The 130,702-nt window shown below is 42.3% G+C and overlaps 1 long non-coding RNA gene across 1 annotated transcript; it reads right to left on the bottom strand.

Annotated features, from left to right (window-relative positions):
* Window positions 1-25,121: 25,121 nt before the first annotated feature.
* Window positions 25,122-107,568, bottom strand: LOC138756053 (uncharacterized). The gene is made up of 4 exons (XR_011352705.1): window positions 107,447-107,568; window positions 79,699-79,776; window positions 52,604-52,771; window positions 25,122-25,319 (listed from the first exon to the last, which is right to left on the bottom strand). It is a non-coding gene; the product is annotated as an uncharacterized lncRNA (long non-coding RNA).
* Window positions 107,569-130,702: the final 23,134 nt, after the last annotated feature.

The following is a 130,702-nucleotide window of genomic DNA, read 5'->3' as shown; positions in this document are numbered from 1 at the left end:
AGCTGAACACAAGGTGCAGGATAAACCGGGAGACATCTCGACTAAAGTTTTAGCAGCCACTGTTAGTAAAACCACAGATCAAACAGCAACACCGTGCCTGCGTAATTCAAAAATTCATTTAACCGGATTTTGGGGAGGAAAACAACCTTGCATTTATTTTGCACCTTTCGTGACCTCAGGATGTCCCAAAGCGCTTTATAGCCAATTAAGTGTAATCATCGTTGAAATGTAGTAAATCGAAAGTTAATCTTGAACAGGCAGAAATGTAATAAAACTCTAGATAATTTACATGTTGTCAAAGGAATAAACAGTGAACAGGAACCTGGAAAAGATTCTTTGGTTTTCTTTCTGAAAAAAACAATAAAGCAGTAGGTGTGGGAGGATGAAATTTATCGCAGGGTCCCTTCCATTAATATTTTAATTAAAAGAACCATTTAGACATAGGGTATTTCGGCCCATGAGTCTGTTTACACCCCATTAACCTACACCCTGGTGTGCTTTTTGATGGGTGGGAGGAAACCGGAGACCCCCGGAGAAAACCCACGCAGAACGTACAAACTCTTTACAGACACCGTGGGATTCGAACCCTGGCCCAGTCCCGATCGCCGACACTGTAAAGGCATTGTGCTAATCGATATTCCAACCGGGCTGCCCATTGTGCACCCACACTCCAGTTCCTGAAATTTGGTCACACTGAATCAAATATCTCTCAGAAATGAATACAAATCAATGCAGGTACAAGAAGTCCAAAATGGATAACGGAAAAACCTGGAAACAATCAGTACCTGCAGAGAACAAAAAAAGTGTTGATGATTCAGGCTAGACATTGAGTGCTTCCGGTTTTATCCAACTTTGATTTCAGAACTGAATTGTAATTCACATGTTTTTTTCTGTTTTATGCGTCTAGCGCAGACAACTAAGTGTGAATTTCCTCTCTTAAGTAGCCTTCATATTATGACCTTCCAAAATGCATCACCTTACACTTATCTGGATTGAATTCCATCTTCTACTTTTCTACCCAAATCTGTATCCTCTCTATATCCTTGTGTAAACTAGGACAATCTTCAGCTCTATCCACAACTTCTCCAACCTTTGGATATCTGCAAACATACTGACCCATCCTTCCACCCCTTCATCGAGGTCATTTATACAAATCGCAAAGAGAAGGCGTTCCCAGATCCCTGTAGAACTCCACTTGCCCCAGACTCCTTCCACTACTACTCTCTGCTTTCTACATGCAAGTCAAATTTTTATTCACGGATCCAAGGACTCATGACTTTTTGAACCAATCTCTCATATATATATATATATATATATATATAATAGACTCTTTCCCCTGAGGGCAGGAGAGGTTGGAACAAGAGGGCATAAGTTAAGGGTAAGGGAGCAAAACTTTAGGAGAAATGTTAGATGATGCTTCTTCACTCGGAGAGTGGTGGCAGAATGGAGTGAACTTCCAGAAGAGGTAGTTGCGGCAGGGTCCCTTCTGTCATTTAAGAGAAGGTTTGATGTGTACATGGATATGAGGGGGTTGGAGGGTTATGGGTGGAGAGCAGGAGGCGGGAACTAGTGGAGTTGTTCAAGTGAACCAACGCGGACTCGAAGGGCCGACCTGGCCTGTTTCCGTGCTGTAAATGGTTATATGGGACCTTGTCAATTTTCTAACTACCCATATAGGTCAACAGCTGAGGCACTAAGAATATGGTACATTGTTGTACCAGAGCATATTAAAATCCATTAATCCAAGGACTTGTATAGTTCATTCTCAAGAAAAGTTCAATGCTAATTTTGAACCTTGCACTTTATTGTTTATTGCTTCAGGCAGAGGTTCAGCCTTCCCAAGATCACCTCTCTCTTGGCAAAGGTTTCTGTTCCCTGATGCTGGGATAACATAGAACATAGAAAACCACAGCACAGTACAGGCCCTTTGGCCCTTGATATTGTGCTGACCTATATACTGCTACCAATAAAGAGCTAAACCCTCCTACGTCATAACTCTCTATTTTCCTTTCATCCATGTGCCTGACTGAGAGTCTATTAAATGCACCTAATGATTCAGCTTCCACAACCTCCCCTGGCAAGGCATTCCAGGCACCCACAACTCTGTGTGTGTAAAAAAAGATTACGTCCTGATGTCTCCCCTAAACTTTCCTCCCTTCACTTTCTATTGATGTATTCTGGTGTTGCTACTCATGCCCTAGGAAAAAGGCGCTAGCTTTTTACCTTATCTATGCCTCTCTGAAACTTGTCGACCTCTATTAAGTCATCTCTCTAACTTTTATGCTCCTAAGAGAAAAGTCACAGCTCTGTTAACCTTGCCTCATAAAACTTATTTTCCAGTCCAGGCAAAACCCTGGTAAAGCTCCTCTGCACCCTCTCCATAGCTTCCACAGCCTTCATATAATGGGGTGACCAGAACTGAACACAATACTCCCAAGTGGTCTCGCCAGACACTTATAAAGCTATAACATGACCTCTTATCTCTTGAACTCAATCCCCTGCCTAATGAAGGCAGCATCACATCGGCCTTCTTAACTATCCTATCAACCTGTGTGGCAAGCTTGTGAGATGTCCCTCTTTTCTTCCACACTGTTGAGTGTCCAACCATTAACCCTGTCCTCATCCTTCATGTTTGTCCTTCCAAAATGCATCACCTCACACTTATCTGGATTGAATTCCATCTGCCACTTTTCCATCCAACTCTGCATCCTGTCTATATCTTTTTGTATAGTGATCCACAACTTTTCCAACCTTCGTATCACTCGCAAACTTACTGATTCATCCTTCCTCTTCATCATCTGGGCCCTTTATAAAAATCACAAGGAGCAGGGATCCCAGAACAGATCCCTGTCGAACTGCCTCAGTTCTAATTTGTAGGTTCATTAACACTTGTTTTGCTAAGCTATAGATCTCCCTTGTTTCAGGATTTTGAGGAGCCAAGAGGACATCACATCTGCCTTGCCCACTCATCCCTTCGCACTAATCACCCACAATCTGCCAACTGTTGCTTGCAGTATGCAGGTAGGGGCCAAAGCAAATCCTCAAATGACATTGATTTGCAGAGGTCACCAGTAGTCTTCTGGCAGGCTGGCATGCTCGGACCAGAACTAGGGGACACAGCCTCAAGATTCAGGGGAGTAGATTTAAGACAGAGATGAGGAAAAACTATTTTTCCCAGAGAGTAGTGAATCTGTGGAATTCTCTGCCCAAGAAAGTGGTTGAGGTGACTTCATTAACTATATTTAAGGTTTATTTAGATAGATTTTTACATAAAAAAGGAATTAATAGATATGGGGGAAAAGGTGGAGTCAAGTCAATGATCAGATCAGCCATGATCTCATTAAATGGTGGAGCAGGCTCGATGGGCCAGATGGCTGACTCCTGCTCCTATTTCTTATGTTCTTGTGTTCTTATGTTGAGTGTGGGATGTTGTCAAAACAGGAGGAAGGCAGGGCCATCTGGCCCCTTGAAATGCTCCACAACAGGACCATGGCTGCTCAGAAATACAGGAGACTGCAGATGCTGGCATCTAGAGCAAGGAACAATTTTCTGGAGGAAGAGAAAGAGAATGGTGATAGAAAGAGAATGGACGTTTCTGGGTAGAACCCCTCATCAGGATGTTTTGACCATTCTTTATCTTCTACTGACGTTGAGTTCCTTCAGCAGGATGTTTGATGGCTGATCAGATGTTTGGCATGTCTGATATGCAGAACCTTTGAATCCATTGAAATCCAGAAATTCAATTCATGCTCAAGTATACTTAATGACAGACTATTTACAGAGCAAAATTTTGAGAATGTAGAGTTTCTGAAGGCAAAGATAACTGGCATAAGGAACCTTGATTTTCAAGGGATATTGGTGATCTGGTTAAGAAGAAGAGAGGTGTATAGCAGGTATAGGCAACAAGAGAGTTGTGGTCTATGTGTGAAGCCTCATGAGAAGGGGGAGATCTTAAACAGTTTTTTTTTGCATCAGTATTTACTCATGAAACTGGCATAAGGAAGGAAGGGAAACAAGCAGTAGTGGCATGGAACATATAGGGATTTAAAAGGAGGAGGAGGCGCTTGCTGCCTTACAGTGAATAAAGGTAGATAAATCCCCCAGGGCCTGACATGATATTCCCTCGGACCTTGAGGGAGACTAGTGTAGACATTGCAGGGGCCTTGGCAAAAGTATTTAAATGTCCTTAGCCATGGGTGAGGAGCCAGAGTATTGAAGGGTAGCTCACGTTGTTTCAATGTTTACTAAAGGCTCCGTAAGTAAACTAGAAAATTACAGGTCGATGAGCCTGACGTCAGTAGTGGGTAAATTATTGGAGGGTATTCTGAGAGATCGGGTATACATGTATTTGGACAGTCAAGGGCTGATTAAGAACAGTTAGCATGGCTTTGTGCGAGGTAGGTCGTGTTTAATAAATTTTATAGAGTTTTTCCAAGGAGGGTACCATGAAAATACATGAAAGAAAGGGTGTGGATGTTGTCTAAATGGACTTAAGTAAGGCCTAACCACATGAGAGGTTAGTTCAGAATGTTCAGGCACTAAGTATCCATAGACAGGTTGTAAAATGGATTTGAAATTGGCTGAATGGGAGAAGTCAGAGGGTAGTAGTGGGTGATTGCTTCTCAGACTAGAGGTCTGTGATTAGTGGTGTGCCTCAGGGATCGATTCTGGGACTATTGTTTTTTTGTTGTCTATAGCAATGATCTGGATGATAATGTGGGAAATTCGATCTGCAAGTTTACAGATGACACTAAGATTTGAGGCATTGTGGACTGCAAAGAAGATTTTCAAAGCTTGCAGAGGGATCTGGACCAACTGGAAAAATGGACCAGAAAATGGCAGATGGAATTTAATGCAGACAAATGTGAAGTGTTGTATTTTGGAAGGACAAACTAAGGTAGGACATACACAATAGGGCACTGAGGAGTGCAGAGGAACAAAAGGATCTAGGAATACTGATAAATAATTCCCTGAAAATGATGTTATAGGTAGACAGGGTTGTAAAGAAAGCTTTTTTGCATCTTGGGCTTTGTAAATCAAAGAGTTGAGGACAGGAGTTGAGATGTTATTGTGAGGTTGTATAAGACAAATTTGGAGTATTGTGTGCAGTTCTGGTTACCAAACTACAGGAAGGATATCAGCAAGACTGAAAGAGGGCAGAGAATATTTACTAGGATGTTGCTGGGTCTTCAGGAGTAGAGTTACAGGGAAAGAATAAACATGTTAGGATTTTATTCCTTGGAGCGTAGAAGAATGAGGAGAGATTTGATAGAGGCTTACAAAATTATGAGGGGTGTAGACAGAATTATTGCGAGTAGGCTCTTTCCACTTAGATTAGGAGAGATAAATATAAGAGAACATGGCTTCAGGGTGAAGGGGGAAAAGTTTAGGGGAAACATTAGGGGAACCTTTTCACTCATAGAGTGGTGGGAGTGTGGACAAGCTGCCTTCTGACGTGGTAAATGCAGGCTCTCTCAAGTTTGAAGAATAAGTTGGATAGATACATGGATAGGAGAGGTCTGGAGGGTTATGGAATGGGTGCAGGAAAGTGAGACTAGCAGAATGATGTTTTGGCACAGACTAGAAGAGCTGAATGGACTGTTTTCTGTGCTCTAGTGTTCTATGGTTCTACAGCTCTCTGAATAGAGAATTCCAAAGGTTTAAAAGCTTTCGAGGAAAGAAATTGCTCCTCATTTTAATCTTACCTGGGTAACTCCTTTACCTTGTTACTATGGACCCTTGTTCTGGATTTCCTCACCAGGGAAAATATCTTCTCAGCATCTACCCTGTCCAATTTCCATACTTAGATCATCTTTCTGATTATTTGGGCGACATTTGGGCAGTTGTTGAAGCTGTTGGGCAAGATGTGTGTATCCGGAATGGACCCCAGGCTCATCTGTGTCTGTCTGTTCAGATCAAGGGAAATCAGGAACAGGAGCAGGCCCACGAACCCCTCATGCTTACCCCTCCATTCAAGATGTCCACGGCTGATCCACACTGGCCTCCACTCCTCTGCTGGGCCAAGTTCCTATCACCTTCAATTCCTTGATCCTTGAACTATTTATCTTCCTCCACCTTAAAATATATTCACTTTTGAACAAGGGAATCATTTTGCTGTTTTACCAGATCATAGAAAGATGTAGCATGGAAATTGGCCCTTCACCCCATCGAGTCTGCACTGGCCATCAATTGTCCAGTTGCATGTTTAATTCCATTTTTATTCTCTCTACGTTCTCATCCACCACCCCACCCCTCCAAATTCTCACACTCACGTATATGCTAGGAGCAATTTACTGTAACCAACCCATCTTGGGGATGTGGCAAGTTTACGAGATCTTATTTGGATCCCCATTTGGAATATTGTGTTCAGTTCTGCTTACTTCATTACAGGGTGGATGTCGATGCGATAGAGAGCGGACAGAGGAGAGATAGAGGGATTATGCCTGGAATGAAAAGCATGCCTTATGAGGATAGGTTGAGTGAACTTGGTCTTTTCTCCTTAGAGTGACAGAAGATGAGGGGTCACCCTGATAGAGGTGTAAATGGCTAACATGAGGGGGGAAAGTTTTAAGGTGCTTGAGGGAAATATGGGGGGGTATGTAAGAGATAGATTTTTCTCACAGAGAGTGGTGGATGCATGGAATGTGCTATCAACCACGGTGGTGAATGCAGGTACAATAGGATCATTTAAGGGTCTATTCAATAGGAACATTAAACAGAAAAATGAAAGGTAATGCAGTAGAGAAATTCTAGACAGTTGTTGGCAGTTCTAGGCAGTTGTTGGTCACTCTCGGCACAACAGTGTGGGCCGAAGGGCCTGTACTGTGTTGCAGAATTTTGTCCTACATTCTATGAAACCAGGGCAGCCACAAGTGACCCATGCAGATGCAGGGGAAACATGAAAACTCCACTCAGCCTGCATTGGAGGTCAGGATTGAGCTTGTGTCTCTCCCTTTCACTCTTCTGCACCTTATCAGAATTTAGCTAGCTTTGAAAGTTTTCAACCAATGACTCCATAATCCATGCAGAATTTCCTTTAAAACTCTTCGGTGCAGGCCTTCGAATTGCCATAATTTATCCACCTGAGATCCTATCAGTTTCTCCAATACATTATTTCTTGTCATTGAGATTTTTATCAGTTCTTTCCTGTTCCTTGAACTCTAATGAGAAAAAAAAACTGCAGGACTAATGCACGTTATTGGTCTTCCTCAGTGTTAGACAAGTTAATGTTTATTGTCACGTGCTATCAAGATTTAAGTTTAAATTTAAATTTTGCCATACAGCACAGTAACAGGCCATTTTGGACCATGAGTTTGTGTTTCCCAATTTACACCCCTGGTACATTTTGAACGATGGGAGGAATCTGGAGCCCTCGTAGAAAACCCACAAGACATGGGGAGAACATACAAACATTTTACAAACAGCGCGGGATTCAAACCATGGTCCCGATCGCTGACACTGAAAAGGCATCGCGCTAATCACTACACCAACCGTGACACCCTGAGAGGCATGCATAAAGTTTGTTTGCGAGCAGTCCGACTGGACATGTCATACATAGCAAGTAAGACACAGAACAAGAGTGCAAAGTTACAGAGAAAGATCAGCCAATATGGAGCAAAGGAAGCATAAACTTAGCAGGTCGTGCAGCATCTATCGGAAGTAAATGAAAAGGTGAAGGGAGAAGAAGAGAGGAGGGGGGAAGGGGCAGGGAGAGGAGCACAAATTAAAAGGTAAAACATCATTTGTGGATATGAATGGGAGAGCAGAAGAGAAGGCAGAGGAGAGAGCAAAAGCTGAGATGAGAGGTGGAAGGGGCAAACTCATTGAATGGAGAAGGAAGTGGGCTGGAAAGTTGGAGGAATGGAGACAGAGGGATAGGGAAAGAGAGACTTGGGGGAAGGGTTTCATGGAAACTGGAGGTCGATGGTAATGCTCCCTGGGTTGGAAGGTGCCCAGACATATGAGGTGTTATTCCTCCAATTTGCGGGTAGCCTCGGTCTGGTCATGAGCTCAGAGTGGGAACATTGTCTGGAATTAAAATGGTTGGCCCATGGAATTTCCTGCTATTGCAACAGACAGAGCAAGGGTGCTCAACAAGGATTGCACAAGGGGAGCATCGGATGCAGGAGATGTCCCCTGCAGAATCAGAAGTGAAGTGCTGCTTCATTTGGAAATAGTGTTTGGCCCCAAATAGTAGTGATGGAGGAGATATGGGTGCAGGTGAGGCATTTCTTATGGTGACAGGGGTAGGCACCAAGACAGAGATTGGAAGAAAGGGGAAGGGAAAAGTGAATGAGCAAGTCACCGAGGGAGCAGTCCCTGTGGAAGACAGAGAAGGGAGGAGAGGGGAAGATGTATCTGGTAGTTGGATTACATTGTAGCTGGCAGAAATTGTGGAGGATAAAATATTGGATGCAGAAGCGTTGGGTTGGTAGTGAGGACAAAGGGGAATCATGTCCTTGTGTCTCAGAGTGGAGGGGGAAAGGACAGATAGGTGAGAAATAGAGTAAATGCGGGTCAGGGCTGAGTTGATGACACTTCAATCACAGTGTCTGCAGATGTTCCTGGATTCAACAATGGTTGGATGGGTGATGTCAGAGAGTAGTGGTGGAAAATAGATTGTTGAATTGGAGGCTGGTGACGAGTGGAGTGCCTCAGGGATTGGTACTGGGTCCACTGCTATTTGTCATATATATTAATGATCTAGATGATAGGGTGGTAAATTGGGTTAGTAAATTTGCAGATGATACAAAGGTTGGTGGTGTTGTGGACAGTAAGGAAGATCATCAAAGCTTACAGGGTAATATAGGACAGTTAGAAGAGTGGGCTAAAAGATGGCAGAGAGAGGAGTTTAATACTGATAAATGTGAGGTGCTACATTTTGATAGGACCAATCAAAATAGGTCATACTTTTTAAATGGTAGACAATTGAGGCGTGCAGTGGAACAAAGGGACTTAGGAGTCATGGTACATATTTCCCGGAAAGTTGAATCAGATGTGGTGAAGAAGGCATTTAGTATGTTGGCCTTCATAAATCAGAGTATTGAATGCAGGAGTTGGGATGTTATGTTGAAGTTGTATAATGCATTGGTGAGGCCAAATTTGGAATATGGTGTGCAGTTTTGGTCACCGAATTACAGTAAAGATTTAAACGGAATAGAGTGAGGGCAGAAGAGGTTTACAAGAATGTTGCTGGTGTTTCAGGGTTTGAGTTACAGGGAAAGGTTGACCAGCTGGGACTTTATTCCCTGGAGTGTAGACAATTGAGGGGTGATGTGATAGAGATATTTAAAATTGTAAGGGGGAAAGATGGAGTCAATGTGGATAGCCTTTTTCCATTGAGGTGGGGGGAGATTCAAACAAGAGGGCATGGATTGAGAGTAAAAGGGGAAAAGTTTAGGGGAAACCTGAGGGGGCATTTCTTCACGTAGAGGGTTCTTGGAGTGTGGAATGAACTTCTGGCCAGAGGTGGTGGAAGTGAGATTGATGTTAATATTTGAGGAAAAGTTGGATAGGTTTTTGGACGGGAGAGGTGTGGGGGGTTATGGGGTGAATGCGGGTCAGTGGAACTAGGTGGGAGAAATTGTTCGGCATGGACTAGAAGGGTCGAACTGGCCTGTTTCTGTGCTGTAAATGGTTATATGGTTAACTAGAAACATAATCTTTCTACTGTGAAGTTCATTTGTAAGTCTGATAACAGTGGGAATGAAACCATTCTTGAATCTGGTGGGGTGGTGATCTTACACTTGAGAATCTTCCTGACAGGAGGAGGAAGTGTGGCCAGAATGGAATGAGTCTTTAAATGTGTTGTCTACTTTTCCAAGGCAGTGGAAGGTTTAGGAGGAGGGGAGGGATATGAAATGGACTGAGATGAGATTTTTTTTGTACTTACCAAAATGATCTGCACCTCTGTGTTTTCTTCAAGATACTTCATTGTTCTTTCTCTTTTAATTGTGTTTTTCACCTGATTTCAGAGAGAGTGAGTCATCTGGGACAATTCTCGCTGGAATTTAGAAAAATGAGAGGGGATCATATAGAAGCATATAAAATTATGAAAGGCATAGATGAGATAGAGGTAGGCAAGGTTTTTCCATTGGTGGGTAAGACTGGAACGAGGGAGACATAGTTTCAAGATTCAGGGTAGTAGATTTAGGACGTAGATGAGAAGGAACTGCTTTTCTCAAAGGATGGTGAATGTGTGGAATTCGCTGCCCATTAAAACAGTGGAAGCCACCTCAGTAAATATATTTAAGACAAAGATTAGATTGATTTTTACATAATAGGAGAATTAAAGGATATGGGGAAAAGACAGGCCGGTGGAGATGAGCCTATCATCAGATCAGCCGCGATCACATGGGATAGCGGAGCAGGCTTATTTTCAATTACACCCACTCAAACAGTGAATGCTCAAGGAAGATTAAATTTGAGATGAGACTTTCTCTCCCCCAGTGGAATAAGGCCTGTTATCTTCTAAAGCTGGGTTTGGGAGAAACCATCATGTGGAACTGCATCAATTGCTGACTCCATAAAACCCTGTGAGCTTGATCTTAACAGCATTAGGAGTGAGGTGGCAGTGCAGCAATTAGTGCTGCTGTCACACAGCATCGGAGGCCTGGCTTCGACCCTGACCTTAGTGTTGGGTTTGCACAGTCCACGCCATGGTTTCTTCTGATTGTTCCAATTTCATCAAACGTCCTGAAAATCTGCTGATGGGTTAAAATGGAGACACAAATGATCCCTTTGTGCAGGTTAGAAGTAAAAGGGATCAAAGGAAGGTTTATGAGGATGCCTGTTATAGCATCCGTTGCAGGGGTACAGGGAAATAAGGGGAAATGGGACTAATTTGATCCCTTCCATATCGTTGAAGGTCGTCTTTTAATTTGTTCCTTAAAATCTACCTTTCTGCCCCAGCTTTTGGTCAACTGTCCCGTTCGCTCAGAAAATGATGTTCATCAAATTTCACTTCTCCTGTGAAACACCGTGTGTCTTTTTTTAGATTAGATTAGATTCAACGTTTTTTGTCATTATGCCAAGTAAAATACAAAGCCAATGGAATACAATTAGATCCAACCAGAAGTTAAAAAGTAGTGCTATGTACAAATAACTACGTGTGAATAAAGACAAGCACATCCAACAAATAAACAATTCTAATAGTACTGACAGTACAATGTGAGAGCAGAACCACTCAGCACCGTGATTTAAGGTTCAGGAAGGTCACAGCCTCGGGAAATAAGCTCTCCTTGAGTCAGCTGGTTATAGAGCGAAAGATCCTGTAGCATCTACCAGATCGGAGAAGAGTAAAAAGCCCATGGTTAGAGTGAGATGCATTCTTGATGATGCTCTTCAGACAGCGTTCCTGCTAGATGTTCTCAGTGGTGGGCATTGATGGTGTAGAATAAGCACTGAGCAATTGTGTTTCCAAACAAAAGAGCCAAAACCCATAATGTCCCTGTCCCACAAGAAGCAGAAATGCTGATATATCATTCTTTGATTGGAGGCAGTTTAAATGTTCAGAGATAGGCACTCACCTGGGTTACAGAGAGAAGGCAAGAGAATGGTGTTGAAAAGGCTCGTAAGTGACGGAATGGCGTAATTCTGCTCTTATTTCTTGTGGTCTTCTGGAATCTATTCTTAAGTAGAGATGCTGTACAAGTACAACCTGACAAAATAACGTTCTCCAGACAGGACGTACCTACAGACAAACGATATATACGCAGTATGACTGAACATATATCATAATAAATAAATATTGTTTAATAAAAAGTAGTCTCAGAGTGTTTACTATTTTGGCATCCAGGGTTATGCAATGATTTTGTGGGACACATTGGCTTCCCACCAAGGTTGCTTGTCCTATCTGTAGCTCTCACTAAAACAGCCAACTCATGGAAATGACGGAGAAGACCAGCCCTACATCAAATTTTTTCTTCATTTTTGAAAATCTACAGTATAATTCCATACACTGTGCCACAACCAGGTGACCGCCACCTGGACGTATTGCATCTGGGATGGGCCTCCAGTGTGCTGCCTTCGAAGCCAACTTCCTGTGCTGCTTGTGTGAAGTTCCCACAGTCTCCATGTGCTTGCAAAGATGCTCTGGTTTCAGACGAGGTACCAAAAATTTGTGCTGACAGATTGCTATCTTTGAGGAGGTAAAGCAGCTATTCTCAATGGGGACACTCCAGTCCCCTGGGGGCCACAGCACATTTAAGTAAAAGCCTTGTTTTCTTTTCACCTCACAATTTTTTTTGTTTTTTACGTAGTTGGGAGGAGAGAAGTACCGAAGAAACAAAAACTTAAAGGGGGCCGATAGACTTTGAGCAGGATCCCCAGGTTGAGATTGGCTGGTTTAGAAATTAATTGACTCTAGGGTCAGAGGGGGATTTTGTGAATGATCCTAGGAATGAGAGGGTTATTTTATGAGGAACATTTGATGGCTCTGAGCCTGTGCTCTCAGAAGTTTATGGAGAAATTGTAATGAAACCTACTGAGTATTGATAGAGCTAGATCAGTGGTTTTCAAACTGCCCCCCTATACCCACATTCCACCTTAAGTATTCCCTATTGCCATTGGTGCTCTGTGATTAGTAAGGGATTGCTTAAGGTGGTATGTGAGTGAAAAGAGAAAGTGTGAAAACCACTGTTTTAATCATACAATTTTTCTCAAGCAGAATATTTCAGTAACAATTGGGTCTAGAGCAGTGGTTTTCAACCTTCCTCAAGCAATTCCCTACTAATCACAGAGCACTTATGGCATAGGGATTGCTTAAGATGGAATATGAGTTTAGGGGGTGTAAGGTAAAACATCATGAGATGGGAATGTGTAAGGAGTTACCCTGTACAGGGCTGTAACAAGATGTGAATGCATCCTTGTACTTACAAGATAAGAGAGACATTGATGGATTGAGAGGCAGGAAGCTAGCAGGGAAAGGATAGCAACAGTTTTAGTCATTGGACAAGTAATGATATGATGATGTTCTAAGCACGTATCCAAGGGTATAAAAAATCACCATTTTGCTGATAACGGCAGAATGCATTCTCCGACTAACATGGTTAGTTGCAAGTGTTACAATCCAGTAATAAAGAACAAAGAACCCTGATTTCGACTCAGTCTGGTGTTTGTCTCACTCATTCATGAACAAAGCAGACCTAACAGGGGGCAGTTTGAAAACCACTGAGCTAGATAAAGTGGATGTGGAGAAGATGTTTTCTGTAGTAGGGAAATCTAAGACCAGAGGGCACGGCCTCAGAATAAAAGGATGTCTCTGAAGAACAGAGGAAAGGAGAAGTAGACTAACCTGACAGCTGACAATGCAGAAGTCCACTGCCAGACTGAGTCCACCCGCAAACTGGAGAAACAACACCTCATATTCTGTCTGAGTACCCTCCAACCAAATGGTGTTAACACTGACTTCTCCAGTTTCCTTTAAACATTCCCCCACCATCTTTGACCCCCTGTCTCCTTCCCTTTAGTTCTCTCTCTTTCTCTCTCTTCCTTTCTCCCCATCACCTTTCACGGAACCAAAATCGATCCTCACCTTTCCTCTTATCATATCCAACATACCTTTTGTCTGTTCATCTGGACTGCTCACCCTCCCATTCTCTTGATGGAATGCATCAAAGGGCGCTTCCCAGAGATGCTGGATCCATTTGAATTCACTTATAGAAGGAACTGTTCATGTTTCCATGTTGATTTGAAAATATAAATAAAATAATTTAAAAAGAGAAAATAATATAACCAGTTTATCCTGACTGAAGAATCTTAAAGCAGGGCTTTTAACTTCATGAAATTCTTTCCTTTTAAATAATTGTATTGATTTTAATAAAGAATTTGTACAAACAAAAAGGCTACAATTCAATAAGACAGTTCAGTCAGTTACATAAATTAAATAAGATATTCCATACATCAATAACATACATAAATTGTAAATATCCACAATTCATATTCTAAATAGTATTTAGCTTTTTTTTAGAAAAAGACTAATAATACAAAATAAAAGGAGGAAAGAAGAAAATAGTCGAGGTGAAAAACGAACCACGTTGCCGGATGCTGGATGCGACTGGTATGAAAAGAAAAATTAAGGTAAAAATATTTAAATCAGGAACGTAGAAAATATACAAATCAAACAATTTAATTTCATTGGATTAAAATTATAAAGTAAGATAGTGAGAGTCATAAAAAGAAGATGTAAAATTTATCAGCAAACTCCAAGACCTGGGAATCAACATCCCACTGTGTAATTGGATCCTGGATTTCCTCACCTCCAGACCACAATCAGAATTTATTATCATGAACAAATCATGAATTTCGGTGTTTTGCGGCAGCGTCACAGTGCAACTGTTCAAATGATAACCATCTTACACCACTAAACATAAGGCAGTTGTCTTTGGATCATTGATTATTCAGGAATCTGATGGCAGCGGGGAAGAAGCTGTCCTTGTGCCGCTGAGTGCACGTCTTTAGGCTCCTCCACCTTTTTTCCGATAGTAGCAGAGTGAAGAGGGCATGGCCCAGGTGGTGGGTGTCTTTGAGGATAGAGGCTGCATTTTGAAGACACCGCCTCATGTAGATGTCCTCGATGGAGTGAAATCTGATGCCAGTGATGTCGCAGTAAACCCTCTGGAGTTTATTCTTGACAAGAGAGTTGGTGTCTCCATACCAGGCAATGATGCAACCAGCCAGACTGCGCTCCATGGTGCACTTGTGGAGAGTCTTTGGTGAAATAATGAATCTCCTCAGAAACTCGCAAAATATAGCGGCTGGCGAGCCTTCTTTGTGATTGCCTCAAGGTGATGGCTTCAGGACAGATCATCGGAGATGTTAACACCCAGACATTTGAAGCTCTTAACCCTCTCAGCTACTGAGTCCTCGATGAGGGCTGGGTCCTGTTCCCCTGACTTCCTTTTGAAGTCCACAATTTGCCTTTGTTAACATTGAGAGTGAGGTTGATGTTACACCATTCAACGAGCTTACCTATTTCCCTCCTGTACACTTCCTCAATGTTGTTAGTGATTCTGCCAACAACTCTGGTGTCATAAGTAAACTTGTAGATGGCATTGGTATTGTGTCATGGGTGTATAATGAGTAGAGCAGCGAGATAAGCGCGCATCCATAGGGTGTGTCTGAGTTGATAATCAGTGAGGAGGAGATGTTGTTTCCAATTTGTATTGACTGGTCTTCCGATGAGAAAGTCAAAGATCCAGTTGCAGAAAGACTTAGAGTTTGCAGCTTCTTGACCATTACTGAGGGAATAATGGTATAGAAGGCCGAGCTGTAGTCTATGAAGACCAGCCGTATGTATGAATTGCTGTTTTCGAGATGATCCAGAACTGAGTGGAGAGCCAGCGATATTATGTCTGCTGTGGAGTGATTGTGACAATAGGTGAATTGCAGTGGGTCCACATCTTTACTTATGTACATGTTAACTTTGGCCATTATGCACTTCTCAATGTATTTCATCACAGTAGAAGATAGTGCTACTGGGCAGAAATCGTTGGTGGAGTTCACACAACTCTTCTTGTGTACCAGGATGATCATTGGCCTTTTGAAGCAGGTGGGAACTTCTGACTGTCAAAATGAGAGGTTGAAAATATATGTGAACACTCTGGCTAGTGGGTTGCAGACTTTCAGTACCCTGCCAAGAACGCCATCAGGGCCTAACAGTTTACGAGGGTTCATCTTCTTGAATGATGTCCTAACGCTGCCCTCAGAGACAGATATCATGCTGTCCTCAGCCTTTTCAGGGATTCTAGTAGGCACTGTTTGGTTCTTATTCTCAAAGTGGGCATAGAAGTTGTTCAGCTCTTCATCAGTGAGGATTGGTAAGAACATCTCCACAATCTCCATCAGTACCAGAGCACCACAGGACTGCATTCTTAATCCTCCGCTCTACACGTTTTACACCTATGACTTCGTGGCTCGGTACGACAACAACACCATTTAAAAATTTGTTGATGATACCACAGAGTACTTGTACAAAAAGGGGTGTTGTTTCAGCATTCAGGAGGGAGACCGAAAGCTTAGCTGAATGGTGGACCAACAGCCATCTCACACCTAATGCCACTATTTGGATTTCCACAAAACTGCTATACACTTCACGGCTACCGCCAAAGTGACATTCGCAGACATAATTTGGAATTTAGTCACTCTGAACTGCACTTCTCCAAAATCCCTCAAAGAGGAACAGCTCCGGATCCTGTGGAAAATTCACTCATAATTATTTTTTGGAATATTCCCTAGGTTTTTCCCAAAAAGGTCTCACCTTTGAGCACAGCCAGGTAGAGTGGACGAAAGTTCCACACCACACCACATCTAAAACATATTTCTGAAATCTCAGACTTTGATCTGTGTAGCTTCTGAGGAGGAAGAAACTACTGGAGCATGAAGTTATATTGCATCATCCTGCATCTGGTGCTGATAACCCCCGTCACACTGTTCAGACACAGGTCCTGCCACCATTCTTCATTAATTGTTGTACCCAAGTCCAACTCCCATCTCCCTCTCGACCTTTGACGGGCCAGTTTCACTTTGGAATATGTAATACATCTTGGAGATAAATTTCTCTTGCGAATTAGAATCTCCATGTCACTACATCAGGCAGGGTCATTGCTGGCCCCAATTTTTCACTCAAAAAAATCTTATTTGCAGATAGCAGAAGAATATTCTGTTGGACAAATTATGCTCAAATGACATCATCTGCCCCCTTTTGTAACAATCCTTGATACACCTGATCCCACACTCACACCAGGTGTCCAAGATTTTATTACCCAGAGTCAAGGGTATTATTCTGAGTCAGGGCATTTTGGGGGATATCCCCACCTTCCATGCAATGCTTTGTTTTATCCTTTTTCACATCTGAAGGACATGGTTTAGGATGAGGTTAACCGTTTGAGAGTAACTTTACATCCCATTTATAAATAAATTCTTCACCTATGTATGCAGCCCAATCTGCGTGCATGCTGGGGCTCCCTTTCCCTCAAAGTGTGAGGCGATAAATCTCACTTGGGATGCCGAATAAAACTTTTTAAAGTCAGGTAATTATAAACCCCTCAATTTATAATCCCATGTTAACTTTTCCATGGAGATTCTAGCCACGTTTCCATTCCACTGAAACTTCCTGACCCCATCAGCAGTAATTAGATGGAAAATTATTGCTGTATCTCAGTGAAATCTAGGAGTGGGTTGAGTGCATTTCTACTTTCCAGTAAAAAAATGTGAACTGCAGCATGTTTCTCATGTTTCAAGGAATTTTATTGAGCATTTTAAGTCTTCATCTTAAATCAAGCATGCTGCAGAAAATAAACCTGAATCACATTTTTTTTGCTCAGAAAAACAAAAAGGGAAAAGCAATCGACCTCAACATTCTTTTAGTCATGAGTCCATCTGTCCATGGTTGTGGAAAGCACATCCATCTCGGATGACTGTGATGTTGGAACGGGATGTGCCGTTAATGAGCTAACAAACCAGATCACCCTTCCTGATGCAGGGCCTTAACTCGAAAAGTTGACCACCTCTTTACGTCCACAAGTGTTGCTGGACCCACTGAGATCTTCTAGCCGTCTGTTTTTTTTTAACTCCAGATTCCAGCAGTCTCTTGTGTCTCCAACCTGAAAGGTGGTTTTGCCAGTTCTACGCTGTACCAGAGTTCATTTTGCCTCATCACAGAAAAAGTTAAGAGTCCGTAACTTGCTAAGGCCTTAAATCTTTTTCTAGGTATCCACGACTATCCTCATTTATGGGCGATTATACTGCATCAATTTCAAAGATTAATTTACCAAGCCACTTTAGTCTCTTTCCTGATGAGCTGTCAGTTGCCACTGTTCTGAGCAGTGGGTCTCTCCTTTCGACCAAGGAGGAACTACTTACAGAAAACAAAACAGATGAAGTATTATCTTAAATGAAGCAGGCTTTAGTCTGATGAGTAAATTCAAAGAGATTATAATTTTAAAACAGATTTGCACAATTCTTATAAAGCATGGTACATATCTTACTATGTATTTCTTACAAAGCACAATGCAATTTTTAAAAACTAGAAAAACTCACCAATTATTTGAAGAAGTTACTGACATGAGATCCATCTCAGATCTGGGCTGAGGAGCAGATTCTGAGTCTTCTCTAACGTCCAACAACCCTCACAGCCCATTTTACTGCTCCGCATCAACTGATATGACATTTTGCAATGATGGTGACCTTATTTCTTTTGATCAGGTCAAATGGATGGAGCATCTCAATGAGGTCAACATCAAGGGTATCGTTTCTCTTCTGATCAGGAGGATGGGCAAAAGGTACTGTTGGAAGTTTTAGGTAATTAACAAGAAGCATCTTGATACTTGGACCATTTCTTCTGCTCTGCTGTAAGAACCTTGGGTTAGCATTAAGCATCCTGGGCAGTGAATATCCATCATGTTTCTATTATAAGAACATAAGGAATAGAAATAGGCCATTCAGCCCATTTAGTCTGCCACCCATTTCATCATGAGCTGATCCATTTCCCCACTTAGCTCCAATAATTTTTGATGCCCTGGATAAATAAGAACCTATCCTTCTCTGCCTTAAATACACCTAATGGCCTGGCCTCCACAACTAACTGTAGCAACAAATTCCACAGATTTACCACCCTCAAGCTAAAGAAATTCCTCCTTCTCTTTGTTCTAAGTGGACACCCTTCAATCCTGAAGTTGTTTCCTCTTGTCCTAGACTCTCCCACCATGAGAAACAACCTTTCTACATCTACTCTGTCCATGCCTTTCAACATTCAAAATGCTTCAAAGAGATCCCCCCCCCCCACCCCCATTCTCCCAAATTCAAATGAGGACAGGCCAAGAGCTGCCCAAATGCTCCTCACTTCTGGTTGACTTCTGCTCCTATACCTTATGGTCTTATGTTTAGGTGAGAATGAGGGGAACTGAGAGGGGGTGGAGGGCTTGAGGTGGTTGCCAGAGGATTGAATGAAGAGATAGGGTGACTGACGGCTAAGGACATTGATCAGGTTGCGTGGCAGTTGGCTTGAAGGGGAGTGGGACTGAGGAAAAGGGTGGAGTTAAGATGATGCTCCTATGTCTGTGTGCACGTGGACAGATTTAACCTGTGTGTGTCCAAATATGCCTGCAGAACATAAAATACACTCCAGTTTCCAGCATCTGGAGTCTCTCTTGTTTCCTACATGGACACAACACAGGTTCTATCATGTCCCTGTGCCAGCTGTCCTGTATCAGGTTACTAATGGTGTGGGGGAACTGATTACATTGCTCTCAGCTAGAACGCAAGCCGGTCATCCTCATCCCTGAGAGACGCCATTAGAAGACCCCGACCCAGTTGGCGGAGGGTTGGTAAGACATTGGAAACCGTGGTAAATTTCAACAGGTGTGTGATGGAAAGTGCGATATTGAGCTTTGTCACGGTCTGAGCGTAAAGTCTGCTGCCGGAGAGGAGCAGCTATCATCAAGGATCCACACCACCTAGCACACGCTCTGTCTTCACTGCTACCATCAGGAAAGATGCCATAAGGCTCGCACCACCATAAAGTACAATCATAATTCTTGGCAAACTTCATCAGAAACAGGTGCTACCCCTCCACCATCAGACTCCTCCACAACAAATTCAATTGTAGACTCATTTAAGGACTCTTGCATTTTATTGATTTAAAAAATTTTCTATGTATTGCAGTTTGCTTACATTTCTTTGAGGATGCCGTCTACACTTTTTGTTTTGCACTACCAACAAGTGGAAATTCTGCCTTTCCCGCAGGAAAATGAATCTCAGGGTTGTATGTAATGCCGTGTATGTACTCTGACAATAAATCTGCTAATTGGCCATCTTGTGGCATCTATCCGTGAACCACTGGCCACGCTGACGTCTGCGTAGGGGTACTTGTACACCAGTCTCTGAAGGCGAGCATGCAGGTACAGCAGGCGGTTAAAAAGGCAAATGGTATGTTGGCCTTCATATCAAGAGGGTTTGAGTCTAGGAACAAGGATACCTTACTGCAGCTGTACAGGGCCTTGGTGAGACCCCATCTGGAGTATTGTGTGCAGTTTTGGTCACCTTATCTAAGGAAGGATGTTCTTGCAATGGAGGGAGTGCAGAGGCGATTCACCAGGCTGATACCTGGAATGGCAGGAATGACTTATGAGGAAAGATTGCGCAAATTGGGATTGTACTCGCTGGAGTTTAGAAGATTGAGAGGGGATCTCATAGAGACCTATAAAATTCTGGCAGGACTGGACAGAATGGATGCAGATGGGATGTTTCCAAGGATGGGAAAATCCAGAACCCGGGGCCATGGTTTGAGGATAATAGGCAAACCATTTAGGACCGAGAGGAGGAGGAATTTCTTGACCCAGAGGGTGGTGAATCTGTGGAATTCATTGCCACAGAGGGCAGTGGAGGCAGGTTCATTAAATATATTTAAGAGGGAATTAGATCTATTTCTTCAGTATAAGGGTATTAAAGGTTACAGAGAGAAGGCGGGGACGGGGTACTGAACTTTAAGATCAGCCATGATCCCGTTGAATGGCGGAGCAGGCTCGAAGGGTCGAATGACCTACTCCTGCTCCTATCTTCTATGTTTCTATCTTTCTATGAATGAATATATAAAAATGGCTTGAAAGTGATGTCCCGGTAATGTCTACGCTCATTCCAAACTTACAGGTCCTTGCTGAGCCTGGATCAGTTTAACCTTCCTCTGACGGATTTTCTTTAAAACAGCAAATCTAGACTGAAATCCACCTGCAGAACAATTGGAGGAAGTGATCCAAGTTTGAGTCTTCATGCTAGGCTGCTCTCTCACGCCTCATTAGACACAATCATAATCCTTGGCAATCTTCATTAGTTCATTCAAGAATTTTCTGACAGTTAACCAACTGCTTTACTCATGAGCTTTTAAGTTCCCTTACTTTATAAAGAAAAATCTTCTGTACCCTGCTTCCCTCTCCAAACAGTCCTTTCAAGTGAAGCAACACTTCAACTGTGTATCCGCAGGAGTTACCTACTGCATCCAGTCCTCACTTTGCGGCCTTCTCTACCTTAGAGAGACTGGCCGCAGACTGGGAGACCACGTCGCTGAGCACCTTCGCTCTGTCAGTGACAGGGATCTCTCTCCCAGTGGTCAACCACTTCAATTCTCCACGCCATTCCCATGCTGACATGGCATTACTTACTATTCCACTAAATCACAATGGGTGATTTTGTGTCTGGGCCTTCTCCAGGTGGCATTAACATCAACGTCTCCAGTTTCTGCTAGCCTACTCCCAGTTCTCCCTCCCTTCCCATTCCCTTTGTCTTCTTTCCTCCAACTCCCCACCTCCTTCCCTCTCTATTCATACCTCCTCCTGTTTGCTGGTGTGTCCTCCCTCCTTATCCACCTATTGCCTCCTGTCTATAGAACTGTGCTCCTCCCCACCATTTTGTTTGGGCACCTCCCCACATTTTTCATACCTTGATGAAGGGCTCAAGCCCGAAATATTGGTCATGTATCTTTCTCTTTCCTATATAAAGTACACTGTTTGATCAGCGGAGTTTCTCCAGCATTGTGTTTTTACTTCCCCCCCCCCCCCTCTCTCTCTGATGCTTTATGATACGTTCTTACCCTCACCTCTCCGTGGGCTGCTGGAGGCTGGTGGCTCCTGGGACTCAAGCTCGGTATTCAAGGTGAGGTGGTAAAAGGGATTAAACATTGGCTTTGTAGGAGACGCCATAGAGTGATAGTGGATGATTGCCTCTCTGGAGGACTGGGACTAGAGGTGTGCCCTAAGAATCAGTGCTTGGTCCATTGTTGTTTGACATCTACATCAATAATTTAAATGATAATTAGGCACATTTAAATGTTAAATTTAGACATATAGCACAGTAACAGGCCCTTTTGGCCCACAAGTCCGTACCACCCAATTGCCCCCAAATGACCTTCAACCCAAGGTACGTTTTTGAACAGTAGGAAAAAATAAATGGAGTCCACGGGGAAAACCCACGCAGTCAGGGGTGGAATGTATAAACTTCTTATAGATTTGATCCCCAGTCCCGATCGCTGAAGCTGAAACAGCGTTGCTCTAACCACTACATTAACTGGATTAACAAGTTTCTACATGACACAAGGATTGCAGTGGACAGCAAAGAAGACTTCCAAAGCTTGCAGCGGGATCTAGGCCAGCTGGAAAAATGGGCGAAAAATGGTCAAAAATATAGAATTGCTGGAGGAAATCTATTGGTCTCCCAGTATCCATAGGAGGTAAAGAAATATACAGATGAAGTTTCGTGGCTGAGCCCTTCTTCAAGGTATGAATAAAAATCAGGCAGGCAACTGAAGTAAAAAGCTGAGAGAAGAACAGAAAGGACAGGCGAGGAGCACAGGCCTTGGATAGGATGATAGGACAGGAAAGGTGAAAAGTAGCCAGGAAGGACACGTGGCTGTGGAAGCAAGCCTGAGTGAATACATGGTCAGAGAGCTTGAGATCAACAGGGAGTATAGAGGGAGAGCAGTGAGAGAGGTTGTCATAGCACTCTCTTTGAAGAGAGTGATTGGAATTTAATACAGACAAGTGTGAGGTGTTGCACTTTGGGAGGACCAACATAGGTCATGCACAGTAAAAATTAGGGCACTAAGGAGTGAAGCAAGACAGAGGGATCTGGCAATACAGTTATGTAATTCCCTGAAAGTGGTGTCACAGGTAGATAGGATCATAAAGAGAGCTTTTGGTACATTTGCTTTCATTAATCAAATTACTGAGTAGGAGTTTGGATGTTTGGTAAAGATGTAGAAGATATTCGTGAGGTCAATAGTGATTATTGGAAAAATGTCAGTACGACTGAAAAAGGGCAGAGAAGGATGTTGCCAGAACTGAGTTACAGGGAAAGGTCAAACAAGTTAGTGCAGTGGTTCTCAACCTTTTTCTTTCCACTCACATCCCACTTTAAGTATTCCCTATGCCATGGGTACTGTGTGATTAGTAAGGGATTGCTTAAGATGGGATGTGGGTGGAAAGAAAAAGTTTGAAAACCACTGTTTTAATCGCACCTAATTGACTCGTTATGTGCACGGTTTCATAACTCCAAAGGAAATGGGCCAATGACAATTTTTCTCAAGCAAAATATTTCAGTAACAATTGGGTCGAGAGCAGTGGTTCTTAACCTTCCATTCCCACTCACATCCCACCTTAAGCAATCCCTTACTGATCACAGAGCACTGATGGCATAGGGATTATCTAAAGTGGTATGTGAGTGGAAAGACTTTATTCCCTGGAACATTGGAGAAGGAGAGGAGAATAGATAGAAGTTATTAAGGGTACAGATAGGGAAAATTTCAAGCAGGCTTTCTCCACTGAGGTTAGGTGAGATGAGAACTAGAACATAGGAACATAGGAAGTAGGAACAGGAGTAGGCCAAAAATGGCCCATCAAGCCTGCTCCGCCATTCAATACTATCATGGCTGATCTAATTTATGACATAACTCCATCTACCTGCCTTCTCCCCATATCCCCTAATTCCTCTATCATGTAAAAATGTATCTAACCGAATTTTAAATATGTTTACTGAGGCAGCCTCAACCACTTCCCTGGTTAGAGAATTCCAAACATTCACTACTCTCTGGGAAAAACTATTTTTCCTCATCTCTGTCCTAAATCTACTCCCCCGAATCTTGAGACTGTGTCCTCTCATCTTATTTTCCCCGGCCAGCTCAAAAAACCTTCCTACATCTATCCTATCCATACCCTTCATAATCCTATATGTTTCTATAAGATCTCCTCTCATTCTTCTGAACTCGAGCGAATACAATCCTAGACGATTTAATCTTTCATCATAAGTCAACCCCTTCATCCCAGGGATCAACCTAGTAAACCTCCTCTGGACCGTCTCCAAAGCCAGTATACCCTTCCTCAAATATGGAGACCAGAACTGGACACAGTACTCCAGGTGCGGTCTCACCAGTACCTTATACAGTTGCAACATGACCTCCCTACTCCTGAATTCAATTCCTCTAGCGATGAAGGCCAACATTCCATTTGCCTTCTTAATAACCTGCTGCACCTGCAACCTAACTTTTTGCGATTCATTCACAAGCACTCCCAAGTCCCTCTGCACAACAGCATGCTGTAGTTTTTCACCCTTTAAATAATATTCAGCTCTTTTATTTTTCTTGCCAAAGTGGATCACCTCACACTTACTAACATTGTACTCCATCTGCCAGACCTTTGCCCACTCATCCAGCTTAACTATATCCCTCTGCAGACTCTCCACATCCTCATTGCAATTTGCTCTTCCATTCAATTTAGTGTCATCCGCAAACTTGGCTGCACCACATTTTTTCCCCTCCTCCAAGTCATCAATGTAAATGAAAAACAGTTGTGGGCCTAGCACCGACCCCTGCGGCACCCCACTTACCACTCTCTGCCAACCTGAAAAACTCCCACTTATCCCGACTCTCTGCCTCCTGTCAGACAACCAATTTTCAATCCATGCCAATAGACTTCGCCGGACTCCACTTTCCTGTAACTTACTGAGAAGTCTCTTGTGCGGCACCTTATCAAACGCTTTCTGGAAATCCAAATAGACAACATCAACCTGTTCCCCTCTATCCACCGCACCCATTATATCCTCAAAGAATCCTAGCAAGTTTGTCAAACAAGATCTTCCCTTTCTAAGACCATGCTGCGTCTGTCTGATTGAACCCTTACGTTCCAAAAGTTTCACTATTACATCTTTAATGACGGCTTCAAGCATTTTTCCAACTACAGACGTCAAGCTAATTGGCCGATAATTTCCAATCTTCTGCCTACATCCCTTCTTAAAAAGTGGCGTGACATTTGCTGTCTTCCAGTCTGCCGGGACCTCCCCAGAATCCAAGGAATTTTGGTCTATGACCACCAATGCATCAACTATAACTTTTGCCATTTCCTTCAGAACCTTTGGATGCATATCATCAGGACCAGGTGATTTGTCTGGCTTTAGTCCCATTAGTTTCTCCATCGCTACTTCCTTTGTAACAACTATTTTATTAATGCCCTCCCCAACATTCGCATCCTTAGCTCCGCACTTGGGCATGAATTAAGGGAGAAAGATGAAATGTTTAGAGTGAACATTTGGGGGAACTTCTTCACTCAGATAGTGGCGAGAATGTGGAATGAACTGCCAGCTGAAGTGTCAAAGGCATGCTTTATTTTGACATTTAAACAAAAAATATCACGTAGGTACATGGATGAGAGGAGAATGGAGGGCTATGGTCCAGATGCAGGTCACTGGAACTCAGCAGAATGGTAATTTGACAGACAGGATGAGTCAAAAGGTCTGTTTCTCTGCTGTTGTGTTCTATGTTTCTATAGATCCTTGATGATCTGTGAAAGAAAAAATGGGGTATCAAATATTTTGGAGGGTGAACGTGCAAATCTAAATCTTGGATTAGGATAGGTGTTACAAAGTAACTGACCACCACCCCCCCCCCCCCCCCAACCCCCATCATCCCATCCAGGAACAGTGGTAAATTCAAAATCATTGTTTTTATTAAACTATTAATAGTTCGCTTTTATTTATTGTCATTGTGTAAGAAAATACAACAATATTTAAAAACACAACTACTGTTTTCACAATACAACCTACCAGAGCATATAAAACAGTAAAAACAAAAATGAAAATAAAGCAACATTAAAACAATGCAGAATAGAAATTCACTAATTGGCGGAGTTTAATGCTCAAATAGCTCTGGGATAGAAACTGCTCTTGAGTCTGTTTGTCCGTGATTTAATGGACCTTAATTGTCTACCTGAGGGCAATAGGTCAAACAAATGATAGCCCAGGTGAGTAGAATCCTTAAGAATATTAGTTGCTTTCCCGATACAGCAAGATCGAAATAAATCCTCCAAAGGACACAAGGGAATTCAAATGATCTTCTGGGCCGTATTGATAACCCTCTGAAGATCCCTCTTATCTGCTACTGTACAGCTGGGAAACCAGATGGGGATGCAGTAAATCAGCATGCTTTCAACAGAGCAGTGATAGAAGGACACCAATAACATCTCCTGTAGAAAGATTGTCAGAAAATGGAGATGTTGATGTTCCTTCTTGACTTTTGCGATGGTATTAATAGCCCAAGAAAGATCCACAGCCAGATACATTCCCAGAAACTTGAAAGTCATAACCCTTTCCACACAGTCCCCATTAATATTCAATGGAGGTGGGGCCATAGAGTTCCTCCTGAAATCCATTACAAGCTCTTTCATCTTCAAGGAATTCAATACCAGATTGTTTTCCAAGCACTACACTGACAGTCCGTGACTCATCACCCCTTGAAATGAGCCCGACCACAGTTGTGTCATCCACAAATTTTATGATGGTATGAGAGGAAAACACAGAGACACAATCGTAGGTATAAAGAGAAAACAACATTCGGTTCAACATACAGCCCCGGGGGGAACCAGTGCTAAGTGTGAGAGCAGGGGAAAAATTAATGCCTATTTTTACAGTCTTGGAACGGTTTGTTAAAAAATCCTTGATCCATAGACAAATCGATCTGGAAAATCCTGTCAGTGCTTTTAACATCCAGTCTCCTGGAATAACAGTATTAAAAGTAGAACTAAAGTCTATAAAAACAACCTCACATAGTTGTTCTAAGTGGATCAGCGCTAAGTGAAGAACGGTGGCAATAGCTTCCACAGGTGACTTATTAGCCCTGTAAGCAAACTGGTGTGGATTGAAGGTGGGTGGGGGATTGGCTTTAATTTGCACTCACAGCACTTTGAAATAATCGGCATTAAAGCAGCTGCACGTTAGTCATTGAGACCCTTGATAACCTTCTTCTTAGGCAGTGGAATGATTGCAGCAGGCCTTTAAGTGCAGCGGGATGATAGATTTTGAAAATCTTCCTGAAGGCCTCAGAGAGAGAGATGGTTCGCACACTCCTTCAGCACCCTGCCTGATATGCCATCAGGGCTGGTGGATTTCCTTGGGTTCGCCGCTCTAAGCACCCATCTCATCTCATGTTCTTGCACAGTGAGGGGCCAGTGAGTGCGCTGTGTCCAACTCTTTCCCTTCCACCTCAAATTGAGCGAATAAATGATCAAGATCCTCAGACAGCAGAGCATCACCATCAACAGCCATGCCATTGTTGTTTTTATATCAAGTGCTGGATTCTCTACCACATTTGCTATGGTTCATTATTGTTGAAGTAGTCCTCAATCGTCCTCCCATAGGCCATTATAGCATCCCTGATTCCTCTCCTCAAGTTGGTTCTAGTCGCATTGTACAGTGCACTATCACCTGACCTGAAAGTGATATTATGGTCCCTGAAAAGAATTTTAACCTCCCTGGTCATCCAGGCCCCTGATTGTGATAGACCATGGTCCGTTTGTCAATGGTGACATGGTCAGCACAGTTCTTTACATATCCGACTACAGCAACTGTATACTCCTCCAGATCCTTAACTCTAAGCTTTGTGCAAATGTAATTGTATATTACATTTGTATTACAAATGTAATTGTATATTACATTACACACACTCTGTGTGTGTGTATTAAAGTCCAAATCATTTCAGTTTAAACTTGAATCTGAAAAGTTTGTTTTAAGGCCCAATCTTGTTGAACTTGAAGGTCTATTAAATTCTAGTTCAGAAGTGATTACGAAACATCAAGTTCTATTACATTGTGACTGAAAGCAGCAATGAAGTGTTTGTTAACACTGATTCAGTTATTAGACTGTTCAAATTCACAAATCTTGTTATTTTACTCCCAGGAAGAGATTTCTTCTCAAACTCTCACACTGGTTTTCTTCACTCCCTCTTATCCTTTTAAGAGTTCTGGAGCTTCTTTCCACAATGAGGCTGCCCTTTAAAACAAATAGAGACAGTCAGAAGTGGCCTTGCTTAATCTAAAGCCACTTAGAACAGCACCTCTTCTTTCTCCAGCAAATGTGTCAATCTTTTTCTTCCAGCTTCTGGTTTCTTCTTCTTCTGGTCTAAAGATTCCTCTGCATTCGGATATATATATATATATATATATATACCCTTAAAACAATATGAAATTACATCACCAATGAGGTCAATCTTAATTCCTGAAAAACATGTGATCAGTTATTGAAATTTTAAACACTTGTCAACCCCAATTTCTTGTAAACCATGTGATCATCTAACTCTGGCTTGCAGATGTCATGACTCCAAAAAATGACCTCACATCTGTTTCAAGAGGCTTAAGTGGATCACTGAAATGGCTCTGAGTTTCATTTCTCTTGTTCAAGAATCCTTAAATGGTTCCGGAAAGTCTAACCATATGTTCACTCGAAGAATATTGTGTCAACACAAAATATCTCAAAATATTTCTTGAGTTTCAATTGAGAACACATTTCTGTTCCATTATGGCTCTGTTCTTCTAGACCTGTCGACTCTGAGAATCAATTCTCTTCTCTGAATACAAGGGTTCTCTGTAAATGTACTGTGACTTGTGTGTGTAACCCTGTTCCAAACCCACTATGTTAGTTAAGACATAAGAAGTATAGCTTAAATTTAACCTAAATATACTAATAAGACAGATCAATTACACAGGAATCAAAGGAAATTAATCTCATCAAAGAGGATGTGCCAAAAGTGTCAGGTTTTTGTGACCCTTTAGAAGAAACCCAGATGCACTTTCATATTACCACATAAATCCCAGTCAAGACAATGGCATCTGTATTAAAGTCATGTCTCTTCATTAGAACAAATGTTTTAAATGGAATATTTAGTTCAAGTTCAAGTTTACTATCATCTGACGGTGCATCTGCAATCAGACAAAGCAGTGTTTCTCTGGACCACAGTTCACACACACTCACACAACATGCAGTGCATAATAATCACATATATACAAACAGATGGAATTTTAAATAAATATATGTACATATTTTGGAATTATTTCTTCTGTTACAGGATACTGTTCATCAGTCTCACAGCCTGCAGGAAGAAGCTATTTCCCAGCCTGGCAGTTCTGATTTTGATGCTCCTGTACAGCACAGTGCAGGCCCTTCAGCCCAGGCTGTGGTGCTGACCTAACAATCAAATTTTTCCCACCTCACACTCATAACCCTCTATTTTCCTTTTGTCACTCTGCCTACCTATTGTACCCATCTCCACAACCATCCACGATGGTGCATTTTCTTTTTTAAAAAAATATTTTATTTAAGAATTTTGAAACCATGCATATTGAACAAAGTTACAGAAATTATCCATATGGAATATATATAGTTACGGGTTATATTATATATTATATATAAATATGTTTTTAAAAGAGAGATTGTGGGGGGTTTGTTGTGTAGGTTATACTTCACAAACAGAGTAACACTTCACAAAAGACATCTCATTTAAAATGCAAGAGCTTTGCTGAAAGTGAGACATTGAGGCACCAGTGCCTTTGCAAGAACAATGAATCTACTTTGGAAGAATTTCAAAAGCAGGTGCAAATGGATTGAAGCCCAGGCTCAAGTGTTGATAAGATCTTTCAATGATTGGGTTTTGAAGCCTTGGGGAGGTGTTCTGGTTTTTACAAGCAGAGAGAGAAGAAAACATGTGTTTCTTTGGAGAGTGGGAGAGAGAACTGAGTTCTACAGTTCTACACTGGCTTTTGACGCTGCAACATGCAAGCTGGCAATCTTGTGAAAACCCCATTTTGAAGATGGGTTGCAAGTTCTGAGTTCAGCCTGTTGAAAAACCCTTGTGGTCCTTACAAGAGGAAATGACTGGCTAGAGTATTTCTCCTGAAATAAGGGAAACAAGAGGAACTCTGTGGTGACCTGGGTTATCATTTGGAAAATCCTTGAAATGGCTGATTGGAGGGAATCAGTTTGTGAGTGTCCAATGAGCAACAAATTTTTCTCTCTGAAACCAACTAGAACCTTCCTGAGCGGTAACCATTTACCCGTAAGCACCAGAGCCTGGTGAAGATTCATAAGTGTTAAATTCTGTGCACAGTATAAGAATTGCCTGATACCAGTGAACTTGGAGAAGTGAGAAGTGAGATTGGACTGTAAAGCAAAGAACTTTCCTGAACTTATATACACAGTACATACACGTGCACTTAGAATTAGAAGGGGGTTAATTTCATACATATGCACTTAGAATTAGAAGGGGGTTAAGTTAAGTTAATAGTAAGAAGTTAAAGTTTGATCCTGTTTTTATGTTTAAAGAAAATTAAAAGCGACTTTTGTTTAAGTAACTATTTGTCTTGGTGAATTTCTATTGCTGCTGGGTTTTGGGGTCCTCTAGACTCATAACTATATATATCCCTTCCACCCTCTACCCACCCTCCCCTTAAGAATATACCAATAGCAAAAAGGAAAACAGATAAGAAAGAATGGAGAATGTCAAGAAAACAAATCTTACATCATAAAGTCTCAATATTAATGGTGGAGCCAAGGATTGCCAACAGGATAAGGCCATTTTCCAAATTATAATGTCTATCTCTGATTTAATCACCCACTCTCGTTGAGGGACACTAGTGGGTTCACAGTGTAAAGATCCCCCATTTCTAGAAACTGCTAATAACATTTAAGCAATGTTGATAAATTTCCTCACAGAACAGACATTTTTCCTACTGCCTCTATTGGATATAAAATTCCACAGCAGAAACTGTGCCATATTCTGGGTGATGAATGCCCATCACCTTTTTACTGGAACTTAGTGTAGGTTCCAGGCAAAGACAAAATATTGCAGAAATGTGACACTACAGATGGTTGGAGAGTGCCCAAATGGAATATTTGGGTGTTGTTGTTCCTCCAATTTGTGGGTGGCCTCAGCTTGGCAGTGCAATAACGGGCATTGCAATGGCCAACCATTTTAATTCCAGACACTACTCCCACACTGACATGTCTATCCATAGCCTCACGCGCTGCCAAATTGGAGGAACATCAACTAATATTCTGTCTGGGCACTCTCCAACCAGAAGGCATTAACATCAACTTCTCCAGCTTCTGATAAACCCTTCTTTGAGTCCTTCTTTCCCTCTGTCTCTTTTCATTCAGCTCTCCACACCTTTCCCTTCTCTCTCCATTTAGAGAGATAACCCAACCTGTCACTTCTCAGATCTTTTTTCTCTTCTACCCTCCCATCTATGACCTTTTAACTGTTAGCCTGTATCTGTTCCTCCTGCCCCTTCTTCCCTCCTCTCCTCTCCTTCTCCCATCTTCATATTCAGGTGGCTGTCTGCTCTTTGCTCACATCTTGATGAAGGATTCAGGCCCGAAACATTGGTTAATCTGGATTAACCTCCTCTGGATCCTGTGTTACCTGCTGAGATTCTCCAGCGCCTTTGTGTATTACTTGTCTGTATGGCTGTGAGCTGTGAGACAGATTATGTTATATTTTATATTGTGAATAAATTATAGATATATTTTAAAAGGAGATAAATTATGGCACATTTTGTTTTAGTGTAGGTCACATGCAAACACTTCAAAATAGATCTCAGTTAAAATGCCAGAGCTCTGCTCAAGCCAGACAGTCCAAGCTCACTTCTCATTCCTCCAAGTTCACTGATTGAGGCAATTTTTATACTGTGCAAAGAATTTAACATTTATGGAGTTCGCCAGGCTTTGGTGCTTGAAAGGCAAATGGTTACTGCCCAGGAAGGTTCTTGTTGGTGTTCAGAGAGATATTTGTTGCTCCCACAACTGATCCCTTCTGATCAGCCACTTCAGTGTTTTTCTAAAGAAACTTTCCCCCTCAGGGTTCTCCAGATGATAACCTCTTTCTTTCAGGTCACCACAGAGTTCCTTTTTGCTTCTCTTATTTCAAGTGAAACATTATACAGTCAGTCTTCTCCGCTTGTACAGACCACAAGGGCTTTGACCAGGCTGAACTAAGAACTCACAAACCATCTTCAAAATATGGTTTTTCCACAAGCTTGTCAGCTTGTCCTGTTCCAGTCCCAGCTGCTGCTGCTGAACTGTAGAACTGTAGAACTGAATTCTCTCTCTCCCTCTCTCTCTCTCTCTCTCTCTCTCTATCTCTCTCTCAATCTCCCTCTCAATCTCTCTCTCTCTCTCTCTCTCTCTCTCTCTCTCTCTCTCTCTCTCTCTCTCTTTCTCTCTCTCTCTCTCTGTCTCTCACTCAGAGAAACCACATGACCCACTTAGAATAGCAAACTGCACTCAGACTGTGGCACTGGACCCAATCTTCTGAATTCGTTCATCTGTTGCTTTCCAAGACAATAATCCATTACTCCACAGCCTGTCCAATTAACACCTACATGTCAAGTTCTTATAGGCATTCTTCAAAGATTATGCAAAGGCACTCGGAGCCTGGACTGTCTGGCTTGAGCAGAGCTCTGGCATTTTAAATGAGATCTGTTTTGAAGTGTTTGCAAATGACCTTCACTAAAACAAAATGTGCCACATAACAGCTGTATGATGTTACTTATTCCTCTGTGGCGTCTGCCTTTTGGAAAAAAAAACATAAGGGTAAAATACTTTGGGAAGCACAGAAGTCCTGTTTTTCTTCAGGTCACACTCCATTCCAATGGCAGCACCTCTCCCCAACAACACCATTATTTGAGTCACATCAGCATGTTGATTGCACTCCTCAAAGAAGAAAGCAAGAAAAGTGCCTTGATCATTTGTCCAACCCCGCACTCCATCCTTCACAGGTAAGCTCCTCACTGATCACCAACAAAGGCGGACCCCAAGGATGCATTCTCTGTCCATTGTTCAACTCATTATACACCCATGACTGTGTGAACAGGCACAATTCCAATGCCATCTACAAGTTTGCCGATGACACCACAGTAGTCGGCAGAATCACAGATGGCAATGAGGAAGCGTTCAGAAGGGAGATGGATCAGCTCATTGAATGGTGTAACAACCTTGCGCTTAACATCAGTAAAACCAAAGAAATGATTGTGGAGCAGGAAGAAGTCAGGGGAACATGACCCAGCCCTCATTGAGGGCTCAGTAGCTGAGAGGTTTAAAATCTTCAAATTTCTGGGTGTTAACATCTCCAACGATCTGTTCTGGAGCCATCACGTTGATGCAATCACAAAGAAGGCTCGCCAGCGACTATACTTCATTAGGCATCTGAGGAGATTCGGCATGTCAACAGGGAGTCTTGTAAACTTCTACAGGTGTACTGTGGAGAACATTCTGACTGGTTGCATCGCAGCCTGGTATAGAAGTGCCAATTCTCAAGACAAGAATAAATTGCAGAGGGTTGTGGACTCGGCCTGCAGCGTCACAGGCACCAGAATTCAGTCCATCAAGGACATCTACATGAGGAAGAGCCTTAAGAAAGCAGCCTCTATCCTCAAAGACTCCCAACCTCCAGGCCATGCCCTCTTTACTCTGCTGCCATCAGGGAAAAGGTGCAGGAGCCTGAAGATGAGCACTCAGTGGCAGAAGGACAGTTTCTTCCCCGCTGCCATCAGATTCCTGAATAATCAATAATTTTTTGAATCAAAGAGACTTACTTACTTCTTGTGCACTATTAGTTTTGCTTTTTTCATACAGTGATGTAGTAAAAAATGAATGTACAAGTAAGATGCTGCCACAAAACACTGAAGTTTGTGACTTGTTCATGACTATAAATCCTGATTCTGAGTCGGAGAACATTCAAATCTTGGGAGAAAATGAAATATGGAACCCACCACCTAATAGCTCTTAATAGCCTATATACACCTGAGATTGTTTGATCTCGGAAGCTAAGCAGGCTCAGGCTTGGCCAGTACTTGGAAGGGAGACCATTCCAAGGAACACCAGGTGCTGTAGGTTTCTGTGAGGGGTGCTGGACAAAGTGGCGACTCTCTGTCTGCCTTACAATAGACAAAAGTTAAAGAATTTTGTGTGTGTTACATTCTAAATGTGGTATTATGTATTGGAACCCTTACCTTTACCTTTACAACCACTGGAAGAAGCTGAGACAGATGCAGCTATACAAACAAAGAAATCCCTGAGGAAAGGATGTTGCCATGGTTGAATGAGCAGAGGTGGTGATGGATTTGTAAGGAGTGCAGGGCTACAAAGCACAGGCTATTTGATCCAACCATTCCATGACAGGACACTCTTGTCTTTCCTTGTTTAAATCCATCAGCGTTTTGATCAATTCCTTTTCATATTTTGTCGAGAATCCCTATAAATGCAATTACAGTGCGTGCATCAATAATTTCCTGTGGCAGTGAGTTCCGCATCCATGAATTCACTGGGTGAGGAAGTTTTTTTGGAATTTCTTGAAGATAGGCATGGACAAGTTGAGTGGTGGTGTAAATGCCATGCCATCCCATGAAAATTAAAATGCAATATCCAGTCAAGTTTATTGTCATCTGATTGTACAAGTACAACCTGACGGAACAGTGGTGTCCGGTCCTCTCTATAAAAATAAATAAATACACATTGCTTTGTAGAAAGGAGAGTCTTTGATGAATAGTGTGAGCAGCTCCTTTGGTTGTTCAGCACTCTCACAGCCTGTGGGAAAAAGCTAGTGGTTCTGGCTCTGGTACCCCTATATCTCTTCCCTGATGGGAGCAGCTGAAAGATGCTGTGTGCAGGGTGGAAGGAGTCCTCAATGATTTTTCATGCCCTCTTCAGACCATGATCCCATAGATCACATCGATGGGGGGAGGGAGACTCCAGTGATCCTCTCTGCCACTCTTATGGTCCTGTGGATTGGCCACCGATCCATTTCTCCGCAGCAACAGTACCACACTGTGATTCAGCCGGCCAGGATGCTCTCAATAGAGCTCCTGTAGAAGGTTTACATAATGACAGCCACTGTTGTACCTTCCTGACAAACGAGGAGATAATGGGTGTCCACGATTAGTCACTAATTATTCTCATAGTAAGTACAAAATGTTGATTGCAACATGACACTTTGAAGAAAATGCCAATAGATCAAATATAGATCATACCCAAAACGGACAAAGGTGCCTCCTTTTGATGAAGGTTTTGTGAGGTTCTTTAGAACCCTAGAATTATAGAAAATTACAGCAAAGAAACAGGCCCCTTCCACCCTTCAAGTCTGTGCCAAACCATTTTTATGCCTAGTCCATAGCCCTTCATACCTTTCCCATCCAATTACCTGTCCAAATTCTTAAATGTTGAAATTGAGTGCGCATTCACCACTTTAGCTGTGTCTCTGCTCCCTGCTCTCCGCAGGTCTCCATCTATGTGAAAAGGTTTCCCCCAGGTTCCCTTTCAATCTTCCCCCTTCATTTTAAACCAATGCTCTTATTTTAGATTCTCTTAGGCTGGAGTGAAGACTGTGGCCATTGCACATTACTGCCTCTCATCATATTGTCCAGAGTCATGGATATTAAGTTGTTCTGGGACAAGGGCATTTTGGGAGATATCCCCACCTTTAATCCAATACAATGAATTATTCTTTTCCATGCCTGAAGTACATGCTTTCTTTGAAATTAATTTAGTGTCTGATTTAAATATAAACTCTCCTGCTATCTTTTCACCTACCACAATATGTGCGGGGGTTGGGGGGGATGTACCTCAAAGAGTGAGGTGATACATCTCGCCTGGGCTGCCCAATAATATTTTTTGAAATCTGGCAAGTTTTTAATCCCAAACAACTTTTCCTTGGAGATTTCAGCCACTTTATTATTCCACAGTAACTTTCTTACACATCTTCTGAGCATCTTAAAGAAGCCTCGGGGCAACGGAATGAGTAATGACTGAAATAGATAATGTAGCTTTGGCATCACCTTAATTTTAATACAATTAACACTGCCCATCAAAGTTGGGCAGAGTTCTCCATCTATCGAGGTCCTCCTCAATCTTCCGGAGCAGGAGGAGTCACGTGATGGAGTAGTGGCCGGACGGTGAACTCCAGCCCTCTCCAGAAAAGTCGGAAAAAACAAAGGAAAACACAAAGGCACAGAAATAAAAGTTAAAGAAAAGTGAGTATAAAGGTGGAAAGAAGATGGCGACAAAAAAATAAAAATCAAAATCAACGGTAAGAAGAGAGGAAGAGAAGACAACGGAGGAAGAAGGAGAAGGCCTTACCTGTTCGAAGAGGCCCGCTGTGGAGAGAGAAACCCGCTTCCTCAGGTCGGTAGAAATTGGACTACAAAAATGGCTCGCTGAGCCGAGTAAAAGTGCGCAACCGCGCATGCGCGAGGAGTCACGCATGCGCGATGCGCATGAAAGAAAACACACCGACGGGAGGGGGGACCAGCTGGGGAGTCGATCTCCACAGCCAGCAACGACAGCTGCAGAACACCTGCAGCAAGAAGAGAACACAGAAGACAATGGAAACAAGAAAGAAGAGAAGAAAAGGGCAACAAAGAAACAACAGATGGCCAACCCAGAGGAAGAAGAAGAGGAAGAATACAGTGAAATAGAAGAAAGGAAAGGCAAGATAAAGGATATACTTTCTCTTGTTAAAGGATACATGGAGTCATTTAAAGAATGGCAGACACAGGAATTTAATGATTTAAGAAGAAGAATAAACAACACAGAAGAGAAAATGAACAAAATAGATATGACCTTAACAGAAATGGGAAAGAAAATGGACAAGATGGAAGAGCGGGCAGTAGCAGCAGAAATGGAGGTAGAAGACTTAAAAAAGAAATTGGAGGAATCTAATAAAAAAGCTAAAGAGACACAAGAACTACTAGCTCAAAAAATAGATATAATGGAAAATTATAACAGAAGAAATAACATAAAGATAGTGGGCCTTAAGGAAGATGAAGAAGGCAAGAATATGAGGGAGTTTATAAAAGATTGGATCCCTAGGATCCTAGGATGTCCAGAACTACAGCAAGAAATGGAAATAGAAAGGGCACATAGAGCATTGGCCTTTAAACCACAACCACAACAAAAACCAAGATCTATTTTAGTAAAATTCCTAAGATATACGACAAGAGAAAAGATACTGGAGAAGACAATGGAAAAAGTAAGAGATGGCAACAAGCCACTGGAGTATAAAGGGCAAAAAATCTTCATTTATCCAGATATAAGTTTTGAACTCCTAAAGAAGAGAAAGGAGTTCAATACAGCAAAGGCGATTTTATGGAAGAAAGGGTATAAATTTATACTAAAGCATCCAGCGGTATTGAAAATATTTATTCCAGGAAAACAAAACAGACTATTCTCGGATCCAGAAGAAGCACGAAAATTTGCAGAACAACTACAAAATAGACGGAGAGATGAAGACGTGTAATGAGAGTAAAAATGATCACGATTGATATGTATGTGGGTAAAGAGGTATAAGAGTGTATAGGTATAATGTGCATACGTGAATGTATCGGTACTTAGAGGAAAATATAGATAGTATAGACAAGAATTAATAAGGGAAGGTAATGGAATAGAGAGAACAAGGAGGGAATTAAAAGAGTGACCTTTGTTACATATGAAAAGTGAAATCTTTTCGGGGGGGGCTGGGTGGGGGGGAATAGCGGTCACTGCAAAATCAGTTGACGCTTGCGAGTGAATTCGCAAACCCAAATGGAGAGGGGAGATGTGGTTGTCCGACAAGGGATAAAGGACAACTCAGGAGGGGAAGGGGAGATTGGGGCTAAAGAAGTTATAAATAGGAGAATAAGGAAAATGTTTGATGTTTTAGGAATGTTGTCTTATAAAGGGTTTAAAATAAGAAAACAGAAATGGAAAAGGAGGAAAGGCAATGATGGAAAAACGGAAAGGGAAGATAAACAAAGTATAAAATGGCTACGTTGAACTATATGACTTTAAATATTAATGGAATACATAACCAAATTAAAAGGAAGAAACTGCTAAATTTACTGAAAAAAGAAAAAATTGATATAGCATTTGTCCAAGAAACACACTTAACTGAATTGGAGCACAAGAAATTGAAGAGAGATTGGGTAGGTCATGTAACAGCAGCATCGTATAATTCAAAAGCAAGAGGAGTGGCTATATTAATTAGTAAAAATGTGCCATTTAAAATAGAAGAGGAAATAATAGATCCAGCAGGGAGATATGTAATGATAAAATGTCAGATATATTCGGAGTTTTGGAATCTACTTAATGTATATTCACCTAACGAAGAAGATCAAAAGTTTATGCAAGATATCTTTTTGAAGTAGCTAATACGCAAGGGAACATACTAATAGGAGGGGATTTCAACCTGAATTTGGATTCAAATATGGATAAAACTGGGAAAAAAATTAACAGAAAGAACCAAGTAACCAAATTTATAATTAAACCAATGCAAGAAATGCAACTTTTGGATATATGGAGGAAACAAAACCCAAAAGAAAAGGAATATTCATATTACTCGGCTAGACATAAAACATACTCAAGAATAGACCTATTTTTGTTATCAGCTCGTATGCAAGATAGAGTAAGAAAAACAGAATATAAAGCTAGAATACTATCGGACCATTCACCCTTAATATTGACAGTAAAGCTAGAGGACATCCCTCCAAGAATGTATAGATGGAGACTAAACCCCATGCTACTTAAAAGGCAGGATTTTAGAGAATTTATTGAAAAACAATTAAAAATGTATTTTGAAATAAATACGGAATCAGTGGAAGATAAGTTTATACTATGGGATGCAATGAAAGCATTCATTAGAGGACAAATAATAAGTAATGTAACCAAGATGAAGAAGGACTATAATCAGGAAACAGAGCAGTTGGAAAGGGAAATAGTAAATATAGAAAAAAAATTAGCAATGAAGGAAGATACAACTAAAATAAGAGAATTGGCGGATAAAAAAATAAAATATGAAACATTACAAACATATAAGGTAGAGAAGAATATAATGAAGACAAAACAGAAATATTATGAACTGGGTGAAAAAACGCACAAAATCCTAGCATGGCAGCTTAAGACAGAACAAGCTAAGAAAATGGTATTGGCATCAAGGAAAAAAGACAAACAAATTACATATAATCCAAAAGAAATTAAGGAAAACTTTAGAGAATTCTATGAACAATTATACCGAACTGAAAACGAAGGGAAAGAAGGGAAAATAGATGAATTTTTGACTAAAATTGAACTACCAAAACTACAAATAGAGGAACAAAATAAATTAACAGAACCATTTGGAACAGTAGAAATACAAGAGATAATAAAAAAATTACCAAATAATAAGACACCAGGAGAGGATGGACTCCCAATAGAATTCTACAAAACATTTAAAGACTTATTAATTCCGCCCCTCCTGGATGTAATCAACCAGATTGATGAAACACAAAGCTTACCAGATTCATGTAAAACAGCAATAATTACAGTAATACTAAAACAAGGGAAAGATCCACTCTCACCAGCGTCATATAGACCAATATCTTTACTAAACACAGATTATATTATAAGATAATAGCTAAACTATTAGCAAACAGATTAGCAGAGCAGGTACCGAAAATGGTAAATTTAGACCAAACTGGATTTATCAAAAAAAGACGCACAACAGACAATATTTGTAAATTTATTAACTTAATTCATGCAGTAGAAGGAAATAAAACACCTACAGTAGCAGTTGCTTTAGACGCAGAGAAGGCCTTCGACAGAGTAGAATGGAATTATTTGTTCAAAGTATTGCAAAAATTCAGTTTACCAGAGAAGTATATTAATTGGACTAAAGCATTATATAAGGGACCGTTAGCGAAAGTGACAGTAAATGGACATGTATCAAAACAATTTAACTTAAGCAGGTCAACGCAGCAGGGATGCCCACTATCACCTTTATTGTTTGCGTTAGCTATAGAACCACTAGCAAAATTGATAAGAATAGATAATAATATAAAAGGAATAAAAATAAAAGACAAGGAATATAAAATCAGTCTATTTGCGGACGATGTTATAGTGTACTTAACAGAACCAGAACTATCAATAAAAGAATTATATAAGAAATTGAAGGAATATGGAGAAGTGTCGGGTTACAAGATAAACGTAAATAAAAGTGAAGCAATGCCTATGAATAATGCGGATTTCTCAAAATTTAAGAAGGAATCTCCATTTAGATGGCAAATGCAGGCAATAAGATACCTAGGTGTACAAATAAACAAAAATCTCGGCCAATTATACAAACTCATTTATTACCCACTAATGAAAAAATTACAGGACGATTTAGAGCATTGGAAAGATCTACCACTAACACTAATAGGAAGGATAAACTGTATTAAAATGAGCATTTTTCCAAAGATATTATACTTATTTCAGGCATTGCCAATACAACTGACAGAAAAATTCTTCAAAGAGTTAAAGAAAATAATAAGGAAATTTTTATGGAGAGGGGGGAAACCGAGGATAGCACTGGATAAATTAACAGAAGGGTATAAACAAGGAGGCTTACAATTGCCAAACTTTAAAAATTATTATAGAGCCGCACAATTAAGATACCTATCAGATTTTTATCAAACAAGGGAAAAACCAGACTGGACGAGATTAGAATTAGATAAAATAGGGGAAAAGATACCTGAACACATATTATATAAATGGGATGAAAAATTGGTACAACATAGAACTTCTCCAGTATTACATCATCTCCTCAATATTTGGAAGAAGATTCATGTAGAAAGAAATAAAACAAATTATCAATTACCAAAACTAATATTGACGCAAAATAAGTTACTCCCTTTTACAATAGATAACCTTTCCTTTAGAGAATGGGAAAAAAAAGGGATTAAAAGAATAGAGAATTGTTTTTCAGGAAGTAGATTCTTATCCTTTGAACAAATGAGAGATAAGTACAATATAACTGGAGATACAGCGCTGGCATATTACCAACTGAGATCCTACTTGAAAGATAAATTAGGAAGCAATTTGAGTTTGCCAGAGGGAAGTAACCTTGTATATGTGATTACAGATACAATGTTAATCAAAAGATTTATAACAAATATGTATATTAAACTGCAAGAAAAAGAGAATGAGGAAACAAATGGTAAAACTAAACAAAAATGGGAACAAGATTTAAATATAAAGATAAAAAAGGAAACGTGGGAGAAATTATGTTCTGGAACAATAAATACAATAAATACGAGGCTACGTATGATACAATATAACTGGCTACACAGACTATACATTACACCTCAAAAGTTAAATAAATGGGACCCAACAGTATCTGATAGATGTTTTCGATGTAAAAAAGAAATGGGAACAACAATTCATGCAATCTGGACATGTGAGAAAGTAGAAAAATTTGGGGAAGATCTCAATCAGATATTAAATAAAATAACAGAAAACAATATACCAAAGAATCCAGAGATCTTTCTTCTAAGTAACATAAAAAACAAAGAATTTGGAATTGATTTGGAGGATGCACAAAAAAGATTTGTTAAGATAGCCCTAGCCGTAGCAAAAAAATGTATTATGTCAACCTGGAAATTGGAAGATAATCTGAAAATACAACAATGGTATATAGAAATGAATAAATGTATTCCATTAGAAAAAAATACATATAGTTTAAGAAATAATATTGAAATATTCTTACATTAAATACAATAGCGAAAACATACCGGGGACAATCATTACCTAAGTTGATGGAAGGAGAAGGAAAGAAAAGAATGGACTCAGTAGAATTTCTGGTGTATTTTTGTTGAATGACAACATTATCTGACTGGTTTAATGTAACCTAGATTGTATACCTAAAATGGATCGGGGGGGGGGGTGGGGGGGTGGCTTGGAAGGAGGGAGGGGGGGGGAGAAAAAGTCACTGTATATGTGTGAAAAAGAAAAAGTGTGTAGCATGGCTAATGTGATTTATGGTGTGAAAAATAAAAAAATTATATAAAAAAAAATCTTCCGGAGCAAAGGGGGATAATTGAGTTTGTATAAGTTGCGTAAATCCTTGTCTACTTTTATCCCCAGATATTTAATGCCTTCTTGCAGCCATTTGAATTGATGTCCCTGTTGGTATTGTCCAGAAGCCCCTTTTGTCAAAGGCATAATTTCACTATTGTCTAGATTTACTTTATACCCCAAGACCTTTCTGCAATCCTCCAGTGTGGTCCTCAGCCTGGCCAACAGCCCAGCTGGGTCTATCATATATACTAACACTGTTAGGATAAAAGGCAATGCCAAAAGTTCAAGAGAGCCATAGTTTTCAAGAGAGATTAGAAAGTTAGTTTGAATAAAAAGGGAGGCCTACATTAAATACAAGAAACAAGGTATATACGAGATGCTTAGAAAATGCATGGATTATAAAAAAAAGCTTAAGAAAGATATTAGGAAAGTGAAAAGAAGGTACGAGGTGGCAATAGTGAACAGGGTGAAAGTAAATCTGAAGGGTTTTTACAAATATGTAAATAGCAAAAGGAGAGTGAAGGATAGAATTGGCCCCTTAGAGAATCAGAGTAGAGCCGAATGAGATGGGGGAGATATTGAACAAGTTCTTCTCTTCGGTATTCACCAGGGAAAAAGATATGGAATCGTGTCGGATAAGAGAAGCAAAAGGGGTGATTATGTAAAATGTAGGGATTAGGAAAGAGGGGGTTTTGAAACTTCTGAGGCATATAAAGATGGTTAAGTCTCCGGGTCCAGACAGGATTTTCCCCAGGACCTTGAGGGAAGTCAGGGAGGAAATAGAGGAGGCTCTGACAGTGATTTTTCAAAAGTGGGGCATGGTGCCACAGGATAGGCGTATTGCAAACGCGGTTCCTCCATTTAAAAATGGCTCAAGGTGTAGGCCCAACAATTATAGGCCAGTAAGTTTGATGTCGGTGGTCGGTAAACTAATGGAAAGTATTCTTAGAGATAATATGTATAAGTATCTAGAGGGGTAGGGACTGATCAGGGACACTAAACATGGGTTTGTATGGGGAAGGTCACGTTTGACAAACCTTGTTGAATTTTTTGAGGAAGTGACTAGGAAGGTTGATGAAGGTAGAACAGTAGATGTAGTCTATATTGATTTCAGTAAGGCCTTCGATAAGGTTCCACATGGAAGGTTGGTAAAGATATTAATATTGAGATAGTCAGATGCGTTCAACAATGGCTAGAAGGTAGATGCCAGAGAATCATGGTGGATAACAGTCTGTCAGGATTGAGGCTGGTGACAAGCGGTGTACCTCAGGGATCGGTGTTGGGTCACTTGTTGTTTGTCATTTATATGAATGATTTGGATGATGGAGTGGTAAATTGGGTTAGTAAATATACGAATGATACAAAAATAGGGGGAGTCAATGGAAATATGGAATAAAAAAAAATGAAATTGTAGGTACCCAAGGTAAAATTTTGGCTAACACACCTTTGTTTCAAAAAAACTTTTTCATTTTATGGTTAATAATCAACTTTTGAAGTTATGGGAACAGGAAGGAATTAAATGGTAGAAGATTGCTATGAAGTGGGATATTTTATTTCTTTTCAAAGAATGAAAAAGGTATGAAATATCTTCGAGGACTCTTTTTTCTTATTATCAAGTTAAAGCATTATTATTGGACAATTTTGGATGTACTTAAGGCTGCCTAGACAGTCTAAATTTGAAATTTTACTTACTGATGGTGGCAAGAATGGATTTATATCTGAGATGTACGCTTTATTATAGAATAAAATGCTTAAATCAGATGTTCATAAATCTAGACTGAAGTGGTGAAAAAGATTTGGAAATATCTATTTCTCAGGATGATTGGATGACTATATATGAGGACAGTATGGCTAAAATTGTAAATGTAAGGTATCGAATGGTTCATTATAATTTTATCCATCAATTATACTGGACTCTGTAGAAATTAACAAAATATAAATGTATCTCTTCTGATTTATGCTTTAGATGCCATAAGGAATTGCATTCATTTTTACATTTGGTTTGGTTACGTGAGATGATTAAACCTTTTTGGAGTGAAAATTAAGGAATTTTTGGAAGTTATATTTGAATTTAAAATGTCACTTGATTCTATGATGGATTATATTAAAAAATTGAGTTTGGAGTTAAAATTAGATAAATTTCCAATTGCTTTTCTGAGATCGGCTTTAGCTGTGGCTAGAAAATATCTTCCAATTTCTTGAAAAAAATGAGACTAATTTGAGTAGTCAAAGATGCCATTTGGAAATGTTATCTTGTATTCCCTTGGAAAAGATAACACGTAATTTACAAAATAATAATTCTTTTTTCGTTAAAAATTGGAGCCCATATATGAAATACATGCAATTTAATGATTGATATCTTCTTTCCCATACATTGATGGTGTTGTCCCAATCCAGGGCAAATAATTGAATGGAATTACAGTAGTTGATCTTCTCTTCTTTTACTTTTTAAAATTTTTTTTTGGTAGTTTAGAGGGGGGTTGGTGGGGTGTGTGGGATAGGGTTGGATGTGGGGAGTTATATGGGATAAAATATTATGTATTGGGTTATATTCTGATTGTATGATTTATTATCATTCATAAATAAAATTTTCAAAAAAATAGAGGGAGTTGAGGATAGCGAAAATAGTTTTCAGGGACTACAGAAGGATTTGGACTGCATAGAAGAGTGGGCTGAAAGGTGGCAGATGGAGTTTAATGTAGATAAGTGTGAGGTATCTCATTTTGGGAAGAATAATCAAAACAGGACATATGCAGTGAAGGGGAGGGCATTGAGGAATGCAGAGGAACAGAGAGATCTTGGAATAATCATCATTTTTTTAAAGTGGAGGCTCATTTGGATAGGGGGGTGAAGAAGGCTTTTGGTATGATGGACTTTATAAATCAAAGCATAGAATATAGAAACTGGCAGGAGATGTTGAGACTGTTCAAGGCATTGGAGAGGCCAAGTTTGGAATATTGTGCGCAGTTCTGGTCCCCAAATTATAGGAAGGATATCAATAAGGTAGAGAGAGTGCAGCAAAGATTTACTAAAATGTTGCCTGGATTTCAGTTTCTAGAATACAAAGAAAGATTGATTCGGTTGGGTCTTTATTCATTGGAGCATAGAAGGATGAGGGGGGATTTGATAGAGGTATTTAAAATTATGAGGGGAATTGATAGAGTAGATGCATATAGGCTCTTCCCCTTGAGGGTAGGTGAGATTGGAATGAGGGTTATGAGTTAAGTGTTGGGGGAAAATGTTTAGAAGTAACATGAGAGGGAACTTCTTCACTCAGAGGGTGGTGGCTGAGTGGCATGACCTTCTGGAAGAGGTGGTTGCAGCAGGGTTAATTTTGACATTTAAGATAAAGTTGGATAGGTGCATGGATGTGAGGGGATTAGAGGGTTACGTGAAGGGAGCACGTAAGTGTGACTAGAGGAGACCACTTAAATCGGTATGGACTGGAGGGGCCTGTTTCTGTACTGTAATTGTTTTAAGGTTATATCAGTGAATAGGTTGTTCAAGGTAATGGAGAAATTTGGACTCCAACATCGAAGTACTCGAGATGGCAGAGGCCGGCAGCATCGAATCCACGCTGCTGAAGATCAAACTGCGCTGGGTAGGTCACGTCTCCAGAATGGAGGACCATCGCCTTCCCAAGATCGTGTTATATGACGAGCTCTCCACTGGCCACCGAGACAGAGGTGCACCAAAGAAGAGGTGCAAGGACTGCCTAAAGAAATCTCTTGGTGCCTGCCACATTGACCACCGCCAGTGGGCTGATATCGCCTCAAACCGTGCATCTTGGCGCTTCACAGTTCGGCGGGCAGCAACCTCCTTTGAAGAAGACCGCAGAGCCCACCTCACTGACAAAAGGCAAAGGAGTAAAAACCTAACACCCAACCCCAACCAACAAATTTTCCCTTGCAACCGCTGCAACCGTGTCTGCCTGTCCCGCATCAGACTTGTCAGCCATAAACGAGCCTGCAGCTGACGTGGACATTACCCCTCCATAAATCTTCGTCCGCGAAGCCAAGCCAAAGGAGAAGGTTGATTTTGTATTACACCTGGCTCACCTTAATCCTTTTATGTCTGGATCCCAATGAATGGTTTCCACCAGTGGCTCAATGGCCAGTATGAACAGTGCTGGGGACAATGGACATCCCTGCCTACTGGACATACTCAATGGAAACGCTAGAGAGAGCTGCCTGTTTGTAATAATTTTAACTTGGGGTGTATAGTATAGTGTCCTAAACCAATAAATAAATGTTTGTACTAGTCCAAATTTCTCTATTACCTTGAACAAAATGTCCCATTCCAATCTGCAGAAGGTCTTATCCACTTCCAGAGCTATGGACACTCCCCAAATGTACTCTATTAAGCAATCTAGCTACATTGTTTGCTGATTGCCTCTTTTCTACAAATCCAGCTTGATCTGGATTTATTAATTTTGGCAAATATACCTCCAATGCTTCTGCTATGGTTTTGTAATCTGCATTCAATAACGAGATGGGCCTATAAGAGAAGAGATTCAAAGGCTCACTGCCTTTTTTTAGGATCACTGTGATGGTCGTTGGTGAAAGAGAATCCGGGAGGGTATGCATCTCCACTGCCTGATCCACCAGCTTCTTAAGAAGGGACATTAAGATATCCTTGAACTCTTTTTGAAATTCCACAGGAAAACCATCCTCCCTCGGCAATTTATTAGCCTGCAATAAGCCCAAGGATTTTTTTCAATCTCTCTGGAGAAGGGGGCATAAAGCCCTTCTTGACCTTCCTGATCCAAATTTGACAGTTTCAATGTAAGCAAAAAAATCATCTATTTTAGTAGGATCCACACCCCCTCCCCCATGATTCTGGTTTCTACAGTTCTTTATAGGACATTCTAAATGTTTCATTTATTTCCTTTAGTTTATGTACAATCTTGCCTTCCCACATTTGAATCACGTTGATTGTTCTTGAGACCTCTTTCACCCTCACCTGCCAGGACAAGACTTTATGGACCCTCTCCCCCAGCCCGTAATACTGCTGTCTAGATCTTAAGATCAACTTTTCAGTATTATATTTTTGCAGTGTATTATATTTGAGCATTTTATTAATTAAGTTCTGGTATTTTTCTTCTGAACCCGCTCTTTGATAATCCTTTTCCAATTAGCCTATTTCCTGTTTCAAATTATTGATTTCGCTTATATGCCCCTTTTTGATACCTTTGATACCTTTGGTACATCCAATTTTCTAGCCCCTTATTAGGGACATTTGTCCCATATTAGGACATTGTCAGTAGAAAGGCAGTTCATCTCACAGGACAACACTCTCTGGGCTCTAAAAAAGCTACAAAATAAAGTTTTCTCAACAGAAATGTGTTCAAGCACCATCTATACACTGTAGCCTGCATATATGGTATGATAAACACAGTCAAGGGTGAATGGTCTAACAGCAATTGAGCCGTGTACTTGGTCTGCATTATCCTACTTTCCAACTGGGCTGATGGCAAAAAAAGATAAATGCTTGTGTAGGAATCATGTTGTCTCAAGTAAAATGAGTAATTCCATTCTCTCAAATTCTGCCTTCTCAAGACATATATCAAATTCAGCTCTTTCATAAAAATCAGAAAGGATTTAGCCACCTTGGCTCTTGTTACTTTCTTTGTTGACTTGTTCATGACTGGATTCAGACAAAAATTAAGTGTCCTCCAATCAAGAAATTTTCATTCCACACCACCCCCCCACCCCCCATCGCGCCACCTGTTACCTTCAAGAAGATATCTTGTATAGATTGTTCGTAATGAAAATTTGGGACATATATTATCATTAGTGTCCATGATTTGGAGTATATTTGACAATGCATCATCACAAATCTCCCAGCTGGGTCAGCGACAACACCCCAGACCACCATTGGAGCATTCTTCCTTATCAGGAGAGCTTCTCCCCTGGCTCTGGAATTGAAGAACATCACCACCTACCCCACCCACTCCCTTTTTAACTTTGTATGCTCCTGCTTTGTAAGGTGGGTCTCCTGCAGAAACATTATGTCTACCTCCATTTTTTTTAGGTGTGCCAAAACTCTTTTTCTCTTTATCGTTCCATTTATCCCATTCACATTAAAACTTACAAACTTAATTGTATTATCCATGATCCCAGAGCACTTCCACTGTCTTCTTCCCTTCATTCTTTTCCTCTGATACTAATCTCCTATCTCACTTGTCTTCCGCAGACATCTGACGTAGATGACCATGCTCCAAACAAAACCTAATCAACCTAGAATCAACAATTCAAAGAAATACAAAAAAAACCCCATCTAATCCTTTCCCCTTCTGTTCTCTCCCCTTCTCTACCCATACCCTTCCTGGCACCATGATCACCAACTTTCCCGCCATTTTGGGGCATGCCAAATGCACCCATCTGACTCTTATACTAGCCCCTCTCACTTTTCTTCAAGCTTCCTGTATTAATTTTTATTTTAACAACCAATCTTCTTTAGACAGTAACACAATAAAACATTTCCCTCATAATAAAAATATATACAATATTTACAATCAATAATTCCATCAATTCCCCTTATTTACATTTATACATGGGAGGGTGGCAAGGTTTCCACATACTCCATTTCCTACCCAGGTCTATTTGAAAAAAAACTTTTTCTCCCTCTTGCTCTTATTATCTTCAGTGTTGCAAGGTGAAGGAGGGTAAACTCAACACCTTTTTGCCTTAGATTTTTCTTCACTTGGTCAAATTCCCTCCTGAGCCTTAATAGTGCAGCACTAATGTCCGGGAAGAAGAGGACTCTCACTCCTCCATACTCTGCCGGAACCCATCTCTCCATAGCTCCCCTTGCCGCTGCTTGTAAAACTCTCTCTCTCTGTCATGGTAGTGAAGGAATCAAACCACAACGGAGTGGCGTCACTGATTTGGACCCAGGAAGGGTGCAAGAGACTGCTGGGTCCTTTCTATCTCCAAGTCATCCCCAATTCCTTCCCAACACCTCAGGGATCCACTTTTTGAAGAACCCCACTAGGTCTCTTCCCTCCATACCCGTTTTCACTCCCACGGTCTTACTTCTACTGAAGTATTCAGGAGCGTCCTTTTCCCCCATATTCTTTCTTGTTCCTTCCCCCACATGTCCATCTTCACAAGATTACGAGGAAAAGGAACAGAAGCAGGCCACTAGGCCCATCGAGTCTGTTCTGTAAATCTACACTAAGCTAATCTACACTAGTTCGCATTTCCGGCCTTTTCCCCATATTCTATGATGCCCTCATTAATGAGATACTTGTCTATTTCTTGTTTAAATACTCCCAGTGATCTGAATTCCACTGCTGTATATGGCAGTGAGTTCCACAGATCAACAACCCTCTGGCTAAAGAAGTTCTTCCTAATCTCTATTTTATAAAGATAACCTCTAATTTTCAGACTATGACTCCTTGTCCTCGATTCACCCACCAAGGAAAACATCTTGCCCACATCCACCCTATCTAAACCTTTCAAAATACGAAAAGCCTCTATGAGATCTCCTCTCATTTTCCTGTACTCCAATGAATACAACTCAAGAGCTGCCAAATGCTCCTCATACATTAACCTTTGCTTTCCGTGAATCATCCTAGTAAATCTCCTCTGCATCCTCTCCAGCAACATCACATCTTTTCTAAGATAGAGGGCCCAAAACTGCACACAGTACTCCAAATGAGGTCTCACCAGTGCCCCATAGAGCCTCATCAGTATCTCTCTACTCTTGTACACTATTCCTCTTGAAATGAAGGCCAACATAGCATTCACTTTCTTCAATACCAATTTCACCTGGTCATTAACGTTTAGGTTTCCCTGCACAAGGACACCCAGGTCCCTTTGCACATCCGAGGTCTGAATTTTCACCCCATCCAAATTGTATTCTGCCTGTTTGTTTCCACTGCCAAAATGTACAACTGTACATTTCTCTATGTTGAATCTCATCTGCCATAATTTTGTCCAGTCTCCTAATATGTCCATATCCTTCTGCAACTTTACAGTTTCTAATACACTTCCTACTCCACCAACTATCTTGGTGCCATCTACAAATTTGACCACAAAACCATTTATGCCACAATCCAAATCATTAATATAAATTGTATACAGCAGCGGCCCCAATACCGACCCCTGCGGAACACCACTAGTTACAGGCAGCCATCCAGAACGGGAACCCTTAATTTCAACCTTTTGCTTCCTGCCTATCAGCCACTTCTCTATCCAGTTTAATAACTTCCTTGTAATTCCATCTTATTTAGTAGCCTAATATGCGGCACCTTATCGAAAGCCTTTTGAAAATCTAAATAGATAACATCCATAGCCTCTTCTTTGTCTATCCTACTTGAGATTTCTTCAAAAAACTCTATTAGGTTGGTCAGGCAAGATCTACCCTTTAAAAGACCATGCTGACTTGGACCTAACCTGTCATGCATCTCTAGGTATTTCATCACCTCATCCTTGAGGATCAACTCGAATATCTTCCCAACCACCGATGTCGGACTAATCAGCCTATAGTTTCCTTTTTCCTGTCTCCCACCTTTCTTAAACAGCGGAACCACATTTGTGACCTTTCAATCCTCTAGAATCTCTCCAGAGTCTATCAATTTCTGGAAGATCATTGCCAATGAATCTACAATCTCCAAAGCCACCTCTTTCAAAACCATTTTTTCCACCTTTCTTCCACTCTTTCTATTCTTTCTTATGTCACTTCCACCTTATTGCTTACATTATCTAGCCTTTCCTTGATGGCATTCTGGCCTGCCACCAATATTTTAAAGGTATTATTCATTTGGTGGATAGCATCCATAATATTCCTGGCAGAGGGCACCGAGCCCTCTGCCTTCTTTTTCCCTTGACTTTCTTTCCTCCTGGTCTTTCTCTTTTGTTCATTTCTTTCCTCCTCCTCCCTTTCTGACTCTTCCTCTTCTTACTCCGAGATCTTCAGGCTGACATTGCGCATGCCTCTTATCCTCTCAGCTGTCCTCAACCTCCCAACTTCTCACTGAACCCACAGCCACCAATCCCGACGCCTCGCACCCCCATCATCGTTTCTTTTTTCCTGGCCCCCGCATGGGTTAGCCCGAGTCATTTCTGCTATCCGCTGGCCTCTGCTGACCCACTACGGTCACCCGATGGCACTCCCCCCTCCTCGTTTGCGGCCTTCTCTTGATCTCATTGCTCTCCCGCTCCAGCAAATCCGTCTTCACTCACCCTACCGGGTGAATTTCTGTTCCCCACAAGGCGGTCCAGGGCTCCACTCCCGCCACCATCATAGCTGAGGTTGGCCTCCTTCTCTCCATGAGGCAATCCTGTCCCATTCTCTCTTCTGTCCTGGTTCAACAATTTTTGCTTTCTTCCCATTTTCTTTTGTTTCTTTATCACTTCGATGATATCTTCTTTCTACCTATACATTTTTTCTTAAACGGGATCTTAATTTTTCTGTCTTGATTCTTTTTTTTATCCTGGGAAGTTCTGCCTTGCACCTACTAACTCTCCAACACCATCTTGGAACCTCAAGAATTTTATCTTCATCAGATGTGACAACCTAAATGTAACGGTCAGAGGTAAATTTGCAAAGAGAAGACCTCTCTGGTGTATGTGCCTGAAGAAACTTGAAGGAGCAGAAAAAAATTGGTGTGAGTTCATGGAGAGGATGGAGGAAGGTCTGGCTGGGGGCAAAAATGTTGGTGGGTGGGGAACTTATAACTAACATGGGATTCACGTGTGCAAAGGGGCTGCTACTCACAATGCAAATGGATCATCCATTATGATCCGGGAAGGAACTGAGAGTGTCGAGTGATTGCTAGGACATTATTCTCATTGCTGCATCTCCGGCAGATGCTGGGATCTGAGTAGGATCTGATTTGATATTTTCGTTCATTATCTGGCCACAACCTCACCCTCAATGGGTACTGGGTGCACGTCAGTGGGACGAGACTGAAAAATAGTTTGGCACACAGTCTATAAGGGCCAAAGGACCTGTTTCTGTGCTGCAATGTTCTATTATAGTTATATGGGTAGATTTCCATTTTGGTCCCTCATCAACTTCACCTCTCCTCTTACAACCCATTATTTCTTCACGTTTCTACACATGACCTAATGACTGATAATCTTCTGGAGGAAGGTCAGGGGGCATTAGAGGGATAAAAGAAATGGTCAATTTTAAAATAAATAATTTATAGATAGAGCGTGGTTTTGGCCTATGTGGTCCAAAAGTTCCAATTAACCTACAAACCCCATATGCTTTTCAAGGTTAGGAGAAAACCAGAGCACCCTGAAGAAACCCATGTAGGACATAGGGAGAACGTTCAAACTCCTTACAGATTGCGCTGGATTAGAACGTTAGTCACCGGCACTGCACTAGCGTTGTGGTGAATGTTACATTACCATGCCACCTGGTTAATGTTTTGGGCCAGAACTCTTTATTGCCTTGATGAATGATTCCGGCTTGCAACATCAATCATTCCTTTCTCCCAGTGATGCTGCTCGACCCCACTGAGTTGTTCCAGCAAATTGTTCGCTGCTTCATATTTGAGTGTCCTGTGTCTCTCCACAAAATTACTAACATTCATTAAGGTACAAAACTGATTTAGATACATTTTTAGATCACAGGCGAATCCCAGATAATGGGGAATCGACATGAATGTGGTGATCAGGCTAGAGATCGGACTGATCATAACCTTTATAAAATAAGGCTTCAGATCGAAGGGGCCATGTGATTGTCACAAGAAATAGGAGCAGGAGTAGGCCTTTTGACCCATTTAAGCTTGTCCGCCATTCACCGTATCCCCATATCCCTTAATTCCCCTACTGTGTAAAAATCTGTTTAAAATATACTGCTTCAATGGGCAGCGAATTCCACAGATCCACCACCCTCTGAGAAAAGCAGTTCCTCCTCATCTGCATCCTAAATCTACCACCCTGAAACTTGAAACTACATCCCCTAGTTTTGGTCTTCCGTACCAATGTAAACAACCTACCTTCCTCTAGTTGATCAATGATGTTTCTATAAGATCCCCTCTCATTCTTCTAAACGCCAGTGAGTACAGTCCCAGACGACTTGATCTCTCCTCTTGGGCTAACCCCTTCATCCTTGGATTCAGTCTGGTGAACCTCCTGTGCACCACCTCCAAAGCCAGGACATCTTTCTACAAGCAAGGAGACCAGAAATGCAAGCAGTATTCCCGATATGGTCTTACCAGTACTTTGCACAATTTCAGCATTATCTTCCTTCTCTTAAATTCAGTCCCTCTCCCTAATCCTTTGCATGGAGGTTGGAAACTCATGGTGTTCTGCAGAGATTTGTTCTGGGACTCCACCTCTTCATGATTTTTATAGATGTCCTGGATGAAGAAGTAGAAGGATGAGCTGATAGGTTTGTGGAGGACATGAAAGTGCACAGTGTTGTGGATAATCTGGAGGGTTGCCAGAGGTTACAAAGGGACATTGATAGAATTCAGAGCTGGGCTAAATGGCCGATGGAGTTTAACCCAGAAAAGTGCAAGGTGGTTCATTTTAACTCGGTCAAATTTGAAGGCAGAATACAATGTTTATGGGATGATTCTGAGCAGTGTAGATGAACTGAGAGATCTGGGGTCCATGACCATTGGACATTCAAAGCTGCTGCACAGGTTGATAGTGTAGTTAAAAATGTGGAAGGTGTGTTGACCTTTATTAACCATGGGATCAAGTTCAAAAGCCATGAGGTAATGTTACAATTGGTTGGACTCCACTTGGAATATTGTGGGTAAAACACAGGATTCTGTTGACACCATGATTAAGTGAAAAAATGCACAAATGCTGGAGAAACTCAGCAGATCAAACAGTGTCTTTATGTAGCAAAGGTGAAGATGTTTCAGGCTGGAGGCCTGAATCAAGGTGTGGAAGAACATGAGAGAGATGTCCGAACAAAAGGAATATTGTGTTCAGCTCTGGTCACGTCATTACAGGAAAGATGTGGATGCAACAGAGATGGAGCAGAGGAGATTTTCAAGGATGTTGCCTTGATTGGCGAGCATGACTTATGAGGATAGGTTGAGTGAATTTGGTCTTTTCTCCTTGGAGCGACAGAGGATGAGGGGGTGACCTGACTGAGGTGTCTAAGATGATGAGAGACATTGATCATGTGGATGGCCAGAGGCTTTATCCCAGGGCCGAAATGGCTTAAAGTGCTTAGGATTAGGTACAGTGGGGAGCTAAGGAGTAGGTTCTTCACACAGAGAGTGGTGGGTGCATGGAATGCACAGCTGCTGGTAATGGTAGTGGACGCAGGCACAAAGAATTGTTTAAGAGATGATTAGACAGGTGCATGGAACTGAGAAAAATGGAGGATTGCACAATAGTGAAATTCTAGGCAGTTGGTAGAATGAGTTATTAGGGGCACAACACTGTGGGAAGACCGGCCTGTACTGTGCTGTAGATTTCTCTGTTCTATGGTCCATGTTTCATGTTTTGAACACCTTCTAATACAACTATTGTTGAGGAACCTGTGCCCATTGCATTGTTACTAAGTTTGTCACAAGGAAAGATTAACCTGCAGTGGTGGTAGAAGTGAGATCGATGTTAATATTCAAGGAAAGGTTGGATAGGATGGGAGAGGTGTGGAGGATTATGGGTCAGATATGGGTCAATGGGACTAGGTGGGAGAAGATGTTCGGCACGGACTAGTAGGGCCAAACTTGCCTGTTTCTGTGCTGTAAGTAGTTATATGATTATATGCGAGGCAGCACGATTAGCATGGCAGTTACAGTGCCATCTTGTGATGCCTGTAAGGAGTTGGCACGTTCTCCCATGCCTGCCTGGGTTTTCCCTGGGGTATCTGGCTTCCTGCCAGTGTCCGAAACGTACCGGGGGTTGTAAGTCAAACGGCTATATTTGGGTAGCATGGACAAGTGGGCCAAAATGGCCTGTCTAAATTTAAATTTAAAAAAATATTAAACCTGGGTTAACAAATCCCTCAGAAACAGCTGCCGACGCCCTAGTCAGGGTTTGCTTGGAGGGAGGTAACATCGCGAGGTGTAGCTCAGAGAAAGAGAAAGGATAATACAGCTGCTGAGATCCCTCTCCTCGGGAGTTAGACTCCACCACTGGCAGTGGGGTGAATGAGCAGTTAACTTATTCTAAGCAGTGAAGGCATTTTGACAAGGGCATTGGGAAAACTCCCAGCTCTTCAAATAACTCCATGGAATCTTTAACATCGACGTGCTGAGACAAATATTTTTTATAAAGTCTATGTTTTCAATCATGGCAAAGATTTCAGTAAATTACAAGCAAGTAAATGACAAAACGTGGTAGCATCCCCCTAGACATCTCAATGCTCAGTACAGACAGAACCATAATGAAGCACTTGTTCTTTGCAAATTGAGAGAGACAGAATTTCTAGCAAAAAGAAACCTGCTGGAGGAATTCAGTAAGGCATATGCCTCCTTCACAGTGAGAAACAGATAGTCAACATTTTGGGTTCAAGCACTGCATTGCGACACAATTTCCATATTTCCTGATGATTTACAAGACCCATTGAGTCTGCACCAGCTCACAGAGCAATCCTCTTCTCCACTAAGTTTTCATTTACATTTTAAATTTAAATTTAAATTTTAGATTTCGACCCGTGCCGCCCAATTACACCCAGTTGACCTCCAACCCCGGTACATTTTGAAGGTTGGGAGGAAACCAGAGCCCCCGGGAAAAACCCATGCAGGCACAGTGAGAACACACAAACTCCTCACAGTTAGCATGGGGTTCGAATCCCTGTCCCGATCGCTGTAACGGCATTGTGCTAACTGCTTTGCTAACCGTGCCACCCTTTGTTCTTCAGATATTCCCATCAATTCAAATTTCCATTAACCCCTCACCCTCCTCCCCTGAGTTTCTCTCTTTCCCTCTAATGCGTGGGTGATGAATACAAATGCAGGTCACGCGGCATCCATAGAAAGGAAAGGGTAACCAACGTTTCGGACCTGAGCCCTTCGTCAGGAATAAACACATGCAGGTGCCTGAATAAAAATGGGATGGGTGAGAATAGGAGGAAGGAAGGGGCAGTAGGAGGACTACAGGCTAGAACGTCGTAGGTGGGAGGATAGAATTGATAAAAGCAGTGAAGTGATAGGGGGAGAGGGTAGAGCCTAACTCTTGGATGGGATGAGGAATGGTAGGAGGTGGGGAACTGGAAGAAATAGAGGGACAGGGAAAGAGAGCAACGCTGGGGAGGGGGTTAAAGGAGACCAGAGAAGCCAATGTTAATGCCAAATGATTGGAGAGCGCCCAGACAGTGTTATTCCTCCAATTTGCAGGTGGCCTCGGTTTGGTGGTGCATGAGGCCATGGACAGACATGCTGGTGTGGGATTAAATGGTGTGTGGAACTGAAGTGGTTGGCAGCTGGAAGGTTATTGCTCTTGCAGTGGATGGAGCAAAGGAGCTCTGGGCATACATACCCAAGTAAATGGATCTAAAATCCTATAATTTCACAAACAGCCGAGAGTGAAGGATCAAGTCAACTGGAAATGAAGTTTTAAGCCCATTCACGCTTCAAAGAACAAAGGGAAGATGCTCACAGGGACAGATTGTACAGGCAGTAGAGGCAGCACACACTGAATAATGTAACACCACACAACCTTGGCCAATGTCCTTGTGTTTTCGCTCCATTTGCAATCAACATCATGTAAACTTTTGTGACTAGCAACTTTGTCCAACCTTGTCATTGTGGCACAGGGTAATTTCATAACTACCCTCTGCGCCATCCTGCCTTTGGTTTGGGAAATTTTACATCTTATCAGCAAGAGGGAGTTACAAACAAGTTGAAGGCCTATGGTACACTGGGGTTCATTAGTCGGGGGATTGAGTTCAGGTCATGTTGCAGCTCTATAAATCTCTGGGGAGACTACACTGGGAATATTGTGTTAATTTCTGGTCACCTCATTACAGGAATGATATGGAAGCTATGGAGAGCCTGCAAAGGAGATTTACCAGGATGTTGCCTGGATTGGAGAGCATGCCTTATGAGGATATGCTAACCATATAACCATATAATAATTACAGCACAGAAACAGGCCATTTTGGCTCATCCAGTCCCTACCAAACTGTACTCTCCTCTAGACCCACCTACCTACATCCTGCCCATAACCCTCCATTCCACACCCATCCATATACCTATCCAAATTTTCCTTAAATGACAAAATAGACCCCGCTGCCACTACTTCTCCCGAAAGCTCATTCCACACAGACACCACTCTCTGAGTAAAGAAGTTCCCCCTCATGTTAATTCTAAACTTTTTCCCCTTAACTCTTAACTCATGACCTCTTGTTTCAATCTCTCCTTCCCTCAAGGGAAAAAAAAATGCATCAACTCTATCTATCCTCCTCATAATCTTAAATACCTCTATCAAATCCCCTCTCAACCTTCTACGCTCTAAAGAATAAAGACCTAATTTGTTCAATCTTTCTTTCTAATCTAGATGCTGAGTAAACTTGATCTTTGCTTCTCAAAGTGAAGGACAAGGGGTACAGAAGATGATGAGATGCAGGCAAAAGCCTGTAGTAGGTGCAATGGATGTAATGGAAGATGTAATGGAAGTTGTAAAGGAAGCTGGTTGTGATAGCCTACACAGCAGTCACTTTACACACCACTCTTTCTTTGGGGGAAACTGGAGCACCCAGAGGAAATCCATACGGTTATGGAAATAAGAATTTTTTTTAAAACATGGAATCACTGGAAGTCAGGGAAAGGCCATTTCAGCCCGCTCCACCATTCTATACCATCATGGCTGATCATGTGACAGGTACCCTATTCCAGCTTTCTCCATACCCGTTAATCCCTTTAGCCTTAAGGGAGCAAATTCCCATCTCAATGCATTTCATGAATTGGTCCCAACAACATTTTGTGATAGCGAGTTAACAACTCTGAATGAAAAAGTTTCTCTTCACCTCAGTCCCTTCTCCTGAGACTGCGGCTCCTTGTTCTGGACTTCCCCCAGATATCCCCCAGAACTGGGACTATTCTTCCTGCATCGAGCTCAAACTCCACCAAGATAGCACTGAATGTCCCTGGATCTGTGAGATGAGAGAACTCCCAGAGGCCTGGTACCACCGCACAGCCAGTAGCCTTTTTTCATTTGATCTTTCATACTCATTCATTATTTTGATTCCTTGCCAGTTTGCCAGAGGGATTAACAATCTATTCATATTAAATAAAAATGTGGCACAAAGTTTGTTCAAGTAGGCATCTTATTGGAAGCCTTTTTATTAAAAAATATTCTGAGGATTAATGAAATGCTCACGTCTCTGATGAACCTTCACTGAAATTTGTCAGAGTTTGTCTTCTTTCATGATGTCAATAAGTGTCTCATTCTCCCCGCCTGAAATAAAAATCTTTTATGATTTAAAAAAAAAAAAATCTATTAAGGTATGGGACGTGGAGGAGCGATCTTATACGATTATGTAAAGTATAGAGCATGGAACATTACAACACAGTACAGGCCCTTCAGCCCTCAAAGTTGTGTCTTCCTATATATTCCTTCCAAAAAAATCTAGATCTTCCCTATCATATAACTTCCATCTTTTCTTTAATTCATGAGCCTGTCTAAGAGTCTTTTAATGCCCTTATTGTTTCAGCTTCCACCACCACCCCTGGCAAGGCATTCCAGGAACCACAACTCTCTGTGTAAAAAACTTAATGCTGCTGGGTAAATGGTCAAATACTTAACAGCATGGAAGAACAGAGGTCCTTGGGGTCCAAATCCATGCATCTCTCAGGGCTGCCACGCAGGTTGATAGGATAGTTAAGAAGGCCTATGGAATGGTGGACTTCATTAATCGGGGAATTAAGTTCAAGAGTTGGGAGGTCATGTCGCAACTCTATAAATCTCTGGTGAGGTCTTAGAGAATTATGTTGAGTTCTGGTCACCTCATTATAGGAAAGATGTGGAAGCTATGGAGAAGATGCAGCAGAGATTTACCAGGATGTTGCCTGGATTGGAAAATGTCTAAAAACAAAAGGTGAGCAGAGCTGGGACTTTTCTCTGTGGAGCAAAGAAGGATGAGAGGACACTTAATAGAGGTCTACAAAGGGGGTGGCCAATCTTTTAATTTTTAATTTAGAAATACAGCACTGGTGTGTATTGGCGATGTATTGGCACCGACTTGTGGGCCAAAATGGCCTGTTACCATGCTGTCTGTCCAAATTAAAATTTTAAATTAAAAGATTAGCCACCCCTGCAAGATTATAAGAGGAATAGACAACTAGCACTTATTTCTGCCTTTCCAGTTCTTTTACCGACTCAGGGCAGGAATAGCAAACTGCAGAGGATATATGTACAAAGTGAAGGGAGGGAAGTTTAGGAGCGACATCAAGGGTAAATTTATTACACAGAGAGTTATGCGTGCCAGGAATGCCTTGCCTGGGATGGTGATTGTGTCTAAAATATTACGGATACTTAAGAGACTCTTGGAGAGGCACATGGATGGAAGAAGAATGGAGGGTTACAGAGTACGGAAGGTTAGTTCTATGCTCTATGTTTTATGTTCCTCTTCTCTGTTCTTTATCAACTTACCTGTATCTTGAGAAGTTTAAAGAAAAGTTTTTCACACAGGGATTGGTGCTCCATGGAAAAACCTGCCAGAGGGGATTAAAAGACACTTGGATAGGTAGTTAGATAAGAGGGCCTAATACAGTCAAGTGGAATGAGCATTAGGGGCAGTATGGACCAGACATACTGTGCTGAAGTGCTTGTTTCTCCCTTGTACGATTCTGAGATATGTAGGAATTTCTTCCTGCCAAGGGTGGGAAATTAGACGACTCTAGTGAAGAACATTCAAAGGGAGAGTGCAACAATCGACTGGAAAAAATGTTTGGATTGGAAGGCTAGAGCAATAAAAAAAATTAAAATGTAGGCCAAGTTCAGAAGTGTTGACCACTTGATGGACAACGTTACAACAGAAAAACAAAAGCCATAAATGATTGTGCGTCATTTATAGATAGAATGGGAAGAACCTGTCCAGGTCCCAGCTTTTGTGGGATGAAGAGGGTGGCAGGGTTAGCTCAGCAGTTAGCGTGACACTATTCTACCACTGGTAACAAATGTTCAAATCTGACGCTGGTCTGTAAAGGATTTTATACATTATCCCCATGTTTGCCAGGGTTTGCAGCAGTTTCCTCCCACCATTGAAAACGTAGAGATTAATTTGGGTGTCATTGGGTGGCACGGGTTTAAATGGTCAGAATCGGCTTCTACCGAACTGCAAATAATTTTAAAGAATTTTAACAGCCTGCACTCTGCTGCACTGTTCTCTGCTCCACTGTTCAATCAGGCAGAATAAACAATGGGCAAATACTACAAGGAAATATACTTCCTGATGAATTAATGCAAAATTGTAAAAGCAGCAAGTGCACGTCCGTGATTATTGTAAAACCAGAACCATAGGTTGCTCGAGGGTGTTCAAAGCTCTCTCTCGAGCAGACTCTCCGATGTACATTGTAGCTGGTCCAGAATAAGCTGAGTCGTTCTGAACCTCCCTGTTACTGTATGAGGTTTGCTGTGTTGGTCAGAGGAGTGATGAAGAGAACAAGGGGGCCCATGGGAAAGAATGAACTTGAGTATGGATGAGCACACAATATCACCACACAAGTGTTTCAAAATTTGCCCGCGCCTCCTTTAAACTTTCCCTCTCTCACTTTAAAAGAATGGCATCTAGTATGAGATACTTTTATCCTGGGAGAAAGATTCTGAATGTCTATTCTATGCCTCTCACAATTTTATATTAGGTGTCCCCTCCACCTCTGATATTCCATTTTTGAGTTTATCGAGTCTGGAAAAACAACCAACTGAAAAACCTCACAATGATTAGCGTATACAGAGCCATTGTCATACCCACACTCCTGTTCGGCTCCGTATCATGGGTCCTCTACGGCTCCTAGAACGCTTCCACCAGCGTTGTCTCCGCTCCATCCTCAACATTCATTGGAGCAACTTCATCCCTAACATCGAAGTACTCGAGATGGCAGAGGCCGACAGCAACGAGTCCACGCTGCTGAAGATCCAACTGCGCTAGGTAGGTCACGTCTCCAGAATGGAGGACCATCGCCTTCCCAAGATCGTGTTATATGGTGAGCTCTCCACTGGCCACCGTGACAGAGGTGCACCAAAGAAGAGGTACAAGGACTGCCTAAAGAAACCTCTTGGTGCCTGCCACATTGACCACCACCAGTGGGCTGATATCGCCTCAAACCGTGCATGTTGGCGCCTCACAGTTCGGCGGGCAGCAACAGCCTTTGAAGAAGACCGCAGAGCCCACCTCACTGACAAAGGACAAAGGAGGAAAAACCCAACACCCATCCCCAATCCACCAATTTTCCCTTGCAACCGCTGCAACCGTGTCTGCCTGTCCCGCATCGGACTTGTCAGCCACAAACGAGCCTGCAGCTGACGTGGACATTACCCCTCCATAAATCTTCATCCGTGAAGCCAAGCCAAAGAAAAAAAGAAATATATAATAGGTTCCTAAAGAACCAAATACAATATATATTAATATTTATTATCATATTGTATATTAATGATAGTACATGAAATCACAATCCACTCCATTTGCAACCACAGCGACCTCCCAATGGCCAACCACTTCAATTCTGGGTCACACTCCCGTGCTCGCATGTCTGTCCATGGCCTCATGTACTGTCCCACCCTGGCCACCTGCAGGCTGGAGGAACACCACCTTATTTTCCATCTGGGAACCCTCCAGCCACAGGGCATGAACATTGATTCCACTGCTTTCCACTAAACCTGCTTGCTTTTTCTTCCCCTCCCCTATTTTCTGCCTTTCCAGTTCTTTCACCTACACAGCCCTGCCTTTCATCCCTCCCCTCATTGATGCTGTCCCTCCCTCCTTTCTCCACCCATCATCTCCTGCCCTGCCACCCCCTTCCCCCTCCCACTCTTTTATTCTGACAATCACCAGCATTTTCTCATACTTTGATGAAGGGCTCAAGCCCAAATGTTCGGTTCTGTCTCTCTGCCTTTGCTACATAAAGGACACTGTTTGGCCTGCTGAGCTTCTCCAGCATTTTGTGTTTATCCTTAAATCAAACCCATAAGTATTTATTATCCCATTAAAAAAAAGAGAAAAAAAAAACTAACGATGAAAAAATCAGAAACAAAATGCTCTAACCAGATTGTTCTCAACCTTTTTCCTTCACTCACATCCCATTTTAAGTAATCCCTATGCCATTGGTGCTCTGTGATTAGTAAGGGATTGCTTAAGGTGGGATGTGAGGGGGAAGGGAAGGTTGAGAACCACTGCTCTAGACCCAATTGTTACTGAGATATTTTGCTTGAGAAAAATTGTCATTGGTCCATTTATTTTGGAGTTCTGAAACCATGCACATAACAAGTCAATTAGGGACGATTAAAACAGTGGTTTTCAAACTTTTTCTTTCCACCTCAAGCAATTCCTTACAGAGCACCTATGGCATAGGGAATACTTAAAAATGGTATGTGAGTGGAAAGAAAAGGTTGAGAACCACAGTGTGATGAATCTGTGTCATGCTGTCAGTCTTTCGCTGTACTTAGTCTGCTCTACTGATATTGGACGTGTATTATCTCTAGCACTAAAGACACTGCCCCGTGTACACACCCATTATCATTCATTATTGTACTACTGAATTTCTACTAATAAAAACCATGATTTCTGGTTAACTACACAGCCTTCGATTTCTTCATTAACTGGCACTTCACAATGCTCTAACCCCACCTACTAACCAAGGTTGAATTAATATTATTAGCAGGTTTGGAATCGAGCAGTTATCTCCTGTCAAAGCAAACCTATCAACCTCCTCCATGTACCTTAATTATTCAAATTGTGGTAATATACCATAAATAGACCCCAAGTCTTATCAAACGTGATCTTAAGTTTCCTGACATTATGTCTAATTTTCTCCAGACTCAAAAAGGACATGTTATTCTGCAACTATTGCAAGTGGTTAGGTGGAAAATCATCCTTCCATTTCAACAGGATTTCTTTTCTGGCCAGCAATGTAGAAAATGCTGAAACTGTTTGTCTTTGATTTGTCGTGAAATTTATATTCTCATCCATAGGGAAACCAAATATTGCTATTAATGGACAAGATTCAAGATTGATCCTGAAGGTTTTTAAAAATATCTGTCCTAAATTTTCCTGATTTGGGACATAACCAAAACATGTATCAAAGAGTCATCAAAAATTTTACATTTGTCACAGAATAGATTGGTATCAGGATAAATTCGAGACAGTTTAACTTTAGAAAGGTGTACTCTATGAAACACTTTAAAATGAATCAAACTGCGCTTAGCACACAGAGATAAATTAACGATAAGGCCTAGGATTGTGGACCAATCTTCCTCTGATAAGGATAAATTAAGGTTGTTCTCTCATTCAGTTTTAATCTTAATTAAGGAAACTGTCTTTATATTCAATATTTTATAATAGAAAGCAGATATAATATCTTGATGTACAACATGTAGTTCAAAAAAGTCCATCTAAAAAATTTGGATCAGGAAGATGTGGAAATTCTGGAAATTTAGATCGAATAAAATGCCTAATTTGGTAATACCTAAAAAAAAGGTCTATTTGGCAAATTACATTCCACCATCAATTGTGGTAAATATGCAAAATTTAGTTGAATAAAAAGATCATTAAAGCTTTTAATCCCAAGCTGATTCCATTCTTCATAGCCTGCATCTAAAATGGAGGGTTGGAAAAGGTGATTAGAGAGAACTGGACTAGTGAACAAAAAAAAAATTCCTGAATCGGACCTAAATTCGTAGTCTCTGTCTCAATATTAAATTCTATGTTAAATTTGGAATAGAAACAAGATAAGGATGAGCCTAAAACTGCCAACAAAGAAGTATTTTAAAAGATTTCAACTCCATTTCAACCCAGTTAGGGCGGTCATTAATTTTATCAAATTGTAACAACAAAAACATAATTCTCATCTTTATTGCTCAATAATAGTATCTAAAATTGGGTAATGAAAACTTCCGTCATTTCTTGTCTTCTGAAGATGAATTTTATTTAATCGAGCTTTCTTCCCTTGCTGTATATATGACATAATAAATGATTCCAATGTATCCAAAAAAAAAGATTTAGGAATAAATATTGGTAATGACAGAAATAAATATAAACATTTTGGTAAGATATTGATTTTGAAATGAATTAATACAATCGACTATAGTCAGAGAAAGTGTTGACCATCCGGATAATATTCTTAGCTGGATTAAATAAAACTGCAAAATTTTCTTTAAAGAGGTTTTTAATATTCTTAGTTATTGTAATACCTCAATATCTAAATTGTTCTTTCACTATCTTGAAGGGGAAATTAGTGTATAAAGTAAGAGAGCCCCTTCATGGTAACAATTCACTTTTATGTAAATTAAGTTTAGAGCCAGCAAGCTTACTAAAATGTGTAAGTTATGACATATGTTTGGAATAGAAGTCTCTGGGCTAGACACAAAAAGTAAGAGGTCATATAAAGATAGTCAATTGTTCCTCGAAATAACCCCTTAAAATCTTCATCTACACATAAAGCAACAGCTAGTGGTTCCACCACGAGATCAAAAAGGAGGGGGCTTAGAAGGTCTAGTGCCTTTGATTGTTGGGGATTAGTTTGAATTGAAGCTATTGGGCATGCATTTAAAAGTTTTATCCATTGAATAAAATCTGGGCCAAAATTAAATCTTGCCAAGTTAGCGGACAAATATTCCTATTTAGTGTCTAAAGAGAGAATGACATTCCAGAGAAAACAATCTAATCCTGGCAACATTCTAGTGAACCTCTTCTGCACCCTCTCCAAGACCTTCACATACTTCATAGAGCATAGAAACCCACAGCACCGCACCCTCTTCAGCCCTCCATGTTGTGCCAACCCATTTATTCCTTTTAAAAAATGCACTAGCTCTCTTTCTCTTTCATCCATGTGCCTGTCTAAGAGTCTCTTAAATGCCCCTAATGTTTCAGCCTTCACCACCGTCCTTGGAAAGACATTCCAGCCACCCACAACTTTCAGTGTAAAGAACATGCCCCTGATGTCTCCACCTAAACTTCCCTCCCTTCACCTTGTACACATGTCCCCTGGTGCTTGCTATTCCTGCCCTGGGAAACAGGTGCTGGTTGCCTCTCATAATCTTGTAGACCTCTATTAAATCTCCTCTCATCCTTCTACGTTCCAATGAGAAAAGTCCTCACTCTGCAAACCTTGCCTCATAAGACATCTTTTCCAATCCAGGCAACATCCTGGTAAATTTCCTCTGCGCTCTCTCCGTAGCTTCCACATTCTTCCTCTAATGAGGTGTCCAGAACTGAACACAATACTCTATGGGTGGTCTCACCACAAATTTGTAGTGACCAGAACAGCACACAGAACTTCAAAAGTGGTCTAATCACAATTTTATTCAGCTGCAGCATGACTTCCGAACCTTACTGGTAATCATCGTTCCAGCTTTTTACCCTCGACTAACGTTCTCCATCGTCACCCTTCCCTGACCCATCTTGTTCCATTAGCCCCTTTTCATTCCTTTTCTTTTTCTCCTTGTCAAGAACCTGCCTCGTCTTCCATCTCCATCCCTTGCTCTCCTTATCTGTTCATGGCTTTAACTCTTCACCTGTTCTTTACCAGCCCCTGCCTCACATCTCCCACCATCTCCTCCTTACACTGGGCACCTCACCTCTCCACACTCAGTCCTTATTAAGGGTTCTGACTAGAAATATCAACTACTCCTCTCCCCCTGGTCCTCGCCTGGTTGATTTCCTTCAGTTTGTGAGAGAAACCCTTGTATTTTCCAGCCTGTGCCCCAATCATTGAAGACAGGAATGTAGGTACAAAATTGGTGGAAGAGCTCAGCAGCTCCCAGAGTGTTCATTGGAGGTAAAGGTGCACATCCAACATTTTGAACCTGAGCCCTTCTTCAACGTCCGAGCAAATGGCAGGTAGGCACCTGAATAAAAAGGCTGGGAGTAAGGGAAGTAAGGGCACGGGGAGGAGCTCAGGCCAACAGGATATAATTGGACATGGCTGGGAGGGAAGGAGAGAAACAGTGGCAATTACAGCAGAGTGGAGGCCCTATGGGAGAGCAGCGAATCTATGAATTCAGAGCTGGAGCAAAAGGAGACAGAGGGAGAGGGACAGAGAGATGGACAGAGGTAGAGGGAGGGCGATAGGAGAAGGGGAGAGACCAAGGCCTAACAAAAACTGGAGAAGCCGATGTTATTGCCATCTGGTTGGAGGTTGCCCAGACGGAATAAGAGGTGGCATTCCTCCAGTCTGTGGTGATCTCAGTCTGGTGGTGTATGAGACTATGCAGGCATGGGAATGGGGTGGGGAATTGAAATGGGTTGAGACTGGGCGATCCCCTTTCCTTCGCTACCACCCTATTTATTTGTGAAGACCTATGGGCCAACCCCAAGATCACTCTGTCCTTTTGAACCTGCTATTCACTGTATGCTTTACTGTCACATTTTACCTCCCAAAGACCAACAGCTCACACGTGTCTGGATGAAGCTCCATCTGCCTTTTCTCATATTTTCAGCTGGTATGTAGCCTGTTCCTTCTTCCTCACAATCCACGTCATCCATGTTTGAGTTGTGTGCACACTTACCAATCAGCCCACCTGCATTTACCTCTAAATTGTTCAGGTATATATGTCAAATTATTCTCTCTCTCTCTCTCTCTCTCTCTCTCTCTCTCTCTCTCTCTCTCTCTCTCTCTCTCTCTCTCACTCTGCCAGTCACAAATTCCCCATCTTAATGAAAGGGCTGCTCTCCTACACCAAGGATGTCATACTATGAGTCATTGAAATAACTAAATAACCTAGAAGGAAAACATATCAAGGCTTTAGTTCTCAGAGAAATATCAGCGAACATGGTCTAAAACTTGAGATCTACTTTATACTTCATTATCGCTTCATATTTCCAATCCTGGATTAGTGAGTGTTTGTAGATTTGTGATTAACTCCACAGGTATTCATGAGATGTGTGCTGTTGCAGGAGTTTATTAAAACTGAAGGCATTTCAGACAGATTGGATTGCATCCTGTCCAATTGCCTCTGTGTTTCCCTCTGTAAGCTGAATATAGGATCAACAAAATGCCTGCAGGACTGCATTAACCTATAATTAAAGCTCAGCCTGATGTTTTCATCTAAGTGCAAGCAAGCAATACAATTTCACATTTATCTGTGGCTCAAGTAATACTTGTGTCAGTTACAGAGCAATGACATGAACTTTAGAAAGTAACCCACCCACAAACAAGCAACTGGCCACTGTTACCTCAGGGTCTGGAAATGCAAGGTGCAATAAATCCTCAGGGCTGATGGAGGGAGAAACAGAATTAGAGTTTCAAGTCAATGATCTTCCACAAGAGCCTATTGTTTCTCTATCTTCTTTACTTAGTTGATTGGGATCTATGCTCAATGACTAAAGGACCTGCTCACACTAGCCATCCAAGATTCTCATATTCATGAAACTATATTTATTTATTTGTATAGATGAAATACTTGTGCAACATATGCATTTTTTTGCCTGTATGTGGCTGTATGTCTGTGGGTTTTGCACGGAGGACTCCAGTTCACTGTTTCGATGGGTTGTACTTGTACACTTAGATGACAATAAACTTGACTTGAATGATTACATTGGATAATGAAGATTTTGCTTCATGAACACTTTGAGGTGTATTTTATGGATTTGGGGCTGTGGATCACAAAAAATCACATTTAATCGTTCCTATCACATACCTTTTTTTTAGATATAACCTATTTTGTGATTTCCTGTTATATTTAAAGTCGACTAGTATAGTGTCCACAAAGCAAGGTGTTTTGGTCTGTCCAAGCATTGCTGGGCATGCACTCAGTGCAGGTGCTATACAAATCCTGTCTTAGGCCTGGGCATACTCTGGTGATATGGTGGTGTGTACTGGCTGGCCCGCCCACCTGGTGACATCCTGTCCTTGACTCCTCCCTGGTCTCCCCCACGTGACCCAGGCCATAAATGTCAAGTCCCCTCTCTCCCTCTCCTCATTTTCCCTAACCTGGACCCGGGCCAGCAGTCTCTTGAAGAATGAAGCCTATCGTTTCCCCCCAGTCTTTGTCTGTGCATTATTGGGGGCAATTGGTAGCGCCCAACACATGCTTAGTCAGGATGGGTGCAGACAGGCTATAAAAGCATTGAGGTACATGTTCTTCAGGCAATAGCTTAGTGAGTGTACCTTTCAATAGAAATTATTGTCTTCAAGAATATTCAATAAAGTGGAAATGTCTCATCATTGTTTCAATAGCTGCAATACATTTTGTTGCATTTGTGGCTTGAAGACACCGCATGACTGCACTTCTTAAAAAAAGCCTGTGAACTCTACCTTGGATTTAAATTGGTGACCAAGACAAACCCTGGGCTCTTCACATTGTTGTCAACCTGAGAGCTTGGTTCAGCATAATTATGTGATTAAACATGCTAAATTCAATAAAAGTTAATTTAATGATTCTTGAACTTCCTACGTGATACAGCAAATCTGAAATGATCTTTGCCTTCATCTTGATGTTGTCTCTCATGATCCCCAATTTCTTTCAGGAAGCAAACCTTGTGAAAAGGATTTTGCTATGACAGATGCCAAGAACATAAATAAAATATATGTGGGCACAAGTAGATAAGATAAATGCAAAATATGTTCAGAATACTCAGCTGGTTGGGCAGTGTCTGCAGAGAATGAAACAATTCAGGAATCTCCAATTTAGATACTTCAGAGGTGAGACACCCGTATAGGCTGCAGGCTTTTGGTGTGTGGTAGTCAATGGAGCAACACCAGGCTGCCAGCTGCTGGACATTGGCTCATGGGATGCACGTATCAGAATCAAGAGCTGAGAGGGAGCTGAGGGCAAGAAGTGTTCACAAAGGACATCAGCGTTGAAGGCTTCCTGATGGTATTGGAGGCTTGGATCTGGATCTCGGGTTGTCATTTCAAGAGGAATAGAATATAAGAGCAGGGATGTGAGGCTGAGGCTATAATACTCGAAGTATTGTGTGCAGTTTTGGACTCCTCATTATAGAGAAGATGTGCTGACTTTGGAGAGGGTTCAAATGATGATTTTGGGAATGAAAGGGATATCATAATATAGGATAGGATGTACAGAGTAAACGATAAAGACCGAGGATTGCAAGCACATCGTTACCTAGACGTTGGGACAAAGTGGTGTAGGAGGCTCATGGGTAGGCTTGTCTCCATTGTTGGAATCTAGGGGCTAAAATATCACGGAATAGAGGACTATATAACAATTTTTATATTTACTTCATGGTTAAGGGAAAAGTATAAGGTAATTAAGTGGCAATCACAGCATGGAGCAAAGTTGGCTGAGTACAGGAGGGGCAGAATTGTTTGCTCCCAATAAACAAGGGAGAGGAAGTGGATGAAACGATTTAGGAGGAATGCTCAAACTGAAGGAGGTGTTGAGTAGCGCAGGAGACACAGGGCAGACCAGAACAAAGAATATCCTGTAAGAAACAAAGGGAATGGAAAGCCAGTCTAGGAAGAAGATTAAGGCATGAGGAGGTGTTAAGGAGAACAGAAGACATTGGCCAGACAGGAACAGAACGATGATTGGAAATATCTGGGGCAGGAATTGATTTCTGGTCAAAACAATAGGATGGTCTGATCTGGAAGATTTAAGATAAGAGGTCTACATCCGAGATAAACTGTAGAATAAGGAAATTGCTGGTGAAATACTTTATGTAAAAATCTAGCAAAGGAAGCCAACTTTTGTTCTGTATGGTAAATTGTAGCTATATAAACTGAGCAGACTGGACAATAGGGGTCAGTCTTGGGGAATAGCTCACTGTGCAGGTGACCTATGAACTAACAACTGACCCAGACCTCTGTTAAGTTTTATTCTTGTGCTGTATAATAAACTGATTGTTGAACCGAATACCTTCTTCTATCACTTCATTCAACGAGCACGCTGGACTCAGACGACACATAAACTAAATTGAGAAAAGGTAAAGCCAGAGTCCGACACCATCAGTCAGGACATAGAGTAAAAAGAGTTGGGACATCATCTTACTGCTAACCAAGGCTTTGGTGAGACTTCACCGGGAGCATTGAGGCCATTTTGGTCGCCATTCTATAAGAAGGATGAGATTATGCTCAAAAAAGTGCAGAAAAGATTCACCAGGATGCAACTGGATCTCGAGGGTTTGAGTACTGAGAGCTGTAAGGAGCTGGGACACTTTCTCCTGGAGCGAAGGATACTTGAGGTGCAACTTCTAGAGTTTGAGAAAACCGTGGGGAAGCATGGTTAGCTGTTACAATTGTCGTGGACATAAATGATACAATAATCAAAAGGACACACTCACTCATTCTTCAGTACAAAATGAAGTCGACCTTCTTTATTCTTTTCAGCCACTACAACTCTTTCTTCATCCCATAAAACATCACCCAGCCAAACCTCCCTGACCACGGGTGATCACAACACTCTTACTCTCCTACACCTGCATCCCCTTCTTTCATCACAATGTAAACAGCCCCCCACCCCCCCCCCCCATTCTGACACGCACATGTGCGCTACTGCTCTCACACGACACCCTGGATGCATCACCAGCAGAGATCAACACTTCTCCCGATGCACATAAGTCGGTGACAGTGGCAAACCCCACCCCCAGCTTCTGAGCCAAACGAAGAGGCGATTGACTGGAACTATCCCACGACGTAACGGTCTGAAGGGCTAACATTCCGGTCTGACTTTGTCCGGTACCGCAAGGTAGGCAGTGTATGTTCTGACTGGCAGCGATGAAGAAAATGGAACGTTGTAATACACCAGCTTCACTCTATGGAAACTATGTTGTTACGAAGTTGGTACGAAGATGAACTAATCAAGAGTTTCCGTCACTGGCAGATATAGATTGAGCATGGGTGATTTGTCACCAGTTATTCTCATTCATCCTGTGGCAATAAATTTCCTGATTGTCAAGTTATTTTATATTCAAACTAGTGACAGGTTTCCTGTATGATAATGATTTTTGCCATTTAATAATATACTAGGCTTTAGGCAGCTAATGTTAGCTGGCACCCTTTTAATTAATTGAATCCAAATCTGTTTTTTTTACTTTATCACTGAGTAAATTATTTTGAACTTAGGGCAATTATAGAAATATTATTCCATAATTTATGTCATTTTAACAGCACAGCTAATACTGCAGAGATAGTGAAAGCTAATTCTGGCAGCACTCAACAAGTCAGACAGCATCTGTGGCTGGAATATTTAAGGATGAATTGGTGAAATCATTTGCGAGATAATGCGGAAGCTAAATAGAATGACCGTGCTGTCCCGTGCAGACAGTGGTATTGACCTCAGGTAGAGAGATAGATTCACTGTCATGGAGAAGGGAAAGTGAGGTCATTTAGCCCTCTAAATCTGAGCCAGTCCTCCAGCAGGCATTTACACTTATCCCATTCAGTTCTCCCCACATTCCCATAATTGAGTCAAAGTGTCGTCAGGCTCCTAGAGCCATTCAGGACAGAACAGGGCCTTCAACCCAACATCCTTGCCACTCAATCTGGCATGCTGGGCCGGTCTCATTTGGTCTATATTCTTTTCAACTCTTTCTGTTCACATATCCACCCAGGGTCTTTGGAACACTGCAACTATTCTTGCTTCTGCTGGCAGCTCATTCCAGATATGGATTAGCATCTGAGTGAAGCACCCCTCTCAAATCTGTCCTCCAGCACATCTCATATTCATGTTCCGCTCTAGAAACCTCTTAAACACTGATGTTATACCTGTGGTGAGGTGTAATTACACCACTAGGTCACCAGGGGGCATCCCGGTGACCTTGTCTATAAAGCAGTCCAGAACTACAGTCTAGCCTTCCAGGTTGGTCTTGTCGAGAGACAAGGCCTCTTAGTGTACATATTAGTTTATTAAAGCTGTCTTATACTCGCTCTGCTGGTGTGGCTATTTTCAGTACAATACCTGCTTCCACCACTACCCCTGGCAGCCTGTTGCAGGCAACCCACTACACTTTGTGTACAAAAACTAGCCCTTTAAGCTTTGTCCCCCTCTCCATAAATAGTGTAGTAGCTGATAGCCATTCACAGTTTCAAAGTTCAGATTTACTGTCAGAGTACATTCCTGATATCACATCCAAACCTGAGATTCATTATCTTGAAGGCCAAGCAGAATTTCAAATTACTGTTAACTCTAAATTGTACTCAACAAAACAAACTGACTGCGCAAATACAAATATAAATATTCAGTTGTAGCGATCAGGCTCACAAAATGGCCGATGAATGCAGCGACCGCGCAGACCTGGGGGTGACACTGGCCGTCGTCCCAGGTGACCTCTGCACGGCGAGAAGACAGGAACTCTGGAGGGAATGCCAACAAATCCGAGGGCAGCGCTCCGATGACGCGGGCCCCTGACGTCAGCACCAGGGGGCCATATAAGCAGAGCTGATGGTGCAATAAAGCAGACTTTGATTTCAACTCCTCACGTATGAGTCTTCCTTCCACACTTGTCGTAGCGTGTACGCTACATTGGTGACTGTAAGGTAAAAACATCATGAGTTGGGACCGGAGAAGGAGTCACCCAGTACTAAGGAGTAACAGGATGCAGGTGTGACCTTGTATGCTCAAGATAAGTGTGGCAATAACAAGATGATGTGCAGCAGACTAACTGAGAAGGGTAGCAACAGCTTATTCATTGGACAATGTAATGGTATGATAATTTACTAAGTGCGTGTCCTGAGGTATAAAAAAAACACCACTTGCTGATATCGGGAGAATGCGCCTTCTCCAACTAACACTGTTAGTTGCAAGTGTTACAATCCGGTAATAAAGAACCTTGATTTCAACTCAGTCTGGTGTCTGACTCACTCATTCTCGAACAAGGCAGACCTAACATGATCTGACAGGTCCCACCGGCAGTTGGACCTGAAGATGACGGATCAAGCAGAATCAGCGACCATCCACGCTATCTCCCTCAGGCTCCTGATGTTCTGGATCTCACAACCTCATAAGTGGTTCGAACAGGCTGAGCCCCAGTTCCAACTTCGCTGCATCACTGCCGACAACACCCACTACTTCTACGTCATGAGTGCCCTTGATCAGGACACAGCGGCAAGGGTCATAGATTTCCTATGGCAGCATCTGGATCAAGGCAAATACGCGGCCCTCAGAGAGCTACTAACACGCATTTTCGGGCTTTGCCAGTGTGAATATGCCGCCCGATTACTGCATAGAGACAGACTAGGGGACAGGGCCCCGTCGCCCTAATGAGCGAGATGCTCACGTTAACCAGGGGCCACAGGCCTTGCCTGCTCTTCAAGCAGATCTTCCTGGAGCAACTGCCTGATGATGTATGGCTCTTCCACATGGACGAGGATTTCAGTGACCCTCGTAGGATTGCCGCCTGGGTGGACATGCTCTGGAGAGCAAAGAAGGACACCAGCGCCATCATAGACCACATCAGCAAGCCCCATGAACAGCCCCGGGCGAGATCAAGGCCAGCGGGGAGGCAAGTGAACACCCCAGGCCAGCTATGCTACTACCACCAGCGATGGGGCGCAGAGGCCCATCGATGCTTCCCACCTTGCGGGTTTTTTGGAAACGCCCTAGCCAACCGTCATTGACGGCTGCGGTGGTTTGGCCAACATGATAGGCTGCTCCACTTCTGGGATTCACTGTTGGACAGGCGTTTCTGGCTTGACACTGGTGCCGAGATAAGCGTCCTACCCCCTGCAGGCCTTGTCACCCACTGCGGCAAACAGGGCCAAGCACTGAGGGCAGCCAACAGCTCCTCCATTCGAACTTTCGGGTCCCGCACCACCCCCCTTCATTTCGACAACAGCCGCCTTACATGGACCTTTACCATTGCGGCAGTGGCGCCACCGCTCCTGGGGCCGACTTCCTTTGGGCTCACTTTTTGCTGGTCGACCTCAAAGGACGGCACTTGGTGAATGCCAAAAAATTTTTGAGGCTCTGCCTCTGGGGAAAACTAAACCTCCCTCCCTCCTACCTGAACTCTATAACACTCTCAGACAATGAGTTTGCCCACATCCTGACAGAGTTCCCCTCGATAGTAGTGCCACAGTTCTCCATGGCTGAGCCAAAGCATGGGGTAAGGTATCATATACCTCCTGCTCCACACCGGCACACCGACTCCCGTCCAAGAAACTCAGCCTGGCCAAGGAGGAGTTCAAAAAGATGGAGGAGCTTGGGATTGTGTAGTGCTCTGAGAGTCCCTGGACCTCTCCCCTCCACATGGTGTCCAAATCAGCAGGGGGTTGGATACCATGCGGTGACTACCGCTGCCTCAATGAGACCACCACGCCCGATAGATATTCTGTGTCCCACGACCAAGACTTTGCCTTCAACCTTCACAGGGCAAGGGTATTCTCCAAGGTGGACCTCAGCCAGGGGTGCCACCGATCCCAGTTCACCCCTCTCCAGATGTCCGCAAGACTACAACCATAACCCCCTTTGGTTTTGAATTCTCCACATGCCCTTCGGTCTAAAGAATGCGGCACAAATTTTCCAGTGGCTGATGGTCACAGTGGGCCGGGACCTCCCATTTGCGTTCATCTATTTTGACAATATCCTCATTGCTAGCCGCAGCCGCAAAGAGCACACTCCCCACCTGAGACAACTGTGCACTTGGTTGAGTGAGTGTGGGGTGACCATCAACCTCACTAAGAACCAGTTCAGTCTGGAGACCATCCTGGGGCAAAGAATTAACAAGCACGGGGCCAGACCCCTCCCTGAGAAGGTTGAGGTGTTTGGTATGTTGCTAAGCCACGCACGGTGAAAGGACTGCAGAGATTCACCGATATGATAAACTTTTACCACACGTTCATACTGGCAGTGGCACGCATCATGCGTCCCTCTTTGCGCTTATGATCAGCACGGAAAAAGACATTGCTTGTGATTAGGAATCCTCCAGGGTGTTCCAGAGGGCCAAAGACGCGCTGGCTAACGCCACCCTCCTGGTCCATCCAGACCGGAGGCACCTACCACTATGACTGTCAATGCCTCCAGCACAGTGGTAGGGGGCATGCTAGAACAACTCATCGAGGGCCATTGAGAACCCCAGCATGCACCTCTGCCCCCCAAAATTCAAATACAGCATTTATCTGTACTTGGCGGTAAGACTTTTCCATTCCTTTTTGGAAGAGCAGAAATTTAGGGTGTTCACTAACCACAAGCCACTCTCATTCACTTTCCAATGGGTCTCGGATGCGTGGTCGTTCCGACAGCAGAGGCATTTATCCTACGTGTCCGAATTTACCATGGACGTTCAGCATATTGTGGGGAAATATAACGTGGTGGCCGACACTCTGCCATGCCCCACGATTGAATCGATACACGCCTTGTCCAAGGGGGTGATTACGGGGCCCTATCCAAAGCACAGCATCAAGATCCTGAGATCCCTGCTTACAGGTCAGCCATCTCTGGTCTTAGGGTGGAGGATGTACCTGTTGGCCCAGGTAACTTGACACGGCTTTGTGACGTTTCTACCGCCAAACCCTTCCCCATCATCCCGGCTGCATGGAGACACCAGATTTTCGATGCTATTCACAAAATGGCCGCCCCGCCATCCGTGCCGCAGTCAAAATGCTGGCCAACAGGTTTGTCTGGCATGGCCTCCATAAATAGGTCAGTCAGTGAGCCAAGACTTGCACAAACAGTCAGTCATCCATTCCAAAGTGCAGGTTCACACCAGAATGCCCACACAGACTTTTGAGTTGGTGTGGCGCAGGTTCAACCACGTGCACATCGACTTAATGGGGTCATTATCAGTTTACTGTGGGGCGAGATACCTCCTGACTATGCTAGACCACTCCACAAAGTGGCCGGAGGCAGTCCTGCTGGCTGATAGCACCACAGAAACCTGCACCAGGGCACTAGTTGACACATGGGTGTCCATATTCAGGGTCCTACGGTGCCTCATCTTGAACAGAAGAGGACAATTCACCTCCAGATTCTGGGCGGTGCTGGCTAACTTTCTGGCTAGGAAGGTCCACCACACCTTGGTGTATCACCCACAGGCCAACGGGTTGTTGGAGTGCTTCCACAGGCACCTCAAGGCAGCCTTGATGGCCCGGCTCAAGTGACCCAACTGCATGGATGAACTGACTTGGGTCCTGCTGGGAATCCGCACTGGGCTGAAGGACTTCAATGCTTCGGCAGTGGAGATGGTCTATGGTGCACCTTTTATCATCCCTGGGGAATTTCTCGCCCCCGATAAACACCCGTAAGACCCAGCGGTGAACCTTGAGATCCTACGGCAGAAGCTTGGGTCCTTGATCCTGCAGCAGCCCCCACCACATGGCCAGTCCAATTATAGCATCCTGAAGGACCTAAGGACTTGCTGGTACATGTTCGTGAGGAGAGGCACACACAGGCCATTACTGCTACAACCCTACGAGGGGCCCTACACGGTCATTAGGGACAATGGTTCCACCCTCATCCTCGACATTGGTGGCAAGGAGGAAACCTTTTCCCTGAAATCAGCACATCTGGACTGTAATGAGGTGGTCTACACTCCTTCCCCACGATGCAGGGACAGGTCACCTAAGGGTACAGTCTGGTTGCCGGTTCTGGGGGGGGGGGTGGTGTTCGTGTAGTGGCCTGCGCTCAGAGACTCAAACTGGCCTGCAAAATGCTGGGTTGTATTTGTGCAATCAGATGACAATAAACTTGACAGGTACATGGATAGGAAGGGCTTGGAGAGATATGACTCAAAGACGGGCACCTTAGTCAACATGGACTAGTTGGGTGGAAGGGCCAGGTTACTATGCATGTTACTCTATGAATTGACTGAGGGTTGTAAACTCTTAGATTTCTCTATCCCTGAAGAGTGAACAGTCAGTCATTGGGTGCATTAAGCCTAAACATGAGATAATTTTTTTTGGACATTAAAGAAATCGGGGGATCAGGTTTTCAGAGAGATCGTTGGGAAAATCACCTACTCCTGCTTATGATCTGACCAAAGGCAAGAATAACTCCTACTAATGTGTTTATATGTCATAAAATGTCCTGTAGAGTGAGAAGAGTTCTTCTGTGAGCAGACTGACAGGGTGTCTCTAATATTCAGACAGCCATGTGAAGAGCACGATTGCTGAGTGTAGGTTTGCAGTGAAAAGGAAGAATGGCAAATTGCAAGCAAGGCCAGCAGGATAATATAGAAAGTGTTGGAGAGTAGACAGGCCAGAGTGGGATGGTTACAGAAAAAGAGAGGATAAGAGCATAAGAACCAAGAACAGGAAGAGGCCATCTGGCCCTTCGAGCCTGCTCCGCCATTCAAACAGATCAAGGTTGATCTGATGTTAGGCTCATCTCCACCGACCTGCCTTTTCCCCATATCCCTTAAATCCCCTACTATGTAAAACTCTATCCAACCTTGTCTTAAATATATTTATTGAGGACGCTTCCACTGCTTCAATGGGCAGCAAATTCCATAGTTTCACTGCCCTCTGGGTAAAGCCTCCTCAACTCCATCCTAAATCTACTACCCTGAACTTTAGGCTTGAGTCCCCCTTGTTCTGGTCTCCCCCACCAATGGAAGCAACTTGCCTACCTCTGCTGGAAACTTGCAGGATTTTTCTAAGTTTCGCTGGTGCCACCAAGTCACATCAATCATCTCAAATCCACCAACTAATAACTCATTTCACAGATGCTTTAAAATACTCTGAAGACTGCCTCAATGCATTCTTGTAAGTTCTGCAATCATCCACGGTTTCCCTCAAGACCAACAATACTTCTCCAGACTGTGCTCCAAAATATCTCTGCCCAATGCCTCACCACAACAGTAATAGATGAAATTTAGATTTGTTTTCTGTGCACCCTTCTTCCCTTCCAAAGCAATCCATCAATTCTGCACCATTTAACATGTTTGGTGGTGATCAGTCAACACAAATCATATTTTAATGCTTACAAATATTTGGCAAGCTTCAGGTTCAGTCATCCATATGAAGAATAATTGCTGGCAATAGAATAATTCCCCTCTCTAATTTTGCCATTGATTTCTGAATAAAAATGAATATAAATCATATATGCAGCCAGCAGTTATTTTTAATCTTACTAATTCAGACTTTAGAGCACAAATGGATTTTTTCTTCATTTTTTTTAGATTTAGATTTAAATTTAGACCTACAGCACGGTAACAAGCCATTTCGGCCCATGAGTTTCTGCCGCCCAATTAACCTTCACCCTCCCCTGGTACATTTTGAACGGCGGGAGGAAACAGGAGCCCCTGGAGAAAACCCACATAGACACGGAGAGAACGTACAAACTCCTTGCAGACAGCGCAGGATTTGAACCCCGGTCCCGATCAATGGCGCCGTAAACGCGCTGCGCTGACCAATACGCCAACCGTGCTGCCCTACCACATTCATTCTTATTGTTTGAGAATCAAAACTGAAGATGCTGGAAATCTGAAATGAAAATGTTGAGGATACTTGACTGCTCAGGCAGCATCTGAGGAGAGAGAAATAGTTAACGCTTCAATGTCCAAAAGGGAGCATTTTAAGCAAGTGTTTGGAGAGGATGTAGCAAGGAGACCGTAGGACCAAGACGAGTGAAGGCATGTCTGCTCATGATGTGTAGAATTGAAAAATTACATAGAATCAGGTCCTTTGGCCCATCTTGCTCACGATGATCAAATTACTCCCATTTGCTTGTATTCGGCCCATATCCTCAGATTTCAGATTTATTGTCTGAGTACATACATCATATCACATCACATCCAATTCTGAGATCCTTTATTCTGCAGGCGAGGCAGAATGATCACTTATTGGTAGTTCAAAAAAATGTACACATTTAAACAAATAAGGAATTGCAAATGGATAAAAAATGTAAACAAACTGACTGTACAATACAGAGACAATTAAAAAAAATCTATAAAGTGCAAATGTAAGAGTCCTTAAATGAGTCCCTGTTTGATTTTTGTTGTTAAGGAGTCTGATGGTGGAGGGGTAGCAGCTATTCCTGAACCTGGGTGGTGTGGATCCTTAATGATTGCTGCTGCTCTCCCTGTAGAGGGTTTTGCCTGTGATTTCTTGGGCTCTTTAAACCTTTCCTACCCATGCACCTGTCTGAATAAACTTTACATTTGCCTCTGCTTCTATCACTTCCTCCGGCAGATCCTCATTTAAGAAAGGATGTGCTGGCATTGGAGAGGGTTCAGGCGAGGCTCGCCAGGATAATTCCTGGAATGAAAGGGTTGTCATAATGAAGGGTGTTTGATAGCTCTTAGCTTGTTAAAATTTAGGAGAATGAGGGGGCCCTTTGAAACATTTTGAATGTGAAAGGCGTGGACAGAGTAGATGTAGAAAGGCTGCTTCCCATGGTGGGAAAGAAGGCACAACTTCAGGATTGAAGGGCATCCACTTAGAACAGAGATGCAGAAGAATTTCTAGCCAGAGGGTGGTAAGCTATGGAAATTGTTGCCACAGGCGGTTGTGGAGGCCAAGATATTGGGTGTATTTAAGTCAGAGATTGATAGGTTCTTAGGGCATTGAAGGTTATGGAGAGAAGGCCGGGCAGTGGGGCAATGTGGGAAAATGGATCAGCTCACGATTAAATGGAAGGAGCCTGACTCCATGGGTTGAATAGCCTATTTCTGCTCCTGTCTTATGGTCTATACCATATATGTAAAGAAAATGCCTCTCAGGTACCTGCTAAATCTTTCCTCTCTCACCTGGGCAAAAAGATTAATGCTATTTCTTCCATCTCTTCTCCTAATGATTTTGAAAACCTCCATAACGTTTACACTTAGCCTCCTGTGTTCCAAGGAGAAAGGTCCAAGCTTATCCCACCAGACCCACTGAGTTCCTCTAACATGTCTTGCATCTAGCCTCTCCTCCTTGTTCTTGTGAATCTTTTGTGCAAGGTATATGATGGCATGTGATGAGGTTAAGAGCAAAAATGACAGAGGGCCTTGACCTTTGATTTAGGGTCATGAGTTCACACCCCACCAACAAAGGAGGGAATATTAATTCAAGTAACAACATGATCTTGCATTAAAATGTTCACATCCATAACAGTGACTGTGAGTCGCCAGAGATTTGAGACCACTGACCTCACGATGGTTCATGCCCACTATTTACAGTAAAACAACTGCTGTCTGGAAGTGAAGCAACTGGCAGCCTCAAGCAACCTGGGGGTAAAAAATGAAGAAAATAGTTAGGAATAAAATAATAGGTAAAAAACATGTAAGTTTAAAATGGTAAAAGTAAATGTTCTCTGAAGTTACACATAAACCTTTGGTGAAGATGAAATATTCAGGCCAGTGGCCTGTCTAGGTTTTCCTTTGCTCATAGAAGTTGTTTGAATAAAGTTGTGTGAAACAGCAATGGCGTCACTCAGGATGAACAGCTGATTGATGCGGCTATATCTGTAAACTTAGTGGGGGGGGGTGAGGGTTAATTATAACGTTATTGTTTGTCTTTCGGGCAGTTTCGTGGAGGGGGAGGAACCTGCAGATGTAGCGATGGTTAAAGGTGCAAAGTGAAGTTTGTTCAGTTTAAGGATAGTATAGTATTTTTGTCTTTGTCCTTTGAACTGTTTATTCCTATTGTAGGTGTATTAGTTAGACATTGAGGGAGCTCTCTGAACCCTTCTCCATTAACAATGGCGTGAAGCAAGGCTGCGTTCTTGCACCAACCTTCTTTTCAATCTTCTTCAGCATAATGCTGAAACAAGCCATAAAAGACCTCAACACTGAAGACGCTGTTTATATCCGGTACTGCACGGATGGCAGTCTCTTCAATTTGAGGCGCCTGCAAGCTCACACCAAGACACAAGAGCAACGTGTCCGTGAACTACTCTTTGCAGATGATGCCACTTTAGTTGCCCATTCAGAGCCAGCTCTTCAGCGCTTGACGTCCTGTTTTGCGGAAAATGCCAAAATGTTTGGCCTGGAAGTCAGCCTGAAGAAAACTGAGGTCCTCCATCAGCCAGCTCCCCACCATGACTACCAGCCCTCCCATATCTCCATCGGGCACACAAAACTCAAAACGGTCAACCAGTTTACCTATCTCGGCTACACCATTTCATCGGATGCAAGGATCGACAACGAGATAGACAACAGACTCGCCAATGCAAATAGCGCCTTTGGTAGACTACACAAAAGAGTCTGGAAAAACAACCAACTGAAAAACCTCACAAAGATTAGCATATACAGAGCCGTTGTCATACCCACACTCCTGTTTGGCTCTGAATCATGGGTCCTCTACCAGCATCACCTACGGCTCCTAGAACGCTTCCACCAGCGTTGTCTCCGCTCCATCCTCAACATTCATTGGAACGTCTTCATCCCTAACATCGAAGTACTCGAGATGACAGAGGCCGACAGCATCGAATCCACGCTGCTGAAGATCAAACTGCGCTGGGTAGGTCACGTCTCCAGAATGGAGGACCATTGCCTTCCCAAGATCGTGTTATATGGCGAGCTCACCACTGGCCAATGTGACAGAGGTGCACCAAAGAAGAGGTACTAGGACTGCCTAAAGAAATCTCTTGGTGCCTGCCCCATTGACCACAGCCAGTGGGCTGATCTCGCCTCAAACCGTGCATCTTGGCGCCTCACAGTTCGGCGGGCAGCAACCTCCTTTGAAGAAGACCGCAGAGCCCACCTCACTGACAAAAGACAAAGGAGGAAAAACCCAACACCCAACCCCAACCAACCAATTTTCCCCTGCAATCGCTGAAACCGTGTCTGCCTGTCCCGCATCGAACTTGTCAGCCAACAACGAGCCTGCAGCTGACGTGGACATTACCCCTCCATAAATCTTCGTCCGCGAAGCCAAGCCAAAGAAGAAGTAGGAGTAAGTCCCAAGCAACCGGAAAATACACTTATCCGGCATCAACCAATTCCCATAGGTGCCAGATATAGGCTTTAATGTACTGGGGTGGACAGTAATTATCTATCAGCTGTAGCAGCTAGAGTCTGTGAATGAGCTAAAAAAATAAACAGAGGGACTTACGAACCTGGGCTTGAAAAGATCTGAAAAGATAAATATTTCCTAATTGGCAATCAACCCAATGTCATATTCTCAGCTGTGTGGAATCCACTCAAGTTGCCAAATCTTTATGGAAATAGCACAATGTTGAAAATGACAAATGTCAGGGCAAAATCATCTTCATTTATTAAACAAAAGTGAAAAGAGAGACATTGCCAAGTGGAAGAAGAGACTGAATGTGACATTATAGGATGGTGGAGATGATTCTTTATTTTATACATACCAGTCAGGAAGGTCATTCAATGGCAATCATCCTCAACCTCTCTCCCCCATCTTTCTCACACATTCATCCTGCATTATTTTGCCATGTGGGCTAATTCCTAGACAAGACAAATGTCACTCTCGTTGACTCTGCAGTCCTGTCGAAACCAAAATCTCCAGATGCTGGAAAATGAAACTAAAATGGAACATGCCAGAAACATTCAGCTCGTGGGCTGGAAGGGCCTGTTACCGTTCTGTATGTCTCAATTGGCATCACCTTATATTGAGCGTATTGAGAAACAGATGATGTTTCAGAATAGAACTGTTGTTAATAAAATTAAACAATTTGTGGGATTCAAGAGGGATTACCCTCAGAGATGTCTTTATCGGAAAACAGTTTAATATCCATGGGTAGTAGAATCTTGGCGACCTGGTACCAACATGGTACAGGTGCATTGAAGATTGTTATGATCACCAGAGGTAATTTATGTCTTTTGAGGGACTTAAACATAAATATAATTTACCAAACAACACATTCTGCTATCTCCAATTGGGATCTTTTTTGAGGGAAAAGTGAGGACCATTAATGGTCCTACCAATGCGGAAATTCTCATTCGAAAGGGGAATGCAACCAAATTTATATCTAATGTATATGCTCTGATCCAAGATCAAAGCCCAAAATTTGGACTACATAGATCGAGGAAGAGGTGGGAATTGGATCTGGGCACTGTAATCAATCCACAATGCTGGTCAGATCTATGTGTAGATAGTATTAATTAATTCTAGATCTAGACTGGTTCATTATAATTTTTTGCACCAATTCTATCTCACATCTCAAAAGATGCATAAAAATAAACCAGAATTTTCTGCTGGGTGTTTTAGGTGTGGTATCAATGTTGATACCTTTTTTACATTCCACCTGGCTTTGCACAAAATTAAGACCCTTTTGGATAGAATTGGGGAAAGTGTTGACAACAGTTGTGTACGTGATCTTCCCTCTAGACCCCTAACTGTTCCTTATGGGGAACTTGGCAGTTATAAAAGTTAACCTCCTGAATTAAATTGAAATTGATTAAAATTGCATTGTCAATAGCCAGGAAATACTTAGCGGTAACATGGAAATCTGATTCTCTACTTCACATAGATCGTTGGAACATGGAAGTGCAGAGTTGTATTCTCCTTGAGAAGATTTCTTAGAGTCTTAGGAATAGATATAGCATGCTCATCAAAATTTGGCAACCTTATTTAGATTACTTAAATGCCCAGATTGTATAATTTATTTTGATATTTTTCAACTAGAGTACTTCTTATTAGAAATTTAATACTTTTAAAATGATGTGACTCAAGATGTCGAACCTTGCTCCTTTTGGTTTTTCTTCTCTTTTTATCTCCCTCTATTTCCAGCCATCTGTCCCCTTTTCTTTCAAACCTGGGGGAGGGGTGCTGGGAGATGAGGGTCTCTCCCTTTTTTATTTTGGACCTAATGAATATTTTTCTATGATGTTACATTCAATGAATTATTGTTATTATATTACTTGATTCCTATATTCTGTTTTTTTTTCTTAAAACTTAAATAAAATATTTTTTAAAATAGAACTGGTGTAAAATCTATTTCTTTTTCCATTGATGCCACTTGACCTGCTGAGTGTTTCTGTATTTTCTTTCTTTCTGAAAGTCTTGTTTCAGGTTTAAGTCCAGTGAACCATAGCGAGAAAAAAAATACGCTCAATATAAGGTGATGCCAATTGACTATGATTTTCTTTTAGACATACAGAATGGTAACAGGCCCTTCCAGCCCACGAGCCTATTCCGCCCAATTATGCTCAACTGACCTACAGCCCCATTACATTTTGAATGCTGGGAGGAAGCCGGAGCACCCGGAGGAAACACATGCAGACACAAGGGAGAATATATAAACTCCATACAGAGTGCTGGATTCAGACCCCAGTCGCTGGTGGTGTAACTGCGTTGTGCTAACGCAGGGGTTCCTAAATATTTGTGTGCTGCCACCCCCTTGGACTCTAGGGCACAAAGGGTGGGAGGTATAATGGCGGCACGGAGCGAGGCGGGGTTGGGGGATTGGTGGCAGCACTGAGCAGGTTGGGGAGGTTTGAGGCGGCTCAGAGTGGGGTGGGGTGGGGGTAGTGACGCCAGTACAACATGGCGGCCACTGAGGCCAGCTCTTGCCAGATCGCCTTTTTGCTGTTGACTGCTCACCATTGCCATCTGGAGTCTGGCCAGAAAATTGTTGCACTGGTTTCTTCATTAAACTTTGCAGCAGATGAAATAATAAGAAGACTGAAGGTTCAAAAAAGTCTCTGAGTTCCCCCTTTTTCATCACCGCCTCCTTGGATCTTTTCACCGCCCACAGGGGAGAGGCAGCGTCCACTTTTGGAATCTCTACTCTAACTAATAATGCCTGTTTCTCTTTTTATTTAATTTATTGCCTTGTAATAAAATAGAAATATAATATTACACAAAATGGCCGTTAGTCTGCTATAAGACAGGCAAAGATTTGTTAGTAGCATTGCCCGGCGCCCCTTACAGTCAGAGAAAGAAACAAAAGTCCACTCAGAGTCACCGAATGTCCGTGGATTCGCCTCAGCCACTCAAGACTCCAGTCCAATTCAAGATATCGGCAACCATGAACTTAGATGCAAATCGCTGACACGACGGGGAAGCCTTTGGCGCCCAGTGCCCTTTGGGAGTCCTCCTTGCATTCAGCACCCTCTGGGATCCTGTTTCCAATACCAGTAGCCCACAGCCTGGTGTGAGTCCTTTGACCCCTCACTGCCCAGCAGCTCGCAGTTTCAGGTTCCCATTGTAGATTGAACCGCTGATGAAAAGCTTTCTAGTCAATAGAAGATGATGCCAAGGACAAGTTTGGCAAAGGTGCTTTTATGACCAACGCACACAATTTTAGCTGGAGCAAGAACCCTATCTATTTTGTCAAGACTGCACATAGTTGCTCCATACGCTATGAGCCTCCTGGGCAGAATTTATGTTCGTGCTCAATAAAAAAAAATGTACAGAGTGCGAAAAAAGTACAGTCTGATTGGCATCCGATCCTGGCTGAAAATTGTTTGAGAGCTGAAAAATAACGTTAGATCATTGTGACAGTTGCAAATGAAAATCTATCTGTCAAACAGATGTGAGCAATTTCCGCTGTCCGTTGAATGTGATGCCAGTCCCGACAGAGATCCAGAGGATCATGGATACTTTCTGCAGATAGTGAAGTGCCAGAAAATAATGGACCGCAATTAATGGTTGCAATTTAGGATTTTTATAGTAAAGAGTTACCACAGTTAGACTGAAACAAGGAAGTCTTCAGACCCTGCTGTCTTAGTAAATGCACAAAATTGCTGGAGAAACTCAGCAGGTCCCGTGGCATCAATAGATATCCAACCAAAAATTCAGGCCTGAGACCTTTGTCAAGGTACAAGCAAAAGATAGGCAGGTAGGTGCCTGAATAAAGAGGTAGGGAGTGAAGGGGAAAAAGAGTAGGGAGATGAGTGTGGGTCCATAGCCAGGAGACATGGATAACAGGGCAGGAGAATTGTATGGGGGAGGGGGCGGGGTAAATCTGTGAATTCTCATCTTTTCTCCTCTCCATATCCAATTAGCACCTTTTGTCTGTTGGTCTGTACTCCTCCCCCTGCCCTTTCTTTTAGTCAGGCACTTGTCAGTTTTGGACCTGAGCTCTTCTTCAAGGTGTGCCTGCTTTTTACTCTAACCTTGAAGAAGGGATCAGGCCCAAAACATCACTAATATGTCTTTCCTCCTATGGATGCTGCGAGATCTGCTGAGTTCTTCCAGCATTTCTACGTTTTTACTAAAATCAAAGTGTCAGCACGCTTTTGTGTTTGACCACCCCCTTCCCGCGAATTATTGGTTATCCATCACTGCGTGACCTACTGAGTTTCTCCTGGGCATTGCACTTGGCACCAGCATCTGGAGAGATTCTTGTTTAACACAACAGCGCGGGTACAGCCCTCAGTGGTTACTCTGGACTATGGTTGCTGCGGGAACTCATAAGCTGATGCCGTGCACAACTTTTGATCCAATAAAGTTGGACTTTGGATCGCAGTGAATCGAGGCTTGCAAGTGGGGAGTGCTCTGAAGTTGAGGAGAACTCCTCCGCTGAAGAATGGAGCTTCAGGCGCAGCCTAGAGGAGGAGGTCAACCCACTTTGTGTCGTTGTGGCCCAACGGCTTTCCAGACTCTTTGGGTCAACGTCAGCGATGTCCACTGCTGGGGGTTGAGAGGAGAGGATGGAGCGACGGAATCAGAGGTGGCGTCCGGTTATGACTGGGGCTGCAGAAACGTGGCAGGTCGTAGGTCTGGAGATCCATTGTCCTTGGCCTTGGGGTGAGTTCTGAAGTCTAGAGCATGTGCTGTCCTTGGCCTCGTGGTGAGTTTGGAGGTCTAGAGGATGCAATGCCATGGACCTCGTGGTGGACGGCACCAGAGCTTTTGGGATCTCCATCAACTATGACTATGTGGTAGCTAATGCTAGCAGACTTTTAACTCCTTGTCCTGGAGAGGTCCGTGACCTGACCTGTGATGGCTGCATGACTAGAAGCCCGTAGCAGCCCCTGTGGATTGGGGAATGTTCTCTACTTGAATTTGCGGACATTTTTAACGTCTAGTTTGCATCTAGTGTCTACTTGTGCCATTATCTAATCTCTGAAAAATTAATTGTATGTAGTACTCTTTTGTCAAGCAGCTTTTGTATAATTACTGTGATCTCGAGAACGTTGTCTCAGTTTAATTCAATGGCACTGCTTTACAATATGGTGTTAAAGTGACAATAAAACGCTGCCTGATACCTGACATCTGACCTGATACATTCACTAAACAAATGCCTCTAAATCATAATGAAGAAATTTAAGATGTACTACTCAATTTCTGAAACAAAACAATTTAATTTGAAATTTCATTGCAGATCCTTTACTACCACAAAGAGAATAAAGGGGTTTGATAATTTTGGCTGAAATATACACTAAGAATTTTAATATTTAAGGCAGTGGTTCTCAGCCTTTTTCATTCCACTCACGTACCACTTTAAGTATCCGTTATGTCATTGGTGCTCTGTGATTCGTAAGAGATTGCTTAAGGTGGGATGTGGGTGGAAAGAAAAAATTTGAAAACTACTGTTTTAATTGTCCCTAATTGACTTGTTTTGTGCATGGTTTCATAACTCCAAAGGAAATGGCCCAATGACAATTTTTCTCAAACAAAATATTTCAGTAACAATTGGGTCTAGAGCATTGATTCTCAACCTTCCCTTCCCTCTCACATCCTACCTTTTGCAATCCCTGACTAATCACAGAGCACCGATGGCCTAGGGATTACTTAAAGTGGGATTTGAGTGGAAAGGAAAAGGTTGAGAACCACTGATTTAAGGAGTCAGCTATATTTATACATATGTTTAAGCCAAAGGCCAAATCCAAACTATTTAAGTTATTCGATGTCAAGCCACTCCTACATATTAATCGGTTACTGTGACTGGATAATGGGTCCAGACTTGAAACACTGACTGACCATTTCTCTCTGTGGATTCTGCCTGACCTGTTGAGTTCCTCCAGCTGTCCTCATTGTCACCTCCATACACTCTGAATGGAAGCCAAGAGGGGAGTAGGATCATCGATTGTCTCAGGACTGCCTGCATGTATACCCAATACCATCATCTTCTCCTGTACTGAACTAATGCCGCCTAAGCTCTCCTTTTAAATGCATATGCTCATGAGGAAGTATCAAGAGGTAGGAAGTGTGAACCACTGCATTAATCCCATTCTCAAACATTGATCTTCAGTTGTGAGAGGAACTCCTCTGGTCACTTCCAATTCACAAGGATGCTGAATTTATTGTTGTACACAGTGTAGAATATACACATGCACCAAGATCCTTACTTGCTGTAGTTGTTTCGTTAAAAAAAATCTCAAAAACAAATAAAATGCAACTGTATCTCTGCACTCAGTTAATGAATTCCACTTAAATGTTGTAATGGACCCTTCATCTGCTCTCTTTTTATAGAAACCGGATAATATTTTCAATAAGAAGAGATCAGAATCAATCACATTAATTCATAATGGATACACCCATTGATTCTCAAAATATTAATTAATAAATGATGCATGACAAAATATAGGTTCAACAATTTGTGGTATAAATATGGATTTGAGTTGTGTGTGAATAGTGCGTGTACATTTTGTTTGACATCACGTGCCATCTTCTTTGAAGAAGGTAGCACAGGGTCAGAATGAAACAATATGGAAACAGGCCATTCAGCCCAAGTTGTCCATTCTGAACAAGTTGCCTGTCTGAGCTGAGTTTTAAACTTAGACAATCAGCATGGTAATGGGCCCTTTTGGCCCACAAACCTGTGCCCAATTGACCTACACTCCTGGTACATTTTGGAGGCGGAGAGAAAACCGGAAGAAACCCCCTTGGACATGGGGAGAACACGCAAACCCCTTCGAGTTACCGCAGGATTCGAACCCCAGTCCTGATCGCTGGCACTGTTACCAGCGTCGTGCTAACTGCAACGTTAACCATGCCGCCCTTACTGTCACATAGAGTGAAAAGCCCATTTTGCTTGCTATCCAGGCATCACAAGGATGTCGCCATTTCTTGGCTCCATTTTGGATTTAATAGTCGCAACTCAATTGGGAAAAGCAAAGTCACAAGAGTCACATGACAATGGTCAAACTGGGTTTCTAGCATTTTAACAAAACAGGTAAATCAGATTTATTCATAGACACATCCTACCATTCCAGGAGCTGCTCGTCCCATTTCCCCTAAATTTGCCCCATATCCTTCTATGTCTTCCCTATCCATGTATGTATCCTGCAGATGTTCTGAGGCTCTCCTTATCTTATTTGTAGCAGTACTCTAAAATATCCCAAAGTCAAAATTAAATTTACAACAATTGCTACAGAAGACTCATTTACATATAAAATGTAAGTACCCCTCCCCCTTTCCCCTTTGCACCATGACAGAAATAGTCTGCTGATTGGCTGCCTTAGATGATCGACCTCATCAACCATGTGCTCGTTTCTGATGTTCTCGTTGCAGGGATTAGGCATCAACCAGTCTGTTGAGTTGACTCATTACTTTCTGTGATTCAGCAGGCTGACTCTGTATTGATGTCAGGAATAGACACATCCTCATTCCTTATTTCAGTGTCGGTAAGTATGTCAAATTCTAAGTAGAGTCCCATGGGGGCCATAGCCCCCAAAAAAGTTTGAGCATGACTGTTTGAGAGTCACTGAATCATAGAGACATATAGCATTGGAACAGGCCCTTCAGCCCAACTTGCTCATGCTGACCAAAATATGCCAGCCCCACCTACCTGCATTTGGCCATATCACTCGAAACCCAAGTGTCCATCCAAGATTTTTCTTAAAGATTGCAATACAGTTCGTTTCCGATCACCCAAAACCCACTTAACCGAAGTTCTTTTCGGCATCAACATGTGGGTCTCTGGCACTCTGTTAGTGCCGGTTTGGTAACATGAGTGGGCGACTGGAGGAAGTTGGCGGGTCAGGCAGCACATGGGGAGATTGTCCTCATTTCAGGTAACTCTCCATTTCTTCTTTACCCTCCACTGTGCTTGGTTCTCCACTACCCCCAGAGTCAGAGTCAGACAAATCTAATCGATCCACAAGTTCACAATCCGAGTAAAAACATTCCTCCTCATCTCAGTCCTAAATGACCCACACCTTATCTTCGGACGGTGAGGCTTTCATTGCCTCATGATTCCTCCCTAAAGAGTGAATCCAACAAGTGTTTGAGGGATTGGTGCACAGGGCCCAGCCCTTCAGTATCCAGTGGTAATGAGGCCCTAGACTATTTTCCATCTCCATGAGATTTTGTGGGCACTGCACCAAGCTTCAGTGCATCTTTCAGTGCTCTTGCACCCCAGTATGCGTCTGCCAGCAGCGTTTGCTTGTGGACTTCTCCTTCCACCTGCGTCCTTCACCAGGTTGATGATTATCCAGCTACAGTGGATGCTCATCTCAGTGTATGTTCCTGGGAACAGTTTGGATCCATTATTACCTGACTGCTTGGAGACCACCTCAACTAGGGCCATTGCATCCACTTCCAGAGCTTCTTTGTAAATGTATCTTCCTTAGGAGGTAGATTATCAATGCATTTTCTTGCAGGAGATCTGATCAGGAGGGTCCCACTCACTACCCATTGCTGAATTTAGACTTGCTCGCTGATCTGATTTCAGATTTCAGCTTTATTGTCTAAATGACATCACAAACAACCCTGAAATTTGTTTTCCTGTGGGTGAAGCAGGATTACCGCAGTGCAGTAAAGACCCTGACTCAATGTAGACAAACAGACAGTCCTATACAGAGATAGAAAAAAAAGGGCACAAGCAAGAGTCCTTAAGCGAGTCCTTGACTGAATTTGTTATTGAGGAGTCTGGTGGTGGAGGGGAGCAGCTGTTCCTGAACCTGGTGGTGTGAGTCTTGTGGCTCCGATACCTCTTTCCTGATGGCAGCAGTGGGAACAGAGTGTTTGCTTGATGGTGTGGATCCTGCTGCTTTCTGACAGCAGCGTTCCCTGTAGAGATGTTCTCGCTAGTGTGGAGAGTTTTACCTGAGATGTCCAAGGGTGTGTCCACAACCTATTGCAGAGCTTTATGCTCAGGGGTATTGATGTCTCCTTACCAGACCATGATGTAGCCGGTCAGCAGCACACTTTCCATCACACATCTGTAGAAACCTACCAGGGTTTCCGATGTCATATCAAATATCTACAAACTCCTGAGGAAGGAGAGGCACTGATGTGCCTTCTTCATGATGCCATTGCCGTGATGGGAGCAGGAAAGTTCCTTTGACCTCAGCAAAATTTATTTCATCATCCGTGAGACCTCTTGCATTGCTCTCCACGCCGAGGTAAGTACACAAGCCAGTGAGAACACATCACGAAGTGTGTTTCTTTAAATACATAGGTCATTCTCAAGTAAGGCTAAAGTCACTTTCAGGTGGCCAGAATACCTGAGTGTAAAGCTGCCTATTCTACCCCAGTGCGGCTGTCGGGTGGCCACCTGAAAGTGGAGAACATGGCCAGGAGGAGGACTTACCTAACCCTCCTTCTGTAGGTATAATCTCCAGCTCGGAGAATCCCCCATTGCACCTGAAAGCAACAAAGCAAAGTGGCTAGTAGCTTTCAGGTGGTCTAGAAGGGGACGGGCTGATGACAGTCAGCCAACGACCCAACTCCCCGCTGCCTGACAGTCCCCCAGCGCAGGACGTCAGGGCTGGGGCGGCCGGCACGGGACTACGGGGCTGGGGCGGACAGCACAGGACTATGAAGCCGTGCTGGCCGCCCCAGCCCTGACGGATCTTTGAGAAACTGGCTTATTCGTGGCAACATTTAACATGTGCTCTAATCTCTGCCGACTCTGAAAGAAGAATGATGTAGAGCAAGCCATGCATGTTTTGATGTCCATTAATCCATCAACTAAATGTGAAGTGAGTTGTTGTTTGCAGTGAGATTTTACTGTTACTGGTATCACTAATAGAAAAAAGCCATTAGGATAATATCCTTCTCTGCTCTCATTCAGGCACCAGCACTTCTCGTCTCAATATCTTCTTGTTTTGTTTTGTATTGATGAAGACAAGGACACAATCAAGTAATTTTTGACAAAAGTTGGCACAGACTTGCTGGAATAGTTGGGTCGAATAATTCTATGCCCTGATATCAAACCCTAAGCAGCTTCTTCCTATCGGCCATCAGATTTTTGAATGGACAATGGACCACAGACACGACCTCATTTTCTTTTCTCTTCTTTTGTCCTCATTTATTTATCTTTAAATAGTGCCTTTATGGAAATGTCATTTATACCAAATTTTGCGCCTGTAACACACAGCAATGCCACTGCAAAGCAACACGCTTCGTGACACATGTCCATGACAATAAACTGAATTCTAATTCTGATTCTGACTTGAAAGTTGATTCTCTGCTTTGCTCGCAAACCATTCACACAGGTACAAGAGAATTCATGGAATACAGAGGACACCTGGCAATGGTGGTCACTTTCACCAGGCCAGCGCATTTGGCATGCCCAGAGTCTTTCTTCTGAGAACGTTTGGGTGACTATTCGATGCCCCCATTTTGTTCAGTAAATAGCTCAACCCTTTAGTTATAGAATGGATGAAAAGCTTCACTTGGTCACTTGTCCAGGTTCGTTCATCCTCTTTAAGTGCATCCACAGTACTGGGTATAGTATGGTAGCCATTTCAGTGGCATGAGTCCAAGATGGTTAGTTCGAGAATTGGAATAGAAGGGACTTGGAGGTACAAGGACATGGTTCCATGAGAGTGGTAACACATGTAGACAAGATAATAGAGAGGAGCTTGCCTTCATCGATCAGGGAACTGAGTACATGTGTTACAACTGTACAAGACATTGATAAGTCCACACATGTGGAGTATTGTGCACAGTTCTGGTACCCTTCTATGGAATCATTAATATGGAAAGGGTGCAGAAAAAATTCACAAGTATGCTGCAGGGACCAATGGACTTAAATTATAAGAAAATTGGAATAGGTTGGAACTTTTCTCCTAGTTATTCTATCCTTATAACGGTCTATAAATTAATGGGGACATTGATAAAGTAAAATGGTCACATGGTTGGGGATCTGAAAACGAGAGGGGATGGATTTAAGGTGAGGGGGTAAGATTTAAAAGGGAACTGAGGGGCAATGTGGGGGATATGGAAGGGGCTGCCAGAGGAAATGGCAGAGGTGGGAGCATGTTTAAAAGACATTTAGACAGATCCATGGATAGGGACCAAACATAGGCAAATGATTCTCGTATGGATGGCATGGGCTAATTGAGCTGAAGAGTTTGTTACTGTACTTTAAATGACAATTCTGTGACTCTGTTATTATTACAAAGTCTTCAGCCTTGGAAATAGCCCAAGTGAATGATGAGATATAATAGAATGACTTGATTCTGTGCAAAAGTTGACAACCCCCCCCCCCCCTCCAATTATGGCCCATAGTTTGCTTATATTCCTTATATCCCATGAAGAAATTAACCCTCCTATTTTTGGCCCTGACCAACAGACCATAGGAGCTCCCAATGCCCTGATTGCGAAGCCCCTCCTTGGTCGCATGGCCATCCGAGCACCCGATGTCCCGACCACCCACCCTGGCGCCCTGACCATGAAACTTTACCTTGGCTGACTGCCCATCCAAGCTCCCAATGCTCTGACCATGAAATCTCGTCTTGGCCGCCCGCCCATCTGAACTCCTGATGCCCTGACCCATGAATCTTTGCTTTGGCTGCCTGTCCATCCAAACTCGTGACACTCTAACCGTGAAACCTCATCCCGGCCGCCCGCCCGCCCCTCTGAACTCCTGACCCCTCGACCACCCAACAATCAAGTTCCCAACACCCTAAACAGCCACCCATCCAAATCCCCTACGCTCCTACACCTGCCTATCCAAGCTCTCGATGCCTCAACAGTGAACCCTCGCCTTGGTCATCTGTAGGACTGGTTTTGTCACATACGACTTTACAGATCTATAAAAGGGAACAGAACCCTTCAAAATAGCTGTGAAAATGTAAAATGCATCAATGCAGGTAGGGGAAAAACACAAGTACTTCATGAAGACAAGAGTGGATTCAAGGAAGGATTTTTTATTGGGCCTTTGGATTGGGATATGTGGAAACATTGTGAATATTTGGGGAGGGCTCAGGATAGTTTACAACAATTTTACGTCCCAGAATTGGGAGTCAGAGCAATTCAGTTCAGTTCATTTAATGGTATTTAACAGTTTGACCCCATGAGCTTCCTTTGGGTGTTCTGGCTTCCTCCCAAAGATGTATGAGGTTGGAAGTTGAATTGGATACATGGGTATACTTAGCAGCTCAGACTTGTGGGCCAGAAGGGTCTGTTTCCATCATCATCGAGAACATCTACAGGGAATGCTGCCATCGGTGCTACTAGACTCATTCCACCAGGTTCAGGAACAGCTGCTGCCCCTCCATCATCAGACTCCTCAACGACAAACTCAATCAGAGAGGCATTTAAGGACTCTTACTGGTACACTTCTGTGGTAAACCACTGTTTTGGCTACTGCCGGCTGGACTCATGAGTCTCCTGAGACTCATCTTGCTCATAACCCCTTTGCATGAAGTTGGTTGTTGCTCCCATCTATAGTCAATAAAAGCCTATAAGTTTCACAACCTCAGTCTTTTGTGGTAATTGATGGTGCCTCAATTTTATTGACTCTAATTGTTCAAGAAAATGGAGCGATATCTGAAACCTGACAGACTAAACATAAACCCTCCATCGACTGATGCCCTGAACATGTTTGAACTCTGAGTACGCTGCTTCGAGGACTTCCTGACGGTGACCGCAAACATTGTTAACGCGGACGAGGACAGACCGAAGCTCCTCTTCTCATGAGTCGGACCCTTGGTCCGTCCATTGATGCCAAATCATATGTGGAGGCCATGGGTATACTGAAGGTATATTGCAGAAGGGTGAACGAGGTCTATGCAAGGCACCTCCTGGCCACCAGGAAGCAGCGACCCAGTGAATTGAGCACTGAGTACCTGCAGGCCCTCCTGGCCCTCTGCAGGGTGTGCAACTACAAAGTTGTGTCAGCCGCCCAGAATGCGAAAGGGCTCATCCACTCCAGATACATAAGAGACCGACTCCTGGAGCAGAAGATACTCGACCTGCAAGGGGCAGATGAATTAACAGTGATGCTGGAGGTGGCCCTCCAAAACTCATCTGCCTCTTGGCTGCCACAGATGCCGCTATCTTGGGATGGGGATCATCCTGCACCATGAACGACTGATCGCACTCCTCTAATGACCTGACTTCAGCCGCCCTGGCAGGTGATCACCCCCAAATGCTACTTCTGCAGGCAGGGCAAGTACCCAAGGAAACGCTGCCCTGCCAAAGAGGCAGTATGCACTAGACATGGGAAAGGAGACATTACGCAAAAGTCTGCCAGTCTTAACCGCCTGCGAAACCTAGCAGCCGTCACCCCAGACTATCCAGTCGGTACCATTTCCTCTGCGAACCAACGACGCCATGTGCGAGCCATCGGGACCGCCATTTTGGACCGCACAGCCAGTGCCATTTTCTCAGGCCTGCAGAACCGCGGAGGAACAGCGAAGGTGGCCATCTTGGGATCTTGGGCTCTCATTGGACTCGAACAGCGAGTTTATACTGGCCTCCATCACCCTGAACCAAGAGGGACCACATGGACTCGCCAGATCCATGATGGACGTCTATGTAATCAGGTGCTTAACGAACTGTTTGTTTGATAGTGGGAGTACAGATTCCACCCATGCCACCTCCCTTGACAAGCCATCCAATCAATCTCGCATCTGCACCGCTGTAATATTTTCCCTGACAAGCAATGCCACACACCCCTTACCCCTCCAATTCTATCATACCTAAAGCAGCGAAATCTCAGAATATTTTGCTGCCAGTCACACCCTTCCTGCAACCACGTCTCACTAATCACCACCACATCATACTGCCAAGTGTTCATCCACACCTTTGGCTCATCCACCTTCCTTACAATACTCCGAGCATTAAAGTAAAAGCATTTCAGCGATTTCCCACATCTTACCTTCTGCCTATCCCCATCCTTACAGCAACTTTATTATTTATTATCATCATTTCCCCTCCATCACGGCACCAATCCTTATCCTTCTCGATCATTTGTCTATTCACCCTTGGTCACAAAAAATGACAGATGGGAAGAACATCTCATGGAAATTGAAAAAATGTTTGCAAGATCATTCGAAGCTCAAAGTGAATTTGGAAATGCTTAGGACTTATAATTGTTCAGGGCAAAGTTGTGGCTATTCAAGTGGAAGTGCAGGTGATTTCTGAATTCCCTATTCCCAATGGCAAGAATGCAATGAGACGATTTTTAGGAAAGGCAGGGTATTATAGGAAGTTTTCGAAGAATTTTGCAGAAATTGCTCTTCCTTTAGCCAATCATTTGAAAAAGGAGGAAAAATGTGTGATGTCAAAATCCCTGTTTTAAAATATCGAGATTTTCTTTAGCAGTGGATGCCATTAATGAGGCAGCAGATAGGGGGCAGTGTTGTTGGAAAAGCATGATGATGAAATTGGACATCCAGTTGCCTAATTTTCAAAAAATTTCAATGCTCATTAAAGGAACTATTCCACTCTTTTCTTTAATACTCACTCTGCAAAATTTTGATGAACCAGTAATGATATTGACTGACCACAATCCTCTGGTATTGTTGAATAAAATGAAGATTAAAAATAGAAGATTATTAAACTGGAGTTTGATTTTGAAAGTGTCTTTGGTGCATTTCAGTTGCTGATTGGAGGAGGTAAGTTTGTGCATGTCCAACAAACAATAAATATCTCTCTGAAACCAACAAAGACCTTCCTGAGCGGTAACAAGTTAAAGCACCAGAGCCTGGTGCAAAGAATACCTGTCCATTTCCGTGCACAGTATGCAGAAAGAAGAAGAAAAGACATGGACAATTACCAGATACCAATGAACTTAGAGAAGTGAAAAGTGAATGATTGGACAGTGAAAAAGAACTTTCCTAAACAAATAAACATTGCATACATGTGTGCTTAGAATTAGATGGGGGTTAAATTTGTTACAAGCCCAGAGGATCCCAAAACCCAACAGCAATAGAAATTCACCAAGACAATGGTTACTAAACAAAAGTTGCTTTTAATTATCTTTAAACATAAAAACAGGATCAACCTTTAACTTATTACGATTAACTTAACTTAACCTAACTTAACCCCCATCTAATTCTATGCACACACGTGGTATGCAATGTTTATGTGTTTAGGAATGTTCTTTGTTTCACAGTCCAGTTATTCACTTCTCCAAGTTTATCAGTACCAGACAATTCTTATACTGGGCACAGAATTCAACATTTATGAATCTTTATCAGGCTCTGGTGTTGATAGTTAAATAGTTACCACTCAGGAAGGTTCTTTTTGGTTTCAGAGAGACGCCTGTTGCTCGTTGGACATGCACAGTCACTTCAGTGTCTTGCTGAAGAAACCTGTCCCATCATGGGTTTTCCAAATGATAACCTCTTCTTCCAGGTCACCACAGAGTTCCTCTTGTTTCCCTTATTTCAGGAGAAATACTCTAGCCAGTCATTTCCTCTTGTAAGGATTATAAGTGTTTTGAACAGGCTGAACTCAGAACTCACAACCTGTCTTCAAAATGGGGTCTTTCAACAAGCCTGCCAGCGTACCATGTTGCAGCCTCAACTGCTACTGTAGAACTGACCTCTCTCTCTCTCTCTCTCTCTCTCTCTCTCTCTCTCTCTCTCTCTCTCTCTCTCTCTCTTTCTCTCTCTCAGAGAAAAATCCTGTTTGTTCTTTCCTCTCTCCGCTTGTAAAAACTGAAACCTCTCCCAAGGCTTCAAACCCAATCTTTGAAAGATCTTTAGCAGCATATGAGCCCGGACTTTTCCATTTGCAGCTGTTTTTGAAATTCTTTCCAAAGCAGTTCCATTGTCTTTTGCAAAGCCAACCTGAGCCTGAAAGTCTGACTTCGGCAAAGCTCTTGCATTTTCAATGAGATGTCTTTTATGAAATGTTAATGTCTGTTTGTGAAGTGATCTACACTAAACCCCCCACAATGTATCTCTTTTAAATACATATTAATCCATAACCATAATATAATCCGTAACAAGTTAAGTTAGTCTCATAAGTCAAGTATTGATCTTATTATTATGTATTAAGAAAATAAAATCAATTTTGTTTAAGAAGCCATTGTCTTGGTGAATTTCAGTTGCTGCTGGGTTTTGAATCCTTTGGGCTTGTAACAATACTCTCGCTTCTCTTTCGCCATCCCCTGCCCAGATATGACCACAGCTACAGTCATCAAGGGGCTCCGCAATGTCCTCACACTCTTTGTGTACCCCTGCTTCATCCATAGCAACTTGTGGACCTCATTCATGAGCGACGAGCTGCGGCAGTACCTGCTGGCCATGGGCATCACCATGAGTAGGACCACCAGATACAATCCCAGAGGGAATGTGCAGGTGGAAAGAGAGAATGCTCCGGTTTGGAAAACCATCCTCCTGGCACTAAGGTCATGGGGCCTCCCTATTTCCCACTGGTAAGAGGTCCTCCCAGACGAACTCCACTCCACTCCTTCCCAGCAGCAACTGAAATTCACCAAGACAATGGCTTCTTAAACAAAATTGGTTTTATTTTCTTAATACATAATAATAAGATCAATAATTGACTTATAAGACTAACTTAACTTGTTACGGATTATGGTTATGGATAAATATGTCTTTAAAAGAGATAGATTGTGGGGAGGGGGGGGTTTAGTGTAGCTCACTTCACAAACAGACATTAGTCCCTGGCTGAACTCCCTGGGACTGGAAGCATGCCAGGCAATCTAAGACTAACCCACTGGTTGAGCAGGTCCATATTCTCCATGCAAGCCCCCTAGTACTCCTACATGGCCTTCCCTGATGGGCACAAAGATATGTCTCGATCCAGGAATTGGCATCATGGGGTGCCCCTCCGACCCCTATCTACCCCCACTGACATCCTGCGGGGTCCCTGAACCTGCTGCTGACCACACTTCACCCCCAGCAACTGCTGTCACTCATGGTTCACCACACTCCCTCCTCCCTTCATCTGTCCCTTGCCCCTGGAAAACTGTAACCAGTTTGTAACTGACAGGCTGCTCAGGGCACCACGACTGCGCCCAAACTGTTACCATGTTGTTCGCTGCGGCAGAGGGCACCTCCTCTGATAGGCTTGACCTGTAATATATGTATATGCATATAAATTTGCTTTTTTTTCTTTTTTTCTCATCCCGCAGGACTCTTCTTAAAGGGAGGGGTGAATGTGGTAAACCACTGTTTTATTGTGATTGGCTACTGCTGGCTGGGGATGCCTCCTGAGACCAACCCTACCTTTGCATGCTTCCCATTTACCCTGCCATGGTCAGTCAATGAGTTGGTTGTTGCTCCAGTCAATAAAAGCCTATTAGTTTCACAACCCCAGTCTTTTGTGGTAATTGATGGCGCATCAATTTCATTGATTTTTTTTAAAAATTCTCTCTGTATTGCACAGTCAGCTTGTTTTAATTTCTTTGTTTGCTTACAAGTGTACGTTGAGTACAGATTTTTTGCACGACCAATAAGTGGTAAATCTGCCTTGCCCTCAGGAAAAAGCATCTCAGGGTTGTATGTATTTACTTTGACAAATGAATCTGAAAATTGACAATTTAAAAAAAACATCAATTCAGTTCAATTGAATTTCATCTCAATTCAATTCAACTTGGACAAGGTTTGGGTATTCAACAGTTTCAAAGAACTGTGCGTGAAGGAATCAGTTGAATATGTGTGCATCCACAGATCAGGTGGGTACTCAGAGAACATGAATTAAGTGAAGGTACAGGAAGGGGGTGGGGCAACTTTAGAAGATCTACCTTGAATGATAAAAAAAAATGTCTTTTTTCAACAAACTGACTGGAATGCTTTTCATATTTCCTGAAAGACCAAATAGAGACTGAAAAAGACTTTTCATTGGAACAATTCACTTCATAATTTACAAAATTCTTGAATACAGTGAACGACTTATTGGTTGAATAAACTGGGAAGCTTTTGGCAGGGGCTCACTGCAGGGGAGCCCTCTCCATATGGTTTTTCATCATGGGTTAAGGGTGAAAGGGGAAAGGTTTAGGGGGTACTGCTTCACATAGAGACTAGTGAGAATGTGGAATGAGCTGTCAGCTGAGGTGGTGAATGTGGGTTCAAATTTAACATATAAATAGAATTTTGACAGCTGCATTGGATGGGAGAGGTGTGGAGGGCTATTGGCTGGCTGTAGGTCAATGGGACTAGGCAGAATAATAGTTCAGCACAGACTAGAAGGACCGAAAGGCCTGTTTTCTGTGTTGAAGTGTTCTACTGTTCTATGGTTCTCTGGCAAGACTGAAGGTTACATCTGAGCCCTGCATCATCAGAACGAAAAAAATATTGTTTCTTAAGATGTCAGTGGGTCATGGGTCACATTCATCGCGTGGAGTTTTACAGCACCAAAAATGGCCCTTTGTCCCAACCAGGTTGTCTATCTGAGCGAGTTCCATTTGCCTGCATTTTGTCCATACTCTTTTCACCTTTCCTGTCCACGTTCCTATCCAAATGTCTTTCAAACATTATAACTGTACTCTCATCTTCCTCCACGAGTTCATTCCACACACCATCTATGTGAAAATATCACCCCTCACTTCCCTTTCAAATCTTTGCTCTCTCATCTTAAATCTATGCTCTCGAGTTTTCGACCTGATGAAAATGGGTGCGTCCATTCACCTTGTCTGTGCTCCGCATTATTTTATATACCTCCATGACGACATCTTCAGTTTTCTAGTGTCTAGATAAAAAAATGTCCTAGCCTGTCTTGTCTCCTCTAATAACTGAAGGCCCCCACCACCCCCCCCCCCCCCCAGTCCCAGTAACAACTCTGAGAAGAAGGTGTAGAGGCTATATGGTTTACTGATCATATCAGGGGTTTGGATCTGGAGCTTGGGCTGTTGATGATTTAAACTGGACTCCGCGTGGTTGCAGGGGTGGCTGCAGTGCTGGAAGAAAACCCATGGACATTCAAGGACTTTGAGGGGACTTCTTTTGCTTCTCTTTCTCTGACTGTAAGATGTGCTTCGGACATGAAAGCAAATCTGTATGGCAGACAAAAGCACTGTATTTGCACTGTATTTATTACATGACAATAGAGGAATCTTGAAACTTTTCTGCACCCTTTCCAACTTAATGGTATCCTTCTTATAGCTGGGCAACGAGAGCTGCATACAATACCCCAAGTGTGGTCTCACCAATGGCTTTTACAGTTGTAACATGATGTCCCACCGATGATGGCAAGTGTGCCCAACACATTCACCTCCCTGTCAACCTGTGCCACTGAGATTCCCAAGGAGCAGGACTTTTAAAGTGACTTGGAATATTTCCCTCATGAATAGTCAAAATGAACCTGTGTTTATATGGAGCAGAGGGGGTGGGAGAAAGAGCACATAGTCTGTTCCCCTTGTCACTGCACACAACGCAACAGTGGAAATTATAATTCTGGATGTCTCCCTCAGTAATGGGCCTGCTTAACAATGTAAACTTGGGGTCAACGGCACTGACGTCAGATGTGAGCTGCAAATCTATAAATGATTGAAGAGCATTTATTCCACTCTCTTGGCAATGAAGTAGTCCTCAAAGTGCAGTGGAAGAAAAGAACAGCACAGCAGGACACCATTAGCTGCATAATGCAGCATCTTGCTCTGGAACAATGTAACGCGGTGAATCATGAGTCATCCTACTCCCACTTGGCATAAACGAAAGGCGGACAGCACTCAAAGGCATCGCTGCATGAGGTATCAGAGAGAGAGGGAGAGAGAGAGGGAAAAAAAAGTTGATCACTTAGTCTTCCCTTTCCCCAGCTCTTTGAAGAGACAAGCCTTGTCAAACTCAGCAGGTTGATGTCTGTGACGGTTGCAAAATGTCCTCATAATTATTACAATCCCATATGCGACACCAAAGTCAATCCACTTCTAGTTTCCCATTAGATTAGAGCTCACAAATGAATACTTTCAAAAGTATTTATTTTTGAAGGCCCCGTCTCTGGTGACACCAGTCATTTTGTTTTAACAGCTTTCTCACACATTTGAAATCAGATTACAGAGGATGAAATTCACCCTTTTGATCTCTGAATTGCAGGACCCGGAGATAACTTCTGTATCAAAATCTTGCAATCTTTCTTTTTCTCATCTCATTGCAATGGCTTTTAAAACCAATGCTATAATTCCCCTGCTGACCTTTTTCCATGGCTATATTTCCCTTTAGTTATAAAAGATTCCAAATGCCTTACACATCACTACAGGAGAGACCTTAAATTTAGAAATCTGAAATGCTTTAAATATCTGGAACCTTCTTGCCTGAAATCTACTGAAGCTGGAGGACCATTGAAAATTGGGACTGATAATTTTGAAAATAAATTTGGACATGCAGCATAGCAACAGGCCCTTTTGGCCCAGGAGCTTGTACATCCAATTAATCGACAACCCTGATGAGGTTTTAATGGTGGGAGGAAACCAGAGGACCCAGAGGAAACCCATGCAGACGCAGGGAGAATGTGCAAACTCCTCACAGACAATTCTGGATTCGAACCCGGGTTGTTGGCGCTGTAACAGCATTGCACTAACCACTACGTTAACTCTGCCACCTCTACACTAACCATGGCACCCTGGTGCACCTGGTGATTTAAGCACAAGGACAGGAGAAAATAAGAGAAGACAACTCAGCCCACTATTTGACAAGATTATGGCTGTTATGGAGACTTAAACCTCTTCTGTGCCATTGATCCACAACAATTTATTCCATGATCTATCAACTATTTATCAACTGCTCTAGTAGTGATTCAGAATCAGAATTTATTGTTGTGAACTAGTCATGAAATTCAGGTAGCATTACAATGCAAACATTCACATAAACCACCTTATAACACTAAAAAAAAGGTACACAAAAAATTAAAGTAAGGAAGTGTCTTTGATTCATTGATCATTCAGGAATCTGATGGCAGCGGGGAAGAAGCCGTCCTTGTGCCGCTCAGTGCTTATCTTTAGTCTCCTGTACCTTTGACCCAATGGCAGTAGAGTGAAGAGGTCATGGCCTGGGTGGTGGGGGTCCTTGAGGATAGAAGCGGTGGCTTTCTTGAGATCACTGCCTTTTGCAGATGTTAAGTCTGGTGCCCGTGAAGTCACAGGCGGAGTTAACAACCCCCTGGAGCTTTTTCTTGTCCTGAATATTGGCACCTCCATACCAGACATGATGCAACCAGCCAGAATACTCTTCCCGGTGCACCTGTAGAAGTTTTCAAGAGTCTTCAGTGACATACTGTATATTCTCAAACACCTCACAGCCGGTGGCGATGACCCTTCGATGACCGAAACAAATGCCTCGCATACGGGTCTGAATGTAAAGCGTGAGGTAAAGCAAACGACTGGGTTGTAGAGCTCGTTGAAAGAACCAAAGACTTGTTGATCCAAACCAAGGATTTTATTAGCAAAAGACAGGAGCTCTTCACAGGTGGCCGACCAGTCTGGAATGATCCGACCTGGCTAGGGACACAACCCTTTAAGGCCCAGATAGTAGGCGTGGCTAAGCTCTCAGCCAATCGCTGTAAGATACTGTAACTATATACACTGGTGATAGGTCTGTACTATCACATGGGTGAAGATGTGCAAGTCTGGTGTGAAGAAAACAGTAATACCAGTGAATAAAAATGACCACCACATAAAAGGGAACAACAATACACCTTCACGAGATGTCGGGTGAGATAAAAGAAGGAAGCGAGTTGCACACAAGGATCCAAATACAGAGGACAATCCAGAACAAGCTTACGATATTTAACCTAAAGGTGAAGCTGGATACTGAATCACAAAGCAATGTCATTCGACTCAGACTCTACTGCCAGATGTTCCCTGAGAACATAATAAAAGGGTATCCAAAAGATGGTGTGTTAGAAACAACAAATGTCACATGGTGAACCCATGATCAAGCAGCTAGGGACAGCTAAGGTCAATGGCTGCCATAAGGGAAAGAACATCCTCTGTACATTCTACGTGGTAAATTCAGACGGACCAGCAACTCTAGGTCTGGATAGCTGCTGGGAGTTGCAATTGATCTCTGTCAATTACGAGATCCAGATGAAGAAGATATCCAAAAACATCAATAGAAACACACAACAAAAAGAGGAAATGATTTCCACAGAAGTAGCTGCCAGGCCATGACCCACAGTGGGAGCAGACTTGTTCACTGAGAATCAAGAGTGGTGTTCAATAGTAGCCTGTTACTTCTCTAAGTTTTCATTCGTCAAAGGGAGAAAGACCTGAGAGAGTCAAGTATTACCTCCTTGCTGAACAAGGAATACCCAAGCAAATAATATGTGACAATGGATCACAGTTTACATCACAATAATTCAGAAAGCTGGCTGCAGAATATGGGTTTGTTATCACTACATCATCCCCGTACTACCCCAAAGGTCATGAGTTCATTGAAAGACAAGTGCAAACTGTGAAACGCTCACTAGTTAAGTGTCACAAAACAAATGAAAACCCAGACCTCACTCTTCTATCATTACGATCAACATCTTTAAGGGCTGACGTGAAGTCCCTGACAGAACCTCTAAATAGCAGGAGATGTAAAACATCACTACATAGCAAAATATACCCTCCAGAAGACTAGGAGGAAATCAGAAGGAGACTGGCTGACATGCAAGAAGGAGGATACGAACATTATAAACATGCACAAACCTTCCAGAACTCTTCGGAGGGCAGCATGTGCATATTCAAGAGCCGATGCTGAAAACCTGGATTCCAGCAAAGTTCATCAAAGAAGGTGACACACCAAGATCATACATTGTCGAGACAGACTCTGAGCAATCTGCTGAGGAGGAACAGAATTTGCATCTAGCCGACACAAGACATGATGAAGCAGAAAGCTTTAATACCAGCGAAGCCTGCAATACCAATATCAAGTGAGGTACCAAGTGAAGAGACCACAACCACAAATACCGAAACATTAACGCAGCAGTTGTCAGGTGAAGCACAATAAGTTCCATCACCAACACGTGAACCAGCAACACAGAGCCCAACGGTCACAGCCAAATCCACAAGATGGCGAAGCAACAAACCGCCGCCAGTGCGATATCGATTAAAAATATTTTAAAATAGTTGTGTAAATAAACAAGTGTACAAGTTCAGTTACTTAGGTTGCACTGGGAAAAAGTGATAAAGAATGCTACATGTTTCCTTATCTTGAGAAGGAGGGATGTTATATAGTCAGGATAATGTGAACTATTTTGTAACCACATAAAAATACACCCTTCTCACTGTAGTAACTGTAGAGCACCACCGTGAGGCATATGTATATATGTGTGTGTGTGTGTGTGTGTGTGTGTGTGTGTGTGTGTGTGTGTGTGTGCGTGTGAATGTTTCCTGAGATGGTGGAAGGCATCAGTAAGCAAAATCTCTTCTGTTATTTGAATCTTGCATCTCTAAGTTATTTAAGAAACTTCCCAAGTAACCACCTTCTGTGAGAAATTTTTATACAGTAAAAGAAATGAAATGCTGGAGGGACTCAGCAGATCTCACAGTGTCCAAAAAGAGATATATCCGATGTTTTGGGCCTGACCCTATCTTCAAGGTACGAACGAAAAGCAGGCAGGCACCTACATTTAAAGGCTTGGGAGGAATGAATGGGCAGGCAGAGGTGTACAGCCTAACAGGAAAAAGGATAAGGATGGACACAGGAAAGAGGAGAGATGAGAATTGATGTGGGGAGGAGGCATTTGCTTGGGGTTCTGTGGAATCAGAGCTAGGGGAGAGGAGTCAGAGGGAAAGAGAAGAGAGAGAGAGACAGACAGACAGAGATCGAGGAAAGGAGACATAGGGAAGGATTGGGAGTGGGGAGTTGGTAATAGAAAATAGAGAGGTTGACATTAATGCTATGTGCCTGGAGGGTGACCAGACAGAATATTTATTGATTGTTGATTATTGATCCTCCAATTTATGGAGGATCAACAAGTCTTTGGTTCAGCCTCTATATACCTCAGTTTTAAATGGTCGAATCTGGTTTATGTCTCATTGTTTGAGACTGTCCCCAGTGAAAATATTGCAACTCTCACACTGTCAAACTCATCTTAAAATTTGTAAAAAGTTATCCCTCATTTTTCCAAACTCCAATGAATACAGTCACAAGCTATTTCGTCCAGTGGTTCTCAAACTTTTTCTTTCCACTCACATCCCACTTTAAGTAATTCCCATGCCATGGGTTCTCTGTGATTAATAAGGGATTGCTTAAGGTGGTTTGTGGGTGGGAAGAAAAAGGTTGGGAACCGCTGCTCTATCAAATCTCACCTCATTCTTCAACATTCCAGGGAAGAAGCTCTTCATCTGTTTAACATTACCCTGTAACTCAATTCCTCAAATCCCGTCAGCATTTCAAGTTCAAGATCAAGTTTATTGTTATCTGATTGTATAAGTACAACCCAACAAAACAGCGTTCTCCAGTTCTCGGACCAAAAACATCCAGACATAACACACATACAGATGAATGATACATATGCAGTGTATATATTATAAAAGAAATATTGTTTAATAAATAATAGAGTCTCAGAGAGTTAGTATGAGCAGTTCATTCAGTTGATTAGCTGTCTCACTGCCTGTGGGAAGAAGCTGTCTCTCAGCCTGGTGGTTCTGGTTCTGATGGTCTTGTATCTCTTTCTCAATGGGAGTAGCAGGAAGATGCTGTGTGCTGGGTTGAAGAGGTCCTCAATGATTTTGCACGGGAGACCCCAGTTATTCTTTGTGCCATCCTTATCGTCCTGTGGATTGACCTCCAATCCATTTCTCTGCAGCAACTGTACCACACCGTGATGCAGCCGGCCAGGACGGTCTCAACAGAGCTCCTGAAGAAAGTTGACACAATGGTGGCCAGTCACCTTGCCTGCTTCATTCATCTCAGGAGGTGCATTCAATAAAGACATATAACTAATGTTCTGGGCTTGAGCCCCTTCATCATGACGTAGGTGGCATATCATTACCTGTGATATCTCCTGAGTTCCTCCACCATCATGGTGTCCTGCAGACTTCAGTGTTTCAGTTCCTTATCTTTAAACTTGCAATTTGTCTTTTTCACTAATTGTTGGACCTGCCTGCACTTGAATAAAAAGATCTTCTGAAGTCCACTCACTTGAGATCTCCGTTCATTAATCTGCCTTTTGATCCCCTCACCAACAGGTGCCTTCCCCATGTGGAACTCAATTTGCCAGTCTTTTGTCCATGAGTCAAAATTCCATTTCTTGTCATGCACAATAGATTGTGTTAGGCAGGTTCGGCGCCAGAACGAATGTTAGAGGAAGACATTAATGTGTGGGGGCTGGGGGAGGGGGGTGGTGGGCACTGTGCTCATAAATTACCTCAACGGGGGTGGGGAGGGGGTGTTGTGTGATACCAGGACCTTACCTGCCGACAAACGTTGACATCATCTGCCCCTCTGATGTAGGTGATGGGACCGCTGCTTTTGTTGCGTCAGGCATCACTAGGTGCTAATGACACTTGATGGCCGCTCATGATGCCGGAGGGGGTAGTGGCGGGTCTGATGGCGAGCGATGGCCACGACCCTATGGAGGGGTGGGGAACACAGCACCTCTCTTGGGCGGATTCCCCCTTTGGCGCAGACCCTTGTGTTTAGCTTTGGATTCCAGCATCTGCAAATCCTGTGTGTCACCAGGTTAATTTCTGGGATGACTACAGGATGGACGGCAATAAGACTGAAAGAGTACGGTGAATGTTTATGAGGATTTTGCCAGGGCTGGAAGAAGTGAGTTACAGGGTGTGATGGTGACAACAAGTTTGAAGAGTTCAAGCAGTAGCAAGTCCTGGACGTGGTTTATTTACAAACAATAACCTCATTTACATGTGGGGAAATTTCCAACAAGGACCATACTCACACCACAAAAAAAATGCTCACAAATCATATACAATAGATGCCGGTTAATCTCTGAAAATCTCACCACCCCTTAAAAACATGTCCTGTTGTAGAGCTCAGTGGTCTTGTAAACCTGGGGTCGCGATTTCATCCCTCGATGGGAGCCTCATTTCTGGGAGAGGCGCTGGACAAAGTGGTGACTCTCTGTCTTCCTTACGGTGGACAACATTAAAGAATTTTGTGTATGTTACATTCTAAATGTAGTATTATGTGACAATAATGGAACCTTTACTTTTACCATTACCTGGGAAAGGGGTCTGCCTGTCCACCCAATCAATGCCTCTTATAATTTTACCTCCCCTACAGACCACAATCAGTGAGGATTTGTAAGAACATCTCCTCCATAACCATCAACAGCACTGGAGCATCACGGGGCTGCGTTCTTCGCCCGCTGTTCTACTCACTATACACCTGTGGCTCGTTATGACAACAACACCACCTACACATTTGCTGGCAGTTCCATGGTGGTGGATTGTATAAAAAGTGGCAATGAGTCAGCTCAGAGGAGGGAGATTGGAAACTTGGCTGAATGGTGGACCAACGTCACCAAAACTAAAGAGCTGATTGTTGACTTCTGGAAAGGAAAACCAGAGGCCTATAATCCAGTAATCATAGGGGAACCAGAGGGTGAGCAAATTTAAATTCTTGGGAGTCATTATCTTGGAGGATCTTTCCCAGACCCAACACACTAATGGCACCGTGGAAAAAAAACCGTCAGTGCTACTATATCCTCAGGAGTTTGCAGAGGTTTGGTATGACATAAGAAACCCAGGCAAATTTCTACAGATGTGTAGTGGAAAGTGTGCTGACCGGCTGCATCACGGTCTGGTATGGGGACACCACATCACCACATCAAAAGGTAGTGGACACAGGCCATCAGCATAGAGGCAGAGGTGCCACAGGTCTCGCACCACCAGGTTCAGGAACAGTTGCTACCCCCTCTCAACAATAAACTCAATCAGGGACTCATTTAAGGATTCTTTGCACTTTATCGGTCTTTCTCCCTCTCTGTATTGCACAGTCAGTCTGTTTACATTTCTTTGTTTACATGTGTACATTGAGTGCAGTTTTCTTTCTGCGCTACAAATAAGTAGTAATTCTGCTTCACCCACCAGAAAAAAGAATTTCAGGGTTGTATGTGATGTCATGCATGTATTCTGACGATAAATCTGAAATCAGACTCTGAATTTTATAAGCTTCTATCAGACCTCCACTCAGCTTCTGACATGCTGGAGAAATCACTCCGTTCCTTTCACTCAAAGCATTAGCTCTCCACAGGAGCTGCCTGACCTGCGAGCATTTCCAAGATTTTCAATTTTGATTCACACTTAGGTCGAATCTTTCAATAATGCAGTAAAATGTTCCAAAAGCATAAGAGTACTTTAGAACAGAAGTGTCATCACCGTCAGAATTTCAGGAAATCAAGCAGTTAGTGTGTACTGAATGAGGTATGTGTCAGTACGACCCAGGGTTAGTAGAGTTGGCTGAGGGATGGCTGCTTGAAGATGCTTCCAGAGGGATCATATGGCATCTAATATGCATGAACAGTCATAGTGGGAACCATTGAGGGGATAGGTGAAGGGCATATGGAACCAGGTGGTGAAAGGGATGCAGTGGATGAAGTGCATGGGTGGTCAATGGTTGGAACCAGAAGGGTTAAAATGAGTGATGGAGGGACTGGAGGGGGGTTATGGGAAAGAAGATAAAAATTGTAATTGAAGAAGCAGACTCGGCGGGCCAGGTGCCAAATCCTGCCCTATTTCTTTTGTTCTTGTGGTGGTATGTTTCCTCCATTGTATATAGTTATCTTTGTCTGTGGTTATATGGAGCTGGCCCCGCCCATGGATGACTCATACCCTATGACCCCTCCCCCGTGGTCCTGGGCCATAAAGGTTGAGCCACCTTTCCCTTGAGGCCATTCCTATCCTGGAATCTGGGCCTGCAAGGTTACTCTGTGTATTAAAGCCTATCGCTCCCTCAGCTTCTCTCTGTGGTTACTGGTAGCGCCCTACAGTTCTTATAGATCCCTCTGCTCCTTTCTGTCTAGATGTCTTTTAGATGTTGTAGCTGACCTGCCTCTACCATCATGTTTCCAAAATATGAACTTTATTCACAGTAAAACTATTTAAAATAGAAATCTATGCAGTCTTAGCGCGTTTTCATATATTCCTTGACTGTACACTTCTTTATTTAATAAATAAATAAATAGATAGATATAGCATTAAATAATTAATAGATTCATTTTATTTTTTCAATGTAATTGATAGAAATATTTGCAACTTAATGCTGCCGCAAAACAGTGAATTTCGTGACAATAAATTCTGATTCTCATTCTCTATCTAGGACTGTTGTCACCGCTACAGCCCCTTGTCGCTTCTCCTCCTTCCATTGCTTGAGGGGTTTTCGCTCCATTCGAGGCCGCTCAACGCCTGGCTGTGGAAAGACTCGAGAGACTAGTCCTTCTCTCTCCCATTTCTTCTGTCAGCTCATCCCACCACCATGTTAGCCCTCAGATCCCAGTTAAATCTTTCCCATTTCTCCTTAAATCTAAGCTCATTAATTTTATACTCATACTTAAATTTCTGGATCATTTCTGGATCATAGGGAAGGTGGGACCTGAACTGGTGGGAAACTTTGCTAGTGCTGCTCCGGTGTGGGGGGGCGGGGAGAGGTTTAAACTAGATGTGAGGGGTGGGGGGGGGGGGTGCAAACAAGATTGCCAGACCAGACAGTGAACTGGATGAGGGAAAAGATGATGTCAAAACTGCATATAAAGAGAGAAAGGGTTGTGCGTGGTGGAAATGTTCTCAGGTGTATTGCAGGAAAGGCCAGAGAAGCTGATAGCATGGATTGGGATGTTGAATGATGACATTGTAGCCATTAGTGAGACAGTTGCAGGAGGACTGGCACCTCAATGTTCTGCTTCAGTCATGATAGAGCAGGAGGGATGAGAGGAGAAGGAATGGCACTGCTCATTAGGGAAAATATCACATCTGTGCGCAGACAGGTCAAACCAAAGGGCCCGTTATATGGATGGAGTTGAGGAATGGGAAAGGTATGACCACATTATCTTTGGCTTGGCTTCGCGGACGAAGATTTATGGAGGGGGTAAAAAAGTCCACGTCAGCTGCAGGCTCGTTTGTGGCTGACAAGTCCGATGCGGGACAGGCAGACACGATTGCAGCGGTTGCAAGGGAAAATTGGTTGGTTGGGGTTGGGTGTTGGGTTTTTCCTCCTTTGCCTTTTGTCAGTGAGGTGGGCTCTGCGGTCTTCTTCAAAGGAGGTTGCTGCCCGCCAAACTGTGAGGCGCCAAGATGCACGGTTTGAGGCGTTATCAGCCCACTGGCGGTGGTCAATGTGGCAGGCACCAAGAGATTTCTTTAGGCAGTCCTTGTACCTTTTCTTTGGTGCACCTCTGTCACGGTGGCCAGTGGAGAGCTCGCCATATAACACGATGTTGGGAAGGTGATGGTCCTCCATTCTGGATGGATGGAGTTGAGGAATGGGAAAGGTATGACCACATTATAGAACATTGAATAATCAGCGAGAATTGGAGGAATAAATCTGTAGGGAGAACACAGGCAGCATCAGAAAAGGTGACGTTGTGATAGTAGATGATTTTAACTTTCCACATATTGACTGGGACTCCTATACGGTAAAGAGGTTGGATAGTTTGGAGTTTGCCAAAAGTATTCAGGAATGTTTTCTAAATCAATATATAGAGGTACCAACCAGACAGAGGGCAATACTGAATCTCCTATTAGGAAGCAGAAGTATGGGAACACTTTGGGTTAGGGTGGATATTCCAAAAGGAGGACATGGTATACAGTCTATTTGCATTTGTTGTTTTTGCAAAATTGTTGAAATTGAATTTAAAAATATGTAATATTTTGAAACACACTGTATATGGTAATCTATGACCATGTCCTCTTTTTTGAAATTTGGAAATGGCCACCCTACTTTGGATCTAGTGACCATAATGTCATTAGTTTCAAGATAACTATGGATAAGGTCTGGTCCTTGGTTTGAGATTCTAAACTGGAGAAAGACCAATGTTGAAGAAATGAGTAGTAAAAATGCTTAATGGTTATGTTGTTTTCTGGCAAAGGGTGTGCTTGGTAAGTGGAAGGCCTTCAAATGTGAAATTTTCAGAGTACAGAGTTTGTATGTTCCTGTAAGGTTTCTTTGGCTTGGCTTCGCGGACGAAGATTTATGGAGGGGGTAAAAAGTCCACGTCAGCTGCAGGCTCGTTTGTGGCTGACAAGTCCGATGCGGGACAGGCAGACACGGTTGCAGCGGTTGCAGGGGAAAATTGGTTGGTTGGGGTTGGGTGTTGGGTTTTTCCTCCTTTGCCTTTTGTCAGTGAGGTGGGCTCTGCGGTCTTCTTCAAAGGAGGCTGCTGCCCGCCAAACTGTGAGGCGCCAAGATGCACGGTTTGAGGCGTTATCAGCCCACTGGCGGTGGTCAATGTGGCAGGCACCAAGAGATTTCTTTAGGCAGTCCTTGTACCTTTTCTTTGGTGCACCTCTGTCACGGTGGCCAGTGGAGAGCTCGCCATATAATACGATCTTGGGAAGGCGATGGTCCTCCATTCTGGAGACGTGACCCATCCAGCGCAGCTGGATCTTCAGCAGCGTGGACTCGATGCTGTCGACCTCTGCCATCTCGAGTACCTCGACGTTAGGGGTGTGAGCGCTCCAATGGATGTTGAGGATGGAGCGGAGACAACGCTGGTGGAAGCGTTCTAGGAGCCGTAGGTGGTGCCGGTAGAGGACCCATGATTCGGAGCCGAACAGGAGTGGGCAGAGTGAGCCTTGGTTTTTGAGGGATATTGGGGATCTGGTTCGGAAGAGAGGTGTATTGCAGGAATAGGCAACATGGAGCAAATGAGGTACTTGAGGAGTATAACATAGGCAGGAAAAAAACAAGAGGGAAATCAGAAAAGCTAAAAGAAGATATGAGGTTGCTTTGGCAGGCAATGTTATGCGAAATCCTAATGATTTCTACAGGTATATTAAAAGCAAGAGGATAGTGAGGAATAAAATTGGCTCCCTTGAAGATCAGCCATGTATGGAGCCAAAAGAGATGGGGGAGATCTTAAATGTGCTTTTTTTTGCATGAGCAATTACTGAGGAAACTGGAACAGAGTCTAGGGAAGAGAGCAAAGAATCAGTAAGGTCATGGAACTGAGAGAGGAGGAGGTGCTTGCTATCTATCTTAAAGTGAATGAAGGTGGATAAATCCCCTGAGCCTGACAATGTATTCCTTGGACTTTGAGGGAGGCTAATGCATAATTTGCAATCCTTGTCAATTGTTGCAGATTTATTTAAAATCTCCTTAGCCACAGGTAAAGTGTTGGAGGATTGGAAGGGAGCTCATTGTGTACCTTTTTTATTAAAAAGGGCTCCAAAAATAATCTCGGAAATTATAGGCCAGTGAGCCTGATGAAATTCGTAGATGAAATATTGGAAAGTGTTCCAAGAGATTGGATGTACAAGTATTTTATCAACTGGGTCTGATAGAGTTTTTCGAGGTTGTTGGCAAAAAAGTTAAAGATGAGAAGGTTGTAGATGTTGTCTATATGGACTTTAGCCAGGCCTTTGAAAAGGTGCCACATGGGAGATTAGTCAGGAAGGTTCAGTCACTCAGTATTCATGGTGAGTGGTTTTGTGGGAGAAGCTAGAGCGTAGTAATGAATGATTGCCTCTCTGACTGGAGGTCTACGACGAGTGGTCTTCCTCATGAATTGGTGGTGGTTTGTCACCAATATCAATGATCTAAATGATAATATGGTAATTGCGATCAGCATGTTTTCAGATGACACTATTATTGGAGGTGCATTGCAAAGGCTTTCAAAGCTTTCAGAGGAATTTAGATGGAAAAATGGACTTCAAAATGGAAGATGGAATTTAATGCAGACAAGTGTGAGGTTTTGCTTTTTGGAAGGACAAACTAAGGTAGGACATACACGGTAAATGGTCGGCACTGAGCTCTCCGGAAGAACAGAAGGATCTGGGATTACACATAATTCTCTGAAAGTGGTGTCACAGGTAAATAGGATTGTAAAGAAAGCTTTTGGCATCTTGGCCTTCATAAATCAATGAGTATAATAGTTGGGATGTGTCAGTAAAGTTGCATAAAACATTGCTGAGGCCAATTGGAGAATTGTGTGCAGTTTCGGTTCTCCAACTACATCTAGATGATGGGGTGGTGAATTGGATTAGTAAATATGCAGACGATACTAAGATAGGTGGAATAGTGGATAATGAAGAAGGTTTTCAAGGATTGCAGAGGGATTTGGGCTGCTTAGAAAAGTGGGCTGAAAAATGGCAGATGGAATTTAATGCTGATAAGTGTGAGGTGCTTCATTTTGGTAAGAAGAATCAGAACAGGACATATGTGGTAAGTGGGAGAGCATTGATGAATACAGAAGAGCAGAAAGATTTAGGAGTAACGGTACAGCGTTCCCTGAAGGTAGAAACTCACGTGAATAGGGTGGTGAAGAAGGCTTTTAGTATGCTGGCCTTTATCAATCATTGCATGGAATATAGGAGTTGGGAGGTGATGTTGAGATTGTATAAGACGTTGGTGCAGCCTAATTTGGTGTTCTGTGTGCAGTTCTGGTCGCCTAATTATAGGAAGGATATAAACAGAGTGGAGAGAGTGCAGAGAAGGTTTACCAGAATGTTGCCTGGGTTTAAGCATCTGGAGTATGGGGAGAGATTGGACAGATTGGGTCTTTATTCTTTGGAGCGTAGAAGGTTGAGAGGGGATTTGATAGAAGTATTTAAGATTATGAAAGGGATAGACAGAATGGATGTGGATAGACTATTTCCGTTAAGAGGAGGAAAGATTAAAACAAGAGGACATGAGTTAAGAATTAAGGGGCAGAGGTTTAGAGGTAACATGAGGGGGAACTTCTTTACTCAGAGAGTGGTAGCTGTGTGGAATGATCTTCCGGGAGAAATAGTGGCGGCGGAGTCAATTGTATTATTTAAGAAAAGGTTAGACTGGTATATGGATGAGAAGAAGATGGAGGGTTATGGGCATTGTGCAGGGAGGTGGGACTAGAAAGGGGTGTTTGGTTCGGTGCGGACTAGAAGGGCCTAATGGCCTGTTTCCGTGCTGTAATTGTTATGTTATGTTATGTTAAAGATATCAATAAAATTGAAAGAGTGCTGCGAATTTTTACTTGGATGTTACTGGGACATGCGGAAATGAGTTATAGGGAAATGTTAAACAGGTTAGGACTTTATTCCCTGAAAGATATGACCATTAAGGTTGTCATACCTTTCCCATTTTTCAACACCACCCATGTGGCCTCAGTAGATGGGCCCTTTATTCTGGCCTGTCTAAGCACAGCTGTGATATTTTCCCCGACAAGCAATGTCACTCCTTCGCATTCATCCCTCCAGTTTTATTGTGTCCGAAGCAATGGAACCCTGGAACAGTGAGCTGCCAGTCCTGCCCCTCTGCAACCAATTTGGCCACAAAATTATGTTGGATATAGATAAGAGTAAATGCAAACAAGGTTAGGAGAGGCACAAACCTGAGGTCATGGGTTAAGGGTGAAAGGGGAAAAGTTTAGGGGAAGCATTAGGGGGAACTTCTTCATTCAGAGAGTGGTTAGAGTGTGGAACGAGCAACCAGCTGAAGTGGTGAATGTGGGCTCAGTTTTCACAGTTAAGAAAAATTTGGACAGGTACATGGATGGGAGGGTTATGGAGGAATATGGACTGTGTGCACGTCAGTGGAACTACAGACTAGAAGGGTCAAATGGCATTTTTCTGTACTTCTGTGGTTCTATGTTTCTCCATTAAAGCTATTCCTTTCCATGCAAGTGATCAGGCTTTCTGCTCCCAGTGCAGGATGTGTGGTGGACTCCCCCAGCATATGGAAACATCTGTAAATGTCTGCAAAGGGCAGAATAATTATACAAAGAAGCGTTTTTCCAAAGGGAAACAAAACAGAAGTGTACACACTATAGAAGAAACTGAAACTGCTCTCCGTGGCACACTTTTCATTAGCACGTTAGTGCAGGAATACTACCCACCAACCAACACAGAGCAGCCAAACGTGAACAGATTCAAGAAGGACAAATGGACTGTGTCACTGTATACCAATGGAACAAATATTCCATTCAAGCTAGACACAGGGGCAAAGGTCCATTTGATGCATGAGCACGACATCAGGGCAATGAAGATAAAGCCATACTTACATGCAAATCATGTACAGCTCTTAACCTACAATAGACAGAGCATTGACATGAAAGGTACATGTAAAGTCAAGGTGAAAGTTAAAGATAAAGAGTACCACCTCAGGTTCACGGTATTCACAGGTGGACATGGATGTGAAAACTTAAGCCTAGTCAAGAGACCAGTATTATTAATTACTGATAATATAGCACCTTATCTAACATAAACTTATCCAAAATAAACTATGCATGAATAGTCCTAAATGTGTGTGTGTGTGTGTGTGTGTGTGTGTGTGTGTGTGTGTGTGTGCGCGATACTCAAAAACCTTACAGCTGAGGCACAATTCTGGAAAGTTATTCCATTGTTAATAGAAATCCAGTGTTGAGATGAAGACTCTTAATCTGAAGCAAAGAAGTGATTATGAATGAGGTGGGAGAGACTGAGTAACCGACTGCCAAAAGCCCACAAAACCTTGTTTTTTTTTAATTTTTCACACTATGAACCATATTGACCAAAATACATACAGACATTTTTCTCTTGAATATATACAGTGTCATTTTCTCCCCTTTCCCCCCCCTCCCTCACGCCCTTCCCATTTATTTAAAGTTCAATCTATATGATACATTAAACCCGTTAAACAATGTCGTCACTTAATAAAAATAAACAAGAAATTTTTATCTTTTACTTTTACCCACTGAGTCAGTTCATTTCGTTGTCTTCTCCTTCTGTCATTTTAGGTGGTGGAGGTGCGTGGTAGGATTTCTCTATTGTGTTCCATGTATGGTTCCCATATTTGTTTGAATATTGTGATGTTATTTCTTAAATTACATGTTATTTTTTCTAATGGAATACATTTATTCATTTCTATGTACCATTGCTGTATTCTCAAGTTGTCTTCTAATTTCCAGGTTGACATAATACATTTTTTTGCTACAGCTAGGGCTATCATAATAAATCTTTTTTGTGCTCCATCCAAATCGAGTCCAAATTCTTTATTTCTTATATTACTTAGAAGGAAGATCTCTGGGTTTTTTGGTATGTTGCTTTTTGTGATTTTATTTAATACCTGGTTTAGATCTTCCCAAAACTTTTCCACTTTCTCACATGCCCAAATTGCATGTACTGTTGTTCCCGTTTCCTTCTTACAGCGAAAACATCTGTCTGATAATGTTGGGTCCCATTTATTTAACTTTTGGGGCATGATATATAGCCTGTGTAACCAATTATATTGTATCATGCGTAACCTTGGTGTTTATTGTATTTCTCATAGTTCCGGAGCATAGCTTTTCCCATGTTTCATTCTTTCTTAAACTTTGTGAAATCCGCATTATTCATTGACATTGCTTCACTTTGATTTGTGTTGATCTTGTACCCCGATACTTCTCCATATTCCTTCAATTTCTTATGTAATTCTTTTATTGATATTTCTGGTTCTGTTACGTATATTATAATGTCATCTGCAAATGGACTGATTTTATATTCCTTCTCTTTTATTTTTATCCCTCTAATTTTATTTTCTGTTCTTATCAGTTCTGCTAGTGGTTCTATAGCTAATGCGAATAGTGAGGGAGATAGTGGACATCCCTGCCTTGTTGATCTGCTTAAGTTAAATTGGTTTGATATATATCCATTTACTGTCACTTTCACCAATGGTCCCTTATATAATGCTTTAATCCAATTAATATATTTCTCTGGTAGGTTGACTTTTTGTAGTACTTTGAATAAATAATTCCATTCTACTCTGTCAAAGGCTTTCTCTGCGTCTAAAGCAACCACTACTGTTGGAGTTTTTTTTCCTTGTACTGCATGGATTAAGTTAATGAATTTACAGATATTGTCCGTTGTTCGTCTTTTTTTAATAAATCCAGTTTGGTCTAGTTTTTCTATTTTTGGTAAACAGTCCGCCAATCTGTTTGCTAATAGTTTAGCTATCATCTTATAATTTGTGTTACGTAGAGATATTGGTCTATACGATGCTGGTGTTAGTGGATCTTTCCCCATCTTTGGTATTACTGTAATTATTGCTGTTTTGCATGAATCTGGTATGTTTTGTGTTTTTTCAATCTGGTTCATTACTTCCAGGAGAGGAGGAATTAATAAGTCTCTAAATGTTTTATAGAATTCTAATGGGAGTCCATCCTCTCCTGGTGTTTTATTGTTTGGTAGTTTTTTTTTAGTATCTCCTGTATTTCTTCTATTTCAAATGGTTTCATTAATTTATTTTGCTCCTCTGTTTGTAATTTCGGTAGTTCAATTTTAGTTAGAAATTAAAATTGTAAGACAACATTTCTAAAACATAAAATATTTCCACTATTCCCATATCTAAAGTTCCTTTAACCCCAATAGTCCCTCCCTTCTCTGAGTTGCCCTTTGTCCCTTGTCGGGCAACCACTTCTCCCCTCTCCATTTGGATTTGCGAATCCGCTCGCAAGCATCAACTGATTTCGCAGTGACTGTTATTCTTCCCCACCCAGCCCCCCAGAAAAGATTTTAATCTTTATATATAACAAAGCTCATTCTCTTAATTCCCTCCTTACTTCCTTTCTTCCCTTTCTTTCTCTTCTTAGTTCTTATTTATGCTTTATTCTTCTTTTTTATATATAGTTTGTTGTCATTTTTGTTCTTGTTATATCTCTTCATCTCTCTGTCTGTTTTGTAGGTGTTCTACAAATTTTCGTGCTTTTTCCGGATCTGAGAAAAGTTTGCTTTGCTGCCCCGGGATAACTATTTTAAGCACCGCTGGATATTTTATCATAAATTTATAACCTTTTTTCCATAGGGTCGATTTTGCTGCGTGAAACTCCTTCCTCTTCTTCAGGAGTTCAAAACTTATGTCTGGATCGAAAAATATTTTTTGACCTTTGTATTCCAGTGGTTTTTTGTCTCCTCTTATTTTTTTCATTGCCTTCTCCAATATATTTTCTCTTGTCGTATATCTTAGGAATTTTACAAGAATGGATCTTGGTTTTTGTTGTGGTTGTGATTTAGGGGCTAATGTTCTATGTGCCCTTTCTATTTCCATTCCTTCCTGTAATTCTGGCATTCCTAAAACCCTGGGGATCCAATCTTTTATAAATTCTTTCATATTCTTGCCTTCTTCATCTTCCTTCAGGCCCACTATCTTTATATTGTTTCTCCTATTATAGTTTTCCATTATATCCATCTTCTGAGCTAACAGCTCCTGTGTTTCCTTAACTTTTTTATCAGATTCTTCCAATTTCTCACAAAACCTTGTTGAGTTACTTCCCAGAGCGAATCTCCTTTCAGATGAGTGGTGGTCACAACTCCCATTTTCCTTTTGTTAGGGAAACTGAACGAAAGACTTTCACAATACTTCCGGAACCCAGATGCGGGTCAATCCAAAATGACCATCGCAATGGTCACAATCCAAATGTGGTATTTCTCCGGCTTCCAATACCCAAATATGAATCAGTCAAAGTAACCTTTCCTTTGGTCACGGTGGGGATCAAAAATTCTCCTGATAGGGAGAAAGAAACAAATTTGACCACTCCAGTATCTGATGGCTTCTGCTCAGTGCACTGTTCCTTTAACAATGGCTGCTGATCATACAGTGCCTGTTCCTTTAAGTATGTCTCTCACATCACCCTTGCCACTGTGTCCCTGGAAAAGCAACACACTCCTCTCTTCTCTTCAAAAGTAGCGAAGGTGGTACATGTTGTACGAGTTGTTGCTACCTCAGTTCTCACCACAGTTGTGAATGATCACAGCTTATACAAGCCCTTAAAGTGACAGTCCCACTAAAATGAAATGCTCATAATACCAACTACCAACAATGAACATTTTGACCTGAAGAGAACATTTTAACTGCCACCTACAAGGCTTGAACTAATACATTCACTATTTATGTGATAAAATGCAGACAAATATAAAATTTTCAGTAATATTGTAAACTTGACATGTTGAAAGACAATCAGCAATTACATTATCCTTGTCTTTAATTTGAGTTATCATTAAATCATATTCCTGCAGAATTCTTTGGCTTGGCTTCGCGGACGAAGATTTATGGAGGGGGTAAAAAAGTCCACGTCAGCTGCAGGCTCGTTTGTGGCTGACCAGTCCGATGCGGGACAGGCAGACACGATTGCAGCGGTTGCAAGGGAAAATTGGTTGGTTGGGGTTGGGTGTTGGGTTTTTCCTCCTTTGCCTTTTGTCAGTGAGGTGGGCTCTGCGGTCTTCTTCAAAGGAGGCTGCTGCCCGCCAAACTGTGAGGCGCCAAGATGCACGGTTTGAGGCGTTATCAGCCCACTGGCGGTGGTCAATGTGGCAGGCACCAAGAGATTTCTTTAGGCAGTCCTTGTACCTTTTCTTTGGTGCACCTCTGTCACGGTGGCCAGTGGAGAGCTCGCCATATAATACGATCTTGGGAAGGCGATGGTCCTCCATTCTGGAGACGTGACCCATCCAGCGCAGCTGGATCTTCAGCAGCGTGGACTCGATGCTGTCGACCTCTGCCATCTCGAGTACCTCGACGTTAGGGGTGTGAGCGCTCCAATGGATGTTGAGGATGGAGCGGAGACAACGCTGGTGGAAGCGTTCTAGGAGCCGTAGGTGGTGCCGGTAGAGGACCCATGATTCGGAGCCGAACAGGAGTGTGGGTATGACAACGGCTCTGTATACGCTTATCTTTGTGAGGTAAAAACCCTCCTGCAGAATTAAACTACAATTAAATAATCATCTATTTTTGATTTCATTTCACTCAAGAACACTAGGGATTTTGGTCAGTGTACACAAGAAGTGGTCTCTGAGCAATGCAGAGGTAAACATCGAAATGCTGCGAAGACCGTACAAGAGATCATAATTCTTTCTCTATTGTAGAATGTCTTTTGATGTTTATGGAATTTCTTGGATAAGTAAGCCACAGGCTAGTCAATATTATCACAACAATTCTTTGATAAAAACATTGCTCCTGAAGCTTTATCACTAGCCTCTACTGCTAAAGAAAATGTCTTCTTAAAGTCTGATGACTTAAGCACAGGCTGGTGACATAAAATTACCTTCAATTTATCAAATGCTTCCTGAAAAAAAGTTCAGTCCAAACAAACTTTTCACCCCTCTTCAGAAAGTTAGTCAAAGGAAGGGTGATATCAGCAAAATTTTTACAGTACTTTCTATAATAGATACCATTCCTAAAAACCTTTGAATAGCTTTCTTACTCATGGGAATGGGAAACTCAGAAATTGTCTGAACCTTTACCTGAACAGGCTCAAAATTGCCTTGAACCAACTCCGTAAACAAGATAAGTCACAGTGGCATGGCCAAATTCACTTTTAGCTAAATTAACTATCAGGTTGACATCCTCAAAGGATTTGCAGTTCTTATAAGATTCAGTTAAAGGATGATGCCCACCCAGTTCTGCATGCCCTAGGAGGGTTCCAGCACCACTAAAAGAAAAGCTCAAGCAGGAATTCGACTGAATTATGTCACTAAGGGTCATAAAGAAAGTGGAGGAGCCCACAGAATGGGTGAATTCAATGGTATGTGTCAAAAAAAAAGAGAATGGTGACCTATGCATGTTTCCTCTTTAATTGGCATAACTTGAATGCCAATTAAAGAGGGAACATTACTAGATTTCAACCAGGGATGAAATTACAAGTAAAAAGGCCAGTGCAAAGTTATTCACCAAATTGGATACATTCTCAGGGCTTCTGGCAAATAAAACTGCACAAAGATAACACAAAATATTGTATATTTCATTCAACGGTTGGTTGATATTTATGTCTGAGGATGCATTTTGGAATTTCCTCAGCTCGGGAAGTGTTCCACAGGACAATGGAGCACAACATAGAAGGCAGAAATGGGGTATGTGTGTACATGGATGACATGATCCTATGGGATCCACACACAAACAACACAATGAGAGACTCACCAAAGTGTTACAACACATCCAGAAGTATGGATTAAAATTAAACAAAGAAAAATGTCAGTTTGGTGTGAAGGAAATCACCTTTCTGGGAGATAAACTGTCAGAGGCAGGTGTGGAGCCAGACAAGAGCAAGGTGAAAGCAATTCTAGAGATGCCAGACCCATTAAAGGCATATTTAGAGTGCTGGGAATGATCAATCTCATTGGTAAATTCATACCAAATCTGTCTTCCAAAACAATGTACCTCTGGAAGTTTTTGCAGAACAAATGTGAATTCAAGTAGACAAACAACCACAAGGAATATTGGGGACAATTGAAGACCATTCTAACTACAGAATCAATGATTTTGATGATCTTTGATGCACCCAGAAAGACAAAAATATCTACAGACACTTCAAAAAATGGAATAGGTACTGGACTAGTTCAGGCTGTGAGAGATGACAATTTCTGAATGTGGATATGCACAGATCGAGAAAGAGTGTCTAGGTTTGGTCTAGGGACACGAGAAATTGCATAGTTATGTTTATGGTCATCCACCATTCATGGTAGAGGCAGACCACAACCCATTAATAGTCATAATTAAGAAAAATCTCAGTGAAAAATCACCACAAATCCAAAGATTGATGATGAAAATAAGTTATGACATTGTATTGGTGTTTACACCAGGGAAACCTATTGTGTTAACTGATGTGTTATCCATAGCAACAATGCAGAGTGAAGCACAAAATTAGAGTTCCACAGAGACAGATGTGAATCTCCTCGTGAACCTGATCACTTAATCGCATCCCGTATCTGACATGAAATCCAAGCAGATCACAACTGAAACAGGAAAGAACACAGTTCTACAGAAGGTCATCAAGAATTTGAATGATGGATGGGGTAGCGGTGAACGTCAGCCGTACAGTAACATCAGAGCGGAACTGAGTGTTGTCATTGGGCTTCTACTCAGAGCAGAATTGTCATTCCTCAAACACTGAAACAAGAGATGCTAAAAAGGGTGCATGAGGAGCATCTTAGAATGGAAAAATGCTAGAGGAGGGCCAGAACTGCTGTTTATTGGCCAGGGATGAATGCTGATGTAGACAGAATGCTTTCAAGCTGTGAGACCTGTGTGAAACATCACTCAAAGCAGACAAAGGAATCCATGATCATAGCTGATGAACCAGCAGAACTATGGCAGAAAGTTGGGACTGATCTGTTCCACATGAATGGATAGAATTACTTGCTGGTTATTTATTATCTATCGAACTATCTGGAGATTGTGTTGCTTCCTAACATGTCTGTTGCTTGAGTGATCAAATATATGAAATCAATCAAATTGTCTACATTGGCAATGGACCATGCTACAGTTATAGAGAATTCCAGAACTTTGCAGAAGAGTATGATTTTTGACATACGTCTTCAAGTCCACCGCATCAACAGTCAAAAGTAAAACAGAGAAAGGAGTTCACATTGTTAAGCAGTTGTTCAAGAAAGCAATAGACAGTGGCACAGATCCGTATTTAGCTCTATGGAGTTATAGAGCTTCGCCACTTGAACATGGCATGTCACTCGCTGATCTTCTGTTAGGATGTCGACTATACACCACACCTCCCTACTCTGCAGACCCAAACAAGAGCAAGGATGTTGAAGATGTCAAATAGAACGACAAGTGTCTGCAATGGAGACAAAAAGTAAACTATGACAAGTCAACAAGAGGCTTAGGGCCACTGGCACAACATGACTCAGTGACACACAGAAATTCAACACTTGGGACAAAAAGGCCTTTGTCTGGAGGAAGTAAATCCAAGATCCTACACTGACAGAACAGAGGAGGGTCAAATACTAAGGAGGAATCAAAAGAGCCTGCTGAAAACACAAGAAATACTGCAGAAACAGACAAATGCAGAAGATCCAACCTGCACAGCGACAGAGGAAAAACCAACAGTGCCAGACAGAGGTGGACCAGCAGAGACAACACAAATACCTATATTAAGAAGATCCACATGTGTTAGTAAAACACCTGACAGACTGAATCTCTAAAAGAAATGGAACTGCACACTTAAAATGTTTGTGCAGCTGATGTTTGTGTTGAACTTTAAATTGAAATGAATACTGTATAGTCTGTCTTGTTGTTTGATTAAACATCTCAAGGAAAGGGGTTGTAATGATCTTCCTGACCATTAGAGGGACCCAGACAACTTGCATTGAATTCAAGATGGATGTCTCCAGACGGCCCTGAGTGAGTTCCTTAGCTAATAAAGCATAGTTTTTTTTTTAAAAAAACAAGTTTCTTTATTACAATAAAAGAAACATCACATTGAATGAGCAATAAACTGCCTTAATTTGACTTTTCTATTTTTATTTATTTTGTAAGGTAGTTTATATCAAAGTTTGCATTGTGATGCTGTCACAGAACAACAAATTTTGTGACTTGTTCATGACAATAAATTCTGATTCCGATTCTGATTCTTTGCCGCCACAGAGATGCTGGTGTGTCAGCTGCCGGAGAAGCATCCGATAAAACTATCATAAAAAGAGGGGATTGAACAAGCTTGATGGGCAGAATGGGCCAACTTTTTGATGTTCTTCTCTCCAATCATTCAGAAGAAAAAGTGCTGTGTTTAATTGGATGTAAGCAGCCATGTCCATGTGACTTCATGGGCCAAGGAATGAAATAAAAATATTGTCCCTTGAAGTGCAAATGAGAATTCCCACAAGGATGATTTTCAAATTGTGACAGAATCTTCCCCTTTCTACTGTAATTACCATCATGAAAGGACAACTCCATGGGGTTTCAACAAGCCAGTGCTAGGAGTTAAATGAAGCCAGCTATATATTCAATGTGATAAAGACTGACTCTAGAGTCCTCAGGCACAACATTAGAGAGGATGTGTCTCTCGTTTCCTGGCTATTGGTGAGCTTCAAGGTCTCTGGATTTATTCTTGCCAGAAATGTCATTAGAAAAAGAGAAGTTTTATTGTTTAATTAGCAACCTCCTTTGAAGAAGACCGCAGAGCCCACCTCACTGACAAAAGGCAAAGGAGGAAAAACCCAACACCCAACCCCAACCAACCAATTTTCCCCTGCAACCGCTGCAACCGTGTCTGCCTGTCCCGCATCGGACTTGTCAGCCACCAACGAGCCTACAGCTGATGTGGACATTTACCCCCTCCATAAATCTTCATCTGCGAAGCCAAGCCAAAGAAAAGTAAGAGTTATGCAGCATGGGTGAATCATTTAAGATTTGTTTTTGTCACTACACCTGAGAGAGGTATTTAAAACCATGAAAGGTACTGACAGAATGGTTTCTCCAGGGTTAAAGAGCCATAAGCCCCCTTTCACACTTGCTTCCACTAAACTGACTGTTCAGTGTCCTGGGATAGGAATGGGGGTTTGGCTTTTTTACGCTTGACCACTCCTAACTGGGACACTGAACTCTTTCACACTTGCAAAGAGCCATCCCTGGGGTTAGGACTATTCAACCTTCTACCGGTCATGTCATGGTGCATCGAGCGATGGTGGACCTGCCCTAAATCCTGATCAATATATTATGATCTTATATTTGAACAAAATTAATCATGCCTAATTATAACATAATTGAGCTTTATGTTGAGCACAGTATGAGCCCTTTAGCCCCTGATCTTGTTGTGCCGACCTATATAAACCTTTATAAGGGAATTGTGGGAAAGTGCAAGCAAATAATAACAACAGCGGGCAATTTTTTAAACAGGGTGGTAAAGTTGGTAGCGCAGTAGCACTCAATTTATAAAGACTGTGGGAAAAAGTGATGGTGGACCTGACCTCCCAGAATTCCATGCTGCAGTCAAAGGGCTGTATGCCCAGCTGCATGCATGGAGCATTCATAGAGGGGTTTCTCTGCCGCACAGTATTCTGGGAAGACAGGTCCGCATTGCTGTTTCCCACAGTCTTTATAAATTGTGCGCTATTTGCACTATCAATTCTCCCACACTGTTTAAAAATTGTCCGTTATTGCTATTTATTACTTCTCTCCCTCCCTCTCTCCCTCTCTCTCTCTCTCTCTCTCTCTCTCTCTCTCTCTCTCTCCCCCCCCTCACTTTCCCATGGCAAAGTTTATGCCTTTATTTTAATCTTTTCTTCCTTCATGTTTCTGCACACATGCAAAAACTTGGGTCATTTCAATCCTACAATGCAATTACCCGTTTCACACTTGCCTGATTACAACGCCGGCATCTGCAGACACCAGGGATTGTACTCAGGGTCGAGGCCATCAATCCCCGGTGTGAGATGACATCATCAGACACCGACATTGAACTGATTTTGCTTTCACACTAGGCACTTAAAAGGTCAATTGGCAGTAAATTCCTTGCAAGTGTAAAAGGGGGTATGTGTAGTGAACTGGGATTCACTAAAAGTGAATGACTGATGACTGGTCCCACTTCCCGGCTCCTTTCCTGGGGGCTTTTATATAACCCTGCTTTCCCGTCTAAACCCAGATCCCCTCCAATGCCTGTCGTGAACCCTACCCATGTTGTAAGCTAATAAAAGCACTTGTTCTTGCTCCAGTCAAGTGTGAGCTTTTATCTACACTACACTAAGCACTAAAGAACATACGTTTAAGATGAATAAGAGATGTGCGAGGTAAATATTTTACACAGAGACTGGTAGGTGCCTGGAGCAGGCTGTCAGGGGTAGTGATGGAAGCAGATTCATCAGTAACATGAATATGAGGGGGCTGGATGGATAGCTACCAAGTGCAGGTTGAAGATTTGGACATCATGTTCAGCATAGACATGTGGGCGAAATGGCCTGTTCCAATGCTATACTAAGAACATAAGAAATAGGAGCAGGAGTCGGCCATCTGGCCCATCAGGCCTGCTCCACGATTCACTGTGATCATGGCTAATCTGATCATTAATTTGTGGCGGAGATCAGGCTGGCACATCACGTGGCAGCAGACACGGACAGATCGCTAAAGCGACTCCCAGGACAATGAATCAGTGGGGGTAAAAGCTGGGGCAGCATAAGACCAACAGCCCTAAATTGGGGTTGGTCAAGCTGTCCAGCTAATTCGGCAGAAACAGGCTGAGGAAGAAGGGCATTCATATGCATGGATGTTCCCACCCGCTATTGATATTCATATGGCTGACTCCGTCAATCAGCAAAAATGGTGGGAACATGAACAGTATAAAAGCAGCCTTTCCAGCCCTAATAAAGGAATGAGCTTAACCTGCCACACTCTGTGTGTGTGTGTTTCTTTGTAGCGGTCGGCTACAGTCTCAACTCCACCCACCTGCCCTTTCCCCATATCCCTTAATTCCATTTTTATGTAAAAATATTGTTCTATGGCCTATTAGGGATCGTGTTTTAATTTACAACCTTATTATAATAGTTCAATATCTAACATTTATGACATGTTGCTGGGAATAAGAGAAGCTCCTTTAGATAAAATTTAAAGAACCTGGGAACAGGACCTACAGCTTTAAATCTCTCTTTTTAAAATATTTTATTTACATTTTTTTACCAAATATGGAGTCCATTACAAGTTAAAAATACCAGTACAAAAGTACATTTGTATTTACTTTATGTTCGCATTAACCCAATTCTGCCAACCCCCAGGCCTACCCCCCAAACCCCAAAGAAGAAGAGAAAAATGAACAAAAGTATAGGAAAGCAAGAAACTCACGTGAATAGGGTGGTGAAGAAGGCTTTTAGTATGCTGGCCTTTATCAATCATTGCATGGAATATAGGAGTTGGGAGGTGATGTTGAGATTGTATAAGACGTTGGTGCGGCCTAATTTGGAGTTCTGTGTGCAGTTCTGGTCGCCTAATTATAGGAGGGATATAAACAGAGTGGAGAGAGTGCAGAGAAGGTTTACCAGAATGTTGCCTGGGTTTAAGCATCTGGAGTATGGGGAGAGATTGGACAGATTAGGTCTTTATTCTTTGGAGCGTAGAAGGTTGAGAGGGGATTTGATAGAAGTATTTAAGATTATGAAAGGGATAGACAGAATGGATGTGGATAGACTATTTCCGTTAAGAGGAGGAAAGTTTAAAACAAGAGGACATGAGTTAAGAATTAAGGGGCAGAGGTTTAGAGGTAACATGAGGGGGAACTTCTTTACTCAGAGAGTGGTAGCTGTGTGGAATGATCTTCCGGGAGAAATAGTGGCGGCGGAGTCAATTGTATTATTTAAGAAAAGGTTGGACAGGTATATGGATGAGAAGAAGATGGAGGGTTATGGGCATTGTGCAGGGAGGTGGGACTAGAAAGGGGTGTTTGGTTCGGTGCGGACTAGAAGGGCCTAATGGCCTGTTTCCGTGCTGTAATTGTTATGTTATGTTATGTTTTTGATAAAACTACATAATAATAACACAATGAAAATGAAATTAGAAGATAGTAAAAAAGAAAAAGAAAAGAAAATGAATAGAGATTTGATCGCAGAAAAGTGCCGACACTCCATGGATCACAAATTCATATTCTATTTAATTTTCTTTGGAGAAGATCAATGCTGGTCTCAAGGGTTCCAATAACTCATCTGAAGATTTATGCCTGAATTTTGTAAATATGAATAGAAAATTTGTAAAATCATGTCATAGTTATTTCTTGTATTATAAGTAAGCTTCTCCAGGGGAATACAACTGCATATTTCTATGTTCCAACATGCCATACCTTGATGTGAATCAGTCTTCCATGCAACAGCTCTACATTTTCTGGCCACTGCCAGTGCAATTTTAACAAATTCTGTTTGATGTTTGGACAGTTCAATTATCCATGTATTATTCCCTAGTAAAAAATAATTCTGGCTTTTAAGGAAATTGAATTCCTATAATTTGCTCTAAAAAGTTTCCTATATCCACCCAAAAAGGTCTTACTTTATAAAATGTTCATGTTGAATGTAAAAAAAAAAGTTCCTATCTCCTCACTACATCTAAAAAGTCAATCTGAAAGGTTTGATTAATTTCTGTGGTGTGTGTAATAATTGATACAAAAAAATTATATTGTACTAATATAATCTTACGTTGATCGGATTACTCATACTATCCCGAAATAGTTCAAACCAGATTTGTTCATCAATTCTTACAAATGATTCCCATCTCTGCCTGGACTTGTGAGCCCCCTATTTGGGGATTCCCATTTGAAGTAAGATACACTGCTGATGTAAATTGCTTTGTTTTACCCTTTCGAATCAGGATCTCTAAATAACTACAATTTGATTTGAAAAAACATTGTTGGGCTCAAGTAATTGAGCTTCCACCAGCGTTGTCTCCGCTCCATCCTCAACATCCATTGGAGCGCTTTCATCCCTAACATCGAAGTACTCGAGATGGCAGAGGTCGACAGCATCGAGTCCACGCTGCTGAAGATCCAGCTGTGCTGGGTGGGTCATGTCTCCAGAATGGAGGACCATCGCCTTCCCAAGATCGTGTTATATGGCGAGCTCTCCACTGGCCACCGTGACAGAGGTGCACCAAAGAAAAGGTACAAGGACTGCCTAAAGAAATCTCTTGGTGCCTGCCCCATTGACCACCGCCAGTGGGCTGATCTCGCCTCAAACCGTGCATCTTGGCGCCTCACAGTTTGGCGGGCAGCAACCTCCTTTGAAGAAGACCGCAGAGCCCACCTCACTGACAAAAGGCAAAGGAGGAAAAACCCAACCCACCAATTTTCCCCTGCAGCCGCTGCAACCGTGTCTGCCTGTCCCGCATTGGACTTGTCAGCCACGAACGAGCCTGCAGCTGACGTGGACTTTTTACCCCCTCCATAAATCTTCGTCCGCGAAGCCAAGCCAAAGAAAGAAGAATTGAAAATAGCACAAAATTGTGTTATTAGGAATTCCATATTTATTTTTTAATTGTTCAAATGACATCAGTTGCCCCTGCTCATAACAATCCTTAATATAATGATCCCTTTAAGGGAGCAGATTTCAAAAATTTTATCACTCATTGTACATGGTAGAAACCTGTTATGAGCCAGAGGGGTTTCGGGAGATAACCCCCCCCCACCCCCCGCACCCTGTTCCAAAATCTCACACAAATATTTATTAAATTTTTTACCAAAGGGGTTTCCCTCTCACCAATGATTAATTTCACATCCCATTTATATATAAAGTCCTCTGCTATTCTCTCCCCTACTTTATCCAAATCTATTTTCACCCATCCAGTTTTATCTCCTTAAAAAAAAAAGAAAGAAATCTCTGAACCTTCCTGACTAACCTCCCATGTGGGAACTTGACAAAGGCCTTATGAAAATTGATGTAGACAATCTCCACAGCCCTTCCTTCATCACTCAGCAACTTGTCTGGTAAGGTCCTCAAAGAACTATAAGATTGGTTAAGCATGAGTTGCCACACACAAAGCCACGTTGGCTATCCTGACTCAGTCCCTGGTTATTCAAAAACTTGCATATTCTACCCCTTAGGACACCTACTTTCTTTTTCAGTATTTTTATTAGATTTTTATATAAAAATACATACAAAAAAAGAAAATGATGCGTAAGAATGATAAAACTCTAACAAATTGAACAAACTCACTAACAGAAAAAAAATTACATTATGCCACACTGTTAATTCAAGAATAAAGTAGAAAACTGAAGTAGAAAAAAAAACCACAAAAAAAATAACAAATAATTTTATAATCCAAACCCCAAACTGTTGTAACTGTGTCCAAAATGTTTGGACTGGAGAGGAGTCTAACTCCCACTTTGAGTTTACTCAGAGAATTAACGGCAGACACAGAATTTCACCAATCACACCCGAAATCTCTTTATTTCTTATCCGAAAAAATAGAGTGAGCTATTTGCACAAGCTTGACTTCAAGGCACAAGACATTCTCGTGAGCCATTCAGTTGATTGAAGGCTCTGGTGGTAACACCCACTCCTGGCGACTGTGGGTCACTCTAATTAGGACGTCCTAGCACTTCCTACTTTTGAGTTGTTTTACTCATATGAATGGAGACTTGGCTCCACTTGGAAGGCCCTTACTTGTTTGCGAACTCTTTGTGAAGTTCGGACCGGTTCCCGTGGTGTAGTGGGTAAAGTCTCGTTTCCTTGTGATGGTTGTGCTTGGTTGATCACTGGTTTCTGCTGTTCAAAAGTCTCCAACAGAGCATCCAAGCTGAGTTGCTCAGGTTCCTCAGCGAGGTTACATTCAGCTGGTCACATGTCTAGTCCATCCGTCTGATCCAACCTGCCCATGATAGAGAACCTCCTCGATCTTCCTCAGCTGCCACTCATCTGAA

This window comes from Narcine bancroftii, chromosome 3 (assembly GCF_036971445.1).
Source record: "Narcine bancroftii isolate sNarBan1 chromosome 3, sNarBan1.hap1, whole genome shotgun sequence".
NCBI lineage: Eukaryota > Metazoa > Chordata > Chondrichthyes > Torpediniformes > Narcinidae > Narcine > Narcine bancroftii.
This window is presented reverse-complemented; position numbering and strand designations above follow the sequence as displayed.